General features: G+C 34.6%; 1 protein-coding gene across 1 annotated transcript; it reads right to left on the bottom strand.

Moving 5' to 3' along the window:
• Positions 1 to 49,258: 49,258 nt before the first annotated feature.
• RERG (RAS like estrogen regulated growth inhibitor) lies at positions 49,259 to 130,008 on the bottom strand. Its single transcript, XM_074194369.1, has 5 exons — positions 129,756 to 130,008; positions 123,445 to 123,620; positions 58,598 to 58,654; positions 50,637 to 50,710; positions 49,259 to 49,793 (listed from the first exon to the last, which is right to left on the bottom strand). The coding sequence occupies exons 2-5, from the start codon at positions 123,503 to 123,505 to the stop codon at positions 49,386 to 49,388; spliced, it is 600 nt and encodes a 199-aa protein (XP_074050470.1). The 5' UTR covers positions 123,506 to 123,620; positions 129,756 to 130,008; the 3' UTR covers positions 49,259 to 49,385.
• Positions 130,009 to 144,179: the final 14,171 nt, after the last annotated feature.

The following is a 144,179-nucleotide window of genomic DNA, read 5'->3' as shown; positions in this document are numbered from 1 at the left end:
GCCTAAGATATTGGCAAGATATATTTTACCAGAAGTAAGGTGTCTGCATGTTAGGTGGTTTGGGTATGTTCAAGAAAGCCCCCATTACATTTGGAATAAAAAATAATAAATAATAGAATTTTGTTTGGAAGGAAACTTAGTCACTGCTTACTCCTACACCTTCATTTTTCACTTTAGGAAATTGATCTTTCTGGAAGAGAATCACTGGTATCAGGAGGATGATGTCTTGACTTACACATGAATTGGAGTTAAGTGAGGCAGGACTTCACTCTCTCCTCCTAGGACTCCAGTGTCAAGTCAGAGGGCAGTATGACCAATGATTTGCCTTGGATACAGTGGGAAACCTTTGCATTTTTAAGGTAAGCTCTTTCCGAGGTCTCAGTCTGTCTGAGACAATTGTCTTTCAGCGATTATTGGCTAATTAAGAACTGAGGCAAAAGATAGCCTAGCTTGCCTTCACATAGAAGTTAAGGACATAGAGGCCCAGGGAGAAATAACTTGCTCAAGATCTCATAGGTGACAGCCAAATCAGGATTGAATTCATTCAGGTGTTCTCACTTAGTTCAGTGTTCTTTCTATTAAACTATAGCCATGTTTTACTATAGAGCCTAGAATTTAATTAATACTTTATCGTTTGAGTTTTGGGTTAACTATATTTTTTCCCCCATTTTTTAAAATTGGTTAACTAAGGAATAGGTACATGTTTCAGTTTTAGAGAGGGGCATGAATGTGCTGTTATTTTTGTAAATTCCAGAGCATAACAGGCAGCTGAAAGGAAAGTAGAGACCCAAGTGTAAAAATGTTCAGGTCACCTTGGGATTTGGGCTTGGCTTCTCCTGCCACACGCAAACACCTGGGAATTTCATCATATATAAAATTGTAGACTGGCTAGATTGTGACTTATTCCTAAGAAAGAGGGACCTAGAGGTTCAGATAACTTAAATGATTGGTAATTCCATGAACTGGTAATCAGTCAACAATCAATTGATTTAAGATGAAGAAAGAGAAAAATATATTGGGACATTCAGATCAGGAATAAGCTATAAAAGAGCTTAAAGACTACACAGTGGTTCATGCCTATACATCATGGATACTTTGAGAAAATAACCAGATGGCCCCAGACAAAATGAGCATCAATTAGTATCATCAAGAAATGAAGTTGTTAATATTTTAACAGACAGGAAATACTTTACAGATGTGGGAGTCTTTTCTAAATCAGCTATATAGTTAGACTACTTATTTCTTAAAACAAAAACAAATTAGTCTAGAAATAAAAGAAATATCAAAAATGAGAATATAAGACTTTCAACTAAAACAACTTCAAGTTGACCTATATAAACAAATTATTGATATTTTAAAGAAGGGCATACACAGATAAAAGGACATATATAATACTAGTACAATTTCATTTAGAAGTTTAACTCATTTAAATTGTCATAAAAGCCACAAAATGGTTTATTGTCATAAACATATTAAAGTTGTCATAATAAGACTAAGAAAGCCTCAGTAGTCAGCAAACACTTAATTTACTTGCCAAGTGGAGATACATAGCAGTCAAAGGCTATAATGTTTTACAGTAAAAACTCATTTGTTATACCTTTCAGATGAGGATGGTGAAAAGATATGAGTAGATCTTTGGTAAATAATTCAGAGAACTTTAAATAAGTTTAAAGGAAATTTGAGGAAAGTCATTCCAAAGGATGAAACTAGAAGGTAGAAAACACAGAGAAGAAATATAGAAGGGAAAATCCTGCAGAGACTTTTATAACAAACCCATTTTTCTAGGAAGGCATATAGAGATACCATGCTTGAACTCCATTATCACAATTTCAAATGATGATATGTTTAGTTGTACAACTCAGTTTTTGGTGAGCTAGGTGGCACAGTGGATAGAGTACTGACCTTGGAGTCAGGACAGGAGTTTGTATCTATTTGAATTCCACTTACCTGTGTGACCTTGGACAAGTCACTTAACCCTGACTGCCTTGCATTTAGGGTATCTTCAATCATCCTGATTCATATCTGGTCACTAGATTCAGATGGTTCTGGAGTAGAAAGTGAGTCTGGTGACTTAGCATAACACTCCCCTCACTCAGATCCAATTCACATGTTTGTCATGGCAACACCTCCCTGATATCATGGTCTTCTTTGAGAATGAAAGACAAACATTATTATCATAATCATCATCAAGATATTAGGGAAGAGATTGGTACGCTATCCTTCAGCCCTCCAATTGGAAGGAAGAGGAACCTGAGGGAGGTGGTATCAATCAAGGCTCGAATTAACAACATGGTGGTAAGTTTAGAAGTGATGAGCTTCCTGTTATGTGGAGCTGAATCATGCCTAGCAGAGATACAAAGTAGAATGATGTATAATAAAAAATATGCAAGATTCCTTGAAAGACATGAGCACACTCCTCCCACAACTGAGTACATAAAGGTTGTATTCCTAGGGGAATGATTATCTTAATATCAAGGAATTCTTTGGGTCTATACTTGCAAAATTATGACTCACAACAACTCTAACAATATACTTATTTTTCCTAGTCAATCAGCTCAAGAAAAAGTGAGTTATTAAAATGACATTGAAAGAACAATAGCTATAAAATATTCCCCCTTATTAACTTGAGATGAATTCTCCCACAAATACACACATCATGGGAAAAAGTATACAAACACAATACATTGAGAGAGAGAGAAACATGTATAGGGACACATGTGGCAATGTGATTATACTAAACATTTTGAAACCTGAAGTACTTTCTCCTCTCTTGGTTTCCACATGGTGCCCCCCCCCCAGGCAAGCATCATGGCTGGACTCTCTTTTGGTGAGGTGTGTGGGCCTGTTACTATCTGAAGTTCAGCTTCCGACCGAAGGACTTCACTTGCTTCCCTCACTACTCTCTTCTCACAATTTTCAATATTATCATAGTTTTTTGGGGGGACCTGTTCCCTTCAGGGTGTGGAAGGCAAGTACCTCTGTTGCAAAGTAATATGACCAATGGTATAATGAGAAGAGAAAATTCAATTCTTCTACTAACTTCTGGTAAGGGATCCAGAACTGCAAAGGACATTTCTTTTTTTGGGCAAATTATGTGGTTGCTGTTCTGGAGCCCAACTGGATGTGTATAAGGTAAATTGTAGAGAAGCCTGAGAAAAAGACAGGAGGGAAAACCGACAGGGTAGAGGAAGGATGGGGCAGAGGGGGACTGATAGACTAATAAAATAGAGTACCACATTCAGATGACACTTAGACACTGGAGTGAGGTGTCCGAGTCAGGGTCAGAGACCAGATACAAAGTGCTGTAAGTAGAAAAGGGGGGCTGGAGCAAAGACCCCTTCTCTTCCTTCTTCTTGAAACCCTCCCCAAAGGTATACATAATAAATAAGATTAAAAATAATTAACAAACTGAGATCTCCTGTCTCCTGACAGTCTCCTTATGAGCACAGAATTATTCCTGCATAACTGGCTCTCTTCTCTGCCAAGAACTGCCTTTACTGATTTGATGATGACTCCCAGAGCTAGCCTTACAGAACCAGTAGACTTGAAGCCAGTCCTCTAATTCCGTCAAGGAATTATATCCAATCTCTTTATTCCATCAAAGAATTCTTCCTGTCTCATAAATAACAAAATAAAAACCTTTTTGTGCTTAATTTAGGACTTTAATAATGCTTTTCTTCCCTCTATTATCTGACCCTAAACTTCTCTGATTTTTGTCAGCTGGGTTGGGAATATATCAATTGATCAGAGAAGTCCTGATCAACATTAATATCTGTCTATAGTGAAAGAAATAAACTTGCTCGAAGACTTACTGATTATTAGCATTATTCAAAGTATAAAACAGATAATCTTTGGTCTGGTCCAGTGCAAAATTTAGCTTGAAGAATGAATCTCAATAGATGGTAAGGAATGACCATGTTACAAACAACATTGTGATAATGATGATGTCTTTCAAACTCAGGAAAGTGATACCATGATGAGCAAGTGAATTGTACATGAGTAAGGGAGTGCTGTGCTAAATCACCAACTTCAATTTCTCCACTGGAGCCATTTGGGTCCAGTGATCAGATATTAATCAGGATGAGACTGGAGATGGTCCTGGGTTTGAAGCAATCAGGGTAAAATGACTTGCTCAAGGTCACATAGCTAGTATATATCAAGTGTCTGAGGCTAGATTTGAACTCAGGTCCTCCTGACTCCAGCTGGTGTTCTTTCCACTGCATTACCTAACTGCCAAAGTGCTGGTTGCATCAAGCCCTAAAATACTGCAGTCCTCCTAGTGAGAACCTCAAAAGAGTTTGGTTTAATTATCAACATATTAAAAACCAATTGGATGAAGAACATCTATCATTCATTTTATGATATGTAACAACCTATGTATTTCATCAGCTAGTGACAGATTTTATATATTTATACATAGGTGTTTTTACTATCATTATTATATTTATCACATCATTCTAATCTGTCAATATCTTTAGAAACTGACTTTGTCAAATTATTATCTGTAATTTTAATGTTATATATATATTATAATTCAGTTTACTGATAAAAAATGAGGAATAGCATAGAAACAAAGATTATTGTGTCATTCCACTCGAGACTTCCTCTCAATTGATCAATATTCAAGTAGATCTGTGACCATATTGACATGTATATTGACATGTATATTACATGCTAGCCTTTCTTTCTCCATTTCTTTCCATCAGTTTATCATAGAAAGTTCACACAACATCCCAAGTGCCTTCTTCATTTTCTCTTGGTTTTATGAAGACACCAATGGAACATATGGTCAATTAAACCTTCTTTTTACTAGATAACTAACATCTTTTGGTATACATTCTTTTGATGGCTTGCTTTGCTTCTGTTCTTGAGAGTTCTGAATATATTATGTGTTGTTATTCAGTTATATCTTCCATGAGGTTTTCCATTGCTCTTTGAGTGTTGTACATATTTAATTCTTATGAGATTTTATTGGAAACTCCCTCATGAGGAAACTTTTTCTTTTGATATTGGAAGAGGAAACTATTTCTCTAATCACTTTCCTCTTAACTTCTCCTTTTAGAATCTGTTACCTGACTCTGAGGTCCTAGATACACATGATTGGCTCTATAATTTCACTGAGCTAGTGGGGGTGGGGGTGGGTGGGAAGGGGTTCCCTTTCCATAATGTCTGGTCTCATGTTATTTAGAAATTCCATTTTATACATCTGAAGAATCTGGAGAACAAAAGGCAGACAAATTGGGGAGATGACTAAAGGCAGATGGAGTGCTTTACTTTTTATTCTTACATTTTTGCTATCTTCAGAACTTGTGTGACCATAGGATGGTGCGTGTCTGAGTCTTATGCATGTGTGGGGTTATGACAAGGAAAAAGGAAGATTCGGTTAGGTGATAGGAATAGAATTAGACATTTCGTATAGTTTGAATTTAAAGTAATAATTCCACTTCATTTCTGAAGTATCTCTGAACCTGAACAACGAGGAGTCTGAATTTAGCATTAGGTAGCAATCTGTGTGTTTTCACATTGAATGCCTTCTGATGATCAGTGGGGATACTGCATTATTAGAAAGGTTGTAAGTATATGCATGTACCTGAGCAATACAGGTATTACATTCCCTCCCTGATAGAATCAATATTATAATAGACTGTCTTTCTAGAGACTTAAGGCAGCTCATAGTCAATTGGTAGTGAAGGAGGACCACTTAGTGTTCCAGGAGTAGGTTTCAGTGACCAGACTGTGTTCCCCTTCAATTGAGAGGCAGTTGTGATTGTGGGATTAAGGATGGAGTCTTGTGATGGTCCTCCAGTGAAAGGTCTAGGCAATGGAGGCAGCGGAGAAGAGATTGTTATGAAAAATAGTATTGTTCCTTTTTGACTATTAAATTTTCAAATTATGATTCTCTAAACCTTTGATTTGTTAAAGTAAGGAAAGAACTGCAGTTAATATTATTTATGATATTTTGGGAGCATTTCACTAATATTTTTGTTCACAGAATAACAAGTTTCTGTGATACTAAATTAAATAGTGGTGCTATTATTTATATTTTGTAGAACTGATCCCTTTCTGGATCATTGCCTTGTTTTGGCAATGAGGAGCAACATATATATATATATATATATATATATATATATATATATATATATATATCCATAAAACTATGAGTTATATAGGCTTACTCCAAAACATTCAGGTTAAAGTGGAGAGTTTTGAGAAGGAAATGGCAAACAACTTTAATAACTTTGCCAAGAAAACCTCATGGATCAGAAGGACCTGATGTGCTAATCACCAAAGGGTTATGAAAAGTTGGACATGATAATGACAGAAAAGCAATATATATATATATATATATATATATATACATATTATATATATATGTGTGTTACATTCAAATGTCATGAAATCAGATGTTCAAATATCTTCCATTCAAGGATCTTTTTTTTTTAATTTTTTTTGCAAGGCAAATGGGGTTAAATGGCTTGCCTGAGGCCACACAACTAGGTAATTATTAAGTGTCTGAGGCTGGATTTGAACTCAGGTACTCCTGACTCCAGGGCTGGTGCTCTATCCACTGTACCACCTAGCCACCCCTCAAGGATCTCTTTTGTAAGTTTCTTTCAATTAAAAAGAATCCACAGCTATTATTTAGTGTATAAAACTGACTGCTGCTTCTCATTAGAATCATTTTCATAGAGAAAACAACTATTGAATCTGCTACCATCCTGGTGTAGGTCCTCATCTCTTTACACTTAGGCTTTTATAATAGCCAACTGATTTGTTTCTGGACCTCAGATCTCAAGCCATCCCGGTCCTTCCAAAGTAGAAGTCTAACTATGTCACACTCCCTACTAAGTAACCTTTAGTGACTCCAACATCAAAGAGAAAATACTGTTTGTTTTCATAAACTTGTTGCCTTCCTACCTTTCTAATCTTCTTAGATTTTTTTCCCCTTCATGGACTCTGATTCAGTGACATTGACCACTTTGCTATTCCTTGAATATGACTATCTTCCATCTCCAAGGCATTTTCACTTGCTAACCCACATTCCTAAAATTCTCTGTCTCTGTTTCTAAGCTTCCCTTATATTTAATCAAAATTTCACATCTGAGAGAAACTTTCCCCAGTTTCCTTTAATACTATTGCTTTCCCACTAAGATTATCTCCCATTCATTTTGTCTACAGCTTGTTTGAATATAATTGCCTGCCAGTTGTCTCACCCATTAGACTGTGAGCACCAAGAGAGAAGTGACTATTTTGAGCCTTTTTTATATCTCTGCGGACTTTATATGAAACTATTCATGAAAGGGTAAATGCCATGGACTTTCCATAGCTTAGGAAATTGATTTTGTCACATTGATGCTGACAATTACATGTTAGACTTTATTTTTAAATAGTCAAAAGTCACCTGAGGTTTTTAATTTTAGGGTTCATTCATTAGAGTCAGCATCAGATCTCATCCATTAAGTAATTAGTCCAATATAATCATATGGCAAGCCACATGAATCAATTTACAAACTAGTTACTTCCAAATTCTATTTACACATATAATTTTAAAGATCATAGGATTACAGATAGCACCAGAAAGAATTTATTAGCTACTCTTTTAGGTAGAGAACTTTTAAAAATTAAATATTTTTATGGCCTAAAAGCATACTGTTACCAGAAATAAATGGAAGAAAGCCAAAAGAATGAAGAATTCACTTCACTTTCCCTGGGAAAGAACAGAACAGTCTCTTACAACTTGGGTAACTGTCTGCTTTGTGGGGTGAAACTAGGAGATGGAAGAAGGGGAAAATAGAACAGACTAAATCTTGGACTTTGTATTTGGGTTGCTTTTGGGTAGTGTGCTGATTCTGTTAATTTTTTATAAATTAAATTCACTATCTTTCAGTAGCTGGTGAAGTGTTAGGAGTAATAGAATCTCCTGAACTTTCCATCATAGATTTTTTTTCAGTTCCTTTCCCAAACTCATCAGGGGGCTCCCATAGGAGTTCTTTATTCACAGATGTTTTCCCAAAAGTCACTTTCTCTAATTTTTCCCAGCTAACTATATTATTTCATTTTGAACTAGCTCCCCTCTAGCCATCTGGCAAGTACACATTCCTTCTTGAAAATTTCCAAGATCAAAAATGACATAAATCATTATATCATCAAATAGCAGCATGATACATTTATAGCAGCACTTCATTTATCGATCAATCCATACATATTCATTAAGTATTTGCCAGACCCTGAGAATCATAAATAGATCATCTGATCATGAATGGAGGATTGGAAGGGACCTCAGAAGTCATTTGATTCAACCCTATCATTTTACAGGTCTCAGTTTGATAAATGTCTTGCTTAAAATCCAACAATGAAGTAGCAGAGTAGTAATTTGAATTTGTATTCTTCAGATTAAAAATCCAGTGCCCTTATCATTTTGCCACATTGTTAGGAAGATTATGGTATATATAAATGAAAAGATATACATTTATCCTGCTTTGTTAAGGAGGAGAATACTTTATTTTATTTTCCATATAACTGATATTTAATTCTCTTTTCTCCCCCCCCCCCCGACTTAAGTACTTAAAAAAACCTTTTTTTTTTTTTGGTCAATCAAAATCTATTTTTTTCTGGTATGTCTTGCATACTTATGTTTTCTTCCGAATTATACCACCTTAACATAATTTAATCTTCTTTGTATGACTAAAGAACATTAATAGTACCAGTATACCCATTTAGTGCTGCCTGCTCTTTTTTTTTGAGGAGGGAAGAACAATTATTGCATAAGCAATATAGATAGTTTCTTCCAATATAAAATTGATCACACCAGTAGAATCAATTTTTTAAATGTACAGTTCAATCACTTTATATTTTCAGTGTATTTGCTTCATTACAGTTTTATAATAAAATATTTAATAACATTTTAATAACATTTGCATGGCCTATTTTAGATTTTGAATGTCCTTTCATAGATATGACTTTCTTGTTTTTTTCAAGGCAATGGGGTTAAGTGACTTGCCCAAGATCACATAGCTAGGTAATTATTAAGTGTCTGAGGTCGGATTTGAGCTCTCCTCCTGACTTCAGAGCCAGTGCTCTATCCACTATGCCACCTAGTTGCCCCCATAGATATGATGTAATCCATACCACAACCCAATTAGTTATGGCAGAAGGATAAAGCTTATAAAACATGAAATCAAGATGGTGCCTGCCCTCCAGGAATTTACATTGCAATGGGGGAAGAGAGCCCAGAGGGGAGTTGGAAAGCAGGGAGAGGGTGACAAGGAACAGAGTCCAAAACTGTATCTGTATGGGAGGGTGGGAAGATCAGGAAAATAATGCTATGGTAGGGAGAAAATTAAAGTGAAAGCTCCTAGTTTATATGAGCCATGGGATCCTTGGGCAGAGGGCAAGTTTTTAGTTGGTGGGAGAAGAGGATAATGTCCATAAAACATGGATCATGATGTGCAGATGGTCAGAGAATGTCCCCTTTTAATAAAGAAGGAAACTAGGCTACAGGGAGACAAAGTGACTTAACTGAAGCTACATAATTAAATAATGGAATAAGGAACAGAACCCAGATTTCTTGACTGGCATGCCAGAGGATTTTTTTTTTCATTTTAATACAATGCCCCTTTTTATTATAAATGGAACTGGGAAAGAATCCAATACTCCATCTAAGTATTCTTATTACTTAGGCTGAGACTATTAAAACTTTTAGTCTATCTTTTTAATTCAAAAGCCTTGTAAATTGTTCACTAAGAGTTCTACAAAGTGCTACTCCAATGTTTTCCTGTGCCAGGGGGTGCTTGACCTTGAGTTCTTGAAGGCTATGTCACCAAAGTAGAAACTCTGGCATATTCTGTTGTCCAAGTACAACTTTATGTTTGACTGATAATAGAGCGCATCTGGTGTCTGAGGGCAACATAAAGTGAAATGTCATTATAACAATAATGGTACCACCACCAGGTACCCCTACCTGGTATCATACCTGGTACTACCACCTATACCACCACCTGGAACCAACACCACCACTGCTACCAGCAGCAGCAGCAGCATTTATTCAGTACTTTTAAATTTGAAAAGTACTTTATAAATATGAATTTATTATATTCTCACAACAACCTTGGGGGGGAGGTGATATTATTATCCCCACTTTACAGATGAGGAAACTAAGGCAAACAAAGTTAAATGGCTTACTCAGGGTTACACAGCTAGGAAGTGTCTGAGGCCAGATTTGAACCAGTCTTATTGACTCAAAGACCAGCTTCTTTCATAGCACTACCTAGTTGGAGAGACCTATAGCCATTGGGTTAGTCAGTTAGTGATTAATTTTTGGCAAACAACCCTTTTCTCCCTTCCTCTCAAATATACTTCATCCTCTACGTCTGCTGTCTTGGCACTGGACATTCTTCAATGCCTGGCAGGGACTTTTTTCTCATTTTCATCTCATAGAATTTTCATCTCCTTTTTTCATCTTTTCTTTAAAGACATAGCAAAAGTCAAGCAGGAGAACTTTGGGCAGAAAGAAATGTTGTAACCCTTTTCTGTTTTTTTCTGTTTTAAGAGACAAAAAAATCCTTTCCTTTCTCTGTATCGTTCCTTACAAGCAAACCCCTTATAAACAAAGAATGTAACTAAGCAAAAAGGCATTCAGTTAACATCATTAATCTTTGAAAATTGTTAAACCTTCTCTATTTCTATAATGATTTTGTATTAGACTGCTATATAATACTATTTAAATTAGTGTCTCCAAGTTATTTTACCAGGCTCCCTTAGTTATACATCATAAATTACTTAAGGCTGTCTTGAGTTAACAAAAACTAGGGAGGCCTAGGTTGCACAGTGGATAGAGCACTGGCCCTGGAGGCAGGAGTACTTGAGTTCAAATCCAGCCTCAGACACTTAATAATTACCTAGCTGTGTGGCCTTGGGCATGCCACTTAAACCCCATTGCCTTGCAAAAACTAAAAACAAAACAAAACTCTGACACCTTCAACTAGGTACTATAAATTCTTAACTTTAATTTATGAATTTAAGGTTAATCTATAATTTCTAGCTCCTCCAGACATGTGCAGAAATGCAATCTCAGACCATGCATTAAGCCACTCCTTAGTCCCTCCTGATGTCACCCTAACACTATTCATAATTATCCCTGCACAGAAAGTGGGCTACATTCCCTAAAATATTCTGCAAACTTTCTCCAAATGGCTGAATTTATTGAATTTAACTGACTTTAGCTAATCAGCTCAGCTGTTTAGTTATAGGTATATTTCTCTCCCCTCCCTCCTTTCTCATACTTGCTGTCATTTATGTTCTATCCAATCAGTTTATAGCTGTTTCTTCTTTGCTTAAATTTAACTATCTTTAAAAAGTCTCCTTCTTTACTTTGCTAAAGAACTTAACTTGTGAACTTTTTGCAGTAACCTGTGAACTTTTGCAATAATCTGTGAATTAAAATTTAAGCCTCTTCTTATTCTTCTGAATCAAAGAATCTGGTGATTTCCTCACTTAAAAGAGCCACAGCTGTCTGTTGGATTACCCCAGCCTCTGGATCTGGCTGCCACAGGACCATCTTCCATATGAAGCTTTTCTTGATACCCTCAATTGCTGAAGGCGATCAATTATTCCTTCCTAACTACTTTGTATTTAAGTACCTTGGATTAATCCTACATTTTACCTATATTTCATCTATGTAAACTTGTATATATACATATTGAATTAGAATGTAAACTCCTTGAAAGTAGGCATTGTTTAATTTTTTTATTTGTGTCTCCAGTGCCTTAAAGCTTCTCTGAGGTACCACCTCAAACCTCTCAGACTGGCCAACATGACCAGAAAGGATAATGATAATTGTTGGAAGGGTTGTGGGAAATCTGGGACACTATTACATTGCTGGTGGAGCTGTGAACTTTCTGGAGAGAAATTTGGAACTATGCCCAAAGGGCAACAAAAATATGAATACCCTTTGATCCAGCAATACCACTACTGGTTCTATACCCTGAAGAGATGATGAAAAAAGGTAAAAACATCACTTGTACAAAAATATTCATAGCAGCCCTGTTTGTGGCGGCAAAGAATTGGAAATCAAGTGTATGTCCTTCAACTGGGGAATGACTTAGCAAACTGTGGTATATGTATGTCATGGAACACTATTGTTTTATTAGAAACCAGGAGGGATAGGAATTCAGGGAAGTCTGGAGGGATTTGCATGAACTGATGCTGAGTGAGATGAGCAGAACCAGAAAAACACTGTATAGTCTAAGAGCAACATGGGCGTGATGATCAACCTTGATGGACTTGCTCACTCCTTCAGTGCAACAATCAGGGACAATTTGGGGCTGTCTTCACTGGAGAATACCATTTGTATCCAGAGAAAGAACTGTGGAGTTTGAACAAAGATCAAGGACTATTAACTTTAATTTAGGGAAAAAAAAACTGATATCTTTTTGTCTGATCTTGCTATCTCTTATACTTTATGTTTCTTCCTTAAGGATATGATTTTTCTCTCTCATCACATCCAATTTGGATCAATGTATACCATGGAAACAATGTAAAGACTGGCAAATTGCCTTCTGTGGGGGTGGGGTGGGGGGAGGGAAGTAAGATTAGGGGAACAATTGTAAAACTCAAAATAAATAAAATCTTTAGTGTATCTCCAATACCTAGCATATATAAATGGGTATTTAATAACTGTCACTTTTTTGAATTATACAATGCAAGAAACAAAATACAAATGGTATTTAGTATTGTGTACTTTTCTGCTTTGTAGGTATAGTAGCAATCTGATAGAAAAAGGAGCAGAAGATACTAAGGACACATTTTTAATATCCAAATGTGTGATCTTTGCCCAAAGACCAACCAGTTGACATATACTTAAAAGAATTAAATTTTAACAGCCTTAACAGACGACAAGCCTTCATGGAAGGAGAGCCCATATGTTCTATTTGTCAAAGCAATTATAGAGGAAGAGGAGGTATTGGTTTCATCATATACCCAAAGACTTCAAGAAGCATCATTATATGGAATACTAGATAATCTCATATTACAGTGTTATGATAAGTATTTGAAATAGCACACTGTGAAAATAGGTGAAAATGATGTACTAGCATTTGCTGTAGAAAATTAAGAATTAGAGGAATTCAACAAGCAACTTTATAAAATTCCAGATGAAACCAATATATATAGTACTTTGTGTCCCAGAAAAGAGAAATTTCATTCTGGTGTAATAGGTAAGGTATTTACATAAGGTGTAATAATTTCCTTTTTTAGGTTGTTGAAACAAATCAATGCATACACAGACAATAAAATTTCAGAAAATTTATCTGCATTCTGAGGCAGGTTGATATGCTGATGATTCAAGAGAGGGGGAGAGTTGACATCAATATAGAAAGGTTCCATAAAGCTGCTTATCCAGGCCCTAGTTTATCAGTACAGTTGTCTTCAGAGTTCTTCTCCTACCTCCATCCCTACCCCAACACCCATTAATGATCTGTTAGCTGGCAACCTGTGGCAATGCTTGACTCAATTGACACTAACTTTTGATGGTTAGAGTTCTTATAATAGAGGACAACATTGCTGGGACTCCAGCAGAATGATTATTGTTACAAATACATTGAACACAAGTTCAGAGGGATTGTCAAATGGGAAGAAATTGTATGCTAAGGGGATTAAGTTATAGAAAGATTTGGATTTTATAACTAATCTGGATAAGGAGAGTTTGGAACTTGGGTGGATTAGAATATTAGAAATCTTAACTGTTGAATTAATTACTTTATCAAAGCTGTTGATCTGGGTATTTGCATCTTGTAAGAAAACAGTAACTGCTATATTACCTTTGTGAAAAAATTGAGTTATTTAGTGCTGGTGGGCTCAGCTAGGACTAACCACATTTTGATACTCAAAAACTTCAACAAAAAGTTGTGAGTAGGTTTAAAAAAATTTGAAAGAATGGGAAAAGAATTGAAGAAAAGATATTGACTCTTAAGTGTAGAAATTTCATGCCAAAGTTTAATTAACACAAATCACTTCCTAAAAGGAAGAAACAGAAAAACAGTCTAAAAACTGTCTTAGCAAACATTTTACTTACTTTCCAAACAGAGCAATACAGCAGCCAACAGAAGCACTTTAGAACATAACCAACTTTAGAACATAACTCATTTATCAAATCTTAGAGAAAAGCATCATGGAAGATTATAAGCAATATCTTCTCATAAAATAGTAAGAAGCAGAAGAAGGAAAAAACAGGTTTAAAGCAAGCTTGGCAAGAGGCACAGCTTAGCACAGTCATCCCATTTAAGGATATATGTTTTTTAAAGGCAGCCTCCGGGAATTCTGGGCGGATCCAAAGCAGCAGTCTTGGAAACAACCTGAGTCCTCTCCAGTCCAAAAAGAGCCAGAACCCAATTCTAGCACAACAGATAGAGTAGCTCTGATGGGCTCTGAGAAGTGCTTAAAGAGTTTTAGTGGTTTGAGACAAACTGTGGGGGAACATCCCTAGGTAAAATCCACTCCAAGGAGTACCTGAAGTCTGTGACCAGTCTCCAGTATGGGAGTAGCCTCTTAAATGGAACAAAAGGGGAATACACCCTAGAAAGTTCTAGAGGCCTCTGAAATAGGGAGCTGCTAGACAGATCCCAGCAAAAGAGTGCAAGGAAGAGCCTTTTTGGTTCACTATACTTAGACCCAGAGAAATTCTACTCATTCCCTTTAATTTTGGAGTTTGACCAAAACACAAACCTCTCAGTGAGTAAACCAAAGAAAACTCCCAACACCATGAAAAAATACTTTGGCTTGAAAGATATCTAGTAGGCAAATCCTGAAAAAAAGTAGCCTCACCACAATTCTAGATAAAGGTAAAAGTGTCCTGGTGGTCAGGACTGTAAGAAGACACACAGGAAATAAGAGATACATAATGAAAAAGCTATGGAGGAAAAAAATGGCAAACAAAACTGATATCTTTCAATGAATGGTGGAAAATCTCATTCAGGAACTAAATAGCCTGAAAATTAGTGAGCCAGAAAGAAAATAAGTCAATTAGATAAAAAAATATTAAACAAAATAAAAAGAAAAAATATAATATCTAAGACAACTGCTTTAGAAAACAGTTCAGAAAGAGACTAAGAATTACTGAATTTTATGAAAACTATGATTGGGGGGAAAGTCTAGAAACCATATACCAGCAAATTATAAATGGAAATGTCTAGAAATCTTAGAAGTATGGGAACTAGGGAACAAAATAAAATAGAAGCCATTGGTCACCTTCAGAAAGAAAACCCTTAGTGGAAACTCCAAGGATTATCAGAATCAAAATCCAGAGCTCTGAGGTCAAACATAAAATATAACAGCCAGCCAAAAAGGAACAAAATCAAGGAATCATAATATGAATTATGTAAGACCCAATAGCTACTACTCAAAGGAGTGGAGAATTTGAACTGTGATGCCATAAAAAACAAGAGACAACCAGGGATTACCTAGCTGGAAAAATCAAATATCTAAAACTAATTATTCTTATAGAGGGGAAATGGAACTTTAATGAAACAGTGGTTTTTCAAGATTTCCAAAAATTTCTCATGAAAAGGGTAGGACTGAGTAGATATTTGGAAATAAATAAAGTAGGTATCAAGAGAAATAAAGAAAGGCAGACAAATTTGTATAATTGAAAGGAAATATGTAGCAATGGATTCTTTTTATGTTAATTGAGGGATAAGAAACAAATGTCTTCTCCCTCAGATCCCTAAGAGTAACCAGGAATTGTTAAAATGGCAAGGAATCTATAGGAGAGAGGTTCTGTTTAGATGATCTTAGAAGACAATGGGAGGGATAGGGGACTATATTAGGGAAGAAAGGTGGAAGTGGATGAAAACAACATGACAATAGAGATGCTTAAGATTACATGCTTAGTAAAATCACTCTTTCTACTCATTGTCTAATTTGTAAAGAGGGAGGTTGGAACAAAGAGCCATGTATAATAACAGGACAGGATTAAGGAAATTAGACAATTAAAAATCATAACTACAGCTTTGAATGGGTTAAATTCACCCATAAAAATGGAAGAGGATAGAAGATTGGATTAGAAAGCAGAATATGTAGTTTATAGGAAACATGCTTGAAAAACAAATATTCAAACAGATTAAATGTAAAGGGATTGAAGAAAAATCTATTTTTTTAAAAATTTTTTAGGTTTTAGCAAGGCAGTGGGGTTAAGTGATTTGCCCAAGGCCACACAGCTAGGTAATTATTAAGTGTCTGAGGCTGGATTTGAACTCAGGTACTCCTGACTCCAGGGCCATTGCTCTATCCACTGTACCATCTAGTTGTCCCAAAAATCTATATGTTTCATGTAAATTTTAAAAAAGTAGGAGTAGCAGTCATGATTTTAGATAAGACTACAATAAATATAAATAAAATAAAAATAGAGAAGCAAGAAATTACATTATGCTTAAAGGTACAATAGTCAATGGATCATTCTCAATACTTAATATGTAATGACATCATCTAAATAATTAGTTGAAAAATTAATTGAATTAGAGGGAGCATAAGATAGTAGAACTATAATAGTGGGGAAGCAGTATATACCTTTCAGACTTAGACTAATATAGTTAAAAGATAAATAAGAAAGAAGTTTAAGGACCACAATAGAAGTCTACAAAAAATAAATATGATAGATTTCTGGTGTGACTATTGAATGAGAATAGAAAGGAATTTGCATGGTATTTCTAAAAAAATTAACTATGTTGGGTCATAAAACTTCATAAAAATGTAGAAATGCAAAATAATAACTAAATAATATCCTGATCATAATCCATCAAAATTATATTCAGTAAAGATCTTTAAAGAGTTAAATATAATAGATATTAAATGACATAATTGAATGAGTCAATGAAAAAATTATAGAAACAGTAAAAAGTTTCAATAAAGAAAATGACAGCTATGAAACAATGCACCAAATTTATGTGATATAACTAAAATGATTGTGGAGAAAATTTATAGCTTTAAACCTTTTCTTAAAGAAAAGAAACACCAAATCAATGACTTGAGCATACAATTTAAAAACTTTTAATAGCAACAATGAAATAAGAGAAGAAAAATTATGAAATTTAAAATAAAATTGAAATCAACCAGACCACCAAATGCATAAAAGAATAGGATTTTTTGTAGGAATAAAAATAATAAAAGAGTTAGCTAAGGCTATTTTTTTTAAAAAGAGAAGAAAACCAATTTTTTTTTAAATTGAAAAATGAAAACTCAACAATGAAGAAGAAATGAAAGTAATTATTAGAAATTAGTTTTCCCAATTACATGCTATCAAAATTGACAGCTTAGAGGAAATAGATACTTACAATAATATAAAATACTCAAAATTAACAATTGAATAAAGTTATTTAAAGAAACCTATTTGTGTATGTGTGTGATAAGAAAATGAACAAAATGAATTTGCAAAGGGTGGACTTAACCTAGGACATATGGATTCACAAGTGAAATCTATAAAACATTAAAAAAAGAATTCCTTACTATAGAAATTATTTGCAATTTAAAGAAAAGTAGAGGATTTTCTAATCTTTTTATTTTTTTTATTATTTTTACTTTTTTTAGATTTTTTGCAAGGCAAATGGGGTTAAGTGGCTTGCCCAAGGCCACACAGCTAGGTAATTAAGTGTCTGAGACCAGATTTGAACCCAGGTACTCCTGACTCCAGGGACTATGCTTTATCCACCTAGCTGCCCCTTCTAATCTTTTTAAATAAGAGTCTTAATGCTTAATATAGAAAGAAACAAAAGAGAGAAAAAAATTAGAGGACATCATACTCAGTGATCATACATTCATAACATTTAAATTAATGGTACCTTCATATTATTATGCCTAAATATTAATAAGAAGACTACAACAACATCCTAGAAAGATTATATACTCTGACATAGGCTATATACTATACCAGAAATATATGACTGATTCAATATAAGAAAGGCTATAAATAATAAACTTTGCAATTAATGTTAATACTAAAACCATTTGATTGAAAAAGACTGACAAAATACAATATTAATTTTCATTGAAAATCCTGAAAAATCACAGAATAAATCTTAATATACTAAAAATACTAGAATGTTTTTTAACCAAATTCAAGAGTCAATAATCCATTAGTATGTATCTAATATTGTGCTTCTTTCTGGGAATATAGAGAAAGGCAAAAGTAATCCTTTCTTATAAGGTGCTTAAAGTCTAACAGGAGAGACTACATGTAAACAGCTATATAAAAATAAGGATAAACTGGAGACAAAAGTAAACATTATGCATAATTGAAAATTATATGTAATGAAGAAAAGGGATGGCTTGTCATTAAGATTACAGGTAAAGTAAGAATACTCAATTCTATTTAACAAAGTGATAAAAATGCTAGCTAGAACATTAAAACAAGAAAAAGAAAATGAACAAATATGCACAGGCAAAGAAAAGTGAACTATACTTTTGGCAAATAGGTATTTAGAGAATCCTAGAATTAATCAAAATTTTACTTGATATAATTAATAACTGTGGATAGATAAATCCACATAAATCATCTACTTTCACACATTTAAATAATAAAACTCAGAAAGAAGATCTATAAAGGGGAATATCATTCAAAATAACTATGGAAACAATTATTTGGAAGTACATCAACCAAGATTTACTCAAACACTATATGAATCTAACTACAAAACACTGAAGAAGTAAAGACTGACCTAAGTAATTGGAGAAACTTTAATTGCTTATGGGTAGATTGAGCTAATTTAAAAAAATGATAATGTCAAAATTAGTTATTCAGGGCTGGATAAATCAAACTCCCTAAATAATTTTTATAGACTTTGAAAATAAAATTTAAAAATTCATATGGAAGAACAAAAAAATCAAGAATCTCAAAATTAATAATAAAAATGCAAAAGAAAGGCATTGTCAGTATCAGATTTCAAATTGCATTACAAAGTATCAATCACTACCAATTTTGTATTTGTCACCTCATTCCTATCATAGTATCTATTGTGACAGATTAGGAAAATGATATATATGGGAGGGAATGTGGAAAAAATAGATACACTAATGCACTCTTTGTGGATTTGAACTAGTCCAATCATTCTGGATAACAATTTGGAAATGTGTTCAAAGGGCTACCAAATTGTGTATATCCTTTGACCCAGCAATACCACTACTACATTTGTATTCTAAAGAAATTTTAAAAAAAGCAAAAATGAAATATATATATATATATATTTATGGAAAAGATTCATAGCAGCTCTTTTCTGTGGTAGCAAAACATTGGAAATTGAGGGGATTATTAGTTGGGGAATGGATGAAGAAATTGTGGTATGTGATTATGGTGGAATACTATTGTGTGATAGAAAATGATGAGTAGCATGGTTTGAGAAAACACTGGAAGACTTATATGAACTGATGCAAAATGAAGTGAGTAAAAACAGGAGAACAGTGTATACAATAATAAAAATATTGTTAGGCTGATCAAATGTGAAAGACTAAAGGACTCTGATCAAGCCAATAGTCTAGGACAATTCCAAAGGACTCATATTGAAAAAATGCTATCTACCTCCATAGGAAAAAACAGATGAACTCTTAGGTGCAGATTGAAACATACTTTTTACACTTTATGTATCTTGTTTTCTATTTTTGTTTTTGACTAATATAGAAATATATTTTGCATTAAAAAAGATTTGGTACTGGTTAAAAAAAGAGGTTGATCAAATTAGAAACAAATGGTTAAGTATTTGATACATTCCAAGATCAGAGTTACTGGGGGAAAGAATCACTCCTTGAAATTAAACTTAAAAGAACACCTCGGGGCAGCTAGGTGGCAGTGGATAGAACACTGGCCCTGGAGTCAGGAGTACCTGAGCTCAAATCCGACCTCAATCACTTACTAATTACCCAGCTGTGTGGCCTTGGGCAAGCCACTTAACCTCGTTGCCTTGCAAAAGCTAAAAACAAACAAAAAAACACCTCAAGTCTAATACTTAGATTAGCTACAAAAGTATATATGATTTAAATATAAAATATCACATCAAAAACATATCAGAGCAAGGAAGAAATTACCTTTGATCTACATAAGGGGATGTTCATGTAGAAAAGAACACACATGATAAAATGGATAATTTTGATTATATAAAGAAAAGTTTTCATAAGCAAATGTAATGTGGAAAAATTAGGTAACTGGTGGGGGGGAATTTTTGTAATGTTTTTCTGATAAAGGTTTGATACCTAAGACATAATATAAAATCCAATATACAGATTTATCAGACTGTGAGCCCAATAGATAAACATCAAAGGATATGGATGACCAAGAAATTGGCAAAGGAAGAAATCTAATCTATAAGCAATTTTATGAAAAAATGCTTTAAATCACTTATAATCAGAAAAATTCAAAGTAAATTTGAGGTTCTACCTTATACCTCTCAGTCTGGAAAAGATTTAATTTTGTATGTGTGTGTGTGTGTGTGTGTGTGTATGTGTATGTGTGTGTGTGTATAGCTAGATATTCATATATGTATACATAAATATTAGGAAAAGAGAAAGAGAGACAGAGAAAGACAGAGACAGAGACAGAGAAAAGAAGAGAGAATAGGAGAGATATTTTTATTATTTTTATTGTTTTTTTCTTCCAGTACTACATAGGCCTTTGCTATGATCTCATTGTGTTCTTCTGAGCAGAAAAAGCAAATATGGTCTGGTGAGCTATTGTTTTTGAATTGATGTGAATTCAGAATACCTTGAATCTGTGTTAGCCTTGCCTGGGGAAAATCCTATGGGAAATTGGGAGGAGGAGAAAGTTTTCCCTAGGCACTACACAAGCAAAGAATTATGAAAAAGAAGTGTATAAAGAATGCCATCAAAAATTTATGAGGGAAGATAAAAATCATTTAACAAGGGGATACCAGAGGTAGATCTGAACCAAGTCTTTGTGACTTGAGACCAGACAAGGTTATGGAAACAGGAAATGCTTCCTTTTAACCCCTACCTCTCTCCTCCCAGTATCTAACTCCAAAGCTTGTTGTGAGGTTCAAATGAAATAATATTTATAAAGCACTTTGCACAGTGCCTGGTCCCTAGAAGTCCCTTAATAAAATACTTGATCCCTTTTCTTCTCTAAAATTATGTCAATATAGTCTATTTCCCTCATGGTTCTAGATCCTTGAGCCCTTTGTCCTCAGTATGATTATGGAATCATGATCTGGGGTTGGAAGGAATTTCATAGGCTATCTAATCCAACCCCTTTATTGCACTAATAAGGAAACTGAAGACATAGCACCATAGATGTACTGGAGTGTATCCTGGAGGTCATTTGGTCTAATCAATCTAGTTTTACAGGCAGGCAAATTGAGACCAACAGGAAGGTGAGGGACTTGCCCAGTGTCACACAGATGCTAAGTACCAAAGACAGGATTTGAAGTTGGATCCTTGGACTTTTCAACTATTCTAATTCCCATTTTCCCAACCATTTTTTTGTAAAACAAACAAATAAATAAAAGTCTGTAAAGAAGTTGGTATGTCTGTGGCCACACATGAAGGAAATTGTTAATGACAAATTATGCTGTGAATGTTTTGCCTTACTTATAGCTCAAATAAATTTGATTCAGTGATTTTGTTTACCCAAGAGGAAAAAATTTTATGAGGAAAAAGATGGACTGGCCTTGTAGAGAATAACCAAAGAATAACCAAATGAAAGTCCATGTGCTCTATAAGTATCCTTGTGATGTCAAGAGAAATCAAAGAAGACTTTAAAGCCCTTTGGACAGATGAAATAATTAGGAATTACACAGGATGAGTTGTCATGAATAAATTGAATTATTAGAGGAAATAAAATGATGAGATGAAATATCCATCTGAGCATTTTGCATTTTTGAGTCAAGCTTATTTAGGCAAGAACCTTGTAAAGTGTTCATTAAGGGTGAAATCTTTAAACAATGTGCTGTTTGTACAAATACATTTTGAAAGAATGTGAGAGGTAGAGTTAGTAGTGTAAACTTGTGTTTTAAATTACCTTTGGCTAGGGTCAACTATGAAAATGTGTTTAACTTTTTTGTTTACATAAAAACAAACTCATATTTGTCTAAAATGTAGACCTCAGTTTAGTATTGCCATGGGCAAAACTAGTTAAATAATGTTTACATTTAGTAAAATGGTTTTGGTTGCTTGAAATATTTAAAATAACAACTTAATGGGGATGCCAGAGCTAAAGATATATTTTAAAACATTTTCCCCACATAAGGCTGTTTCTCTAAAACAGTGATCCACTATAGCCCTAATGATTTTCCTAGAAGAAAAAAATTAGGTTGAAAAAGAAAAGACTTAGGGGGAACTTGCTGAATCTGTTCTGATATTTTGAAGGACTTTAATGTAGAAAAACAATTATAATTATTTTTATTTATATGAGAAAGTATTTGGTAAACTTGAAGTACTACATCAACTGTTAGTTATTTGCAACAAAAGAAACATTATTGTTGTAATTGTTCTTAGAAGTAAGAGATTTAGGTCATAAAGAAGAATTAACTCAGATTAAATAATTTTGCCTTGAATACTTTGTTTTCTTTAATTCATTCCCAACTCCTTTAAATAATTTTATTTATTTTTTGAGACATTATGAAGTTTGCTGCTATTCCATGAACTCTGGAGAGGTCATAGGATTCTGTTTTCATCAGACACTACTTATTGGTCCACTCTTCTTCAATATTTGCTAATAAAACTTTAGTTTCTCTTTAGAATTTACTTATTTCTTTCTTCTATTTTTAGGATTTCTCTCTTATTTTATTTCCTTTTGTATTGAGTATTTATGAAGAGAGACTTTGTCTCTTCATATATTTTGTGTTTTAATTTTCATATTATTGCCCTTTACTCATCCTGTTCATAAACTGTGCCCCCTGCTCCCCAAGACAAGATGGCAATTGTGCCTTTGGGCTTAACCTTAATATAGCAAGGATATACAATATAAATTCAGTGATATTTCCCCTAGATTTACCTTTCCCAACTCTTACCAGAGTTGGAGGAGATATAATGAATCCCATGGTCTACTGACATACTACATGGTGAAAAGACTCTGATTCCCTAGGGATAGGACTTTTTGTGCCCTTAAATGTCTAGGAAGCTAGTCAAGGTAGCTAGAAAGGAGGCAGGGGCTAATCAATTGCTATAGATACCTTTATTGCTTTTCAGGGAAAACTAATGCTTATTTCAGAGAGATGGGAACATACTCCACGTTCTAAGATTTAAGAGACATGGTGGTCACTGTCCTGAGTATATTTTAGGATGGATTTGGTCCCAGCAAAATTTTGTACAGTAAGTCAATAAACATTAAGATTTTAGATTGTGCCAGGTACTGTACCCTTTACCTCAAGCAAAATAAGATAAGTAGATAGAAAAAGGAGGGAAGGGGAGAGAGAGAGAGAGAGAGAGAGAGAGAGAGAGAGAGAGAGAGAGAGAGAGACAGAGAGACAGAGAGAGAGAGAAACAGAGAGAAACAGAGAGACAGAGAGAATGGTGGAGAGAGAGAATACAAAGCACATACTGAGTATGAAAAATAGTTCTTTAAGAGGTGAAAGTCTTGGATTGATGCAAGACAGGCTAGAGCAAAAACAAAACCAAGAATGTTTTAATTAATCAAGAATGAAAGTTGGGAGTTCAAAGATGATCAAGTACCATTGCAGTTTCTACCATAAACAATTCCAATTAATGAAATGGTGATGTTATTCCCATGATCCTTACTGGGGCCTGCCATTCCTTGGAGCTGTTATCATGTTTCTCTTTCCTTTACTATCTAGATTTCTAAAAAAAAGGTGGCAATTCTTATTACTTCTTCTTTCACTCCTTTAACCTTTAAAATATGGTTTCTGCCCTTTCAACCAATTGAAGCTGTTTTCTCATATGACCAATGATTGTAGAATTGCTAAATCTTATAATTTTTCCTCAATTTTCATCATTTCTGATATCTCTATATCATTTGACAGTTGACCACTCTCTCCTCAATGAAAGCTATTTATTAACTTCCATATCTATGTACTAGGGTTGTAGGACATGTTCAAGGAAGACTAGTACCTTGGTGTGAGGGCTGCTTTCCACCTTTGATGTTCACTTGTGCCATCTAACTCTCACCTGTGGCTCCAAGAAGCTGTAGCATGCACAGAGGCAACACCCATTTCAGGTAAACTGTTTCAGGTAAACCATTTAGGCAGGCAGACTAAAATAAGTTGAGGGTAACTGAGGAGTCTCAAACTTATCAGTGAGTAGTGGGGAGTGTCTATCCCAAGCATATGAAGACTTCTACTAGTGGAATGGAGAAGAGAACAATTGGTTCTAACCACCAAGAAGTCAACTGAAGTAAGTGCTACGGAGCACTTAGAGCTTGTTTAGACACTGAAGATGTCAAGGTCATCTGATACATCTAGAGGTATCACCAGTTGTCTTGAGTCTGTCTTGCTATGCTGGATCATGATGACTTTGGAAGAGAATGAGGCAGATGACTTCATGAAGCTCTACTTCACTTAAATCCAATTTACTCATGCAATAAAAGACATCACATTCTTCAGAGTCCTGTGGTGACAGGCAAGTGATGAAGCAGCAGGTGTGGATACACTGGAACTTATAGTCATAACCCTGTACACAGATGGTCCAGGCTATAGAGTCATTTCCTCTCTGAAAGCAGCAGTGAGATTTGGCAGCCTCCTGGGTGATTGAATAGCACTTTTAAGTATCACATTGCTTACCTCCTGTTGTGAGGAAGGGGCTAGAGAAGGTGCCCTTACAATTGTCTGCTTACCCAACTTTGGCCTGATTACTGTGGCAGGTGGGGATCTGACAGTATGGTCAAGACATGCAAAAAAATCTACAAAAACTTCTTCAAAGAAGATTCCATTCATCATTGGTACTTGGAACATATGCATAAGATGTGATATACCTGGAAGATAAACAGCTCTTGTTGCAAGAGAATTCAGCAGGTATGATATCCAAATAACATCCCTGAGTTAAACAAAGCTGACAAATGAAGGCCAACTTCCTGAAGTCTGAGCTAGATACACATTTTTCTGGAGTGGTTGCAGTGAAGGGGAACACTGTGAAGCTGGGGTAGGTTTTGCAGTAAAAACTATTCTAGTCAGCATTCTTGAATGCCTACCAAAAGGCATTCAATGTCATGTCATGACCAGGTTCATGACAATGAGATTTTTACTTCCAGGAAAATGCCATGCCACCACCACCAGTGCCTATGCTCCCACCAGGATGAACACTGATGAAGTTAAGGAAACATTTTATGAAGACCTGGAGACCCTTATCATCAGTGTACCAAAAGAGGACAAGTATATAATTCTGAGTGACTATAATGCTGAAGTAAACTCAGATTACCAGAAGTGGCAGGGAGTCCTTGGGAGGAAACAGCAACAGCAATGGTCACCTACTACTGAAGACTTGTGCATCTCATGACATTCTCATCACAAACACTGTCTTCAATTTACCTAAATGCATTAAAAACTTCCTTTATGCACACTCATAGCAAATAAACATAGGCATCTAATAGACTATGGGATTGTAAGGAGAAGAGACAGGGTATGAGATTGACAAAGGCAATGTGTGGCGCAGAGTGCTGGACTGATCACAGACTCATCCTCTCTAAGCTAAATATTCACATCCAACCAAAACAGCAACCCCAAGGCAAAATGACTACTAGAAGAATCAATGTCAAGAGATTAGAGTGTCTCTCTGAGCAGGAACAGTTTGTTGCTAACTTGGAGGGAAAACTGAGCCAACACAGTTGACAACAGTGGAGCAGAAAGAGTGAGCAGCTTTCAGAGATCTGGTAGACAGCACTGCATCTGATCAATTAGGACAGAACATTTGCAAACACCAAGACTGGTTTGATGAAAATGATGGGGAAATATAGAAGCTGATCAGATAGGTAAGAGGATAACCAACAGAGTAGTGTCACAAAGAAGCTAAAAAAGGTGAGAGTGCCCAGAAGGAAAGATGATCAACAGTATCAAGCAGCATATAAGTCAATAATCACAAGAATAGAAAAAGAAATGATCAGATATGGAAGTTATGAGAACATGGATAACTTTGGAAAAGGCAATTTCAGTTGAGTGGGAAGAAAAACTGTGAACAGATGAATAAATAAGTGAGAGGAGAAAAAGAGGAAGCAATGAGCACTATTAGCTATTTTTGAGAGTTTGACTGAAAAAGAGGAGAAAGATAAAACAACATCATAAGGGACTGGTAAGGAAAAATTTAAATACATATGAAGGCAAAAGGAAAGAAATCCTTAGAGAGAGGCTAAAGATAACATAAAAATAATATTACTTATGTATCACTTTTAAATTTTACAAAGTGCTTTGCATGTATAAAGCAAAATAAGAAAGAGAGAAGATGATTGAGGCTGCTATTTTTTGCAAGGCAATGGGGTTAAGTAGCTTGCCCAAGTCCACACAGCTAGGTAATTATTAAGTGTCTGAGGCTGGATTTGAACTCAGGTACTCCTGACTCCAGGGCCAAAAGAGGTGCTCTATCCACTGTGCTACCTAGCCACGCTGAGGTTGCTATCTTCTAAAGAAGATAAATGGGAATTAGGAGCAAGGGCATGTATAGAAGAATTGGTCTTGTTAAGAAGGATAGAGTTTATGATGATAAGTATTTTGTGATGAAAAGAAAGGGAGAAGAGGGTGCTCACATACATAATAATATTTCTCTGTAAAGTAAAAGTTATGATCCTCACCTATAAAAGAAAGAGGGAGGAGGAAAAAGTGTGGGAAACCTGAGGAAGGAAGAGAATGTTTGAAATAATTTCTGGAGGAAGTGAAATAGAGAATAAATTGGGGAGGAATAAAAGGATTGCCTTGTTATGGTGAAAACCTAGTTGAGGGGAAAAGATATCAATGGATTCCACAGCAGAGGATAGTGATTAAGTATAGAGTTAACACTGAAATAAGATCACTCAGAGCAGGGATAATACTCTGAGAAAGTATTAAAGAGTAGGGGTATTGGAAGTCTAATGAAGAAGAATAGGTTTATACATTAGGAGTAATGGGGAAATGGAATAATACAAAGTTATGACTAGATAGAGTAATTTCAGAAATTTTGATCAAGGGAGGGTAACATTTATGGATAGTGGTAAGATCAAGGTTGTAATCTTATAACTTATATGATTGAGGTGGAAATATGAGTAGGGCATATAGATGAGGAATAGATTTGAGGGATGTGTTCACCTTATTGTTCAGGTAGCAGCAACAACAACAAATTCCAAAGAAAAAGAACAGGAAAGCAAAATAGCTGTTGGATGAGGCTTTATAAATAGCTGAAGAAAAAAGGAAAGTGAGAGGGAAAGATATGCCCAACCACATGAAGAATTCCGGAAAATAGTATTGGAGAGATAAAAAGGTTTTCTTAAATGAGCATTGTAAAGAAATAAAGAATTTTCACAATGGCAGTGGAGGAAAGAAATATCCTGACTCCTACTCTAGGTCCAATGTGTCTGGTAATATGAGTTAAGGGACCACCAATTCTAGAGTTAATCAGATGGGACACAAATCCCAGTGAGAGCTAATAAGTCAAAGAATTGTGAGAAAGATACAAAATAAAAGGAATTTTGCTCCTTATCTATAACATCTATAATATATTCCTATTCTAATAGGAATTACAGAAGAAATTTTAGGAATAAAACATGTATGAGGCATGGATGAGGTGGAAGGGAATGAGAGAATAGAAGTAAAAGTTGGGGATAGCTCACTTTTATGTGACTGGTGATTGATTAATATGGGTAATGATTAATATGGGTATGAGAAACAGGTGGTGGTGTGAGATTGTTAACCATAGGGGAAGTGAAGAGTAAAATATGTTAGAAATTTCATGTCTTTGAGGGTATTGTTGCCAGGGATATGAACCTTAACTATTTTCTATTTATGCTTTTTTGGGGGGGGTAGGAGGTGGGGTTGAGGTTGAAGTCAGTTGGTCTTAGGGAAGATAGGTTGCTGAAGGCAGAGAGCAAGTGGTTAGACTGAGGTCTTGATTACTCTTGATCTGCTGATGCTACTACTACTTCTCCAATAAGTTTGAGGAAGGGGTGGGGTAGAAGATTCTGCCTCTTCCCTTTCCTCTCTATATTCTTTTCCTAGGTGGTTCAGGTACTAGAGTCCTAAGCCTGCGGTTAGGAAGACCTGAATTAAAATTTGGCCTCAGATACTTACTAGTTATGTGACCCTGGGCACAGGGTCATTTAACCTCTGCTTCAATTTTCTCAACTATAAATGATAATAATAATAATAATAATAATAATAATACCTCCTAGGGCTGTTATAAGGATTAGTGGAGATAATATTTGTTAAAAAAATTTTAATATAATGATTGGTACATAGTAGATGTTATGTACAGATGTTATACATATGCTTATTCTCTTCTCTCTCTCCCCCTCTCCTTTCATTATCATCTGTACTAATAGCTCCTTAACTTATATATACAATTATAATATAACACTTGAGCCCCCAGTCCTTTATCACAAACTACAAAATGAATGTTTTGAACTCGAGTTTTCATAGGCAAATGAACTCAACATGTTCCAAAAAACTCACTATCTACTTCTCAAAACACCCATCTTGCTAATTTCTCCTTTTCTGTTGAGGGTAGTACCTCCATCATTTTTATCATACAAGTTTGGTACTTAGAGTTTAAACTCCTCCCTACTCCTCACTCTCCACACAGATCCAATCATTTTTCAGATCTTATTGTTTCTATTTTCATAATCTCTCTTGCCTCTGCTTCATTCTTTTCATTGAAAATCCCACTTACATAATTCAGGAAGTCATCACCTTTCATTTGCTATATTGTAATAGCTTCCTAACTAGTCTCCTCACCTCAAGCTTTTCTATTATAATTCATCTTCTACTTAGTTGCCAAAATATATTTCCTGAAATGCATGTATTACCATGTCAGTCCTGTATACAATAAACTCTAGTAGCACATTATCATCTCTAGGATCAAATATGAACTTCTCTGTCATTTAGAGACTTCCATAACCTATCCCACTTTACTTTTCTACCTCACTCTCCACCATGCACACTATGACTCATCCAAACTGGTCTTCTTAATGCTTTTCATGAACAATACTCCATCTCCCATTTCTGTATCTTTGCACTGACTGTCTGGAAGGCATGCCCTCTATATCTCTGCTTCTTATAATCCCTTGTTTCTTTCAAGGCTCAGGTTCTACAGGATTCCTTATCCCCTCTTCCCTCCAAAATACCCTTATTATTATGTTGGACCTATTATCTCCATATTGTATATACTTAAAGATATAATGTTGTCTCTTCCAGCTAGATTGCAAACTTCTCAAAGCCAAAGACTTTTTTATTTTTATCTTGGTATCACAGAATCTAGTAGACAAATGATTGCTAATTACTTATAAAAATATAATCGAAATAAAACTCCCTTTTCCCTTATTAGTTAAAAAGAGGCTCCAGTCATTTTATAAAAAAGATAATCATCCACTATTCTTTATTTTTTCCATGATGTTATTGATCTACTTTATTTAAGTAGAATGTTCATTTATAATTTATGATGGTATACCATATAAAAATTATATGGTTCTATACCATATAGTTAGTTTGGACCTATTTTTTGCCTAACTACTTTCAAGTATTCCCAGTAATCCTTGTGAGATAGGGAGTTTTTCCAAGCACAGACAGGGAGCAATGAATGGCTTAGAATCTCAAGAGAAAAAAAATGAAGAATATTGACAATAAAGTGGGAAAAGCCCTTCCAAACAATTCAAATTCTGAAGTAGCAATTATCAAAATCATTTGGTACTATTAAAAAAATAGAAAAGTCTATTTGTGGGAGACTAAACAAGAAGCAGAGAAAAATGAAGTAACTCAGTTTTTGATAAACCTTTACCCAAGTTTTTTTGGGGGGGATATTGAAAGCCAAATAGGAGTTTTCTGTAGTGAATATATTATTTCATTCCCTTTTATTCTTTGAGATTTCTTTCATTTAAATTTATAAAGACACACATACACATACATATATATGTTGATAACCAATGAGACAATGGGAGAGACCCATGGTGGGCCAACAGCTATGGCATTTTTCCAATGATGGCCTATGTCCAAGGAATGACAAAAGATTTCAATCAGGAAATGTGTAAGTGGGCCAGTAGAATGTAATTAGAACTTGTTTCATTTTTTTAAATGTTATATTCCTAGTACCAAGTACATATCTGGATGTGAGAACATTTTAAATAAATTCTTATTGATTATTAACAGTAAGAATGAAGACTAGCAGATGGACAAGTATTGCACTATAAAATTGAAATGTAAAAAAACCAACTAGTCAAACAAATACTAGAAGATGACCCCAGGAATATTGAGTAAATTCTCACTGGAAGATTTATAGAATAACATAGATAAGATTCTCACAGAATAAGAAGGCATCAATGAATATCAATGAGATCCTAGATTCCTTGAAGTATTAATGTATTATTAAGGTTCCACTTTCACATGGAAAATGGCAGGAACATATAGTAGCCTGAAGTCAACAATTATTTCTTAGTCACATTTAAGTAGGGGCAAGATTTGACCTCGTTGATGTGACTTAAGAAATTACAATAAGTATGAGTTTTCATATTGTTTTACCAGAGCCTTTTTGTTTTATCTGCCAATATTGGTAATCTTTGCTTTAGCATTAACTACTTGTGTACATTATTCTATATATTTTCAATGTATAATCTTGAAGGAGTAGTTAAAGCCTTAGGATAATATATTAAGGTCATGTGACTTAACTGAGAGGTGCCATAAGACAAGAAAGGTGACAAAGCACTGTTTATAGGTCTTTCTTTCTCTCTTTCTCTCACTCTTTTTCTCTTTCTCTCTTATTCTCTCTTCCTTTGTTTCTTTGTTTCCTTCCTTCCTTCCTTCCTTCCTTCCTCTCTTTTTCCCACTTTTTCTCTTTTTCTCACTTTCTCTATCTCTTTTCTCTCACTTTTTTCTTTTTTGTCTCTTTCTCTCTCTCTCACTCTTTTCCTCTCCCTTTCTTTCTCTTGCTCTTGCTCTTTCTCTCTCTCTCTCTCTCTCTCTCTCTCTCTCTCTCTCTCTCTCTCTCTCTCTCTCTCTCTCTCTCTCATCTTCCAAGGTTTCTCCTATCAAAGTTACTCTCCTTTCTCATTGCAGATTCACTCAATCCTAGGACCACATTTTACTGTTTTTCAGGGTCCCAGAAAATTGATTAGAAACCATAAAATATGATTATATAAACAGATTTCTGTTAATAGTTTTCCTCTGGAAGAGGATTTGCAAACAGTTTTAGATAAAGGAAAAGCTTTTTAGATTATAATCATCCTTTTTCTTAAAAGCAACAATGAAAAACACATGTTGTTTTTGACTTGTGTTCCAATATATTTTTTTCCTGAAATTAACTATTCAAACATTTAGTTAAATAATCAAGTATAAGAAACTTTCATTATATTTAGGTAGCTAATTTTTCCTAATTTTCTTTTGCATTAGCTGATTGAAAACCCAGAAATCAATGTAGTATCCCGCAAGGTTAATAACCTCACTGAGGCATTTCTGGTACTTTCATGTTGAAGGGAGATAGAAAGGGGGAAAAATAAATCTGAAAGTAATTTAAATATTCTCCATCTTCCATATTTGGCTGTTATTCCTTAGATGACTTTATCACATCATTCTAGATGACTTCTTTTATCACTAATTTGTCATTGCAAAAGAAATGTGGTTTAGTTATGAGACCTTGAACCAGTAGGTGGACAAGCAGAATTCTATTTCTGACTCCAAGTGATCTTGAGAAAGTGACAAGCTTACTTTTGACAGTTCCTTCTCTCCATAGCCTATAAAGAGAAATACTAAAAGCTTTGAAAGAGTTCTGAGATGAAGTTGCCTTTGATTTGCTTCAGTATCCTACCATAGAAATGCATGATATTCTAATAATCTACTTAGATGAATTAATATAAAATTTGAAGATTTTTATTATATTTCAAATTATGAGGTAGAAAGAGGATGGTTAATTTATTAGCCAGAAAGTTAAAACTGGTCTTGTGTAAAACTTTACTTTCATTATCCACTGAGCTATTACAGCAAAAAATAAGCCACAGTCTTTTGGGGATTGATGATTAGAATTTCTTGTTTATAAATAATTTAGTCCTGCTGTACTGTCTTTCTTTGACTACATTAATTCTAGAGCTTTCTGTTAAGTTCTAAGTACCATATTTTAGGAAGGATACTGACAAATGAATCCATTTGTCAATGAATCCAACTTCCAGGAGAGTGCCATCCAGGGATTAGAAATCTGGATTTTGTGAAGATCAAAGTAATAAGGTATGCTTTTTTGGGGGAGCGGGGAACAGTTAAAAGAGAAGATACGTCTTTTTTTTTGTAAAAAGGAGATTCATACTAAGGGAAAATATTTAAGATATTACCATAGTTACAGATGGGATTATTATATTTTAATATCTGAAAGGTACTAAAGTCCTTCATTACAATTCAGAGGATCTGTGATTTTAGGACTTTTATTTCCATTATTCTTCTCTCAGAGATATCTAAATAAAATAAACTAATAATTTCAGATAGATTAGAGTTCAAGAGAAACATATACAATTGCATACACATGTAAACATACAAACTTTACCTGGCAAGTCAGTGGAATTTAATAGAAAGTATATTTTTATTCTCAAATTTCAAAATCTCACATTCTTCAGAATTTACCTCCAATAGGAAATGAAATCCCAATCAGTCATAATTGTCATTGACTGTAATTCCTTATGTCCTTAACACATACAGAAAAAAATCTCTATTTACATTTTATTATGTAAATTCAGTTGTATTTTGATTTTGGGATGGTTGACAAGGAACCTATCATAGCTTGCTTTTTTCTTTTTATACTACTTGTGGATATTCTAGTGCATGAGATATAGCCCAAGTTAAAAATATTTTAAGCAATGTTTTAATATTTAATATATTTCAATTTATTTGTTTTTAACATCCTTTTAAAAATTGATTTTCAATTTTTTTCCTTCCGGCTCCTACTCTACCCACTAAGGTAAGTCATATAATAATTACATATGTGAAATCTTGCAAAACATATTTCCATATTGACCATATTACCAAAAAGCCCAAGAAAAATAAAGTGAGAAAATTGCACTTCAATTTGCACTCAGAGTTCATTAGCTCTCTTTTTCTGGAGGTGGTTAGTGTTTTTCATCAAGAATCCTTCAGTATTAACTTTGATGATTGTACTGAGCACAGTAGTTAAGTCTTTCAGAGTTGATCATCATTGAAATCTTGCTGTTAGTGTGTACAGTGATCTGATTCTGTTAACCTGCATCATTTCATATAACTCTTCTCATATTTTTTCTGAAATAATCTCCTTATCAATTCTTATAACATAATAGTAGTATTCTATCACAATCATTTATTACAGCTTACTTGTTCAACCATTCCCAAATTGATGAGTAAACAAGAAAAAATATTAAAAAAAACAAAATTTAAAATAAATTGAGAAAATAGGAAAAATCTAAGATATTTTAGTATTAAAAGCAATTGATCTGGAAAACAAGTCAGAGACACATAATTTTAAAATCATGAGACTCCTTGAGAAGTATGATCCTCCCACTCCACAATTTTTTTGGTCACCACATTTCAAGAAATCATAAATGAAAATTATTTAATTTACTAGAACAATAACATATTTATATAGGACTTACTATGTACTAGCTACTATGTGAAGTGCTTTACAGTTATCTCACTTGATCCTCAAAACAACCCTAGGAGGTGGGTATTATTATTACCTTTATTTTTTTCTAACAAGGAAACTAAGTAAATAGAGGTCAAAAGTGGATGGCACCAAGATTATTCACTGCATCCTAGACCATCACTACTCATCTTGACTTTTATCTTGCCACTGGTCTTTGATGACTGGAAGAGTGAGGCTGATGACTTTGCATAACTCTGCCTCACTTAGATACAGTTCATAAGCAAGTTAAGGTATTATCCATGATGCCATTAGTCTTCTTCAGAAATAAAGGATGACCAACAAATGAGAAGTCATGAAGGCTTGAACCAAGGTAATTATGATGTGAGTAGAGAGAAGAAGTCTGATGTAAAGGATGCTGACAAATGGATCCATTTGTCAATGAATTCAGCTGCCAGTAGTGCGATCCGGGGATTAGAAATCAGGCCTTGTGAAGATCAACCTAATAAGGCACACTTTTTTGGGGGGGGGGGCGGAACACTTAAAAGAGCAGAGAAGTCTTTTTTTAGTAAAAAGGAGATTCATACTAAAAGATTCATATGGACAGTATCTGGAAGTTAGTTGAATGTTGAAACTAAGAAAAAGAAGAGTCAAAGATAAGAAGAAATACAATATATTGGAATGATTTATAATCAGAATATTGGAGTTCAATTCCTGCAGATAAATCATTTTATTTCTCCTAGATTTAGTTTCTATATCTGAAAATAGCTCAGGAAAATTCCCATACCATTAGTACTCTTAAAAAATCTAATGGAAGACCTCCCCTTAATTTTGAGATTCTTTTATTATATGTTCCCTGAATTAGGACTTCAACATCCTTTGACTCCAAAGTTTAAAATTGGGGAACCAAAAATAAATAATTTTAGAGCAGTGACAGGTATAGAGAGAAAGCTGATGAGTTGGGTTTTGGACCAGTTGCATTACAGAGTCCTTTTGGGATGTTGAGGTAGAGATAGGCAACAGGCAATTGTAGATCAAATAAAGAATTTAAAGATGGACAGTAAACCTGGAAATATAAAGTAGATAATTTTGGGAGAGTGTATAGAGAGAAGTTAAGTAGTTCTAGAATATTGCCTTAAGGAATTACCAAATTAAGGGGAGGGGAGGAGTACTATGGGGTTCTTTTGGGGATTGTTTTTGCAAGGGAAAAGTGACTTGTTCAAGGTCACACAACTAAGTAATTATTAAATCTCTGAGGTCAGAGTTGAACTCAGATTCTCCTGACTCCAGGGCTAGTGCTCTATCCATCGTGCCACCTGTACCCCTGGGAAGGAGCACTATGGACTTGCAGAAGACACTGTCTAGTTGATTGAAGGAGAACCAGAAGAGAGCAGTAACATAGAATCCAAAAGAGAGGGAATTCAGGAATGTTAAATGCTGTAGAAAAGGTGCTGATGAGGGCTGATTAAAGATCTTAGAATTTGTCAGTTTAAATGGGTGATCTTTGAGAGAGCAGTTATAGTAAAGTGGTGGAATTGGATAACACATTGCAAGAGGATGAATGAATGAATTAAACTATTATATAATGTGCAAAACACAATGCTAATTGCTGTGATGCAAGTAGAAAAGAAAAGCAGTGCCTGATTTCAAGCAGCTCACATTTTAATGGGGAGTACATTATAAAAGAGGCAACTAGGTGGCCCTATGAATAGATTGCTGGGCTTGGAATCAGGAAAATTCATTTTCCTGAATTCAAAACCCATTCTTAGACATTTACTAGCTACATTGGCTCTGAGCAAGTTACTTAATATTGTTTGCCTTAGTTACTCCTCTGTAAAATCAGCTAGAGAAGTAAGTGGCAAACCACCTCAATATCTTTGCCAAGAGACAGAGAGGAGAAGAACCTAAAGTGCCCACAAATATGACACTGTATCTGTATTACTGGAAAATTCTTTAGGTGGGGTATCCTGACTTAGCAACTCTGAACAAGAGAAGGATTTAAGTTGTGGAAGCAAGATTGAAAAATAAAGTCAAAATCTCTACATTTCTCTCAGCCCTCTCCTCAAAAAAATCCTTCATTTAAAAGGTTTGGAGGAAAAGAGGAAAGAGGTTGAGTTTAAACTCCCCATGAACAGTTTTTAGACCTTTCAAATCACAGGGTATAAAGGGATTTTTAAAAATTCAGCCTCTGCAGGACCACTCCTAAACAATCCCAAAGAGTCGAATTCAGTCTTGTTTGTACTTTCTGAGAATAAACCAGATCATTTCATTCGCTCAAAATAGGCATGGAATGAGTAAATGCCACACCCCAACCCACAATGGAAAATGGCATATTGATTTACAGTGAAATGAAAAGGATGTTCATTTGCCATTTGTCATTGACAGCACTTCCACTCAGGAGATTTGTAAAGTTAGAAATTATATTTAATTTGATTTTTGGAGATACATGAAACCAGAAAAGATTCAATTTTTTAAAAATGGAACTTTTATTCATTAAGAGGAATAGAACATGTACAGTTGGGGGGATTTCTGGCAAGACTAAGTGAGTCAATGCATTGAAGTTCTGGTCCCTTTTATTTAGTGAAATGCATCAAATATGATTTTTTAAAACATCAAAAAAGGGAAAAGGAACAAAAATTGCCACAAAGAAAATCTACAAAACCCCCCCAGATATTGAGGAGATAAATGAACCTTTTAACATTATAAAATAATATCATGAGATAAATAAGATAAAAATAGGGTGGAGAAAAATCTTCAGAAGACTGAAACAGTGAAAAAACACTTATTATTTGCTATGCTAAACATTGTGTTAAGGACTTAGTATACAAATCCAAAAGTGAGATTATTCTCTGTCCTTAAGACAGAGTGACAGAAGACATATAGAGGAGTGATGGCTAAGAAATTAATTTATTTGGTTTGGAGTAATGGTCAGTGAGCCAATGGAGATTTGTTTGACACATGATTTTCAGTATCAGTAACAGTATTGATTGGTTATGCTTCCAAGCCTCAAAGGGGAGAACATGCTTCTGCATGATTAGGGTAATTAGATTAGGACCTCACAATGTTCAAAGGAGGATTTTCAGACACAAGAGGGTTAAATTCCCCAGGGCATGATTGTGTTTGGAGGGCACAGTGGCAGACTGAGTAGTAACAACCAAAAATTTGGAAAGTGTAGGGTGGGTAGGATTAATGGCAAAAAGAGAGACCAGAAGTAAAAATGTCACAATAATTAAAGGCAACCACAAGTGAGACTAGGAGTATTACAACAACTTGGTGAGGGTTGAGATAAAAAAACTAAAGCAAAAGAAGATAATTGAGCAAAATTAGAGATGTAAATAATTAAGAAGATTAGTAACAGGAATCAGTGTTTTAGTACAGAAGGTAGAATTTGTATGTGGTGTGTGTGTGTGTGTGTGTGTGTGTGTGTGTGTGTGTGTGTGTGTAAAAGAGACAAAGAGACAGAACTCAAAATGGAATGAAATAGCAATATATATTAGTTAAATGACAACAGAATTGGAAGTATGCTGCATCCCTTCTTTGTTATAATTAATTTTGTTTGTGAAAATACATTTCAATTTCATATGCTTGACATTTATTTCTTTTGTAATTCTCTCTCTTCCTTCCATTCTTTCTTTCTTTCTTTCTTTCTTTCTTTTCTTTCTTTCTTTTTTGCTTAAGAATATATCCCCTACCCACTCTCTAAGTTCTTCTCTTACTCATTTTTATTACTCTCTCTCAATCTCCTTTGTTGGATACTTCTCCAGATCTGTCAACGTTTTGTCCTGGGTCCTCTTTTCTTCTCCCTTTATACTACTTCACTTCTCATCAGCTCTCGTGATTTACTTACTATTTATGCATATTTCAAATCTATCTTTCCTGTCCCAATGGCTCTTCTGACCTCCAGAATTGCATGACCAGTACACATTCTAAAGTCAATATGTCCAAAATAGAATTCATTATTTTTCTTCCTAAATCCCACCCCTTCCTAATTTTCATATTACAGTAGAGGGCAACATCATCCTTCCAATCCCTCAATCACAAGACCTAAAAGTCATCCTCCAATATCAAAGTTGTTGCCAAGGCCTGTTGATTTCACCTTTGCAACAACTCTTAAATATACCTCCTTTTCTCCTATGATACTGCCACCACTCAGCAGGTGCTCAACCTCTCATGTCTGGACTACTGAGATAGACTTCTCATCTCTCCCCTTTCCAAACCATCTTCTGTTCAGCCACCAAAATGATATTCTTAAGCATAAATCTAACTATGTTATTTTCTTGCTCAATAAATGTTAGTGGCTCCCTATCTCCTTTCAGGATCAAATACAAATACACTGTAACTCAAAGACCTTTATAAGTAGTCCCTTCCTATCCTTCTAGTCTTATATCTTACTCCATGTCAGGTGCTCTTTGATTCAGTGACATTGGCTTTCTGGCTGTCCCATGGACAAGACGCTCTATTTCTTTGTTCCAGGTATTTCCTCTGACTGTTCCCTGCTTGGAACACTTTCCCTCTTCTTCTCTGACTACTAAACTCCCTGACTTTTTTAAAGTCCCAATTAAAATTCCATACTTTGCAGGTAGCTTTGCCTCACCTCTCAATTCCAATGCCTGACTTCTACTAATTATTTCCTATTTACTATCTATATATGTATATACCTTACTTTGTATAAATTTGTTTGCATGTTGTCTTATTAAATTGCAAGAATTTTGACAACAGGGACCATCTCCTCTTTTTTTGTAGCTGTAGCACTTATTAAAGTTCTGCCATCTAACAGATATTCAAATAATATTGATCGATTTATTGATAATCATGAAAGTTACCTTCTTGTTATCTTCTTTTTCCACATTATTCCTCTTCCTCCTCCACTTTTCTCCTCTTTCTCTTCTTTCCTTTTCCTGCCCCTTCCTCTCATTCCTCCATTTTCTCCTCTACATTTTCAAAAATATTCATGGTATCATTACTAGAGCTAACAAAAACTTGGAAACAAAATATGAGCTCAATGATTGGGGAATGGCTAAACACTAGCTATTCTTTATAAAATAATAAATATAAAAATTTCAGAAAAACTTAGGAAGACTTTTATATATTTGCATTGTCTCTCTCTATATACATTTGTTTGTCTCATAATATGATTATCACATGTTAAGTTATTCTAATTGTTTTAAATCCATTACAGATATGTTTTCCCTCCATCATTGAACTTGATCATGTAAATTTCGTAGCACTGACCCTTCAGGGATGCAGCTTATAACTCATCCAGGGTAACTTGTCTCTATCTGCCTATAAATCCTCTACAGGGTGGATGGGGGTGTTGTCCATCTAATATAACTTCTGAGATTGCTTGACATTGCATGGAGATCAGTGGGGTAAGTTCACAAGTGATCCCTCACTTAAATGACCATTCAACCTTAAGGGTACTTCTCTTGCACGATTATTTCTTCATTGGTTAGAGTGCAATCTACTGATCATTATCATGTGCTTCTCCATTGCCTTTTGGGTGACCTTCAACTTTAATCTGTCACTGACTGATAGATATTCCATGACTCACAGTAATACTGCATCACTAGGAGAATACTGATGTTAACAAAGATTGGTCTTCAAGTCAAGAAGAAACCTGGGGTTATTAAAATGAAAAAATGTGACATTTATACAAATTAAGGTTCTTTATCAAAATGACAATCTATACTAACTTTTTAAAATTGCTTGGATTTGGGGAAAAGTTCAGTCATGAAAGGGGTATTTTATTTACATATTTATCAAATATCATAGTGCTCTTGGATGAGGCTGCTGGCAAGCACCCAAATGTCAGTTTTATAGTGGTTTGGAGTTAATTTGATGAGGCCACAATCTTGGAAAATGTTGGACTGAGCTTGACTAAATTATTTTCCATTTTCAATTTAACTTGGAAACTCATACATGATATATATCTATATGTATATATATATACATATGTATATATACATATGTATGTATTTAAGTACTACTGATGGAGATGACATTTTGGCAGTTATAGTTGTGCATATTCTATCTTAAATCCTGGCAGCTCTAGTTTGGCATTCAATAAAGGAAAAGTTTCCCTCTAGAGGCCTGTTCATAGCCTAGTAATAACTAGATTGGTTGGAACACTGAGTATTTATGTAACTTCAGTGAATACTCTTCCCCAAATATAGACATAATAAAATAGTGAGAGTTAACAACTAAAGTTTTAGGACAAGATAATAGTAATTGATTTTGAGCAAATATTTTCATTTTCTGGTCTCATTTTTGTTTGTCTAATATGGGAATACATAACTACAAATGAACCATCTTTGTTCAATAGCTTGATTTTTCAAAATTGAAGCAATTTTAATTTCTGACAAGAAAAAAGCCTTGTTATTGTATTGAATGAATTTTTTTCTCCCAGGTCTTTCCTTTTTTTTTTAAAATCTAAATAGCTAATCTGTTCTCTTTTGTTCCCTCTGAAAGTCTGGAAACTTCTTTATGTAGTGTACATTAGGATCATAGGACTACAGCTTAAGAACTGGGAGATATTTTGGAGATGACCAAGTACAAGTCTCTCATTTTCACATAAGGAAACTGTAGCCCAGAGAATTTAATCAACTCATGCAGTCACAGTTCTGGATTTGAACCCAGGTTGTCAGACTCAAAATATGGTGCTCCTTTCACTGCATAATCTGAATAATCTGTTTTCCAGTTTACACACAAAAGGAATAGTTAACACCCTTCTGTTTAACTACTAAGATATCATTCTTGGTAATCTCCCAAGGGTATCATTTCTCAAAACAGTTTATTTAACTTAAATATAAACTTCAAATAGGCATGGCATAGTTTATAGATGTTCAAGACATTTTTGAAAAACTTTCCCACAAAGAAAAATTCATCAGCTTTTCTTAGGCAAAGATTTTTCAGGAAGATGCCTATTCCTCCATTTATAGCATCCATTTTTATTAGAGGTATCTAAGGTATTTAATTATAAGGTAATGAAATTATAAATTTATTAAACTATAACAAAGCTTTTAAATAATAAACTTATTAAAATATAACAAACTAAAGAAGACACATCATTAGGTGTTCCATTCCAGATGCAGTTTTGATTATAGGAACTCACACTCTCCAACTATATTGATTTGGGGTCAGGGGCACCCCATACTGCTACTGCCACACACATTGACCCCCCCCCCCCCAGAACCCAGAGTCTTTGTCCTTATACTTTGTGCCAAGCAAGAAACAAAGAAAGGGGGCTTTTGTATGCATATTAACTTGGCAGTTAGCAGAAAAGTTCCTCCTCCTGAAGTATTCAAAAAAAGAGATACAGAATGCCAGTGATACTCTGAATGGGAGAGTTAGGTCTTTCCATTACATTATGCTTTTCCAGATGCAGCTTTACCCTACCTCCACAAGGGGGAGTTCCTCAGTTAAAGCATGGTGCACCTTCCTAAGAAATGAGCTAATGATAATATAATAATATAACATTTATATGGCTCCTACTATGTTACAATTATCAAAACACTGAATCAGAGGTGTTCTTACAAATATCCCATCAGATTCTCCTAACAACCCTGAAATGTGGGTGTTACAATAATCCTCATTTTACAACTGAGTAAACTGAGGCAAACAGATTGAGTGATTTGTCCATATTCACAGGGTCAATAAGTGTCAGAGTCTGTATTTGTGCCTTCTTTACTCTTGGCCCAAGATTCTATCCACTGAGCTACCTATCTACCTATCACTGGTCAGTTCCCCAATATATTTCATTTTCTTATTAGAATCTTATTTCCATTCCAGCTTGCAACCCCAAAAGGAAATTCATTTATAATTTTTTGTAAGATTATATATATATATATATATATACATATATATATATGAAGGAATTGAACAATAAAGAGATGTAGTACTGAGACTCTCCAACCAGTTGCTCCAATAATAGCCATCTTTGAAAGTCTAGTAGTCTAGTAACTGCTAATGACAGTTATTCTTTATCAAGGGAATGGTTGGAAAACCAAAGTCTGAACTCTGCAAAGAATATCTTTATCCTAGAAGGTTTTGACAAAAGAGAATTCATTTCATCCATCTCCTTCATTCTCATAATCATAGTTATATCATAATCATAAAGGTGAAAAAGTTTCACCATGAATTGCACAAGGGCACAAGGAATGACTCCATTTTGATTCTTATGGAAACAGATAATGATTCATGGATACATCAGGTAGCCTATGAAGGGAATCTGAGGACCTCCCACTATGGGCTTACCAGATCCTTTTTTTGGGAAATGCTTAGTCAAGTCAAAGCCACCTTTCTCATCATTCTGCGTGATAACCACTCTACCCCTGAAACACTTGAGGGAGTAATAGAGAGTCTGCTCTTAGGCAAGGTGACCTCCTCTCTACAGGTGGACCTTGGCCAGGGATGTCTGGTGAGGTGGTGTCAGGTGAGGTCTGCCTCACCTGTCATCTCCTCATTGCTTATCCCTGACCTTTGCAGTCAGGTCTGTCCATCTCATGGTGATTTCATGCTTTCTCTCCTTGTATCTTTGACAGCATTCAGTTATGTTTCAATATGACTTCTCAATATCCGAACACAGATTGTTTTTAAGATCCAAGCACTTCCTCTTAGCTCTAAAAGCAAAAGCAGTTTTCCCATTTATGTTCAGTTACATTTGCATAAAATTGGGTTGATTTTATTCTAATTCAAGTGCTAAATATACCTAAGTATACCTGAGAATTAAAAGCATGTTATCAATTCAAAAGTGTTCTAGAATTTTGTGACAAGATGTAAACATACTGTAATCAAAAGCTTCCCTATACTGTTAGGAAAATATAACTATTCAATACCAGACCTGGCAATTGTTCTAGTGAGTTATGGAGTGGATAACTTTCTCAGTTTTTCTGATAGTGTCTATGGCTTGCCAACTGCAGAAAATTCTCATGTTCTTATAAGCCATGTATTTCTGACGGGGGTTATCCCATTTTTGTGCCTGCAAAAGCAAGCTACAAACTTTTTTGATCCTTACTTTTGGAAAATAACATCAAACCTCAGGGAAAGTAGTATGCAACCAAGAAAGCAAGAGATTAGAAAATCTCTATGTAACTGAGTCCTGTTCTAAACATACTTAGAATTATTCATGTGACTTTTCCTAATAAATGACTTTTCCTATTTCTTTGCTTTCCTGAATGGACACTTGCTTCCTAGAAGTTTCTCGAAATCATTTGTCATTTCAACCAATCTTTTCTGACCTTTTTTTGTATATTGAGACATTTGTGTTAAGTTAATAATAAAGAAGGGTATTTAATTGAAATAGAATGAACATAAGGAAATCAAAAAAAGCATACATGGAAGTAATGTGGGGGAGAAACAAGTTTTGGAACATAAATGTAATAGTGCACTGTAGCATGTAGAATATAAAAGTAGTACTCATTGAACAATAGGAAATAATAGGCAGTATCACTAATGTAGATAGAATCTGGTTTTAGACTCATAAAGACCTGACTGAAGGCTGTTGAAGGACACATTGGCTGTGGTACCCCTGGGCGAGCCACTTAATTTTTTCAGTGCCATAGGAAACTCTAGGACTCTATATTGCAGAAATTCCTTAATGGAGTTTCCTGTACCAATGAAAAGAAAAGAAAGGAAAAGAAAAAAGAAAGTAAAAAGAACAAGAAGGCAAAACTGAATACTCTGAAATTATGATGACCAATAGATCAAGAAATATTTATTAAACACCTATTTTGTGCCAATAATTGTGCTGGGAATATGAAAAGAGACAAAAGATAGTACCTGATCTAAAGGACCTTACAATTCAATGATGACCAAGAAGTTTTGCTCTGGAGAACACAGAGTTAGGGCAGAATTTGCCAGACAATTGAAATTAGTTTTGCTAAACTGTATCATTTCATTTTCCTCTTTAAATTCATTGTTATAAGGAATTGTTCATTGCCCAGAGAAGAAGAAATACATCAAAAGATATCAATAAAGTGTTTTTTGAAGTTCCTACTCTATTTAGAACACAGATTTGTTGGGAGGATCAAACAAAAGAATGAATGTGAAATTACTTTGTAATCAATAAAATATTACATAAATGTAAGTTATTTTAAAAAGTTTTTGCCTTGTAGCATTTTTAAAAATCAGAATCAGAGTTCTTTACAGTACTTTTTTTTAATAGTTAAACGTCAAAGGAAGAAGAAAGAACAAAATTGTTTGTATTTTAAAATACAGACATTCCATTATTTTGAAAAAGTAGGCATGGGGAAAGACACTGAAAATGAAAAATGAGTCTCTCTCTCTCTCTCTCTCTCTCTCTCACACACACACACACACACACACACACACACACACACACACACACACACACACACACACAAACTTTTAAATCCCATGCATTACTAACCATTTCTTGTCTGTGTCTCTTTATGTAGCTCTACTCTATGCCTGGAATATATGTACTTTCTCCTTAAACCCACTTCATTGCATTGCTTGCTTTCTTCAAAACAATTCAAAAATGTTTTTCCTAATGAAATCTTGATCCCTGACCTATTGTTAGTCTCCTCTCCCCTTCCCCAACTGGACTCCTTTCTCCCATCGTCTAATGTGTAGTAAGATGGGGTAAGTTTGTGAACAGTACCTCTCAGAGGTACTCTGAGCAACCTCCACCTCAGTCCACTTCTGGATCATCTCCCTCTAAATCCAGGTTCCAAGACAATGTAATGGGCAAGGAAAGGCAACAGGTACACATTCAAGCTTGTTCAGATTTATTACAGGTATTTTCTTTTTTACAGGATAGGCAATTGCAGCTGGGGATATCTAAAAAGCAGAGCTTTTTCAAAAGAAGGCCCTGCCTGGCTTGGAGGAATTATTGTGCAAAGCTATGGAGATGATGGGTGGAATATTGTATCTGCAGAATAGTAATAGAGATAATTTGGCTGGACCACAGAATGCAAAGGTGGAGAGTACATTGAAGCCATGCAGAGGAATACCAATTAGGTATGTTGTTGAGGGGATTCATTCTAGGTATGGGTTGGACCAGATAACTTCTGATGCTCCTTCCTACTCTGAAATTCTTATTCTTTAAATACTATTAATATGATCAGAAGAAAGAATACCAAAGACATAACAATATATATGAAAATGACATCTTTTATTATAATCTCAGTATTTCAAATAAAATAAGTTAATTACACCAAAATTTTAAAATGCATTGGTGAATCAAAGCTTCAACCTTACAAATGGGTTATACATATATCTAGGATTTATATGTGTGTATACACATACATAAACACATATATGTAAAAGATGTATGAACATTTTCTTCTAAAATAAAGTGCCAGAATCTTTAGACCTGGGGGAATGACAGGGAGAAATTTCAGTAAATATTTCAATAAAGAGCAATTAAAGGCTTAAAAAAGAACATAATGAATTTTTAAACACACATTCCTCTCATCTTTTATTTTGAGAATATAAGTTAATGGATGTATATCATTGAGCTGAGTAATATAAGTAACTCCCAATTATTCATGCATTGATTAGAAAATTCTTTGAGAGTGGGGATTGTTTTTTTTTTCTTCTTGTCTTTGAATCCCCAACAGTAGCACAGTGCCCAGCAGACAGCAAATGTTTAATACATGCTCACTGATTTAAAGTTGTTGCATATCCAGTACTTTGGCTTCCCCTCTTTCCTGCTACTATTTCCTTCCTTTTCATTCTCTCATCCCTCTTTTTTTGTGACTTTCACCAAAGGTGAAAAATCAGAAATAAGCAAGAGGGAAAAATTAGATAATTTGTTTTCTTCTCCAGCAATTCTGATGAGTCTGTAAAGATGTGTGTATGTATCAAATGAAGTTTCAAATTTATCTGTGGGTGTCATATCTCAGTAGAACTCACTAGCATGGATAAATTTGAATTGACTATAGAAAGTATTGAATCCCAGACTGTGAAACTATATCTTAGCACTATTTTAAATAGAAGTTTAATTTAAATTAATGTGAACACTGCCATCTTGACAGCTTTAGGAGTTCTACTCTGGAAGAAATAGTTATTCTTTCATTTTGCTGACAGATTAGTGCATACCACTACTAGAGAGCTGCAGTTTCAGTAATAGAATGTAACATATGATATATATATATATATATACACATATATATATTTATATATATGAATTGATATGGCACATCAATTCATTTCACATAAATTTCCAACTGCAATAAAATTGAATTTTTTGTGTTTAAAAACCTGATTTTATTTGGTTAATCAAGAATAAACAAACCCCATTATGAAATCCTGTATATTTTTATAACACTTACTTATGTAGTAATTTTCCTTCTCATAGGATGACCAATGTGGTCTATTATTATCCCCAAACTTTATTTTAGCCAATAACTTCTTCCTCTTTTTCAACTCAGTCACTTACCAGGGCTATCAACAACAAATGACAAAATGTCATCCACTTTGTTCTCTCTAATTCTCCCATTTATATTGTGGAGATTCTAATGGAGCATGAACAATATTTGGGGTAGAGCATGGCAGAGAAACAGAGGCCTGAACATTAAATGCTTACTAAAATATTCTGAGAAAGGTAAGATTACACTTTTCCTCTATAACATTTTGGTATACCATTGGTATACCATTTACCTTTACAGGAAAAGTATCTTAAAAAATCTTATAAACTGCTGGGATTAAAAAAAAATTATATGGGCTAAATTAAACCTAATGAAACAAATGAGCAGGAGTAGATCAAAAGGAGAAATTATCATCAGCAGAAACCACATGACTCCAGAATTGAAAATAATAAAATTTATTTATTTCTTTGTTCTCAAGAGGCAGTGTAGCATGATGGATAGCAAGCTGGGCTTGGCATTAGGAGATCTGGAGTCAAGTCTGTCTTTGCCCCATGCAGACTGCCTGCTTCATATTAAGTCATTTATGATCTTGGTCAGCTAGGCAACTTCTCTCAGACTAGAAATTGAAGAAAAGGTGCCTTTTCATTGAGAGAGAAAGCTCTTTTCTGGGAGTTCCTTATATCAATGAAACTGCAAGTTTGGTCTTTTAATTTTTTTTAAAGAATGTATTTGTGTATTCTTTGGAAAGGGAAGATACTTAGTATCATGTTTAATTTTGCTCCTTTGACTCTTTGGTGTTTTCTAACTTCATCTTGTCAATGAAATAAGATATGTTAGAATTAAAGCATATTATAAACATCCAAAAGCTGTAACCTAGTTCTATTATTAGCCCAAGCGTAGCACCAACAATCTACTTTTAAACATAGATCTAAGATGTGAGAAAAATAACTTATTTATAAATGCCTAGATTTCTGTCTTATGCTTACTCGCCAGACAAGTTCTTCATCAATCTTAGCTAAGGGCCACAATGAACATGCTTTCCACAATGGATTGAGTGCCAGACTTAAAAAGGGTAACACCTGGATGCTAATTCAACCTCAACTAACAATGTGACTATATCACCACCCCTGTATAAGCCTCAGTTTTACCTTTCAGAAACTAGGTATAACAAATACTTTCAGTATTGACCTCAAAGTTTTGAAGCTCAAATAAAAAAATAGCATATGTGAAGCATTTTTCAAACTTTCAAACTTTATAATATGTATCTTATATTGATATTAGCATCATGATTAATAAAAATCTGCCTAAAGTTGTCATATTGTTCGCCCTAGATTTTATTATTTTCTCATTCTGCTGTAGGGTAGACATCTTCTCTAACAATCTCTGAAGATGAACTCTAAACTAAGTTTAATTAAAAGAAAAAGGGATTTTTATTAGCTACAATAATTATTGTTTCTTTTCTCTTAAATGAAAACCCAAATTATCAGATGGTTTTAAAATCTTTGTAAATGAAGATAAAGGCATAGACAACTGCTTTAAAATTTTCAAATTGAATTGTACATAAACTAATATAACTTTATGGTTCAAGTTAAAAAAATTTATCATCACAAGGCAATGAGTGAATATTTGGATAATGTTTCAAAACTTATCTACTTTAATCTTTAAAACAGTTATGTGAATAAGGACTTCTCTAGCCCCCTCCCGTGTTTCTTTGTCTGTCTTTTTCCCAGTTGTTGTAGAATTATCTTCTAAATCATTAATCCTTACATAGACATTGATAATCACTATCCTACCTCTGTGAAAATTCATTTTTATATATACTCAGGCATACTTCAATGTCTCTCAACCCCTTGACACTTTAAAATATGGTTTCATGATTTGCCAAAGTCAAAAATTAATTATCAACTTTTGAGGTAAGGCTTCTCTGAAGTTAGTTAGATCAAATCTTGGGGGAAAAATCTACAGTTTGTTCAGTATAAGTTGTCTCTCTAGCTTGGGAGAATCTGACAGCTACTGTGTAGGCAACAGTTTTGAGAACCCATAGCTAAGATGATGATTTACATGTCAGAGTATGACTCTACAGGCATATTATTTATAAAGATGTACAAGGAAATACTACCCTTTCCAAAGTTTTGTATTCTTTATAATTCTTGTAAAATATATAGTTTGGAAATAAATAATCACAAAATTTCTGACCTATCAGTTCTAGAATAAAGATTATTTAAAGTAAAAGAGGTATCAGATTCAGTTTAATTGGGAGTCATTTAGAATTTTAAATGATCAATTTAGCTAAATACTTTTATTTTTATTAGCTATACAATCTATTTAGTCCCAAATTTTCTAGGCTGTGTAACCACACAGAAACTACAGATATCCTTGGTTATATTTTAAAATTTAATTTATTTGCATAGTAATCTTCAAAAGAAAGGGTTGTCTAGCTTCATATTCAGGGTAATTTTTGATTTTCCCATGAGGCAATGAATCTTGACTATGAATGTCAGTTGGTTGCATATTTCCAAGAAAGTAGAAAGAGAACAAATTTAGTATATGAAGAAAAGTACTTTCTAACACCAATTACTCTAAACTTTCAATTTGAAGAGGTTGGAACAAGAGAAGAGGAACAAAGGTAGTTCTGGGGGTAGTACATTAGTGAAGAAATGTCTCATAGGTTTTCAGTTATGGTACATTTTTATCTCTAGTTTGGGTACATGAAAAAAAGAGCTGAGAAATGTCCCCTGACCTAATATGAGGGATCTGGTTTTATTCATTTTTATCATTACACAGCTGTTCATATAGTATATTCATGGAAAAGAATCCTGAACTAATCAGATGATGATAGAACATTTCACAAATGGAAATCAAATTCTACTGTGGAAAGGGAAGAAATACCTTTGAATGGACTCCAGTCCTAGAATATTCCTAATATGAAGTAAATTTCTGAAAGATAGCCAATTCTATTTGTACTGACTGTCTCCTAAAATAAGGTGATATCTTCAGAATGTACTATATGCAAATAGAAAAGTGAAAAAAACCTTAAAAGCATAAACATATAATTGAACTATATGAACCAAGTAGATAGAATTCCCCTTTGCCAAAAGAGGTGATAGTGTATTTATCTTTTTCTTTTTTTTCCCAGAGGGTGAAGAAGAAGCGGGAGAGGGAGGAAAGGGAGAGAAGAGGGAGGGACAGGGAGAGGGAGAGGGAGAGGGAGAGGGAGAGGGAGAGGGAGAGGGAGAGGGAGAGGGAGAGGGAGAGGGAGAGGGAGAGGGAGAGAGAGAAACACCATTTGGCCATTTGGTTTGTATTTTCAAAGAGCCCATCCTGCTGTAGAATGGATTCTTCAAGAAACATAGCTCTTTAGCTACTGATTTTGGTGAGCATCTTGTTGATTGCCTGTTTGACATGTGTGGTTGAGCTTCGCCTCCTTGTCTTGCCCTGGACCATCTTCCGACGCCGGACCTCCCGGCACAACTCATAGAAGACCTCTGTGATATTCCCTTCTCCGGTGCAAGCTGAACATTCATAAAATGCACAGGCCAGGTCAGTAGCCAGCTTCTCTCCTTCCTCTGTACTAACTTGCCTAGAATGGTCTAGGTCAGCTTTGTTTCCCACTAAGATCAGAGTCACGTTCTTAGGTTTTTTGATTTCATCCAGCAAGTTCTTAAGTGGGAGTACCTCCTCAAAGCTTCCCCGGTCAGTAATGTCATAGACCAGCACAAAACCTTCTCCCCATCTCACGTGTCCTTCTCTCTGAATAGCATCCTCCTGTGGACAGAGAAACAACAACTGGGGAGTTTGATGATGAATAGCATTGAGCCTACAATGCCTTTCCTTAATTAATATCAACTGTTGAGTGTTACACATATTTACAAGTCTCAACAGTCATTCAGTAGTACATTCATAGATTGACTTTCTCAAGAAGCTTGGATAGTAGAACCCTAGTAATTTTAAATCAGTGTAGGGTCTTGGTTGGTTGGAAGCCTGGGCTTTCATTAAATTGTAAAAGCCATAATAATGTGTATCCCTTTAAGCAGTGAAAGTTATGATATTGGTTTCCTAGTAAAAGTCTCTAGCAGTAAAGTTCATGAAGTAGGTTCTCAGCAAAAGTTTTTAATCACTGAAAGCCATCATAATATGATAATAATAATTATGGGTTTCTCCCAATGAGTACTGTAAACCAAGATAAATGTAAGCTAAATGAAAGTATACTGAACAGAATGTGATCAGTAATAGGGCTTTGTAAACACAGGATTTTACTCAAAGCAATCAAGATGTAGCACTTAGGTATCTGGGACCCAAGCCAGCATTAAGTTGATCAGTAACTTGCATAAGTTATGCACTAAACAAATATTGAACTGAATTGTACTGTCTGTAAAGATTATTTCAGGAGTGGTAGTATATTAATACCTAGATAATTTGGGCAAAGAACTTCTCTAGTTATCAATACAGTCCCTCATATAAGTGTTCAATTTTAATAGTTATTCTAGAGTTATTTATATTTCCTAGGCTATACAGACCCATCGTGATTGCGCAATTTCACCCAGCATCCTAGTTTTGCTTCTATCAGTACCTACACCAGGGCACATTTAAATTGAACCCCTTACTTACCTGACCAGCTGTGTCTAGTATGTCCATGGAAAGAACTTCATCATCAATTGTTGCTTGATGTCGATAAGTTGATTCTAGGGAAAGAAGAAGAAAAGGAAAAAAGAATATGATATAAATGAGATAAATTTAGTACCTAAGGCTTGGATTATCACTAATGGAAATATATCTTTTTGTGGATTTGTATGTGGCATTTAAGTTTGTAATTCTATAAGAAAGGAATTTTGTTTGATCTTTTTATTTCTCTTCAGCTTCAGAAGTCCCTGCACATAGCACATAGTCAATATATTTATTGAAATGGAATAAGCAAAGTCAAAGTCACTACAGTCACTATAATCTGATCAGATATTCACAGCAGAGTTAAAATAATGTAAGATGAGAATTCCATCTTACCTCCTGAATTCAGAAATGTAGAGTGAGAAGTGGTGAAGTGGGAGAGAGAGAGAGAGAGAGAGAGAGAGAGAGAGAGAGAGAGAGAGAGAGAGAGAGAGAGAGAGAGAGAGAGAGAAGGAGAGATTCACTGCACCATTAATTATTAATTTTAGGAATGAAAGGTTAGAGTTTGGGAATCAAGATCACCAAATTATAACATTGGAGATGTCCATTCCCTCTTTTCTCCATTTCCCTTTATCTAAGTATAAATCCTTCCTCCAGGGAGGAAGCCACTTTCCTCTTCTTTGATAATCCCTGTCCATCCCAAATGTAGATCTTCTCCTTCCCAAAACAGGCACATATGCAATTGGGTTTACATATCCATGCTCTACTTGGCAAGCATGAGCTCCAAACTTCAGGATGGTCTTTACCTTATGGTCAGCACAAATGCTGAAAGGAAATGAATGGAACTGAAGGGCTGAGGCAGCAGTAATGAAAGAAATGGTCCAGAGTGGGCATTTGGAAGTCTGGTGGACTTTAGGACCTGGTTGAGTGGGAGCTTAAGGTCAAGAGTGAAGGATGCCACCTTAAGGAAGCTGTCTGTTGATGGTTCAGGGGGGACTAGACTCCACTGCCTTGAGGGAGAATCAGAAGTCTAAGCTGACCAGAGGATGATGAGCCACACTAGGAAGGCACCATTGGTCATTTTCTGTAGTCCTTATCACCTTGAGTGTACCTTCTTTCCAAAGAGTTTGGAATACTCTTTGTTCTCTACTCCCACTTCACTTTTTGCTGCTGTAATCACTCAGAAACCTCTTCTCTTCTGAAATCTCACTCAACCCAGCTCATGGTGAGTACTCTCATTCTCCATCTTTTCTCAAGGGGTACAAGACATAAGGGGCTTCCTCTCTTCCTCAACTCCTGCCCTTAAATATATAGGACTTAAATATATAGTAACATATATATGCATAATATTATTATTATTAACATATTATCATTAATTGTGATAATGTGTCAACATATAACACTGACATATAAATGTTAATGTTCTCTCAAATAACCTATGCTCTTAGTTCATCAGTTTTCTCAAATTCCACAATTTCTTCAATTCATTTCAGACACACACAGGGATAGTCATGGCACTGATTTTATCACCCACAAAGGCTCTACTTCTTTGATCAAAAACTTGGAAATGCCTCAGATGATCACAATTTCTCATCTTATGATATCTGCCTGCATCTCATCTAAACTTAGTTTCTGACCTCACTGTGATTCTGATCACTTTATCCCTCAGAACTCTATCTGGGATGGGCTACTTTATTTCATACCTGTAACCCTAGTGTTTGGCAGAGGACCTGAAACATAATGGAAACCCAATACATGTCTGTGGTTGGATTGATTTTCTAATCACTCCATAAAGAAGGGCACATCTATTCTTATTTTTTGTCATTTAGCTTTTTTTAGCATGCCATTTACAGTTAGAGTCCTCAAAAATATTCTGTCTTAATCATTTTTATCATCAATGCTCCATCCAGTTTGTCACAGGAAATGTCATACATGCTTCAGGCAGATATTCATCCGCACTCCTGTTTGTTCCTTTGCTGTTCCTTGTGTTGTCTCTTATCCTCACATCTTTGCTGGCTCCCTCTTTTAAATGGTCTTTGCTGGCTCCCTCTTTTAACTGATTAGCATTATTATTGAAGATTTGTCAGCCACCAAAGTTTGGGGCTATATTTCATCTGCTTCTCAGTCACCTAAAAAATAAGGGTGATTTTTCACTATGCCTTCCACAATAAATTGATATGGACCTCAAGTATTAAATTCCTCAGTAAGGAGAAAAGAAACATAATAAAAATTAAATGAAGTTATATGATCAATTGACTGTTTGCTAACAGAGAAAAGAAAAAGACTAAATGTAGGAAATGAGGAAATGTCTGCTGCAACAGAGACAGTGGGTGGTAAGAGTCATTTTATCTGGTTTGAATACTGACTTTACCCAAGTGTGAATATTTTTATTTTAACTGGTTTCCTTTCTCATTAAGGACTGCTTCTTTTCAGGCAAACTCATTATGAGTTTTGCCTTTACAAAGGCTTCATGCATATATATTAGTTTTTATTTACTTTTCAAAATATCTATGTTACATATTTCTTTGACACAACAGCTACACTCTAACAAAGAAAGACTCCTCTCTCTCTCTCTCTCTCTCTCTCTCTCTATATATATATATATATATATATATATATGTATATATATACACACACAATGTATATTTCCTGAAAAATGGTTTAGCAAAACCACCTAATAATTTTGAGTGATGGTACATACTTTTCCACTTTAATAACTGATTGCTAACAGAAAGCAAGAATGGGTGACTTAAAGTTCTGTTTCCTCTTTTTATATCTTTCATTTACATTATTGATTTAATTGTATTTATTATTCTTCTCACACTCCTTTCTTCATTTTGCATCAATTCATGCCATTCTTCCTATAATTCCCAGAAATCTTGATTCTTCTAAGGAACTGTAAGTTAATGAGATCATTCCTGCCAACAAAACAAATTGTAACTCATTCATACCCTCTTCTTGAGAAAGACTTTATTCTTTTAGTCCCAGGATTTACTCTGTGTTCCTATTTGGTATTTTAAATATTTGTTTCTAATTGCTTTACTCACATCTGGCATCACCCCAAAATCCTAACATCTAATCACTGAGTTAAGGGAGAGAGCTATACTTGTGCATGCCTGTGAAAACAAACAAAGCAATAAAAAGCCTCATCCATATATTGGTAAGATAAATTACTGAAAAACTTGATATTTTAGAAAAGGTTAAAGTGAACTTTCCACTTTGTTTCCTTTTGGTTAAAGCAAAGGATGTCTACTTATGTAGACTGTGCCAGACCTCATGACAAGAAGAAAAATAATTATTCCTTGATGCAGAATAGAAGAACCAAATTCTCTTTGCTCTTGACATTGGAAATAATATTATTCTCAGACTATTTCTCACTGAAATGATAACTCTTACAATAACTGATGGTAAAAGTTATAAAACTGTTGCTAGCTTCCTCAAAGGTGGGGAGCAAGTAGAAAATGTTTTTGCATTCTTCCCCCGCATTCTTGTCATCTTGTCATCCATCAACCATGCTTTATTACTGCAGCTACTGAAAGACAAGGAGCATTGCAGATGTACAGAATTATCTAAGGACCTTCTTAAGCATAAATATTTTCTGGAAGCAAGAGAATTAGTTACTTCAAATGCACTAATTTGTGGACAATGTTTTACTAATTGCACTTGGGCCCTCAGAATAAGATCTTCTCATCTATGGCAACCCAAAAGTTATTATACTACAAATAAAAACCAGCTAAGATGAAGAAATCTAGCCTTAGAAACTATTAGCTGTATGATCTTGAATTAGTTATTAAACTTTTGTCTGCCTCCATTTCTTCATCTATAAAATGACAATAATAATAATAATAATAATAGGACCTACCTCCTAGGATTACTGTAAAGATCAAATGAGTTGATATTTGTAAAGCAATTTGCAAATTTTAAAGTGCTATATAAATACTAATTATTATTATTATTATACAAAGGATGATAGAGCGTTGTGTGGGGAGACCTTGAGTTCCTCCATGAATACATATATAGCAATAAGGGTACCTCAGATGAATAATGACCTGGGCTTAGAAATAAATAGGAGGAAACAGAATGTATTGTTTTTGGGAAATGACACAATTTTTTCAATTCTCAAGCTCCCACATGATGTTAAAGCCCACTAAACCATATTTTCTGAATATCTAAATCTTAGGCGACCCAAAGGCGCTAAAGTGACTTCCAATAAAGACAGTCATGGAAGAAATGGAATAAAAGATATCATTGTAATGATAATTATAAAGTAACAACAATAATAGCTAGCATTTATAGAATATTGTTCAATGCATTAAACACAATAAATGCATTAAACGTGCATTATTATCTCAATTGATTTTCACGATTGCCAGCTGCAGTAGGCATTTTATTATTATTCCTATTATGGATGAGAACACTGAGGTTGGGAGAGGTTTACATGACTTGCTCTGAGTCCTACCACTAAGGAAGTAGCTCATTGAGGATTTGAACTCAGGTCTCCTTCTCTGGCTCTGCATTCATCACTCCGTGTACTCTAAGGACCATCATAATCATGAGTGTGTGTGTGTGTGTGTGTGTGTGTGTGTGTGTGTGTGTGTGAGAGAGAGAGAGAGAGAGAGAGAGACAGAGAGAGACAGAGAGACAGAGAAAGAGAGACACACAGAGAGAGACAGAGAGAGAGACAGAGAGAGAGACAGAGAAACAGAGAGTCAGAAGAGAGGGATTAGTGTTGGATCAAAAATTGAGGTACAGATGCTGATAGATCCCCTATGGATGACTGAAGCACACAGAAGCCACTTTTACCAGAATAGTAACCGCGAGGGTGGAAGTATTAAGAATATATTAGAAATATAAAAATTAGGTGTAAGATCTTTCTCAATTTACAACAGAACATTTATTTTCTTTAGCCCCTCAGGACTCAACAAATTGGTAAATGAGTCAATTCCTCTATGGTTATGAAAAGAAGGCAGAGCTCAGGGTATCTGCTGCTTCATCGGATTCATATCACTTAACTTTTTCTAAACATTTATTCTTCTTTTATAAACAGAAAGGGCTGGTTGGGCTAGCTAACCTCTATGTTACTGCCTTGATCTAAAATTCTATAGCATCTATGTTTTCAGCACAAGGTAGATAGTCCTTGAATGCTGGTATTGAGACTAATAACCTAGGAAACCAAGGATTTGATAGAGGCAAATAGCTCTCTTTATGCAATCTTCTAAACTCCAAGGACAGCCAAAACTCTGGCTGCACTTCAGTTATGGACCGGGTGGATGGATTGGGGATTTCTTAGCTTGGAGGCTGACTGTAAACTAGCAGACAAGGAAATACAATTCCCAATGCAAGAGAGTTAATGAAATCCTGGTCTAGGAATGAGTCAGAGATTTGACACTCTTGTGCTTGTAAAGCTTCTGATCAAAGCTTTGGTTGCTTAGCAGCCACATTTAAAAGCCATTTTACATTACAGTTTCTTCTATATTTATATTTGGGGAAAAGAATAATATGTCAAAAAATCAGTTTATACATTCCCATTGGTAGCAAATTTCTTGGAGAAAAATTGAAAAGGAATTCATGACTACTTAAAACATAGCAATAGCTGTAAACTGATGACTACAGAAGAAAACAAATATGTTATGAGCTCATAAATTTTTGTTTGCTTTCTTTTACTGGAAAGTCCTCATTTCATAAATATAATTTATATTTTTCTGCTTATTTGTCATTTGTTTATGGAAAGCATAATCCCTTCCATAATATGCTCATGGAAAAAAGTTTATAAAATCTAGAACCTCATTTTATACATAAGGAAACTCAGATCCAATCAGTTAAACAAACAACAAGCATTTATTAGTCATTTATATCATGCCAAAAACTGTGCTAAGTGCTGAGGATATAAGCAAGACAAAAGCATAGTTCCTGCCATCAAGGATATCACATACTAATGGGAAAGAGAAAAAGCAAACAAGTATATATAGAAGAGTGGTAATGGGATCTAGAAAGGCCCTTTGATTCCAGAGATAATGCCCTTCCCACTGTATGTAAGTAGAGGAAAATTAAAAGAAATATGAATGTATTTTTAAGTAAAATTTTACCTTAAGTATCCTGATATTATACTTATTGGAGTAATGATAAGTACATATATATATATATATATATATATATATATATATATATATATATACATACATACATATATATGTATTTATAATATTAAAGTACAGGCAGAAAGAATTTAATGGATATAAAAATGTCTCATTTGAATTTACCTTGAATATTATATTATATTTACTAGAACAAATCTCTCATATAAAAACATCTTCTTCAAAAAAGATTGTCAAGGAGTTCTGGCAAAATGGTCAAGTGAGAAGTTATTCATAAAAATATGAGTTCCCTCTTAAAATAGATAAAAATGCTCCAAATAAAATTAAAAGAATAATAAAAAGAGGAAGGAAATATATTTCCACAGAAAGAGGAAAATACCCCCCCAATATATTGATAATATAAAATTTTTTAGAAATTTATTTAAGGCAATGGGATTAAATGGCTTGTCCACCTAAGCAATTATTACTGGATTTGAACTCAGGTCTTCCTGATTCCTGGGCTGGTGCTCTATCCACTGTGCCACTTAGCTGTCCCTATATTGATAATTAATAAAAATAACATTTATATAGCACTTTGAAAGTCTGTTAATTGCTTTACCTATGTTGTCCTTTTGATCCTTACTACAACCCCAGGAGGTGTGTGCTGATTATTATTATTATGCTCATTTTATCAGATGAGCAAACAGAGGCACAGGAAGGTTAAATAACTTACCTAGGGTCATACAACTAATAAGTATCTGAGGCAGGATTTGAGCACAGTTCTTCCTGATTCCATGTCTGGTAGTTGATCCACTGTGTTAGTCATCTTTGAGTGAAGGTCTTAAATCAAGAAAATGTCAAGAAGACTCTCCAGAAAAATAAAATAATTCTACAACTATAGCTAGAATCCTAGATGAGTGGACCAACTAGATTACTGTGGCCAACTCATTGCTTCCCCCCAGATAGCAACCTCAGCTGTGGAATTTTTTTTTTAATTTAAAATTTTCAGAATAAAACAAACATTTTCATAATATAAAGTAATAAAAACAATCGTGGAATTGTTTACTGATACAATTACTTTCTCTGTACTTACAAAATGTCTAGAGTATTTTGAGTATAAACAACATGAAACAGTGATCTAGCAAAGACCTTTTAGAGGTGTCTGTAACATTGCTTAATAAAGCAAGGATATCCAAGTCCCTAGAAGATCTGTTATATGGTTTGTCTGAATATATCTGCCACCAATAAGATCATCTTCTCTGACTTCCCAAATAGCCTTTGAGCATGCTGTGTCCTAAAATGTCATTGTCCTTAAGGCCAGAGGCCTGTCTGGTCTTAAGCCTCTCCAAAGCTACACCAGAATTCTTGGTCAACAGACAGAATATATCACTAGGAGACTCTGCTGATATTTTCACTTGTCTTCCCCCTTACCCAGACTATTCTTCTTCCTCTTCACCATCTCCTGGTTTCTCTGGCTTCCTTCAAGTCCTAGTTAAAATCTCACCTTCCACAAGAGACCCCTCCCTCTCTTTCGATTATCTCCAATTTACCTGAAATTATCTTGTTTGTAGAGATTTGTTTTCATGTTGGCTCCCCCATTAGACTGGAGGTTCTTGACAACATGGTATTGTCTTTCTTAGTATCCCCAGTAATTAGCATAGTGTCTGGAATATAGCAAGAATTTAATAAATGCTTATTAACTCAGCATACTTAAAGCCTTTCCATGGATAAGAACTGTTAAACTCTAATGGCATAAGTTTATTATCACACCATAATGAGTCACTGAAGTACGTCAATGGACAAGTCAAAGATTAAAGAAAAAAGAACATTGTAGATTATAGAAAAATAATTTTTTTCTTTAATGGAAAAAAGTTAACATGAAACTTGACCTACCAAGGGTTGGGTCATATTCCCAGATGAACCGTTTGGTCAGAAATCTTACCACCAGAGCTGTGGAAGAAAGAAGACACATTTCAGTTGCAATTTTAAAACTTCAAAATCTACATCTGAATACTAGCTTAACATTTTCTACCTACTACTCCATCTATCCATGGAGGAGAAGTTTCAATTTGTCCAATCTAAACACCTTATGGTCATTCCATTTTGGATCAAAATCTACTTAATAGTAATTAATATGCTGTCTGGTTTAATAGGTGAAAAGCATATGAATAGGTTCTTAGAAGCTAATCTGTTCAGAGAGCTGATAAATATGCTGGGAGATTCTGCATACAAGCAAGTCTTAAGGAAAGTGTTAAACCATTCCAGTATCTTTGCCAAGAAAACCTCAAATAGGAAAGAATGAAAGAATGAAACAACAACAAAAGTACACTGTTCTTCAATATAGAGCATCTCCACAAAAGGTTGATATGGACGAAAGATGACAATTAATACTATTTCAAAACCACTAGTTTCCTTATTGATGACATATGGTCATCAATTACAAAATGGGTTAAAAATCCCAGTATTTCAAAATGATGGAATAATCTGTCATTCAATTAACACTAATGTGAAGCCTATTATAACTTGAATTAAAAAAACAGAACTAGCATACACATGTAAACAATAAAATCATGTGAATATTAACTGGACACCATTTCACCTGGAAGATGGCAGGATAAAGGCCAAGAGCATATCTATCTAGTTATCTATGCCAGAATCACATTTTCATGGGCAAAAGAGCTAGTACTAAATACTTTATTCCTCAAAACTCTAATATGATTTTTATCACCAATCAATATATTGACTTATAACCAAAAGGTTTTTGAATTATTTTAGTGGTAACAGTAAGTCATGAGGACCAACCACTAAGGCATGAAAGGGCTGAAATCTGCACCATCTGAAAAGTTGCAACACGCTGATAAACTGATGAATCTTCTGATTATTAAAGAATATGCATATCTTGAATATTTCCTGTATAATTGGGGAATATGATAAGGTCAGTATTAGTCAATGAGTTCCTCAACAGTCTTTGGAAATAGGAGTATACTAATGGTAGTGCTGACATATAAATGAGCAAGGGAGAGAGAACAGCTAAAACTAAAAAGACCAATTGACTGGATCTGAAAGTTAACATTGTGTCCTTCTATCATGGTAAGTATGACTCCATTTGAAGCAAAATATTAGTAATGCTGGAGACATTGTTAATGAGTTCACAAACTCTTAGGATAGAAATGGCCAGTTGGCACTGGCTCACTTAGGGCATATTTCTTTAAATAATCTGAGCAGAATGTGATGTATATATGCATTTAAAAAGCAATTCAAACGTAAATGATTAAAGTAGCATAAGGGGTAAGTATCTCTCCCTTAAAATAAATTTTGGTTTAAAGATCATTAATTGGAAAAATCCAATCAAATAGTGCCTCATTAATCTGGCATTATCTACTCAGGTTATTAAAACTTGGCCTTTAAATATACACTTCTCTATTATCTTTTTGTATTTTTCAATTAATAAACATTTTAATTTATTTATTCTGCTACATCCAATCTTCATTGAGCAAATTAAAAAGATTCTGAAACATAGAGCCCTCAATGCATAGCTAATAGTTCAACAAAACAAATTTCTATTGTAGTCATGTCTGAAAATGGCTATTTCTGCATTTTAAGATCTTCAACTCTATGAGGAATCCATCAATTTTCTATTTTCATTCTATTGAACTCAATCTCTATCACTTTTGTTTAACATCAGTTCATAAACAACCTTCCCAATTTGTTGTCCTTTTTCTTCATTTCTTAGGACACAAGAATATTCAATCACATTAATCTATCACAAATTATTAATCCATTCCCCAATAGGAGGCCTTGGATTTTAATTTTGGACTACTGTAAAAAAACAGATGTAAATATTTTTGTACCTATAAGTTCTCTTCATCTCTCTTTGATTTCTTTGGGTTATAGGTCTAGTAATAAAGCTGGATCAAAGGATATGCAAAATTGTAACTTTCTGGGCATAGTTCAAATTCTTTTCCACAACTCCACCAAGTATACTTATTTTTTTCTATAGTCTTTTCAACATTTCTAATAGGTGTAAGGGAGAACTTGAAAATTGCTTTAATTAGTAATTCTCTAATGATTAGGGACTGAAGTATTTTTTCTGTAATTATTGATAGCTTTTTTCAAATTCTTATCCTGTACTTGAGTAGGATATACTGAAAGAACATATCAGATTTGCTGGTGACACAAAGGTGGGAAAGATTGTTAACATAAAACAACCAAGATCTAAGAAGACCTTGACAGGTAAGAATATTGTGCTAATAAGATTGAGCTTTGGTAGAGAGCAGTTTAAGTCTTCTTCTTGTTCCTGGGAAAGAGGTGACTCTGGGCCCTTAAAGGCTATGCCAGAAGAACCCAGGCTCTGACAGGTGCTGCTATATTGGGAAGACTTCAGGACAATCCTGCCAATAGGCTGTGTTTATTTACTAAAGGCTAGCTTAGAGAAGTAGTTATTAAGCACTTGAGAAATGTTTACTTTACATCAGCCAATGTATTAAGGACTGAAGATGAGAATATAAAAATGAGAGAGTTCCTGTCTTCAAGGAATTTATACATAATTGGAGTAGGAAACAGGGGAAGGCACAGTCTTTATGAATAAGAAAATATGAACTACATACAAACATATACAAAGTGATTTCAAGAAAGAGGTGCACTAATAAATGAGGGTCATCATGAAAGGTGACTTGCAAGAGGTAGCACTTGAACTAATCCTTGACATAATTATTGGTCCCAAGAAGTTGAGATAAGGAGGGAGAACATTTAAGACATGGGACACAGTCTGTATTAAGGTTCAGTGGAAGAAAAGGGAATGTCATATAAACCAGTCTGAAGGATGAAGGGCACATTAGGAAGGAGTAGTGTGTAAATGGAGATTGTGAAGCTTGTGAAGGGAGTTAAATGCTAAACGGGGGAGTTAGTTTTTTCCCTTCAGAGAATGACGAGCCACAGAAATTTCCTAAGCCACCCAGGTGGATATGAAATGGTCAGATCTGTGCTTTAGGAATGAATTTGGCAGCTGTGTATTGAATGGACTAGAGACAATGAGAATAATTAGGAAGCTATTCAGTCAAACAGTCAATAACTATTTATTTTTTGCCAAACACTATGCTTAAGTATATAAATAAAAATTTAAGTAATCCAGCTTCTCAAGGTTCTTACATTCTAATTAAGAAAACAAGTACCTATAAAGATATATATATATATATATATATATATATATATATATCATAAAACTTGAATAAATACAAATACACAAAAAATTTAAAGATAAGAAAGTTTGGGGGAGAGGGCACTAGGATTTGGAGGGGAGGGTGGAGGGTCAGGAAAGCTTGTGCCTGAACTTCATTTTAAATGAAAAAAGGGACTCCGTAAGGCAGAGGTAAGGACCAAGTACATTTCTGGCATGTAGGACAACTGCAAAGACACAAAGACAGCATATGGAACATGCTGTGTGAGAAAAAGAAAAAAGGTCAATTTGACTGAATGGCATCCTTTAATTGGGTGAAGAAAAGGAGGAAAGTGATATCCAATGATGCTGTAAAGAGAGGTTGAGAAATACTTGAAAAACTAAAAATTATAGTATATCTTAGAGGAAACTGGAAACCACTGGAGTTAGTTAAATAAGGAAGCTGTGTACTTTACTTCATAGTGCAATACTTAAACCTTTTTTTGTACTTAAAGAAAAATACTTTGGCAGCAGTGTGTATGATGAACTAGAATTGTGGGAAAGAAGACCAATTAGGAAGCTGTTGCAAATAGATATGAGATGATGACTCTCTCAACTAAGGTAGTAGCTATGTAATTAGAGAGAAGAGATTATAAACACATTCTAGAGATATGGAGGGAGAAAAGGCAAGATTTGGCAACTAAGTAAACTGGCAAGGATAAGGATAAGGTTATCAACCTGGGAGATGGGAAGGATGATGGCACCTTTGACAGACAGGAAGCATGGAAAAAGGGAGGGGAGAGAGGAAAGATAATGCATTTAATTTTGGACATGTTGAATTTGTGATGTCTCTATGTGTGACAGTTTGAAACATCTACTAGGCAATTGGTGACATGAGCTTAAAGCTCTGAAGCTGGATATCGAATTTTATATATATTGATATATGTACAAGTATATGTATTTCTACATATGTTCCTGATTATGTATAAGTATACATGTCATTTGTATGGAGATGATCCCTAAACCCTTGGGAGTGAATGAGTTACTGAAAAAAAGAGTTCAGAAGAGAAGAGAGTCTAGTATAGAACCCAGAGGAATATCCATAATTAGAGAATAGAATCTGCATGGTGAAACAGGAAAGAAGATTAATGAGTGACCTGATAGTAGAAGGAAAATTTGAAAGCAGTTACATCATGAAAATACAGAGATAAGAGGAAAGGATAGGATCCTAGGGACATACACATGGAAGTAGACCATGGCTAATAATCTTGATAAGGTGCTTAGAAATATTTCTTAGACAGGAAGGAAGAGAACCAAGACAAGGTGGGGTCAGAAAACTAGAGTATTCCAAAGGAGGGGTTAGTCAACAGAATCAAATGCTATAGAGTATTAAAAAAGATGACAACAAAAGGCCATTGGGTATAGCATCATTGACAAGGGGTTATAGGGACAGGAGTCACAAGGAAAGAGGTTAAGAACTGAGTTGAAGATGAGAAAATGAAGATAACAAGTACAGACAGATGTTTCCAAGAATTTGGCTGTGAAAAAAAAAAAGATATAGGACAATACCTTGAGGCCATGGTAAGGTCAAGGGGAGATTTTTCAGGAATGGGGGGAGAGCTGGGCATGTTTCTACTAATTTTGATTTCTGCTATAACAAGTAGTTTTGTATGGACAGCTAATTCAGGAATGACTCCTACATCAGTAATGAGTCACTTCCTATCTGCTGAAATAGAATCAATTTCATTTTCTTTGTGTGTGTGTGTGTGTGTGTGTGTGTGTGATGCTATATGGTCCCTGTCATGCAAAGTTCATGCTTATTATTTTACTAAATAAATATAAAATATATAGTTGTGAATCTTTTGTATAATTCATGATTTTTGAAAGTCTCATTTTACTTACCATCCTCATTTATCCCTCTTTTTGGAATGAGTCACCAAGTAGTAAAGTTGATTTACTTTGGAGGATTTTTTCTTTTTGTTTTATTTTTAGTTAATAAGTATTTATTTTTTTTCTCTTCCCATACCCAATTTAAAAGGGAAAGAAGAGAAATAAAGCCTTTGTAAGAAATTTAAATTATTTTGCTTTGGATGTTTGATAAAGCTTTTATTTTATTTTTATTTATTTTTTTGTTAGGCTTTCTCTACCTCTGCAAGGAAAATGAATAATCTGTGATTGTTTTCACGGTAGTCTTATTTCACAAGCTTATCATGAGCACTGCAATTTTTGTTGTCAAAATGTCACACAAAATATTTCTTTTTGCCTGTGGGTATGAGAAAACCAACTCCACTGAACTTTTGTTATTTGTTTTTTTTCTTCCCCAAGGGAACCTATAAGAGAGCCTTCCATTCTATTAAAGATTCCTTCTTGTATTTTTAATTGTAATGAGAATATAAGTATTAATATGATTCAATTCTTAGTAGTCTTTCAATTCACTGACCACTTGGATTAGGAACTAGCTATTCAGAATGACTCAGAATGCCAGCAGCTATGGTAATTTAATTCTGTTTCTTTTGTGTCATTTTGCAATGAGGGAGGGAGTGAGCAAAATCAGAATATATTATCACTGTTTCCTTAGGGAACATATTTGATGTAAATCAATTTCTATAACAAGAAGACCAAGGGATGCTGGAAAGCTACACAGTTAATACTAGATTTACTTGCCAATTGAAGAAAGATGGCAGTCAAGGGCCACACCAATTTGGAATAAAAACTTAGCTGTAATATCTTCCAAAAGAAAATGGTGAATGGCTGCAGAAATGTTGTTTCATCAATCACTAAGAAGCAGTGGAGGAAAAAAATTTATGGAAAACCTGGAAAGAGAGCCAATTGAACAAAGTAATTCAGAGGATTCTTAGGAATGAAACTGAATGGGGAGAGGGAAGGGACCAAGCATTTATTAATTCAGATTATCTCATTTGAAGGATAATAACACATGAGAAATGGAGATTGATGATCTGTAAAAAATTTTTTGAACATTTTTTTTTGCAGTAATTCAATGGAGTTACTGCATTTGAAATAAAATATCATAGTCCCAGATGTTTTGTAAGAGGAAGGAGAAATGTTACCAAAGAAAAACAATAGCAACTGAGACTAGACCAAGTTTACAAAGGGGTCCATTATACATTATATATAGGTGATGCAATTTTGAGAGAACTGAGGGGAATGACCCTAAGATATGTGAAGGCTCTGGCTCTCTCTCTCTCCCCCCCTCTCCCTTTCTCCCCTCCCCCCTCAAGAACCATCAATCATTGCCAGCACCATTTTTTCAATCATTGATTCTCAGGGATCCAAGTCTTTGGAAATGGAAAGGACAGCTGAGTTCCTTCAGCCCATCCAGTGGTCCAACAAGCATCTCCATATCCCCCATTGATGGCTATCCAGCATTAGCTTGGAGAGTCCCAGTTAGGGAAGCACTGTCAGCTCATTCCACATATTACCCTTTAGCAAACATTGATTAAAGTCCTACTGCTTAAAGCAGTTTGACAGGCTGAAGCCCTGGGTGACAGAGAATAAAGAAGGAAAAACAAACAAAGAAACAACTCTTGCCCTCCCTAAGGGATGGAGTAGTGAGGAATGTAATTCTAACCTAGGCAAGGTCACTTTCATGTGTAATATGACATAAACACACCTTGATCCTTCACTGGTAGGTGCATTGAGGGGAGTAACCCTGAAAAAAGGGCTTGATTTCCTCTGCAAACACCACCACCACCAACAACAACAACAACAACCACAGAGGAGCTACCATCCTTCCAAAAATGGAAATAAAAGATCTGATTTATAACTTGTGAAAATTAGATGCAGACAGAGCTTGACCTTATCTATGCCATATTTGCAATAAGACCACCATGATAAAATTTGGATTAAAAATTCACCACTATTTGCAGAGTTAGAGAAAATCTACCAAAAAAAATAAAATAAAAACTTTATAAAACCATCCAAAATAAAATGTTTCATTTTTATGTGAAAGGCTTTATTTGTCTTATTTCCTTTTTTAATTTTTTTTAGGTTTTTGCAAGGCAAATGGGGTTAAGTGGCTTGTCCAAGCCCACACAGCTAGGTAATTATCAAGTGTCTCAGACCGGATTTGAACCCAGGTACTCCTGACTCCAGGGCTGGTGCTCTATCCACTGCACCACCTAGCTGTCCCTCTTCTTTCCTTTTTAAATTGGGTTTGGGGGGAGAGGAAAAAAAATAAATACTTATTAATTAAAAATAAAACAAAACAGAAAAGATCCTCCAAAGCAAATCAGCATAATACCTTTTACCCTCTTTGTATCTCCCAAGTGAAATGCCCCTTGATCTCAACTCAAGCAGGAAAAGATCCAGATTTTACAGCCTTGGAGACAGGACTCAGCACAGTAACTGAAGAGAGTTCTGGATGCTCCAGTGGTCAGCCCCTGTTTGATTTAGGGACATACAAGCAATTCCCAGTCAGATGATCCTACAGCCCAAAGTTCATCAGCTTAGGTGCTCAGTCAGGTCCCATTGCAAGGTCAAGAGAAGACCAACCTATATCTTTTTATTAGCCCCGCCCCCAGTCTCTGAGAAGGCTGATTCAATGTGGGCCACCTTTGTTCTGATTTTGTGTCCCTGATTTAGTCACTTCTCTTTCTTTAGCCTCAGTTTTCTTCTCTCTTAAACAAGAAAATTTTACTACAAGATTGTTAGAGCTGCTAACTGTTCACAATCTGTAATTTTTTGTAATCCTACTTTTTAAAAACTGGAAAATAAAGGGATGTCCCCATGAAAAAAATAAAAATATTGGAAGTAAATATACTAATAACCAATATCTATATAGTTTAACAAATTATTACCATTAGTCATTACAACAAATCCATTATCCCCATTTTGTAGATGAGGAAATTGAAGCTGACAGGTTAAGGGACTTGCCCAGAGGTCACACAATATCTGGGACTGGACTCAAAATCAGATCTAGTACTCATCATCTTAACACTTAGTTGCCTCTAATTAAATTAATTAAATTAAATGTGTGTGTGTGCACGTGCGCACGTGTGCCATGGACCCTTTTGACAGTCCAGTGAAACCGTTTCAGAATAATGTTCTAAATATCAAAAAATGTAGGATTTTAAAGGAAACCAATTATATCGAAATATAGCTAACAAAATATTACAAGATTTCTTTGGATCTGAGATGAATAGCCCTTGAATTAAATTACATATGCAAAAAATCCTTTGCAAATTTTCATCATTATATGTACTTTAGCTATTATTATTATTAATATTAATATTTTACCAAATTGTAGGAAAAATCTCAAGTTTTTTTTGTTATATATCTACTCTCTCATCTTTAGAAAATCTATATATTCATTGGAGGCATCCTTAATCAAAGTATGAAAAGGGAAGGGAAAGACCTCTGTAAATAACATTTGTAGAAGACCATACTTTTGTTCTTATATAATTGACTAAAAGGTGTAAGAACTACAAGCTCCCATGGTATTTTGATAAATATTTGATTCCATAGAAAGAAACCCCTTTTTAAAAAAAAGTTCTCTAAATGAATTCCTCCTTATAAGCATTTATTATATGTGCAAGGCCCTATGCTAGGTAATAGAAATTCAAAGACAAAAACAGAATTGGTTCCTGCTCTCAGGGATCTTATATTCTATAATATTTCAAAAGGTAATTCCTATGTACATATCAAAATTTTACAAGTTTCCTTGAGAAAGTAGCAAGTAATAAAACTTTGTTAGACAATGATCTGATTATTAATACCTCTCAAGAAATAAAAAATGGAAAATATGATCCCAAGGAACCTGGCACTTTCATGTTGAGTGACTAGTATAAAGCTTAAATGAAGAAATAGTTCTATTAGGTGGAGAGCTTTTAATAGGTGATATTGCACTGATTGGATTAAGTCCTGTAACATGATATAAAATGTGATAAATGATGTAAATAAACATCAGCAAATGATGTCCATAAGCATTCAAAGAATTTGTTGCAATTAATTATCTACACAGGAAAAACCAAGAGGATAAAAAATGGCTGTGGTCTACATTATAACCTGAAGTCTATACTGTAAATGTCTAAATGATAACATGAAAGGAAAGTCCATAGAACTGGTTCATTCCTACATATATTTTACATAAGGCAGTGAGGAGTAGACTATGAGCTGGACTCAGAACTAAACTGATAGAAGGGAGAGGGGGTTAGTTTGCCTCTGGCAATTTGTATAATACTTTTAATGACCCAAGCTTCTCTCTGAAATAAAGATTTACCTTTTTAATAACAATAATCTTCTGGTAATATTGTCTGGCTCTGAGTCCTAGAATACAACAGTTTTGAAGAATTAAATTCAAGGGTCATTCAAAGGTGCATGAGTTAAAAATGAAAATTTCTCACAAAAATCAATAAAAATAATATTAAAAAGTTATAGGACTAGAAAAACAGATGGGTTATTTATTTATCAAAAACACATGTTCACCTGCCATCCATACAATGTCAAGAGAACCAGAGGATGATCCCTGGCACTTGGAGTGGATCACCTGTGGAGGATTTATGAGAGGTCCTGGATGGATTGCAATGTGTATTACTGGACAAATATATACACTCATTAATGAGATAATAGCCACTGAGATATCACAGCTTCAGAGTAGTATATTTGATAATTATCACAATGCTTTCATCCATGGTTGGTATGATGTTTTTGAGTCATTCCTTACATTGATGTAAAGTCTCTGTGGAATTCAACATCAAATACCCAGCTATTGTCAAAGTAAAAAGGAACCTCTCATTACAAAACCATCATCAGCACCTCAGGGATACCTTCTTTTCTGTTGATCTGAGAGACATTCTAATTTTGTCATGCAATGTTATTTATTTCTATAAAAATTATTAATAGTTTTATTCTAAATGTAAAGGATCCTGAGATTTTTAGGAAACCAGATGGCATAAAATATATTTTAATGTTTTATTTGGAAACTAATCAGTTCAATGTGATTGGCATTTCTCCTTTGAATAAAGGGTCTCTAAAAAGAACTCTGAGAAGTATAATTTTTGAACCTCAAATGTTTACTATCATCATTCAATACTTAATATGACTGGACTTGTCCCTCCTTAGCTATGAGAATATATATATATATATATATTATATATATTATATATATAATATATATATATGTGTGTGTGTGTGTGTGTGTGTGTGTGTGTGTGTGTGTGTGTGTGTGTATGGCCAGCTACCATGACAACCAGAGAGAATATGAATTTCAGAAAATGAGAAAACAAACTCTGAGGACAGAAAGCTTCTTTCTTTTCCTCATGCAAAACTCCAGCAAATGAGAGAAAAGATGACATCAAACACAAAGAATGTGATAATAGAAGTGAAACTGTCTTCAAAATGAAAAAAAACTCATAATGTTTTTGCTCATATATCTCAAACAGACAAAAGAAAAGAGGTCTTCCCTTATTATTGCATAGCAAACAGCACTGACAAGGGCACCTGAAAACCCAAATATCAAGGATAAAGAAAAGAGAATTCGTATTTATTAAAAATATTAATAATCATTTTCTATATATAAGGTACTGTGTTATGTGTTGGGAATACAAAGTTTAAGAGTAGAATATCTACTTGAGAACAATCTACCAAGGAGGATGTGACAAAAACACAAATAAGTTTAATAGAATATGAGTAGAGGAAAGATCCTGAAAAAAGTAGTCATTAAAATCAAGAGGGAATGGTTGTGATGGTGGTTGTATAGTTGGTGAACAGGGAAGGCTTTTTCTCATATCTAGCACTCTGACATCCTCCTTCACTTCTTCCACTTGCCATTCCCTATCTTCTAATTTTCCTCTATTCTCCTAGGTGCTATTCTTTCCATTAGGAAAAAGAGCATGAAAAAGGAAGAGAGTATGAAGGAACTGAAAGTACTGGGACAATCTTTTATGTGAGGAACAAACAAGAAGAACTAGATGTCCTGATGCAAAGAGGCAAATACCTACCACTAAGATATGATGGAATGAGATCTATGCCCGGGGATAACCCTGGAAAAGTATTTATTGTTGTTCGGTCATTTCTTGGTAGTGTCTGACTCTTATGACGCATTTCAACTCACAGGCTTATGCTATAGAATTTAGTCGTACCCATTACAAAATACAGCTAAATTAGTTAAATGTTACAGAAGACATATCTACTTGAAAACTTCTACTAAGTCACTCTTTGAAGATAGCAGATTGAAGGTGACAAAAATAACTATTAAGGATGTATTGATATCCTTTAGTAAATAATTCTTAGGAAGCTAATGCGTAGTTTTATATTTTTATATATTTGTAGAATTTAGAGCTAAAAGAAACCTTGGAGTTCATCTTATCTAGTCTTCTTATTTTAGGATGAGAAAATAGGTCCAGTAAAATTAAATGGCTCACTTGAATTCATAGCTTTTAATTAACCAAATCAGGATTTAGATGTAGCTCTTCTGATTCCATATCAGATATTCTACTACACCAAAGGTACCTATGACAAATATGAGCTGTTGAGTAAAAGGAAAGAAAAATTATTTTGCTTATTAATAAGTGAGGAAAAACATCTTTAGATAATATATATCTTAAGCAATCTAGAATCACAGTATTTTGAGAATTATTCTTTAGTATAATCTGAAGAGACATACTGTCCTTTCTCTGATGAATATAGAACGTATGTGATTGCCTTAATATTATTTTCAAGTTAGTGGCCAGGCTAGGGTGAGGCCTTGAGTTTCTAGACAGGAGGCCTCCCAAGTTGTTTGCCTATGGGGATTTGGCCTTTAATAACTATACTATTTGGATAAGCGTGCTATCCAAATATAGTTGGATAAGCTTAGCAGCAAATCAATTTAGAAACATTATAATAATGGCCTCATTTCCTGGATTTTACATTATTTTCCAAATTAGTTTCATATCCAAATGCCCTGGAAAACAAAATAAACAGAACAAAACAATCAACCAGATACACAACACTTTTTTTTAACCTCTTGGCATGCTACTTAAAAAAATCCTTGCCGACTCACACACCAAATTTCTTGAAACCTCAGAAAAGGCTTATATTTATTTCATTTAAGCTTGGGGGATAGAACTTCAGGCCAATTCTTATTTTAAGAAAATGGACTCTTCCACCCCTTCAACCTTAACTAAAAGTACATAATTATGTTAGTGACCACAAAGGCTAAGATGATTTGTGATGTGGGTTTGGTGTACAGTTTCACAAGATTAAAATATGGGTTAAAAATGAACATACTTTCTACCATAAATGTTTGTTTTTAGCAAAAAAGTACTTTGTAACAGTCTATTTTCTTTATACCTAAGTAAGAGTATGTCTTTCTGAGCAAAATGGAGTAACAATCTTGATAACTCATGTTGAAAATATATAATTAAAGAAAAAGACATTTTTTGGCAGTCAAAATATAGTTCCAAACCAACAACTAACTCTGCTTTTCAATCCAGAGAAATCTGTCCATTGATCCCCTGGACAACCTATTCCAAATGGGAACTATTTAGATTCTCTCAAAACTAAAACAGTTGGAATTTTTAGAGATAGGTATTAGTAGTGAAAATGTAAAATTATCTCAATAATTCAATTGACAAACATTTATTGTTTATAGCAAAGGAAACACACACACATGCACACACACACACACAAAACAGTAGTTACCTGCCCTCAAGACACTTATATCCAAAGGGAGGAGATCACATGTGAATATATGTCTATACAAGATACATACAAAATACATTCATGGCCACATTAAAGAGCAAGGTTTTAATAGGGGTTGGGTAGGGAGAAGGGGACTGGGAAAGGCATCTTGCAGGAAGTGGTACTTGAGCTGTGTCTTAAAGGAAGCAAGGGAAGGAGTGCTTAGAGGAAATTTTACAAAGTTAGAAGTGAAAACACTCCTGAAATGGAGGATGATCAGTGAAGATACAGAGTTTTAGAATTTAGGATACAAAGAACAGCAAATAGACCAGTATGCTTGAAGGCATATGCAAGGAAGAATGGGATGTATATGAGATAATGTAGAGGAAGAAACGATCAGATCTAGACAGGGATATAACATAAGATGTAATGTACTGGTCTAAACTAGGGTTTTTTTTAACTTCTATTCATCTCATGGAATTCTTTGGCAATCTGGAAGAATCTATGGACTGCTTTCCAGAATAATATTTTTTTTAAATACACAAAACAAAATACATAAGAAAATCAATTATATTGGAATACAGTTATCAATTGTTCAGATATGTCCAACCCTTTATGACCCCATTTGAAATTTTCTTGGCAAAGATACTGAAGTAGTTTTCTATTTCCTCTTGTAGTTCATTTTACAGATGATAAAACTGAGGCAAACAGGGTTCAGTGATTTTCCCAGTTACTAAATCAGACAGGTACTAAGTATCTGAGAACACATTTGACCTTAGGTCTTCCTGACTCCAGACCCAGTGCTCTATCCACTGCTCCTGCTAACTGCCCTCAGACACTATCTTTGAGACTCTGGGCAAATCACTGAACCCTGTTTGGTTCAGTTTTATCATTTGAAAAGTGAGCTGAAGGAGGAATTGGCAAACCACCCCAGTATCTTTGCCAAAAAGACCCCAAATGGGGTCATGAAGGGTTAGACATGACTGAACAACAATAACAACACTGTTATCAAAATATATATTTTTAAAAGCACCAGGTTCATGGACCCTTGGTTAAGAACCCCTGGTTAAATAAAATTTCTGTCAAATAATTTTCATTTTCCCAGAGCTCTTGTGAAGTATGAATTTTTTCCAAATAGTTTATGTTCTCAGGTTTATCAATTATTGAGTTTTATTATTTTTGATTTTGCTTCTGATATTTGAGTGTCTAGTTTCACTTATTTTTCTATTTTTTAAAAAAAACAGTACCAGTTCTCTTTGATTTTTACTGCATTACAATATAAAGTGGGGTACAGAAATATTATTTATCTTTGACTCTTTATTTTCTATTACTTTTTAATTCCTACAGTTTTCATTTCTTTTAAGATTCTAGATATTTTGTTCTTCTAAATGAAATTTTGTTAATACTTTATCCATCCCTATAAAGTACCCCTTGTAATTTTATTGCTATAGCATTAGATATGTATAGTATTGTCATTTCACTCTATTGGCATGGTCCAAGCATTGCAAATGGATATTCTTCATTCTTTTTTTTCTCTCAAAAGATTGCTTTGTAATTGTATTTGCATAATTTTTCCGGCTCTTGGTAGATAATATCCGAGATATAATGAACATTTTGAAGTTAATTAATTAAATAATCAACCAATCAATCCACTTATTTATTTATTTATTTGTTTATTTGCTCATTTATTTATTTATTAATTTAAAGGACAAGACAATCAGGATTAAGTGACTTGCCCAGGGTCACACAGCTAGTAAGAGTCAAGTGTTTGAGGCTGGTTTTGAACTCAGGTCTTCCTGAGGTGCTGTGCTACCTAGAAGCCCCTTGAATTTATTTTGAATGGAATTTTCCTTTCTATTATTTTTTCCTGGATGTTTTTAGTGCTATATAGAAATACTGACTATTTTTGTGAATTTGGCTTTTATTCTACTACTTTATTGAAGCTATTAAATGTCCCAATTAATTTCACTGTTAATTCTCTGGGGTTGTCTAAGGAAAGGATCATATCTTTGGCAACTAGGGATACTTCCATTACCTCTTGCCCAATGGTCATACTCTTACTTTCTTTTCTTGTGTTTTTACTTTCATTAGTATTTATAGAACTTTATCAGATAATTGTGGAAACAACTGCATATTTACTTTATATGGCTATATGTATTGATCAAGATTTTAGGGTTTTACATAGAAATTATTGGTCAAATTAAAGAAACATCCATTTAAGCTTATAAGATAGGAGAGACTTTAGATACCATTTATTTGAATTCCTCTATTTCACAAATGAGAAAACTGATCACAATGAGATTAAATGATCACCCTAACTTACACAAAGTGTAAACAGTAGAGCCAAAATTTGAATTCTGGTTTTATGATTACAAATTCAGCACACTTTACAAAACATAATAGCTACTTCTCCATTTATTCTTTTACCTTTCAGTGTTATAAATATAAATGAGTATGGTATTCAATCAAAGGTTTCTTATTCAATAGTTATGTAATGACATTATTTTAACTGTTTTTATTACTAACATTATAATAAGAGCTATGCTCTATATTCTACTTTAATGTTTGCAAAAGTACTTTACCATCTCCTTTCATCCTCATAACTCTATGAATTAGGTGTTATGATGATTCCATTTAATAGATAAGGAAACAGGTTGACGGAGGTTACTGACTTGCCCAGGGCTACACTGCTACTAAAGGTCTGAAGTAAGACTATAAAATGACCTATTATTTTTACTGTATTTTTAATGTTAGCATTTTTCTAGTAGAAATCCAATTTGTAAAAGCAAAGAAGTTTGAAATATATTATTGTGACTTCTTTTCTAATATTTTATTCACTGTCTTGTCATCAATATTTAAAAGTGATATGAATTCCAAGGTTTTTTTCCTCTGCTTTCTGTCCCTGATTCCCTTTGGGAATCAGATCCATATTTGTCTTTTGGAAGGAATTTGGTAAGATACATTTTATTTCTATTTTTGCGGAGAAATTTTTAAGCTGGGAAAAATGCAGAGGATAAAAAATAGCATGAAACTATGAAACAAATAATTTGAAAAATTAAAGGAAAAACACTGACAACGCATAAAGCAATCTAGGATCATTAAAATGTATATATGTTTTGCTTTTTCTGTAAGGATTTGATATATTTTTACTATGGGACAAAAAGCACATAACTGGTTCCAAGGTTAGAAATGCCATAATTAACCTATTGAAGAACAAAGAATTTTTTTAAAGATGAAATAAGAGGGAAAAGACACAAAAAAGGGCTAGTGAAATTTTAAAGAAAGCAAATGAACATTGAGTTGACCAAACATTTAGCACACTATTCCTCAATTGTGTCTCCACAAGAAATCTTGACTTGTATCCAATTTGGTAGCTTTTACAGAGGGTCAACCATCCCAAACTAATGGGGCTGTTTTGGCTTTTCTGCTAGAAGAACAGATTTTATTGATAGTAACATTCTGATCAAAGGGTAGAAAGGGGAAGAGGAAGAAATGAAGAGGAAGGAAATATTGATGTTATAGTAATAATGGAGAAATCATTTTTATGATAGAATGAAAAGTGCCTAAGGAAATGGAAAAATCACTTTTATGATTGAATAAAAAGTTATGATTGCCTTTCTACCCCAACCAAACTCCAAAGACAGCTTCAGTTTCTACTCTTAAATGCTTCACTAATCCAGGAATACAAAGATAGCTTATATAAGCACACTTTCTATTATCTAACAAGAATGATGTGGAGACCACATTAGAATTGCCATAATTAACTTACATCAATATATATATATATATATATATGTATATATATGTATATATTTAAATTTTTTCTGTTTTCTTTTATTTAAGGTAATGAGGTTAAGTGACTTGCCCAAGGTCACATTGCTAGGCAATTATTAAGTATATGAGGTTTGAACTCAAGTCCTCCTAGCTTCAGGGCCAGTATACCCTATCTACTGCACCACCTAGCTGCCCCACATCAATATATTTTTTTATTTTAATTTTTAAGGTTTTTGCAAGGCAAATGGGGTTAAGTGACATGCCCAAGGTCACATTGCTAGGCAATTATTAAGTGTATGAGGTTTGAACTCAAGTCCTCCTGACTCCAGGGCTGGTACTCTATCCACTGCACCACCTAGCCGCCCACATCAATATATTTTTGAAGAATGGGAAGTTCACAGGAATAAAATTCTGGTGGAAGTCACAATTTATTCTGATGATAAAGCAAAGAAAAAGGTTTCTAAAAAAATTAAGAGATCTAATGAGAAAGGCAAAGATTTCTAAAGATGTCACTGTACAGAGAACTGAATTCATATTTAGGAGTCCAAGTTCAAAATATGGAACAAAGGGCAGAAAACTGAGGTTAAAGTAGTCTCAAGATCCCCTATGAAGTATGTCAAGAAATTTAAAGCCCAGCTTGATTCAGATTTTGTGAGAAATGGTCCAATGCAAGGAATTAGTGGAACGTCTTTTCCCATCTCTGCCTATGCTGACATGGGGCACATGGAGAGGCTAGGTACCATGGAGGAAAAGAGAAATAATAAATACTATTTTTTTTAGTTTTTGCAAGACAATGGGTTAAGTGGCTTGCCCAAGACCAGACAGCTTGGTAATTATTAAGTGTCTGAGGCCAGATTTGAACTCAGGAACTCCTGACTCCAGGGCTGGTGCTCTATCCACTGGGCCATCTAGCCGCCCTATAATACATACTATTAGTACAACAGGGAAGGCAGTGTAACTTCCACTGTTTGGGTAGAACATTGTATTATGGTCAGTACTAGTAAGGGTTTAATTTTCTTTTTCACTCTAGGGACATTCTGCCATCAAAGGAACGAAGTCAAACTGAGGCACACAATCTGAGATTCACTATTGCATTTTTTTCAATTCTACATATACATTTGCAACTGTTTGGTAAGATGCTGGAACAGGCATTCAGAAGACTGAGAAGTATTATGACAGTCTGTAACTGTATATTGCCATTCCAGATCTCAACATTAGGATGACTTGTGTTAAAGTTCAGATTAGACCTGACTACTAGTTCATTCCCCTTTTCTTGAAAGGATTTTTTCTTTTGTGTTACCTTATGGACAAAGTAGAGATCTATGAATGGAATGAAAATATATTTAGGCAAATATGTAATTGAATCAAGCAACAGAAATGGAATGACCATTTGTCAGTAATGGTACAGAAAAGAATCTTGTTCAGGTGTAGATTGGCATAGATGACCCCATTGTCCTTTTCATTTGGAAACTTCTGAGATTCTTTGACTGAACTGAACTCCAAAACAATAATTAAGGGGAAGATTTTCACCTGTTAGTCTGTAGTGAAATACTACTTAGCCCTGTTCCTGATTCTGTTCTGTTTAACAGTTTTATCAATGACAAGGATTTTAACAAGTGTTCTCAGTCAATAAGTGATGAAAAACTTGGTCAATACAGAACCAAGATTCAAAAAAAAAATCTCATCATGCAAGAATGGGCTGGATCTAGTAAAATGAAATTTAATAGGGGCAAATGCCATGCCTTTCACTTGAGAAAACAAATACAATAGCTGCAAGTTTAAAATGAATCAGCAATATTATGTGGAGCCAAAAAAACTCTTCAACCCTATCTTAATAGAATTACTGTATCTAGGCATAGGAAAATGATTTGATCTTCACATCAGAAACTAAGAAATTAAATGATTTGCTTTATGTATGCAAAATATTAATATCAGTTCTTTTGTGATGAAAAAAACTGGAAACTAAGAATGTCCAATTGAGGATTGGCATGTGGTTGTAATGGGATACAAATGTGTTGTAAAAAATGAATAAACATGATTTTGGGACATGGAAAGATTTACATGAATTGATGCAAAATGAGGTAAGCAGAACCAGAGTAACAACTTAAACTTTTATATCAATATTTTAAAGACTTTTATAAACTATTGAGGAATGAAATGAGAATCAGAACAATATATATATAAAATAACAGCACTCTAACAACAAACAACTCTGAAATATGTAAGAATTATGATCAATACAATGATCATTCATGATTCTAGGACATGATGAAATATATCCATCACTGATATAGAAGTGATCAATTTAATGTACAGTGAGATTTTTTTAACATGGTGAAAAAATTATTTTTCTTGGTTGTGTATATTTGTTAAAAAGGAATTTGTTTTTCTTTCTTTTTTCTCAGTAGGATGAAAGAAAGGGAGAGAGAAAAGGGAGAGAAAATGGATTTCCATTAATTTTTAAAAAAAAATTATACCCATGGCCATACAGTTAATAAGTGTTAGAGGCAAGAGCTGGATCCAGGACTTTTCTGATTTCAGGTTCAACAATTCTAAGTAATGTAATAGAGTAAGCTATTATATTCACTCTACTCAGTCCCTGAGAATAGAACTAGGAAAAAATGTATAAAAAGCTGATGATTCAGCCCTGATTGAAAAACAAAAGCAAACTTTGTAATAATTTTATCTATCTAAAAGTAGAATGGGGGAATCTCAGTTGGGAATGGATTTTTTTCAATTACTTCCTCTAGAGACACAGTGGAGCTAACTGGAAAAGCTTGAGAAAATTATTAAATTTTTAGTGAGAAAATTTGTGCCTTGGAAATCAGGGACTGATTTACTGTTTTGTTGATTGAGCAAATGATGGACAAAATGTTATTAATGCAAGATGAAACTTAAAGTGTCTCATGCATTTCCCCAGAGAGCTGGCTGTTAAATATTTACCAGAACAAGTTTATCTTCAAGTAAACGCTGGAGGACTATCTGTTGGGTAGGTTGTACAGAAGGTTCTTTTCCAGGATTGAATTGGATTAGAGGGGTCACCGGTCCCTTTGAACTGTGATTCTGTGATACATCAAAGGCGTCAGAAAAGGAGTGGTCTAATAAACAGGATAGAACAGTAGCATGGGAGCCAAGGGAGGAGAGAGTACTGCTTGTTAGGGATGGTTATGAAGGAATTTTTGTTCTGTTAGTAGATAGATGGGATGGACTCTGAGGCCTATTTACAGCTCTGTATTTCTATAAATCGATGGTTACCTCTTACCACCAGGGGCCCCTCTCAGATCACATCAAAGATTCTTTGCTCCTTGCTTTGTAATTACTTGACAATAGACCACAACTAAACCTCTTTTTATTAATATTTAATAGACATTCCTTATCAGCTCCAGAAGACAGGGAATAGAACTAGAACAACAAACAGCAGTCCTTTGGAATTTAAATCTATCAAGTGAAATTTAATCACTTAGAAACCGGGAACTTTTTGAATCTTTCTTATAGTTATGAGAAACTCTCAATTAAAAATGAAAGAAGAAGAAAAGGACAGAAATTATACTCACAAATTTGTACAATTTAGTTAAATTAATAATTTTTCTTTGTTATGTGACTTGGATTACCAATTCTGTACATAAGAAGCATGTCTGGGGGTGGAGCCAAGATGGTAGCCAAGAGGTAGATGAGAGTTATCCAACTGAACTCTCCCAACTTTCTCTTTTATACAACTTTAAAATAACTCCTCAAATCAAATATTTCAGTAGTATAGGCAACAAAAAGGTCCAAGTAAAACTTTTTTTTTAGCCTAAGGCAATTTAGGAGATTGGGAGGAAAGCTCTGTGATCCAGGGATGGGAACCAGCTAGGAGTACGACAAGAGCACCAGTGGTCAGCTGTAGAAACAGCAGCAGCAAGCTTCAAGAGCTCTCAGACTAAGAAGGATGGGCAACTGCTCAGAAAGTAATTACAGAGAATGACCCTTTGTTGTCAATGGATGCAGCTAGAACTGATTGCCAATCAGCAGTTTTAGATTGCAGTTTCAGGGCAGAAAAGAGCCCTGGTGGTTGGTCACGTCACAATGGAGCAGGGGTCTTAGTCAGAGTTCAAAGGCAGAGAGTAGTACTAGCAATTGTGGCTGGGGACACTAGGGGCCTTTCCTGGGTAAAGACCTGAGTGCGGACCAGGAGAGCAGTGACCACACCTCTCCTTGGTCACACCACCTTGGAAACATCAAAAACTTACAAACCTCCAGAACTAACACTTAAGTAGCAGCATGAAAAAAGTGCAAAGCTTGGGACAATGCCGCCCTACCCCGAGGTGAGCACAATCTAACTTTTTACATACATTTCAAAATCAAGAAATAGGCTGAAAAATTGAGCAAACAACTACAAAAAGAACTTGACAATAAAAAGTTACTACAATGCAGGGGAGACCAAGACATAAACTCGGAAGAAGGCAATTCATTGAAAATAGCTACAAAGTAAACTTCAAAAAATGCCGATTAGACCCAAGCCCATCAAGAATTCCTGAAGTAGAAACAAAGTAAAAACTGACAGATTGCTTTCCGTGGGGGGGTGGGGGGGTGGGGGGTGAGGGAAGTAAGATTGGGCAAAAATTGTAAAACTCAAATAAAATCTTTAATTAAAAAAATTCTGAAGTGGTAAAGAAAGATAGAGAAAATTGGGGGAAAAATGAAAGTGATACAAGAAAATTATGAAAAGAGAATTAATAGCTTGGTAAAAAGGCACAAAAAATACTAAATAATATTGTAAGCACAAAAGAGATACACAAAAATGCTCTTTAGAAAAGAACACTTTAAAAACAGAACTGGCCAAATGGAAAAAAAAGAGATCCAAAGTTTCACTGAAGAAAATAATTTCTAAAAAAATTAAAATTGGGCAAGGGGAAGCTCAAGAAACAACAAAAAAGTCAAAAGAATAAAAAAATAGAAAAACACCAGAAAAAAACTGATATGGAAAATAAGATTGAGGTGAGATAACTTAAGAATCATTGGCCTAATCTAAAAATCATGATTTAAAAAAAGGACCTAGACATCATATTTCAATAAGTTATAAAGGAAAATGACCCCAATATTTTAGATACAGAGCATAAAATGGGATTTGAAAAAAAAATCCACTGATTACTTCTAGGAACACTAGAGGCAAATTTCAGAGTTCCCAGATTAAGAAGAAAATAATGCAGGCACAGAAAGAAACAATTATAATACTGTGAAGCTAGAGTCAATATCACTTATGATTTAGCAGTTTTCACATTAAAGAACCAGAGGGACAGGAATATGATATTCTACAAGGCAAAATATCTGGGATTACAACCAAGAATAACCTAGCCAGCAAAACTGAGTATAATGCTTCATGGAAAAAGTGGATATTTAATAAAAGAGAATACAGAATTCCTGATGAAAAAGCCAAAGCTGAAGAGAAAGTTTGATATTCAAACACAAAACTCAAGACAAGTATAAAAAGGTAAACATTAAGGAATAATCATATGAGACTCTCAAAATTAAACTGTTAGCACTGAAAAATGATATATATTTTCATTATTAGGACAGTTAGAAGGGGTCTACCTAATTAGAGGTTTTGAGTGTAAGTTAATTATGTTGGGATGATGTAAAAAAAAAGAAGGGGTAAGAAAAAGGGATGCACTGGGATAAGGGAAATATAGAATGGGGGAAAATTTCTCACATAAAAGAGATATACAAGGAGGAACTTTTATAGTGGAAGGGAAAATGGTTATGGCTGACTGGCAATGCTTGAAGCCCCTCTCATTAGAACTGATTCAAAGAGGGATAACTATAAATACATAATTATTTGGATACAGAAATTACTTATAAAACAAATAGGAAAATAAAAAGGGGAAGGGAATAACAAATATAAAGGGGAAGAGATGATAAAAAGGAGGGAAAATTAGGAGAGGAAGAGATCAGAAGTAGAACAGAATTTTTTGAGGAGGTTCAGGAAAAAGAAAGAGAAGAATGAATTGAAGAAAATAGTAAGGAGAGAAATATACTGTTAGTTATCATAGTTGTGATTGTGAATGGTATGAAAATGCTATAAAGAAGAAGTGGGGGTGGCTAGGTGGCGCAGTGGATAAAGCACCAGCCCTGGAGTCAGGAGTACCTGGGTTCAAATCTGATCTCAGACACTTAATAATTACCTAGCTTTGTGGCCTTGGGCAACTCACTTAACCCCATTTGCCTTGCAAAAAAAACCTAAAAAAAAGTGGATAGCCTAATGTATTAGAAACAATAATCCAACAATATGTTGTTTACACAAGACACTCTTAAAACAGAAAGACACAGAATTAAAATTAAAGATGGTAGAAAAATCTAATATGCTTCAGCTAAAATTGAAAGGGAAGGGGCAGCAATCATGATCTCAGACAAAGCAAAAAAAAATAGAACTACTTAAAAGAGATAATCAGGGAAACTACATTTTGCTAAAAGGAACCATAATTAACAAAGCAATAAACAAATTTTTATAGTGCTTTTTGATAAAGACTTCATTACTCAAATATATAGGGAAATGAGACAAATTCATAAAAATAAGAGCCATTTCACAGTTGATAAATGGTTGAAGAATATGAATAGGCAGTTTTTTAAAGAAGAGACTACAGCTATCTAGAGTCAAATAAAAAAATGATTGAAATCATAATTGCTTAGAGAAATGTAAATTAAAACAAATCTGAAATACCACCTCATTTATAAAAAAAATGACATATATTAGAGGAGATAAGGAAAAATTGGTATTGTAAAAACTGTTGGTGGAGTGCGAATTCGACCTATCATTCTAGAGAACAATGCCCCAAATGTTATAAAATTGTGTACACTCTTTGACCCAGAAATAAAATTGTCTATATATAAAAAATTAAAGAAAAAGAAATAGGATCTATGTGCACTAAAACATTTATAGCAGCTCTTTTTATATTGACAAAGAATTGGAAAATTCAGAGATGCTCATTAATTGGGGAATGGCATATGATTGTGATGGAGTACTATTACAGTATAAGAAATAACAAGGGTGGTGGTTTCAGAAAAAAACATGGCAGGATCTGTATGAACTGATGCAAAATTAAAGGAGAAGAACTGGAAGATAGTAACAACAATGCTAAAATGATGGTCAACTGTTAAAGACTTGACTATTCTGATCAGTATAATGATCTGAGGTAATTCCAAATGACTCATGATGAAAAATTGCTTTGTGCCTCCAGAGACAGAACTGATGAACGCTGCATGCAAACTGAAGTATAATTTTCTCATTTATTTTTTCTTTTGTTTGTTTAATTAATTGATATAATTTTGCTTAACTTCTTAGTGAGTGGGGGGAAGAAATAAGAGGGAGGGGGAGAATTTGGAATTCCTTATTTACAAAATTTATAAAATAAATGATAAAATTTTTAAATGAATTAAAAAACAAAAAGTATGCTTATGTTAGTAAAATCCTTCCTTTCACATATTTGAAAAATAAACATTTATACATTATTTAAAAAAGCATGAAAGCCACCCTGCTTTTTAAACATTTTAAAAGAGTGTTGGGGAAAGTTATTTATGTGTCTCCACTAACTCTACTAGACCATAACATTTGTATTACTGTCAGTATAATATGCTGGGATTCAGTGACGGATGTTCCCTGTGTACTTGGAATCTTTCCTCTTCGCTTTGACTTTTGGACACAGTCATCTTTTTTAAGGCACATTTTTCTCTTACAAAACACATGATGGAAAGCTAAATTAGAAAGAATTCTACAGAGTTTGCAATGCTGTAGAACTCTGAACTGAGATAACAGTTCCAGTTTGCACAGCAGAAGTCATGAGAACTCTAGCATTCTCAGACTGTATCTTTCTGGTCCTCAAAAGGGAGGATGCCTCAAGCACAGCCATTTATTTCATTTTCTACAAAATTACTCCTTGAAACATGATAGGAGTTAACACTTAGAACAAAATTAAATGCCACTTTCTATTTTGCAGAAACATCTATTTTGTGACCCCAAGTTCTACTGAGAATCTTATATTATTTTCATACTATCGCAGTTAAAAGACTGAGGCCAACATAGCATGGCAAAGGTGAAAAGAACTGCATCAAGAGTTAGAGAACTTGTATTCTAAAATAGTCTCTGCTCCTTACTACCTATAAGAGATTGGATTAGTCACATAAGCACTTTGGGTCCCATTGGAAAAACAAGGGTTGGACTAGATTATTTCTAAGGTTTCTTTTTCAGTTTCAAATTCTAATATTGTCCTCATTTTACAAAAGGGAAGAAGATGGAGAGCATCTGGCAACAGTCAATTCAATCTGTGTATTAGTACATTAAGATCTGAATACCTTTTTAGTCATGGCAGTGAGGATGGCACTGACATAGGATGTCCCCAATTTGATAAAGAAAACGCCAAAACTTTTTTTATGAGGAAAATGATTTTAGTGATTAGAAGCTATAATATTTGTTAAATATGCCTGGGTCCTCTTCTGTCTTCACAGACTATCTTCATGATCTTATCAGGTCCCAAGGGTTCAGTTATCATCAATGTTTAGCTAACTCTAAAGCAAGGTGAGAGGAATTCTCTCTGCACCAGGAAACTTATTGTTTTTTGTTTTTATTCTATTTAATTTAATTTATTTTTCCAACTATATGCAACAATGGTTTTCAACAATCATTTTTTTCTACAAGGTTTTGAATTTCAAATTTTCTCCCCCTCTCCCTCCTTCCCTTCCTTCCTTCCTTTCCCTTCCCCCGACATAAAGCAATCGAATATGTTGTACATGAGTAACTATGTTAAACTTCATGTTATTATTGTGAAAAAAGAATCAAAACAAAATGGAAAATTAAGAGTGGAAAAATAATACACAAGATAGCTTATAGAAATTGAAGATAGTATGTTCTGGTTTACATTTAAACTCCATAGTTTCCCCTCTCTGGATATGGCTGGTATTTTCCATCACAAGTACCTCAGAATTGTCTTTGATTATTGTACTGCTGAAACGAACAAGTTCATCATGGTTGGTCACCACTCAATGTTGCTGTTAGTGTGTACAATGTTCTTCTGGTTCTTCTGGCTTCACTCAGGATAAGTCAGGATAAGTTCATGTAAGTGTCTTTCTAGGCTATTCTGAAGACCTATCCCTCATGATTTCTTTTAGAAAAATAATGTTCTATCACATTCATGTTATTTTTTTTTACCCTTTTTTGTGATAATTTTGCGATGCAGACCTAGTAAGTAGTACTTCAGGACCAAAGGGTATGCCTAGTTTTATTTCCCTTTGGATGTAACTCCAAATTGCTCTCCAGAGGATTGGATCAGTTCACAACTCCACCAACAATGCATTAGTGTACTGGGCAATTTATTGTACAGAAGCATGGAGGTGAAAGATACAATATTGTTCACAGACAACAACAGAAAGTAGGCCTGTGTGTCTGGCACATAAGAAAAAATCAAGTTAGCTTAATCTAGAAAGTTAGGATGGAGATGGATTGCGGTTGTTAAATTATTTTAGAGGCAATAAGAAGCCACTTCATGACCAGGGAAATGGCATGGCCAAACCAAATGCTTTAAGAATACCAGTTTGACAATACCTGTGTAAGATTTCAGAAGGAAGAAACTGGAAGCAGAGAGACTAATTAGCAGTTTATTGAAATAGTGTAGGCTTGTAACTATGTGAGTATAACCCAGTCATTAAAGGGATGTAAAAGAGATAGAAGGAATAGGATGGAAACATAGACACAAGTAGAGAGGTTTGGCTGTCACTTTCAGGTCTGACTGCAATGTTAACTTCATAGGATAAAACTTTGCAGAAAGATACTGTTTTTTTACCTTTGAATCTCCACATCTGTTGAATTAAACTTAATTGACCTTGGTAGAAGACCTACCTCTTACTCAAAAGCTGGAACTAAGCAAAATAGAAAGTTGAGGGAATCTGACTTGTGGAATTGGGGAGAAAGAGTCTCTAATTTCATGAGATAAGAATATGAAGTGGGAGGGGAGAGTTTATGGTATGGAGGACTTGAAAAGAGAAAGGAAAATTTGGAAAAAAATACTGGAGAATGTATTAGAGAATGAATTAGGGAAGAGGTAAAAGAATTGCTTGGAACACTGAAGGCTCAGTTGAAACAGTTAACAAATTTGTTGTGAACCTCTGTTTATTTGTGTCACCTAACAATTTGATAAGCATATCTTTGTCAAAATCACTGATGGATGTAAAAAGACTGGCATAATTTTTCTCATTTTAAAGATGAAAAAACCTTAGAGGCTTAAAGAGACTAAATCACATGATCATAGACATTGAATGTAGGATCTGAATCTAGTCCTTTGATTCAAGTTGAGCCTTCTTTCTATTCCACCCATCTTTAATTATGTTCATGCAACTAGTTATGAATCTACACAAATTCCTAGCTACTGGTTTTTTTTTGCACTTAAAGATATCAAAAGTGACTTCATTCAATGACTTGGAGAAATCAATTTTTGGAATTTCTATAGTACTCAGCTAGTCTTCCACTCCAATAAGCCTGAATTCTGAATGAAACTGAATAGAATAAAGGGATAAAGGATTAGTGATCCCAGATAGAAGTAATAAGACCTGAGAAAAGATTTGTTGTTGAGTCATTTCAGTTGTGTCCAACTCTTCATGGCCCTATTTGGAGTTTTCTTGGCAGAGATACTGGAATGGTTTGCCATTTCCTTCTCCAGCTCATTTTACAGATGAGGAAACTAAGATAAACAGGTATAAATGACTTGCCCAAGGTCACACAGCTATAACGAATCTGAGCCTGGATTTGAATTCACGTTCTCCTGACTCCAAGGCTGGCACTATATCTATTGCAACACCTAGCTTCCCTCAAGAAAAGAGTATCAATATGGAATTTTATATATATATACATATATATATATATATATATATACACACACATATATGACTGGAGTAATTTTCAGTTATTGACACATTATTTTTAAACTCTTAGAATTTACACAAACCTAAAACAATACAGCAACATACAGATTTTTTCCATCACATTATAGATTAAGAGCTGAGTAGGACCTCAGAGACCATGTAGATCAAACCAGTAATTTAACAGATGAGGAAACTGAGGCCCAGAGAGTTGGTTTTTTTTGCCCCAGGTGAACTGGGAGGGGGGGGACCCAGATTCTCTAACTCCAAGTCCACTAATTTTTTCCCAGCACCTTTAACAGAATATATTTCTGTGACTGAAGCAGAAATTATCTATGTTTTTTCTTCCTTTTTTCAAGAATACCTAAAGAAATATAAACATGTAATGTGCATATAATACATATATGCATGAATTTATACATATATGTGAACTTTTAGAAATTGAAAGAAGCACATAAATTAATAGTATACTTGCTTTGAGATGTTTATTGACTGATTGTCATAATTTTGTGTTGAGCCATATTAGCTGTTAGATCAGTTAAGAATTAAAGTATGTATGCCCAAAGGGCAATAAAACTGGGCCTACTCTTTAATCCATAATAGCACGATAGGTTTATATCTCAAAGAGATCATACTAAAAGGAAAAGACCCATATGTTCTAAAGTATTTATAGTGGTTCTTTTTGTGATGGTAAATAATTGAAAATTGAGGGGATGTTCATCAATTGGGGAATGCCTGAATAAGTTATGGTACACGAATAACATGGAGTACTTTTGTTCTGTAAGAAATTATGAGCAACTGAACTTTAGAAAAGCCTGGAAAGACTTGCATGAACTGATGAAGAGGGAAATGAATAAAACCAGGAGAACATTAGTAGCAAGACTGTGAGATGATCATCTATGATGGATGCAACTCCATGTAGCAGTTCAGTGATCAAAGACAATTCTGAGATACTGTTGAGGAAAACGCAATCCACATCCAGAGAAAAATCTATCGATTCTGAATGCAGAGCAAAGCATACTGCATTCACTTTTTAAAACTTTTTATATTTTTAACTTTCTTCCTTATGTTTTCCCCCCTAGTTCTAATTGTTTTAAAACATGAATAATATGGAACTATGCTAAATAGAATTGTACATGTACATGTACAACCATATCAGATTGTTTGCTGCCATGGGGAGGGGAGTGGGAAGGGCAGGTGGTAGAAAAATGTGGAACTCAAAAGCTTGCAAAAGGATGAATGTAATTGGGGGAGAATGTTTAGCATCATTAAAAAAAAGAATTAAAGTATGATCTCAATTAAATTTCTACTTTTAGAGATGTTTATCACAAAATTCTTTATTAAAGGAAGATTGTAGCATTATGATGTCCAATGGAGATATACAATCTAGATAATTAGAAGCCATGCAAAAGTCTTTTGTGTTATTATGAGGATTCTACCAGTAGTTATAATCTGAGTGGCTGAATTACAATGTGATCATTCTGTTAATGTGTACTATGATTCTTTCATGCTTATCAGAACTTTCTATGTAGAAATGAATTAATATTGTATACTTAATATTTTAATTTACATTTATAAAAGAACTATAGCAAGAGCTATAAGTAATATTGTCTTTGGGAGATGGGTAATCCAAAGAATATGAAAACAGGAATCTAATTTCTACTAAGCAGAAGACAGGTTTTTCTATGAATGAGGCAAATACAGAAAGGTCTGGCTCCCTAACCCCTGTAATCCCAGGAGTGGTGCCTCTAGGCTAGCCCTGACTAACTTGATCATTTCTTTGTATTTCCTGTCGCTTGTGAATCTGGAAAGGCCTGCTAGTGATGGCAACAGCAGCTACTTGAGCAATTGTGCTTGTATCAGTGGAAGGAACAGGCTGGCAGCAAGGGAAGCATCTGAGACAGTAAGAGACCTCAGACAGAAGCTTTTTCCTCATTTAAAAGGTCATCTGAGCATGCAGGTCTCCTGGTTGGGCAGCCAATTAGTGAACTTTGAATGATGAGTCATACTTGGCCAGAAGTTAGCCCCGCAGAGCTCCCACATGGCTTGTAAGAAGGCAGAGGGTTATCTGCACTCGGTCTGTACAACCCACACTGAACATATTTGCTTTTTTATTTTGTTCACACAGTCTCTCTGGGGTTCAGGGGTGGGGATGGGGGTGGAGAGATTGTGAGTGGGAGTCAGGGGATAGTTTGAGGGGAGTTGGAGGGTGGAGAGGAGGAAGAGGATGGCTCATCTGTCACAGCATTTTCACAGATTTCAAGTATCATTTTCACAATGATGACTCTCAGCTTGACATACTCATTACAATCTCACCACTGAACTGCAATAGTATTTAATCAAATCAACTATGAAGCCTTATAAATCCTAAAACACATTTTAGATATCCATTCTCTTCTTTCCACTCTCAAAGACAGTTCTTCTTCATACCTCTATCATTTCTTGTCTGGATTACAAAATAAGTTTTTAATTGGCCTTCCTTCTTCAGTTTACATTGCCAATATAATCTCCCCAAGGCAAAAGCCTGACCATGCCACCCCCATACTCCAAAACCTCTAGGCAATGTCCAATGACTCAGGAATAAATATACTCTTCTCCATCTGACAGCAGCAGCAGCAGATAATTTGTACAGTGCCTGAAAGTTTGTAAAATTACATATATTGCATATTTTCTCTCATTTGATCCTCACATTAATTCTATACATTAATTTTTCTATTTGGCTATTATTATTCCTAAATTACAGATAATAAAAACTGAGGATTGGAGAAATTATGGCTTTGCTCAGAATCACACAACAGATAAGTACTGAGGCAAGAATTGAATCTGGATTTCCTTATTCCAAGTCTATTCACCGTATCACTTTATTGCTATTGTATCCCACCACAATTTGGTCTTTTCCAATTCCTTCCTATTTTTTAGCAGTTTCTTTTGTTTCCCCCATTAAAAAAGTTTCCAGCCAAACTGGAATTTCTAAATTCTATTTCACTCTATCCCAACTCTAAGCATTTCCAAAAGCATATTCTAGGAGTCTGGAATTCTCTTCTTCCACAACCTCACCTGTCAGAATTTGTAGCTTTCTTTAAGAGTTAATTCAGGGGCAGCTAGGTGGCATAGTGGATAGAGCACCAGCCTTGGAGTGAGGAAAATCTGAGTTCAAACCCCCACTTAATAATTACCCAGTTGTGTGACCTTGGGCAAGTGACAACCCCATTGCCTTGCCAAAAAAAAAGTTAGTTCAGATAATGCAGTGGATAGAGCACTGACCCTGGAGGACCTGAGTTCAAGTCCAGCCCCAGATACTACTAGCTGTGAGACTCTGGGCAAATCATTTAACTCTAATTGTCTCCCCACCTCCCCTCAAAAAAAAGTTCAGGTGTCATCTTCTCTATGAAGCTTTCCCTAATCTTACCCTGTTATTAACTTACCTATTATACACTTTCTCTCTATATGCAGAATCCTTCTACTAAGAAACAGTCTATCAAAAGTTTTAGAATAATTTTAAGATGTTAAATCTTAAAACTACCCTTAAACTTTTAGGATAATAATGAAGATAGTCAGGCAATGTGCTTTGGGGAGATAACCAGCATTTTACATAGAACTTTCTACGTATGATGTGTCAGGCACTACACTAACACTTTTTTTCTTTTACAAATGTTACCTCATTTGTTCCAAACAACAAACCTGAGAGGTGGGTGCTATTATTATTCTCATTTTACAGATGAGGAAATTGAGGCAAACAGAGGTGAAATGATTTGCCGAGGGTCACACAGCTAGTATCTGAGGTAGAATTTAAATTCAGTTCTTCCTTTTTCCAAGCCCACCATTTTTTCTATTTGTTACCCGAGATTCTGTAGTCCTAAATGTTATTTATATTTTTGAACCTCAGGATTTAAGAAGACAGAATGAATGAAAAGAGGTGAGAATCATTGAATCCTAAGCATTTATACCTAGATTTAAGTGTGTAGTTTTCTGACATTCCAAGCAGATCACCTGCAGTTTCCCAGATGGCTGATTTCTAACATAGGAAGCATGGCTTCTTGATGTTATTCTGGTCCTAAAACTTACTCTAAGAACATTTCATTTGCATACTATGCTATGCTTAAACACTGACCTCCAGATTATTTCCACTTTTCCACTGAATGCTATAAAATGTTCTCGCTAATTCCTCCAAATGCATTACCATACCCATATACAAGTACATATGTGTGTATGTGTATATGTATATCTTTACATATAAATATAAACGATTTCTCCAAGAAATCATTAAAAACATTTGTATGTTGCCATGAAAAGTCTAAAACATTAAGATATTAAAAAGAAGTATGAGAATAGGAGAACTTGCCTACAAGTTTTCAGCTGTCTATTTCTATTTCCATTTCTTGTAGCTTAAATAGAGTGATTCATTGCTTTAAAAGCTTGACAGAGAAAACGAAATACACCATGATACAGAATGAGCTATTGCAGTTATCTTTATATCCCATCAGAGTTCCTGTGGTAAAGTCAGTCTGGGAGACCCAATGAATTTCAAATTGAATGTTTTGACATTGGGTCCCATAAGAACCAAAGAAAATAGTTTTCCATAGCCCAGAAAAACACCAATAGAAAGAAGGCCAAAGGCATAACAAACTGGTAATTTAGAAAATCTGGGTCAATCATAAATTGGGGAGAAGCTAAATAAAATGTAGTACAGAAATGTAATAGAATATTCCTGTGCTTTAAGAAACAGTGAATATGATGAATACAGAGAAGTATGCAGAGGTTTACATAAAATGATGAAGAGTAAAAAAAACAGAATTAAAAAACCAAAATAACAATGAGTACAACAACCACAAATAGAATAACAACTACAGAACAATCTAAAATGAATGCTCTAAAATACAAATTAAAAACAAGACCCAAGTATTATAATACTGAATATATTTTGAATTTTTTTAAAAAGTATTGTTTTGGGCCAGCTAGGTGGTACAGTGGATAGAGCATTGGCCCTGGAGTCAAGAGTGCCTGAGTTCAAATTCGACCTCAGACACTTAATAATTACCTAGCTGTGTGGCCCTGGGCAAGCCACTTAACCCCATTGCCTTACAAAAAACAAAGTATTGTTTTGCTTTTTTTAAAAAAAATCTTCCTTTTTCTTTCTTTTAGAAAAAAGGGATATACAGAAAAAATTAAGGATTGTAAAAGCAGAAATCAATTAAAATTTATTTTAAAAAGTTTTTCTGTTACTAATTATGCAATGCCATCTAAATAATAAAAGACATAAATCCAATAGCTAAAGCATTTAATTAAGTTATAAAACAACATAAATGAGGAAAGAAATCAAAGCATTCTTTATTCCAGTACTCAAATGGTTGCAATTCGTGTAACCCCAGAAAAATTATAATCTAATTACATCTAATTCCTGTGATTTCCTATCATTTTGGTAGAAAATTGTTAAAGTCACAATGGCAATATTTAGAATTGGATACCATATTCCTCTCCAAATTCCCCCCAGAAGTCTCAGAGCAGACAGAAAAATGTTTAAACTTCAAAATGCATCAGTCAGGTCTGAACAAGATTACAGGGTTAGGCATTTTACTTCATGTGGCCCTTTTAGGTCAACCATTCCAATTTATTTTTTCTCCTTTCCATTTATGTCACCAATTTTTTAAAAAGACTTTCACGGTAAGATCAATAGTGATTATTCAGCCCTGACCAACCAAAGTCTGAGTCCACAGTGTCCCAAAGACATATAAATATTTATTTTACTCTGAGTATTTAGGGATATCTGGTAATGACTAAGTCTATTATGAATTGACATCATAATAGTTAAAAAAATCTCTTTTGCAAAAAAGTTCCAATAATATAAACAGCATGTAAAAACTATGTATTTTAGTTTATCAATATGGTAAAACTAACTGAAAGCAAAGAAACTCTATTCGAGCAGGGTCTTAAAGAAACAGGAACTCGCATCTATTATTGGAATTGCAAACTCATGGAAACATTTTGGAAAGCAATCTTGGTAGCCTATAATAAGTTAAAAAATAATAATACCCTTTGACCTAATAATTCCACATTGAAAATAGACTCTGAAAGTTTTACTTAAAAGGAAGGCACTATCTGTTCAAAAATGTTTATAGGAGCAATATATTGCCCCAAACTGTAAGCAACTTAAATATTCAACATAAGGAGAGCAATTTATTGAATGAAATCTGAAAAGATATTTATGAAATAATGTAAAGCAAAAAAAGTATGAGAAGGATGGAATGCACACTAATTTCATAATTGATATAATCATCATTGATATGAGGACAAATAAATGAAATGAAATGAATCTGGGTATAAACATAGAAGGGAATGGCTGAAAAAGGTGTTATAATAATTTATTCATTGAAATTAAATATGTGTCCTTACTAAGCAACTTTACTTGTAGTTATATTTAATGTTGAATTTCTGAAATAATATTAAAATTTTAAAAATAAATTAACTATTTTAATATAAATTGGCTTTAATGTAAATGAGGCCCATGTTTTTAGGATATGGCTAGTATGACTTGTTTTACTCAACTCTTATTTGCTGCTAGTTCTTCCTTCCTCCCTCTCTCTCCCCTTCCCTCCTTTCCTCCCTCCCTTCCTTCTGGAGGAATAAAAAAGAAAATTTTTTGATGATTGAAAATAAATAAAAACTTTTTTTTTCAAGGCAAATGGGGTTAAGTGGCTTGCCCAGGGCCACACAGCTAGGTAATTATTAAGTGTCTGAGATTAGATTTAAACCTAGGTACTCCTGACTCCAGGGCCGGTGCTTTATCCACTATGCCACCTAGCTGCACCTAAAAACTTTTTTTAAAAAAAGGGATTATATTACTAAAGCATGCTATTTAGTGGAATATTTTATTTGTATGAGGTGTAGTTAAAACTATCACAAAGTCTACTTTGATCTCAGAGCCTAGTAACAAATTATGGTTGACACACTGGTTAGTTTGTGAATACATATGAAATATTTACCCTATTCTTGGCTGACACTTCCAGAAATCCTTACAGATTCATGCTTGAATATCTCAGATAGATATTTCAAATAGTTATAACCTTTTCCATGTTCTTTTTTTAAAGTAAATTGGGAACAAGGTGCATCTACTATACCAGCTAATCTACTATTAACCAGGAGAGTGGGGGTGGCTAAGGCAATGTGGGCAGGAGAAGGCAGTGAGTATTTGGAATCTGCATTCCTGAATTTGAAGGGAGAAGTATTTTCCAGACAAAGTGATCCAAGATTTCCTAAGAACTGATAATTAAAATTAATAACTTTTCAAATGAGATAATAATGAAGGTACATGTTAAAAACTGCGGGGTAGTAATTTTCAGCATTATGATAATTTCAAAAAATATGTTTATGTCTATAAATACAACTACCAAAATAATGTTTACACAATAGCCTAGGGTAGACACAGGTACAGAAAGCACATTACAACTACCATTATAATGTTTATATAGTAGTCTATAGTGGCTACATATATTTTAAATATCAGGGATTGTGTGATATACTGGAATGCACTGGAAAGTACTGGTTCAGTTACAATGGGTATGGGCAAATCACTTAAGACAGGAGACAAGTTCCATGAAAGTCAAATCACTGCTTTACCACCATTTTCCTTTTGATTCTGATGTAAACAGCTGAGGGTTCTGAACCCAAGAGACCTGCTTCCAGTCCACCATTGTGGAGAAAAAAAAAATTTGCACAGTTCCTGGCCCATAGTGGACACAGTTTATTGACTCACTGACTTCTTTTAATTATCACCAATAATTGATGAGCATCCACTCCAATAAGAAGAAAAGTATAGGAGCCTCAGGAATGTAAGCACTGTTCTCTAGACTAATGATCCCAGGGTAGCTGCACAGTGGCTCCTATGGAGAAAGGGACCAGCCATCCCCAACAACTGTTAAGCAAGTGCTATTCATAAGATAGGCAAGGTAACTCAGTTGAAGTAGCAAAGTAGCTTAGGGGAGAGTGGGAAGGTAGTATAGTTATCCCCCTTCAGACTCTGATAGGAAAGGCTCAGTATATATTACCAACATCTGGGGAAGCATCCCTTGTGAAGATACAGTCTGATAATACTATTATTGCAAATCCTAGAGTGACATTTTTGACAACCCAAAACAGAAAGTACTTGGCACTGTCAAATGGTTCAGCATCAGAAACTGATATATTTTTTATCAGAGGAAATGCCACAAAAGAAGAAGCATTACTATCTGCTTTGCTGTTATACTCTAAAGATCATGGAACTTTCTAATTGATTTGCGGCTGAAGTCTTCCATATGTATTGTCTTCTCCATTAGAATGTAAGCTACTTGAGAACAGGGACAGTGTTATTTTGTTATTTGAATCCCCAGTGCTTGCCCAGGTCTTCTGTACATATTACTGCTTAATAAATTGTCTTCCCCCCCATTAGTTAATTAAATTTTCTGAACCTGTTTCCTCATCTATAAATTAAGTTTAGACTATATATCTAAGGAGCCTTCTATCTCTGAATATATATGATCCTTCAACCAGTATTGTCTATCACAGCCCACAGTGAGAAATGTAAAACTAAAGTAAACCTTAATTAATTTAGAGGCAAAAGCATTTAGCATCCATCACTGATAGAACTTGGTTTGATAATGAAGGCTGACTTAAGGCTGATTAAAAATTGTAGGCATCTTTCAATTGCCTGACTTGCATCTTTTGTAGATGGCTTTTAGTCAATATAGATGGTATGTTTTCTCCAAGCAGGGATGAGAAAATTTTTTTTTCTGCTAAGGGACATTTAGATATTTATAATATCATTTTCAGGCCATACAAAATTATCAACCTAAAAATTAGCCTGCTAAACATCTAATTAATTCACCCCTAAAAAGCTTCTTTATTTATTGAATTCTGAGTACTGTCTGCAGTTACCTTGGCAATGCCAGACCAATGCCCATGGACCAGATATGTCCTGCCCCTGCAAAGGGTGCACAGTAAACAGAAAGCTATGAAAAATTAAAATTCCATATAGGAAAAGACAAACTTCTAGAGCCTCACTGATCAATACTAGTGTTCTGGCATCAGCTTTACAACCTGAAAATCTAGGAACTCTATGAGGACAAATTAGAAATTAATAACAACAAATTACAAATCATAGCAGTAGAAGGAATATCATCAAGTATGCTTGCAGGGAGCTGGGACCATTGCAGAGATCACAATAATTTTGGAGATTAATAGGGTGTTACTAAAAATTTTTGAATAAGTAACCATTTGAGATTAATTGATTAGCATTACTGAATCCTGAAAATTTAAAATCTCAGGATATGTTGTGACATTCCTTATAAAGTCTCAGGAATAAGCACACTACCAATAGTATCCAAGTTTAGAGAATCCTGAAAACCAAAGCAGTTCTTTTAAAATGTTCTATATTCTGAAAGAAAATGCTAAACTCATGGCTCAGGAGTTCCGTCCAACTCAACAAATATTTATGAGGTTCTGATCATGCAAAGCACAATGGTATATGGTATGTCCGGTCGATACAAAGACAAAGACAAAAAGCAGACCCTCTCCTTAAAGAGATATATCATTTAAGAAGATAAGAAAATAAAATATAATTTAAGGAGGGGAGAGAAAACTGGGGATAATCCTAAAATAACTTAAATGGAAGTTCTTCATTAAGAGGTAGTATTACAATTATACTTATAAACAGTTGACCAGTGTACGGGACTCAGTCTTGGAGACATTTAAGAAATCTCTCTCTCTCTCTCTCTCTCTCTCTCTCTCTCTCTCTTTCCATTTCCCTTGTCTCCCTCCCCCTTCTTTCTCTCCTTTTCTCCATGTCCTCTCTTTCTCTTTTCTCTGTCTTCTCTTTCCTCCCTCTTTTCCCTTTCTTTTTCTTTTATATTACCATTCCTAAACTGAACCCTTGCTTGTAAAAAAGAAAAAACAGTAAAGGAAAAACAGAGCAGCAACATGAAAAGCATCCCACAGACTTTTACACCCATAATATCCCACTCTACAAATAAGGAAATGTGTTTTATTGTCTCTTCTCTAGGATAAAATTGATCATTTCAAATAACTTAAATGCTTGTTTCTTTATGGCATTTTTTATAAACAATGTTTTTAAAAATCACTGTATATATTGTTGTCTTGGCTCTACTTCACTCCACTTCATCTCATATAAATATATGTCTTTCCACACATTCCTAATACCTCATATTGTTCATTTATTACCACACAATAATATTCCATTACATTTATATATACTTTTTTCAGCCATTCCTTAATCATCGGGAAATTTTTCTTTTTTTCCCCCTTCCACAAAAATTGTGCCTTTTTGTTCTTGGCTGCTGCTCCTAGATGATAGTTTTAGAAAATAGTGGGGTTAAATAAAACAAAAGATAAGTATAATTAAAAAAAATAAAATGAAAGGTTGCCACATCTGTTCTTCACTATGACAATGAGAAGACATCTGAATAGTCCACTGACAAAAACCTACATTATATCACTTTTTTACAATGCCCCAGCCCTAGAAATTTTCTGCCACAACAATGCCATATTGAGCCAAATATTCTTAGGAATATCTTACCATTTAAAAACATTATATATTCTCTTGACAGCAAAACCAAGCAAATAGTAAAGGGGAAAACGTAGTGCCGATACAGATTCTTTCCTTGGATCTGCAAATTAGTTGTTCTTTTGTTCTGAAGACAGTGTAGTTCTGATTAATTCAATACCTGGAAAAATGCTGGTCCCTGCTATTATATACTGAATTGTGATACAGTAAATCATGGAGATAAAATAGTAGCAATAACCCACATCTATGGGAGAGAAGAGTTTAGTGCTGACAGAAAGATGGGATAAAAATTGCTAATTCTAACTTGTTTCTCCAGTCCTTAAAAGAGTGATTTGCATGGAGTAGCTGGACACATGGTGGAGCATCTGGATTTTTGTCACTGTAACTCAAAGAATAAATTAAACAGACAAATAATGTCCAAGGGCTTCTCCAGTTCTGACTAACTCTGAATTACAAATGAACTGGGATAGCCCTTGGGGCTGGGAACTAAAAACCAGATTCTCAGTTCCACTGAGAAAAGGCCATATACCAACTATAACTAACTGGAGTACTAGAGATGGCAGCCTTAGAGAACTCACAAAGATCAGTTTCTTCCAATTCTGAGCAGTAGGGAAGCGAAGAAATGTATACTAGCAGAGGATCCCAGCAGTGTTCAGTGGTAAAGAAAACAATTTAAATCCAATGATACTAAATTCCCTTTATTCCTGAATTTCCTCAGTTTAAAGTCAAATGAATACAGAAATGTAGATATTTGTATTTGAATCTTCAGGGAAGGAAGCATCATCAATGTTTCAGCAAATTTCCCAATTGATATTTCCAAGTGATATATTCCCACTCATGCTTCCCTTGCCAAGTGAATGTCTTCTCCCATCAACAATATGAGAACTTGTGGGAGACTGTAGTAGTTTGAATATAGGGAAAATTTTTCTTGTTATTTGTGCCACACTAGTAATATGTTCTATCTGCTGGTAAAAGAAACATTGTTAAGAACCATGAATTGTGATTGTAAATTTGTATATGCTAGACCAAAGCATCCATTGCATTTATTATTAAAAAGGACTGAGATATATTTATTTGCTACTTTATAGCATTCAGTATTTGCCTTTGGATACTGAGGATAAAAAGAAAGGTAAAAGTGTCTCTGTTCCCATGGATCTTATAATCTAAGGGAGGAGAAAACAAAGAGGATACATACAGCATAAATTAAAGCTATTCTCAGAAGGAAGGCATTAAGATTAAGGACTAGGGAAGTCTTCACATAGAATGTTGGAGTTCAGGCGAGACTTGTTGGAAGCCATGAAGGGGAAATGAAGAAGAAGAGAGTTACAGATATGAGCTATATTCAGGGAAAATTATTGTAGTCAGAAGCTGGAATGTTTTGTGTGAGGAATAGTAAGATCAGTGTCACTGTATTGCAGAGTTCACAGAGAGGTTTAAAGTAGGGAAAAGAGTAGAAAAGTAGCAAGGGGACAATTTATGAAGAGTTTTATGAGAAAATTTTATATTTGAATTTGAAGATAATTTGGAATTTCTGGAATTTATTGAATCGGGGCAGAAGAAATACTTTAGGTAGATCAGTTTTACAGCTGAATGAAGGAAAGATTGCAGGGATCTATCAAAGAGAAGAGGGTAATCAACAGTGTCAAAGACTTTGGAAAGGTCAAAAAATGAGAATTGAGAAGAGGCTATTAAGATTCAACAATTAAGAAACAATTAGTAACTTTGGAGAGAGATCAGGTTTGGTTGAAAGATGAAGTCAAAAGTCAGCCTACAGAATTGAGAATGAAAGAAAAGTGTAAGGCCTATTACACATGACCTTCTTCAGTTGCCATAAAATTGAGGAGAAATATGGGATGAATAGATCAGTTAAAGGTTTTTTGAGGATGGAGAAAATATAGACATATTTGTAGGCAATAGAGAAGCAGCCAGAGCTTTGAACAGAAAGATATGCAGAGCAGAATCTGCTGAATTTCACTGCAGAGAGCAGCATAAGGAGGAAAGGGTCAGATAGAATTTTATCTTTCTCCGAAACACCAACTTCTGGTTCTTTTATTTTCCATCTTTCTTGAGTTATAAAATTATAACTTAAATCAATTAGACTCTTTGAGCCTCAGTTTGGGCATCTTTAAAATGGGTATAGAATTGTGAGGAAAGTACTTGGAGAACTTTGGAGAAGATTATACAATGCAAATTTAATCTTTTTATTTCAGAGACAACAGGGCAAAAGACAGGACACATAACATTTTCCCACAAGAGCTAGGCAAAAAGAAAATAGGTAAGAAGAATGATAGTATTTAAAAAAAATAAGTGGAACTGGTAAATCAAGCCTTGAAGGAAGATTAATGGGGTCACCAAGCTGTAGCAGATGGGAGAAATAGGGTACATTACAGGTCACTAAAGATCTTTCCTTACTTATCATGTATATTTAAAACTTGCCTGCTCACTAGAGTCTCCTAAAATTCTAGCAAACTTTACCAGATGGGGAAAAAAATCCTCCCATTTGCTGGTTTCAAAAAACTCTATCCATCCTGTACAGGAATATGGGACTCATCTATGCCAACTCCAAGCTGAGCTACAGATGAGAAAAGAAAATCCTGAAGTCTAATTGCCTAGGGGGAAGGGAGAATGATTTTTAACTGTCTGCTGTATTGTTGGGTAATAGTGTTTGTTACCATGGTAATACAATGTCTGACACTGGGATAACTGCATAGCTATCAGGAAATGAAACTCTTTTATTTTTCTATATCAGTTCATATCTTCATCTCAAAGACCTGGGTGGTCACTGAACCTCTGTTTCAGGCCAAAAAAAAAAATCAATATGGAAACTTACAATGAATACTAACCCTTTAAAAGCTCCTCAGAGAGGCAGGAAGTTTCCAGGTGGATTGGGGAGGGAGGCAAGAGAAAGAAGAAATTCCTGAATATCAAATTAATATATTTCTTAAAGAATTTGGCTTGAAGTGGATGAGATCACAGAGCAAGACAAGGGGAGGGTGAGATGGAAGGAAAATTCTGGAGGCAACTTTTGAAAATTCCAGACTTTGAACTCATCCAGGAGGCTCTTTCCAGAACCATATGGGACAAATGACAAAGAACAGGCCCTGTTGGGTAAATTAAAATAAACTGCCAAAGTATAGAACCATGTGAAAATAAACAAACATTCAATTATATGGTGACAATTAAAGCATAGGGAATTTACCAGAGATTTATGAAGCAGCTGGGAAGAGTTGATAGCCCCAGGGGTAGCCAAAGAATTTCAATCAAAGAGTAATTCCCAGGAATTGCTTCATATGATTTCCTCTATTAAGCAGAAAATGGAGGAAAAGCCCTAGGTGATTAGTTCGGCTTTTCTTCTCCCTACCCTGCTCCCCATCAATGGATGGTTGGGCTTCATTAAGATCCCTAAGGAGATAATTAGGCTGCTTAGACCATATCTCCCTGTCATTCATTTTTATTTTTCCTTTTTAAAAGATTTATTCAGAGACTTCCTGATGAGGGAACTCCTTGTTTACACATGGAGCTCCACATAATTGTGAAACTCTGAGTATCATAGAAATGCCTTAACTGAGGTTAAATGACTTGTCCAGGGTCACAAAATCATTATAGAGCTAAAATTTGAGCACATTTTTGTGACTGAAGCCAGCTTCTATCTACCTCACATTTCCTCTCATAACAGAAAGCTTAATGATAATATTGAGCAATTATATAAGCCTTTAAGGTTTGCAAAGTACTTGACATATGCTATCTCATCTGATTCTCAGGACAATCCTGTAAATTTGGTGCTATTATTATCACAATTCTAGATGAGGAAGCTAAGGCTGAGAAAGGTTAGTTAGCTAGTTAGGTGCCAAGTTAGTTAGTTAGTTAGTTTATGGTGCCAAGTCCTAACATTTTAAATATCAAACACCACATTCTTTTCCCTTTTCTTTGATTCAATTGGATGCAAGATAACTTTGGGAGGAAGTCAGTGCAACATAGTCAATAGAGTCTTTCCATGAATTTCAGGGACTGGTAATATATACTTCTTTTTTTTTGAAATTTTCCTTTTTTTTCCAATTACATGCTTATAGTAGTTTTCAACATTCATCCATTTGCAAATTTATGGGCTCACATCTTTCTATCATCCTCTCTTCCCTTCCCCACCACCCCCATGATGGCAAACAGTCTGGTAAAAGTTATACATGTTCTTTTGTGTTTAATATATTTACATATTAGAAATTTTGTAAAAGAGGAATTAGAAAGGAGAAAGAAAAAGCCGAAGAAATAGAAAAAAATGAGAAATTTTAAAAATGTGAACATAGCATTCATTCAGTTTCCATGGTTTTTTCCCCTCTGGATAAGGATGGCATTAGCCATAACAGGTCTCTCAGGTTTGTCCTTGATGGTGCTGTCTGCTTTCAAGTCAACAAGCATGGAGGTGACCCTAAACTCTCAGAAGTTATACTTCTTGAGTGCAAAATGGAGCTTGTTATAATTTGGATTCTTTCTTAAACCAGCTCTACTAACTATTGAAAGATTGGTCACCACGTTGGCTAAAGGCTGATTGATTAATCAGTAATAGCAACTCTTCAATACCATCTACTAAGATGTAGAGAGGTTGTAATCTGTATCATTAGAGGGACTGCCTGAACAGACAAAACTGCTTTTCCTAGAAGTATGAGATATGTCCCTAATGCTACTCAAAGTTTAATGTAGAATACCAGAAAAGGACCTGAGCAGATCTTATAACGATATAAGATTTAGGTGCTAAATTGTCACAGGATGTGAGTACATTTTCACTAACAGTTGGTATTTCAGGTCATGAATTCCAGCATGAACTCAATTTTTTGCTTATTCCCATCTAATGCAGAGGAGAGGATAATATTAGGGATTGTTTCATTCTTTTTAAAAAATTTTTTTAATTTAATTTTTTTTTGCAAGGCAATGGGGTTAAGTGATTTGTCCAAGATCACAGAGTTAAGGTAATTATTAAGTGTCTGAAGTTGAATTTGAACTCAGGTCCTCTTGACTCCAGGGACAGTGCTCTATCTACTATGCTACCTAGCTGCCCCTGTTTCATTCTTTAATGTCTTGTAAACCATGACTATTCCAGAGTCTAAAGCTGATCTTGAGGGCTCTAGTCTCTAATATTAAATGAAAGTGAAAATCAGTATTATACTTCAGTCTGTTTTTAAAGATTCATCATTTATATACTGGCTGTCTGTTAAAGCAAAACAACATAGAGAATTCTGATTTCCTTTTCTTATTCTGTCATCTTCTTGTCATCACAAAGGAGAAAAATTTGAGATGAGACTCTCTAATCAATTAGCAAGCATTGTACTATAAACATTAGACCTGGAAAGGCCCATCTCAGAGGCTATATATTCAAATTTTCTTATTTCCCTTATTTTTCACATGTGGAAACTGCAGTCCAGAAATGTTATGTGGCTTGACCAAAGTCACACAGGAGTATGTATTTAGGTTAGGATTTGAACTTGGTTTCTTTGTGTTATCTAAACTAGCATATTTTCCACTTATCACACTCTCTTCCAGGGTCAGGCACTGGGGAAATGAATACAAAGAAGGAGGAATACCTACTCTTAAGGTATAGTTTCCTCTCCTTTGCATCATATGGGAAAAGAACTAAAGTGGAAAATGTAAAAGTGTATTTTTTCCATTTTCCTAAATTTCTTTGAATCAAGAAACTGGAGAATAGAGAATACTATAATCATATAATAAAATAATAACAATAATAATAATAAACATTTATGTAATAGTTTATGAATATTATTTCATTTGATCTCCACAAAATCCTGGGATGATATTATTTTCCTCATTTTACAGAAAACTGAGGTAGAAAGAGGCTAAAGAAACTGAGGTTCCTATTATACTAGATAATCTCTAAATTCTGACTATTGACTTTTTTTAAATCACATTGTTACATGGATTTTTCCCAAGTCTCTAATCAAAATATTTAGTTATAGGCACTTGGCAAACAGTACTTTGGTTGAAATATGAACCATCTCAGAAAAAAATTAGAAATTTGAGATGTGGGATTGAGCATATTTAACAGCAAGGTTAAGTTTTAAATGCAGGCAGGAATCCTCTTACCCCCCCCCCTTAAAAACAGATGCCTTGTTGAAATGTTTAGGAAGTTAGCTGTTAATCATGCTTGGTAAAAATTAAAACACAGAAACACGCAACCCAACAGAGGTCACACACCAGCTCCCTAAAATCCTATTGTATCCTAAACTTCATCCATACTCCCACCTTATTGACTATTCTCCAACATGTTTTCTTTCTTATTTTTCTACAAGATTTGAATTAATTTAGATAGCTAGATTTGAAGTTGTGTTAGAAACCATGACCATATTAACAAATAGCTGAGATTTATTTATCTCCCCTGACCTAAAAATGAAAACAGATCTGAAGCAAAAAAAAATATAGAAAGAAGTAGGAAGTTGGCTATTCCACAGTCATTCTTAATTTTGTATTTAACAACAAGTGAAGCCTGTCCCCTCTGATACTGCCTATTTAGCAGAATCAGCACAACCTGATTTAAGATTTTTTCCTTATACTTAAAGTCCTGAAAACAAAGTATACTAGAAAATAATAACTATTCTTGCCCATCCATGAAGTTCATTCATTCTAGGGGCAATGATCAACCTTGATGGACTCGCTCATTCCATCAGTGCAACAATCAGGGACAATTTTAGGCTGTCTGCAATGGAAAATACCATCTGTATCCAGAGAAAGAACTGTGGAGTTTGAACAAAGACCAAGGACTATTAACTTTAATTTAGAAAAAAACAACTGATATCTTGTTGTCTGATCTTGTTATCTCTTATATTTTATGTTTCTTCCTTGAGGATATGATTTCTCTCTCATCACATTCAATTTGGATCAGTGTATACCATGGAAGCAATGTAAAGACTGGCAAATTGCCTTCTGTGGGGGTGGGGTGAGGGGAGTAAGATTAGGGGAAAAATTGTAAAACTCAAAATAAATAAAATCTTTAAGCATGAAGTTCAGTCTCATAACATTGGGAAGGACTTTCTAATCTTTGCTATTCTTTTGTCCTAACTCTCAATTCCCATATTATTGAGTTCCAGGTACATCCAAAATTAGCTGACTTTTCTGTGGCCTTTTAGTATTTGGAACATCACGTTTGGATCAGGAATGATGCTGAAAAATGAAATCCTTTGCTTTATCCTCTGTTCAACAGCTCCATATTGCTTCTAGCCTAAAATATCACCTCTTTAAGATATTCCACAATTTGTCTTCAGCATATGTTTCCAGCCTTATTTCATTTTATTCTTCTTCATGACACTATGTTCCAGCCAATTGAACTCGACTTGTCCCTTAAACTTAACATTCCTTCTCTCGCTTATGTAATTTCACACAAGATGATCCCCATGCCTGGAATGCACTCTCTTCTTATTTGAAAATTAAGATTTTTATCTTCCATAAAGTTTCAGCCAAGTTTATTATATACTAGGCACTGTGATAAATGTTGACATAAGGAAAAACTAAAAATGGTCTTTCCCTTCCAAGAACTTAGATCCTAATGGGGGAATCGATTACATAAATTGATACATAAATTACACTTAAAGAGTAGGTAGAAGGCAGCCTGAAAGGAGAAAGATGGGGAGGCTGGGAAAGTCTTACATGAAGTTGTACTTGACTTTACCTAGGATTCCTCTTAAGGTTGTAATTATTCCAAGTATGGGTAAGTCAAAGCAAAGTCACAGAGATATGAGTTGGGACTGTATTGTGCATAAGGTACAGTGAGTAAATTAGAATGATTGGTCTAGAATAGCTTATTTGGAGATGAATTGTTAGAAGATTAGAAGGAAAATTATGAAGAGCTTTAATAGGCAACAGAGTAGTTTATATTTCATTGAAGAGGCAAGAGGGAGCTGTTAAAATTTACTGAGTAGTATGGTGATATGGTAAAAGGAAAATTCCTGTTATACCTGAGAGGAGGGTGGGATGGAATGGAAAGAGACATGAAGTATGAATTCCATTTAGAAGGATACTGTGATAGTAGTAAAAGGGGATAAGGGTCTTAACTATCATAGTGGTTGAATGAGTAGGGAGAAGAGGATATAAGGGTGGAGAGATGTTGTAGAGAAAGAAAGCACAAGATTTGGTTACTGATTGGATATGTGGGGTAAGTAAGAGTGAAGAGTTGAGGATGACTCCAAAGTTGGGAACCTGACTGACTGTTTCTCTCCTTGAGTTTTGGGAGAAAAATAATGGATTATCTTTTGGAAATAGTGAGTTTGAGATTCCTACAGGATAGTCATTTGAACTGTCTCATTGGAAGCTCATGATTTGAGACTGGTACACAGGTTAAAAGCATCAATAAAATATATTGGTAAATAGACATGGGTATATACATTTGATGAGATAAATAATAACATGGAAATGGGAGAAGAGGGACTAGAACAGTCATGTCCTAGTTAGAGGACCAAACAGTCAATGGACAGGATATATAAGAATCCAGACAGAAAGGGGCAGTTGGACAAGCAAGAGGAAAACCAAGAGAGTAGAAATTCCAGAAAGGAGAGAATAACCAGGAAAAGAAGACAGTCAGTTGTGTCAAAGACTATACCAATATTGACAAGAAGCTGTTAAAATTGAGCAATTAAGAAATCATTAATAATTTTGAAGAGAGAATTTCAGTTAGATAAGTTCAGTCACATTATATATTAGGTACATATGACTTTTTCAATGAATTTAGAAAAAGTAGGGGAGAAAAGAGAGCCCTAAATGAATACTTCACCAAGATAAAGTATGAAGTAATTGAAAAAAACATGAAGTAAAATCATAAACAAAGTTAGGAATCTGGGAATTAAAAAAAGATTTGAAATAACCACTCTGATGAGTATAATAGGAAACCAATTAGAGTATAATTGTAGGGTTGCCTTCTTGCAGTGGGAATCTAGTTGAGATTAGGTAGCATAAATTTGTAGGAGACCCAGTGGTACATATTTTGTGATTTCCTCCAATTCCATTCACAAATATGTGAATAGGAATGAAGGAGGTGAGTTTAGTGATGGGATTAGACAAGACAGGACCAGTGATAGGACAAGGAAACAATAAACACAAGAGCCCTGGGAGTCTCCATCCCTCCCCCAGCACAGCTTGCTCAGTGAAACAGAGATTCCCAGTTACTTCTACAGCTACAAACTCCTTTGGCTGAAATTTAGAGTTTTGTAATTCCGTTCAAACTTACATTTTAGCTACAGTATGCGGGACTTTCCTTCAAGCACCATTCAGTCCAAACCAAATAGACTTTTTGCTGTTCCTCACAGGGCATACTCTTATCTTCCATCTCTGTTGGCTGCTCCCATGTCTGGAATGCTCATCATCCTCAAATCTAGCTCTAAGTATTCCTAGTTAAAAGTTCATCTCAACCCTCATCATCCTAAGAAGCCCTTCCCTAAGCTGCCTAGTGCCTTCTGCCAAATTACTTTCTATTTGTTTTTTTTTAAATATACTTATATATGTTCATGTTGTACCCGACTACTTCATTTTTTTTTGTTTTTGTATCCCATGATCTATCTACGCTATATGTATTTTATATGTATGTAGATATAAATGTACCTATTTTTATTTCACATCACCCCCATTCCCATTAGAGTATAAAGTCCCTGAGGACAGATATGAATTTTCATTTATTATTTTTCTTTGTATTTCCAGAGTTTAGAATAAACTGATTTTATTAATTAAATAATAAATTAATTATAGTAACTGCTTGCTGATTAATTGGCTTACTCCATAAGGAATTCATCTCTCTAATTAAGTCAACCTTAACTTCTGTATAAAAGGTTTCATCATTTAATTCAAATAAGTTCTAAGAATGTCTTAGGTGATTAACTCACAAATAACATGTGTTTTGTACATATTCTGAATGGTATGTCTTTTCTATCTTTTGTTGCTTTTTTATGTGAATATACAGAAAGTCTGATAAGTTTCTGTAGGTTTCAAGTCTAACTCTTCACTGAGTTGACCAGCATGAATTTTATTCATCCCTTTCTTATCCCAGGGCAGAGGATTCACAGCTCATACACAGCCCTTCTTAGTCATTCTATCAGGTTGCCTATAACAGTACATTCCATGGATATGTTCAACTCCTACAAAGCTGATAGATCCTAAAACTGAACTAAGCCCAACACACCAAAAATCTGGAGAGCAAAAGTAGGGCTGGTGGCCCATTGCCAGCATTCTTGCTGCCAAGGCAAAGGTCCAGTGGGAGGCACAGAGCTGCCAGGCTCCTCTTTTCCCATGTGAACCCTGAAGAAATATCTGAATCTGAAATTTTGCTTTACAACCAAGAAAATGGCAAACACCTTTGCAAGAACAATCTAAATAATGATTCATGGACTGTGGAAAGATTTCAGATTATTTTTCTATTTTAAGAACCTTCAGGGAAATACGTGAAATTACACATCTAAGGGATAAATGAAGGGAGAAAGCAGCTGCAATACCACTACATTTTCAGAGGACATATTACTACATGAAAATTAGTCTCCAAATAACAAAACACTGGCTTCCCTCAAGCACAATATTCTAGAACTTGTCATTTAGGAAGAAAATAATACTTTTTCAAAAGAAAGGAGTTTTTGAGCAGCTATAAGAAAATTTCTCATCCATTCTCCTATCATACTTCTCCTAAGAGAGTACAGCCCTTCCTCATAAATCTATTCCCTATTACCAAATACATACATACATATAACACACACAAATATACATGCAGAGAAACCCACACACAGACCCTTCCCTAATTTGTGACTTTGGGGGAAATGCATTCTGTAATAGTCTATAAGCCTAAATGACTAAAAGACAGAAAAGAGAGAAAGGGAAAATTTTGGAAAAAGATTAGTTAATAAGAAAGATTTCTAATATGTAAATTTCATTTATGTATACACAGTATGCATGTAATTCAGAGGATCCTGTCTCTTCTGAGAATACTTGGTTCAGTAATCATAAGTAAATAGAACTTAGTTCTATTTAATGGAATATTTATTATGAATTGAGTGATAACTAATAGGAAAATTCAGAGAGAATAGTTGTATAAACTCATGAAGAGTGAAGTAAGTAGACTCAAAAAAGCAATTTATACAATGATGTTTTAAAAAATTATTAAAAACAAGTATTTTTCAGTTACTGAAAACCAATGAAGGTTCTGAAGAACAGCTAATGAAAATTACATTTCCTTTCACTATAAAGAGATGAGAGACTACCAGGACTAAATACTGAATAGACATTGTTAGATAATGGTAGATTTCACTATATCAGATGTTTTTATTTAATTATTTTTCTCTTTCACAATGGAAGGTTGGATTAAGGAGACAAGAAATAGAAGTCATAAGACATCAATAAAGTTTATTTAAGAAAAAAATAGTTCTAATTCACCTTATTTGTTCCCCTAAATTGACAAGAAGTCTCACAATATACATGTTAATTTTCTTGAGTACTTGATGTTGGCATGAGGGGTTGTCAGTACCTGACCACTGATGTTCTGACTTAATTGGAAAGGAAAATATGAGTAGTACTAAATTCTGTACTAAATTATCTCTTGTAAAATAAGACCCACTAAAAACTTGGGACTGGCATGCTCCAGTTCCAATCTTGGGAGTTTACCCTAAGAGAAGCACTTTTTCCCTTAGTCTCAATGGTCCCTTCTGGAATTACTTCTGAAGAATCTCAAGATATTCAAGATATAACTCTTCTGTAGGTTCCTCTAAATATGAGTAACAGGGTTTCCAGCTCCCACAAAAATATCAGGGAGCATAAGACATGGAACAGATTTTATTTCACCTGACAGAAAATGCAGAAGATAGGAGCTCATAAACAGATACAGAAAACATGTCTGCTAATCCTAAGAAGGGAACTAAATCTAGGGTTTCTCTTGTTTTGACACATCAATAAGCATCTTTGTCTTTCCTGGAGTGTCCTACAGACTCCCCCAAATTCATGGTATCACCCTGTGATGCAGCTTTCTCCAGAAAGAGAAACACATTATGGGGATGGCTGAACAAGCAATCTCATCTTTCCATCTGATGATTAACACACTGGTTTTGTTATCCAAAAAAGGCTACATGAGACTTCTTCCTCCTAGGACAAGCTAATTAAGAAAATTCCCTTCTTGCTCTAAAATGTCCAATCTCCTACTCTCAAACTTGGGAATTTCCAAACTTAGAGATACTCAGGAGGCAATTCTCAAAGTTAGTGCTACCTCAGGCTACCTCCTTTCTCTGGCTAGAAGCCCCGAATTTTGGGTCAGGTTGCCTGTTAAATAGGCCCCCTCTTCCACAAGGGACTTGGGGTTCACAATGTCCATGAACTGATCTCAAAGGGGTCCTGCAGCATATAGAAACCCTGTTTCACATGCTCATTTGCCACTGAGATACTGTCTATTGCTCCTCAGAGGAGGAGGTACACATGGTCACAGATTTCCCTCTCACTATCTCCATACTAGTTTTTATGAATGGATCTTTCTTCTCAAATTTCATGAGAGAGTGATCTGGTCTCCCTAATTTTATGTTCCAAGGAGACCAATGGTTCCTCTAAGGATTAATTTCCTTGAGTTGAAGGAGGCAAAGAAACCATGGGACATATCTCTACTCTATGAGTAGGTGTCCCTCAAATATGTCAAAACAAAGGTTCATACCCTGTAACCTCATTAACTTGATTAGGTTACTCATTAAATAGATCAGGAACTCTCCTGATGATTGTCCACCCCTTAGATTGCAATCAACTCTATCCTTAGTGCCAAATTACTTTCAGATGGTCTCCTTGGCATCCATCAGACATGAGGTGAACAAAATGATTTGACATCCACATGTTCTATCTTTACTGTATGTCCTTTAGAGGAATAAATGTTTAATCTATATCCTTGAGCACTAGGAGATGTGTTTAATTAATGTTTGCAAAATGCCTTGAGAAAATCCCTGCTAAACATCAATATGGCTTTAACTAATCACTGAGTAATTGCTGACATCTGGAGAATTCTAATAAGGAACCTATAAGCAAAAAAGATTTCCACATATCTTGGAGAAGGTGCCATAAGCAAGGTCAAGCAGGGTTAAAGATCAGGGACAAGGGAGGCAGCAATGGGAATAGGAGCCAATTTCTTGGTGTTGGCCTCCTCTAGTCAGATAAAAATGCAGGGCATGAGGGGGTGGTAAATTATGAAATGAAAGACTAGGACAACCATGGCAGTTAACTGGAAATTACTCAGTCATTCCTTCCCACTCATTCCATTATTATTAAGCATTTACCTTGCTAGGTGAATAGTTTTATGTTCTGGTACTGAAGATGAAGAGTTTTATAAACTACCTTAATATACCACAATGCTACATATATTTATGCTTGTCTTTGCTTGCTTTAGTTATCCTCCCTTCAGAGTCTCAGACAGAGTTAATAGAAAAAAACAAAGAGAAACTTTGTTTTCAGGAACTTGGGGAGGAAGTGGTATTTATTGCCACTTGGCCCTTAAATCAGGTAAGTATATGTATGCATCCTTGATAATAAAAATTTTGCTTAATTCTTTTGAGAGCTCACAGTGTACCACTCATTCAAATTGATCTTATGTCCCTCTTGTTAGATTGCAGAATCACCTAGTTGCAATGCTGTAATCTTTAATTATTTTAAATACATTTAAAAAAGCATTTATTTGGAAAAGGGATCTCTACCCAGAAAATGTCTGCTATGAGCTTCACCTAAAATGGTGACATGAAACTGGTGGCTACATCAACCACGTGGCCTTGTGGGTTAGGGAGAGTGAGCCATTCTTACTCTATTTACTTTTCCACTTAGATGTGGAACTCCATAGATTTATGGAAACAGTCATTAGCTCATAAATTGGAAATAAGGTTTTAATCTAAGTCAACTGAAGCCCTATTGTGCAGCTCTGGGTGACTGACCCATTCCCAGAAGAGAGAAGAACTATAGAGCTTTCTTTTATTTATACAAAAGCCAAGAGAATATTTTGTTCTGCTTTTCTGTTTGAAGAGATGACCCTGACCCTCTCGAATTGGCACAATCAACATTATTAGCTTGTCATGTAATTGGCATAAACATGCTGGAAATTATACCTCGACTTAATCACTCTTTGGCTCCAAGGAAATAAATCTTGGATATCAAAAAGTTTGAACATAAAAATATACCAAGGAAACTGTTCATCTCATTGCTGTGGACATATTGAAAATCAAACATATATTTATCTATCAAGTCTTTATTAAATACTTTCCCTTTGCTTGGTATCGATATAAAAATGAAAGTGCCCTTGTCCTTGAAGAATGCATATTCTACTAGGGGAAACAACATGGAGGCAGATAAGTAAATGTAAAATATGTAAAAATAGATTTTAAAAAAGTAATTTTAGAGGAGCAGAGGATATTAGCAACTGAACAGAATAAGATTCTTGTTGGAGGTAGCACCTAAACTAATTTTTGAAGGAAATTAGATATTTTAAGCAGTCAAGTGATACAATGGAGTCAGGAAGACCTGAGTTCAAATCCAATCCCAGACATTTACTAGTTGTGTAACACTGGGCAAGTTACTTAACCCTGTTTGCCTCTATAAAATGAGTTGGAGAAGTCAAGAAAACCTCAAATGGGGATATGGAGAGTCAGACCCAACTGAAACAATTCAACAACAAAAGAGATTTTTAAATCAAAGAGATTCTAAATTAGGGTTTCATAAAGACCAAGAGAACTTTAATCATGAGGAACAGCCTATAGAGCAGCATGAAGATGGGAGATAGGATTCCTCTCATGGGGAATATCAGGTAGGTTATTTTGATTGAAATGTAAATTTTATGAAGGTAAAACAGGAGAGGGACATACAGTTAGTCTCACTAGACAAACTGGGTAGTGGGAATAGGTATATTGATTTAGCATAACCAATTTCATTTTTTTAAGCCTCCAAAATCTTGCTATTTTCCTTACTGAGTTGTTTTTCTCTTAGTTGTTTTTTTTTGCAATAAGCAAATAACTTTTGTGGTAAATTTGATAAACAACATGTATGAATTGTTAAACAACTGATAAACGTAAATAGATCTTGGATAGGAAAGGATGCCAATGAAAATTTATGCTACATAATTTAGTTTCTTCTTATAGTTTAAGATTAATAAACTATGAATCAAATTATGTGGTTAACAAATGAGGTAAAAATCATGAATCAGAGCTAGGACATGGCCTAGAAAAGACCTTCAGAACTTTAGGAAGGCTCCTGAGTCAGGACTAAGAGAGACTCCTATGTTCCAACATGTAAAGACTCAAGTATCCCATGTTTGTTTGCAAGTAATGCTGATTGATGGAAATATGGGTCCTTTAGAAGACTGTATAATTGTCCAAAGACCAGTATTCTCTTGCTGTTCACTTTTTGATGTTACTCCACTGTGCATACACAGTATCTTTCACGATAGAATAATAGCAAAACTCTATGGATTGTTCAAATAGCATGGTACAGTCTGAACAAAGGCATTCTTCATCTTGTTTTTCCTTATGCGCAAACTCTATCTTTTTTAAATTAATTAATTACATATCTCATTAAGGAGGTTCTAGAATGTTAAAGGACTTAATACAAGATCATCTACAGCACATGTCAGTCCACAAACAGAAGCATCTAGAGGAGCTTATTATCTTCAATTTGGACTCAATAACTGTATATCCTTTCTGAGAGTAGTAAATAAATACCTTTATCAAGCATATTTCCACTTGTTTGATGCCATATTTGATATAAATAATCAGGGAGTTCTTGAACAATACTATCTCTCAAGGAATCTTATACTGATTTCAATCCTTTTCTTGAAACAGAGCTTTTAAGGAAGCACTTTACTCCTACAAATCAAATGACATTTTATAATCAACAAAAAAAATTAGCTCAGTGGGATCTTGTATTCTCTGGAAAGTTTCTGTCAATTGTGCAACTCTCAAGATTTTATATGCTGTGGAATCATGCCTTTATCTATGCTGCCAGCCATATGTGCATATATTATGCTCCTAATAATATTGAAGACATACAGGTCAGTAGTCACTGACATTTTCTCAATCACCGTTTTTTTCTCAAATACCAATTTAGTTCCCCCAAACTTGTTTCCTTGCCTTTCAGATATTTTGATCTTTAAATTTGTGGGATCTCTAGCAAGGACCACATCTATGCTTACTTGATCTAGTCTAGTTTCTATTCCTATCATTATACTCTTGAGTTTCACTTCTACTTCCTCTTGGGACAAATCTGAAGATGGTAATATCAGAGGTTAAATATTATAGTTCCACTATTATTGATGGTATTTGCATAGAAATTTATGTGAAACTTTTCCACTTTTTAAAATTTGCTCTTGTTGTAATTTTTGCCTTAGCTACTGTAGATATAGTCTAACGCTAATTGGGTCTTTTGTTAAATAAAGAAAAGATTCAGAGTAGTCTGGACAACTTATGATGATTCAAGTTCAAATTTCAATTGGGGCATAGAGTGAGTGAAGTATGCCAACAGAGTCATTCATTTATTATCCTAGAGAGGGATCCAAGTGGGACACCAGAGGTTTTTTGAGGAGAGTGACAATTTAGAGCTATGTTGTTTTTTTGAGGAGAGTGACAATTTAGAGCTGTGTTGAGTGGATGATAAGGAATTTAGCTTTAGAGAAACTGAGGAAAAGATGGGTTGTGGAGAGTGGGGAGAGACTAATGACTATTAATTAAATATGTTCTGGGTTGGACCTTATACAGGCCAGTCCCCAGGTAGTTTACATTTAATACTGAAATGAAATAAGACACTTACAGGTCATTCTGCTATTGACAAAAACCATAGAAGAAAATTATTCAAGAAGGAGGATATGTAGTAAAGGCACCTGAGATAATTTGTCAGAATAAGTTCCCTTACCTGAGATGCCCATTATTTTATACCAATCAAGAATTAAAGAACTTGCATCAATTCTTAATGGCTTTGACTAAGGCAACCAGAAAGAGACATCAATAGCCTTAATTGTTAGTTCTTTGAAAACCAAAGATAGTTTCAGAATCTTTTAAGAAATTAATCTAGCCTAACTTATATGGGGGAATGGATTGGGTTATTATTCCAACCACAAAAACTTATTTTTATAATAGGGAAGAAATCCTATACATTACATATGTGTATCTTGCTTTTGTAAAAACTAATAGAGAAAGAAATAACATTTATAAAAAGAATTACACAAGAAGAAATAAAATTTCAATTGAACTCTTCATTCAGTCAATGGCACAATGTTCATGGATAAAGCAAAACATAAAAAAGAAAAGTTCATGGAAGAATAAAAAAATAAAATTTTATAATATATTTGATATATCTTGAAAACTATTTATTTAACGATAATTTCTATGAAAGATGGAAAGGAATTTGGCAGAAATGAAGTTCATACACCAACTTTATGCACCAGTAAATAATGAGTTCAAAATGGATACATGATTTAAATATTAAAAGTGATACTCTAAAACAAACTATAAAACAAACTATGAAAGAAACAGGTTAGACCTAAGGGATAGAATCCTTGATAAAATGAGGTAATCATGAAAGCTAAAACTGATGGTTTCTATGACATAAAATTGAAAAACTTTTGCATAAACAAAATCAATATAACTAAAATAAGACAGGAAAAATTAGGAGAAGTCTGTATTAAATATCTTTGTTAAGTATTTGATATCTAAGATAACTGGACAACATAAATACATATATATATATATATATATATTACTGATAATTACTGATAAGAGATATAAAAGTCAAAACTTTCTACTTAGCAAATTGATAAGAAAAACCAAAGTGACTAAAATAGTCATATCCTTTGTTCTGAGATTCTACTGTAATCAAAACCCCCAAGACAACCAAATACTCTCTCTGTAAGTGTGTGTATGCATATGTATACATATATATATATATATATACCAAGATATTCAAAAACAGCACTGTTTTCAGTTGCAAAAAATCTAGAAACAAAGTAGATGCCAATTAACTGAGAAATGGCTTAACAAAATGTGGTACAGGAATATAATAAATTCATGTACCTTACATATGGTACCTGAGCCATATATTTGACTCATTTATTGAAAATAAAAAATCAAGATTGACTACAATATAAATGGAAGAGAAAATTGAAATTAAATGTATAATTGTAATAACCAAGCCTGAACCTAGAGAAAAGCCAAGAAACCATACTTTCTTCCCTTCTTTGAAGAGCTGGGGAATTTTAGATGCACAGTATTCAATACATGGTTAGATACAATTCATGTGTTAGATGGCTTCATGAAATACTTTTTTCTCTTTTCTATTTTTTTGTTATAATGAATAGCTCTCTGGGTATGAGGGGGAGAAGGAACATATTCATAAATTAAGATGATGTAGAATAAATGATACCAATAAGGATAAGATTCACTTTTACCACCTGAGAGGTTTCTTGTAACAATGTAAAACAGTTAAGTAAAATTAATATTACAGTTATCTCATCTGAAAATCATACAAAATTTCACATCTGTAGTATGCCTTATCTAACCTCTATTTTAAAAAAAATGAATATAAATCTACTTTTTCCTTCTCTTGCTTCCCACCCCATTGGAAAAGAAAAAACAAATTTCTTGTAACAAGTATGCATAGCCAAGAATATTTTTGAAAGAAAGTGAAGGTGTCAAGAGTGAGGATATCTTGCAACTTCCCATTCCATTAGAATTTATAGGTAAGTTTATATTTTAATCCCATATTGTCCTTGGCAATTCTGTCTTTCCATTAGTCATGGAGATGAAGTATTTCCTACTCAAGACAGTTTTGAGGTTTTTTTTTGGTCTCCAAAATTGTGTCAACTGATTTATATCAGTTAAACTTCCTTAGGAAATGGTGAAAGTCTGTATGTTTGTTCTTTTATGCATGTTCCACATTTTATTATCAACCTATTTAAATGGTCAGTGCTTTGGTCACATACCATAATTTCTCATTTTTTTATTGTTTTATATTGATTTTGATCTTTTGTTTTAAGTAGTCTATAGTTTCATTGTTGATACAAATAATTCATAAATTAAACTTAGATAGGCAGCCAGTAATTTCATTTATAATAAATTATAATCAATTTCAATTTTGTGATGCTGATCATCTAGATAAAATACAGAACCTTGAAGTGCTGCTGTTAAGGATGTCATTAAGGAAAATGTACATATGAAAAAAATGAACTGATCCCTGGTGGGACCAAGAGTTAACAAGTAGACAGATAAAATTCTCCCTGTGATGTCAGCAAAAAACAAAGAGTAATATAGTACAGACAGAAATGGACAAGGGATACCTTATCAAATATATCTAATGCAAGGATTGTTTGCCTAATTGGCAGTTTATGAAAGACAGAGACAGAAAGATAGACAAAGACAGACAGGCTCAGAAACAGAGTCAGAGAGAGAGAGAGAGAGAGAGAGAGAGAGAGAGAGAGAGAGAGAGAGAGAGAGAGAGAGAGAGAGAGACAGAGACAGAGACAGAGAGACAGAGAGAGAGAGACAGAGACAGAGACAGAGAGACAGACAAAGAGATAGAGCCTTCATTGTTCATATCACATCTGGAATGCTGTGTTCCTTTTTAAGGAAGATATTGGTAAGTTAGAACATGTCCAAAAGTGGCAAACCTGGATGCTAAAATGCCTTAATTCCATGCCATATAAGAAGTGGATAAAAGAAATGGGAATATTCATTGTAGAGAAAACTCTGGAGGAGTATAACGGTTGTTCTCAAATATTTAAAGGATTGTCAAGTGGGAGAAGGATTAGAATTGTTCTATTTGGACTTAATACATTCATTGACACAGAAGTTTCCAACAATAGTCATAAATCATTAAGAAAAATAGAAAATATTTCTAGTTATCTGATGGGATTACTTTCTAAGATGTCTGCTCCCACAGTGTGTTTGAAACCTTCTGGCATTCTCCCAGCTATTTTCTTTCCCACATGAACATCTTGTATTTCAAAGAAGAAAATACCTTCCAAATATGATGAATTATGAAAATAAATTCCCACTTTATACATAAATGAGTAGATATACATATGAAAGGGAGAGAGAGAGAGAGAGAGGAGGGAGAAGAAACATAGTATTTAGAGCCAGAAAGACTATTCATATTTAAGTCCAGCCCTTGACATATATTAGCTATATTGACCCTACACAAGTCACTTAAACTTTCAGTGCCTCAGGAAACTCTCAGATTATAATTGCAGAGAAATTACCAATTTCCATTGGTATAGGGACTTTTTCCAGAGGTAGTTTACTTTAGCAATGAAATCATGGATCAATAATTACATATCTGCATACACACAGATGTATTTGTATATATTTGGAGAAAAATACCATCAGTTTAAATTTTGTGGCTTCCTATTTTTTTCTTCAGTCTGGATATGTGTAATTATGTTTTTTACCTTTATGAACAGTTCCTGAGTACTGTTTCCTGGGTCCTTCCAGGTCAAGCAATTAAAGTATCCTCCCCTCTTTCATAACTTAACAGTTCACATTTTTCACATATTTAATCCTAAGACCTTGCATCTTCTGCTACAATTTCTAGTCTCTTCCCTCAATTCACTGCTAATGCAGTGTTAGACTCCTGTTGCCAAAGAAGAGTTTTGCATTCATGAAGTAAAGAACAATGTAGATTCAGAATCATAAGAGGGAAAAGTTTATTTAAGATAAGGGGAAAGGGAATAAACATTTCTTACCTTACTTATGCTTAGTGCTTTACAAATAATGTCTTATTTTGAATCTCACACCAATACTAACAAGTAGAGTCTATCATTATCCCCATTTTTTACTGTTGAGGAAACTGAGGCAGGCAAAGGTTAATTGACTTGTCTAGGGTCACCCAATTAGATTTGAACCCAAGTCATCCTGACTCCAGGCTTACTAGTCTATCTACTATGCCACTAGCCACCAATAGAGATATAATATATACCCAAAGAAACAGGATTAAATTATAAAAGAATAGTCTCCTAGTACTGCTTACTCCTCTGTGCTACCCTGTGCTTGTTTGGCTCTAGTTTAAATTATACTTTTTCAGATTGACAGTCCTTGCTCCAAAAATTGTAGCTCCAGGGAATAGTCAGGGCTTCAATATGACTTATTTTTGCCCTTACATGAGCATTATCATAATATATTTCACTTTTTCTAGCCATTATTTTCATTCTCTACTTATGTTTGCATCTTTTGCTCATTTCCTTTATTAACAATTATTTTATTGTTATTACAGAAATGATATGTTTATTTGTGCTTCTCTATATTTATTTGTAATTTCTTAACCTAGAAAATGATTAGTTGTAATAAATATTGAAAAATATGTACATTTATTATATTTCCTAGTTCAAATTCACTTTAAAGCTTCAAATTCAGAACTTTTACAAGTGAATTCAACCAAATCTGAAATGCAGTTACTTGTTACTCTAACAAAGGAATGAGATAGCAGAGATAGAGAAACATGGTTCAATCTTATTAATGATTTAGAGAATGAGAGATCTGGAACTATGATTTAACTATGTAATGAGCTCCCTAGTGAGGAAAGAAAGTCCCTCTATCAGTGTTGATAAGTATATATTTTGAAACTTGAAGTCTAGTAAGTGAAGTTAAATTCCCCAGCATCACATGGAAGAGAATAAGGAAATTAAGCATTTGGTATAAACCCACTGTGCTAAGCATTTTTTTTACAATATTATCTCCATTGATCCTCACAATAACTGAGGAAGGTACAGTTATTATCCATATTTTAAGTGATTTAGCCAGGGGCAGGTAGTAAGTATTTGAGACCAAATTTGAACTCAGATCTTCCTGACTCCAGAATCTGATATTCCATCCACTGAGTCATTAATTATAGATTTTATATATATTAACTATAGATTATTCAGGATTTGAACCAGGTTGCCCTGACTTTGAGTTCTCTTTCCACTGTCATATTTCATTTCAACTCTAAAAAATAAGTTATGACAATTAAAAATTTTTTAACCTAAAAGATTAGAGAAACAGATGATATATATATATATTAAAGCAAAGTTGGCTTTATATTAGGGATACAAAAAACTTTTGATATTATATTTCTTGATATTTAATATATCTTTATATTTTTTCTAATTCTATGAAAGTGAACCACTTAGTAATTTGAAAGGTATAGTATAAAATCTGCATAAAGTATCTTTGTATCTTTTCAACCTCAAATGGGCACCCCATTTTTGAGATGTAAGGACATCTAAAAGACTTCTTTTCTGAAACAATATCAATATTGGGAAATAGAGCAAAAGAGAGGCCAAAATTTTGCACTGAAGGTTTAGCTATGATATCACTAACACATTAGAAATTTGGTCCTTTATGAACAAGAGACATGTTTAGTAGAATGACTTAGAATTCTCCTCAATCCCTTCTTACAAAGTTAGACCTTATCAGGCAATGATGCTGATAATTAATGAAATGCAGTTGGTAACTGGCTGAGTTTTTGCAAATTGATCATTAAGTCATAGTTAAATAAAAGAAAAACCAAGTCTCTGTGATCCATTCAAATGGTGGGAAGCAGCAGTAAAATAATCTCAGATAGTGAATAGTCTAAATTAATTTTTATTGTACTTTATAAAACAAGACTCCTATACACTTTTACCAGGTTTTACTACCTAATCATGTTACTTTTTGTTTGTTTTTAGAAAAATACTTATAAAATTGTTTTCATGCCTGGGATATAACTAATCAAAGATAATTAAGAATTAATAAGCAAACAAATCATCCTTGTCCCTAGGTCCTATTCAGCTCAACTCATCCTTGAAACTCTTTCCATATTATACAAGAAAGAGCTATGTAGCCCTGTCTTTTCCAAACTTTGTATATATTCCTTATATACAATCATACGCAACTTGGAAAAGTCAGTCTCCTACTCACCTCATGGAAGGAACAAGAAAGAAATATAATAGTTGGCAGGGTGTGCCTCTCTTTTTCTTATGTAGAGGGAGAATGTTTTAGGTTATTTGATTTCCTGGAGACAAAAGAGACTATTTCTCTAATCTTCCAATATTTTAAACCTGTCATACTGATCTCTTTCTCTTCAATTACTCCTTCCCCACAATACCAAGGCTGTACTCTACCAAGAAACTATTCAATTCTATTGAACACACATTTATTAAATACCTAATATATATTATATTATATATATATTATGTATAATTACACACATGGTTCTTATTACCACTGAACTTGCAGTCTAATAGGGGGAATCTAACACAAACACAGATAAAGGGTGTTTTTTTCCAAGTAGATCAAAAGAAGTACAAAACAGCATGTGAGGTCTGAGAAAGAAAAAAGTGGAAGTGAGCAAAAGGAATAGGGAATGTTTTATGTATGAAGGGTACTTGAGCTGGGTCTGGAAGTTTCACCAGAAAGATCCCAGCCACTACAGATAGGTTTTGGTTCTTGGTTGTAGGATCAACTCTCTAGTTACTACTCTATGTGCCTGAAATCTATAAATATGTGTGCATCTGTACATATATAAATATATACATGTATATATGTATAAGTGCTAAAACCCTACTTTCTGCATGAAGTCTTTCCCAATAATACAAAATAAATACATTATAAGTTCCTTTAGAGGGAGGACTATTTCATCTAGGTCTTTGTATTATCAGAGTGTGGCATAATACCTGGCCTATAATAGCCAATTAAAGAGAGGGAGGGAGGGAGGGAGGGAGAGAGAGAGAGAGAGAGAGAGAGAGAGAGAGAGAGAGAATACAGCTATAAGTACATTTATGTAAATAGTTGATTGATGAATAGATAGATAGGCACAATACTTTTCCAGGAAAGGAAAATATAGAGAACAGTTTGGGTTTATTACAAAGTGAGAGTTCATGACTGAATGAAGCAATTGCCTTTGAATTATAGTATCTTATTATTGATGACAGCCCATTGATGAAATGCATTAGTATTTATTGATTAGGTAAGTTATACAAGCTATCTCATTTCTGTTGAAGAGGTATCAATCATAAAATACTTAAAAATATATAAAATATTTAAAATGTTAAAAACCAGACCACAATAAAATACCTACATCTTCCCTTCCCCTCAAAATATGAAGAAAGCATCAATTTAATCTGAGAGATATATTACAAATAACAAATTTATTTTCATTTTTAGAATTTTCTACTAGAATATGATTTCTTTCAGGATTGCATTCTGACTGAAATACCTAAATAATTATACTTGTGTCATATGTTCAATAGAAATAGTGAAATCATATTCTAGGAAACTCATTTCTGATCTCCATTAAAAGACCTGTCTATGAAGGAGCAAGCAACAAGGAGAAAGATTGAAATTTATGTTTGCCAAATATTTTTATCAATTAAGAAATCAGTGGTAAATTTGGAGAAAGTAGTTTCAGTTGAATGATGAAATCAGATGATAGACTACCAAGGTTTTAAAAGCAAGTAAGAAGACAGGAAGTGGGAGCACTGGATATAGATGACTTTTTCAAGAAATTGAGCAGAGAAGAGATATGGTAGGAACAACTGAGATTTTTTTTTTAAGTATGGAGAGTCATGAATATGTCTGTACTTTAGCAAGGAAAAAATAGTAAATAGGGAGAGATGGAAGATTAGAGAAGTGAAGACTATGATGGGGAATAATCTTGTGGAGATGATCATGTATGCCTGTAAATGAGGCTGGCCTCAGCAAAAGAGAAAAGCTACATCTTCATCCGAGACTGGGGTGAAAGAAGAAACAGTGAAAAATGATGTCAGAGGGGGTTTCTAGTGAGCAGAAAGGGAAAGGAGGGAGTTCTCAGAAGACGGACTCAGTTTTTCGGAACTGAAAAGATTTTACATCATAATTATTGTCATTCTCTAACAATGCTACCAATGCTCAGAACATGAATGCAATGGAATATTATTGTAAAAAATAAGAAATGATGAAAGGGACTGTTTTCAGAGAAACCTAGGAATACAATTATGAACTGATGCAAAATGAAGTGAGCAAAACCTGTAGAATAATTTATGTAACAACATTGTAAATGTGAACAGCTTTGAATGAATTAAGAACTTGGATCAATGTAATGGAATCAGTGTGCAACAATAAATTATTTTTGGTTATGTCCAATATGGGAATTTGTTTTGCTTAATTAATCACATTTATAGCAAATGTTTTGTTTTATATATTTTCTTTCTCAGTAGAAGTTGGGAATGCAAGGAAAAGAATATAAATGTCTATTAAATGAAAGAAAGTATTTTGACAATTATATCAGTAATAATTGCAAAATTTAGTTACTCCTATAGAACTAAACTTTAATCAAGAAGTACCAATCAGTATTTATCAGCTAACATGGAAATTAACCAGTATAAGAACATTAGGAAAAGCATAAATATGTATGTCTTTGTAATATTGACCATTGTGTAAGGAGACAATGATCTTCATTTTTAATGTATGTACAACACAATTTATTTTGGGAGAGAAGGCAAATATAATCCAATTTTTCTTGAGAGAAAATGTAACTTAGATTAAGGCATCTGTCAAAGTGCTTGGCAAATAGTAGGATTTGATGTATGCTTAACAGAAGACTAACTTGTTAAGCTGTTACATCTTTCCTTTTGAACTTTTAACCTCTATCCAGTGAAGCAATTTCCTCACTTCCTTCCTACTTTCAGCAGCTGCACAAAGAGAACTGGGACTCTCATAAGGAAATATAGATGTAGAGAAAATATATTAATATAGAAAGTAAGAGGAAATGGTCATGGAGTTCAGCATCTTGGCTTTAATATCTCTTACTCCTATGAAAAATGGCAGCTTCTTAGCTCATACCTCATAGGGCAGAAGGATGCACTCTTGAAGTAAGTTCAAAAAAGATTTCAGATAAAAGTGAGATTATGTAGTAAACCCAGAAGGGCAGCAGCATGATCATAGATTAAAGGGGATGAAATCAAATTGTATCACCTCAATCACTAGACATCCTGGACTCAATTTTTGTGGACTATCCATTATCTGATTTGTTCATTTTAATTCTGAGTGGAGCAAGGCTTTAGCACCTGTCTTTTAGATGTCTGGTGAATCCTATTTATTACTAGGAATAAAAGGATAGAAGGTAGAGTCAAGTGCTGTTGTTTCCTCCAACAACAAAGAAAAGAGTTAGCATCCAAAAGCTCAAGCTGATTTGACATTTTAGCATCCTCTACTTAGCAAAATACTTTGATCATAAATGATCAAAGACTTCAAAAACAGAATATTAGCTACATCACATGTCTATTACTTTGCTCTCTGTCTTAAAGGTAAATGACCTTACTACTAACTGATTAATCTGTGTGAGCCAGGAGAAGAAAATGTAAACATATCTTTCTGCTTGCAAAACTTTCTAGTAAATTTTTTAAAACTATCAACTCACAGCATTTTTACTAGCTTTTCCAAACAAGTATAATAATACATTTGATAAAAATAAATCAGCCAAAATCTTATACATGCATAATATCTATCTATCTATCTATCTATCTATATATATATATATGTAGAGATAGGTATAATTTATTTCAGACCTGGTTTATTTTCTTGCCTGACCTGTGACCCCAAGCTAATTCATATGGGTTAAAGAGTATTATCATTATAACTTTTTTCTTTAAACTTTAAAGAGATATAACAGGTAATTGGGGGAAAATTCCAGTTAAACAAGTTAAAGAACAGATTGTTTTGCATAATTTGTATCATATGGGAAAAGGGAAATGGAATTATCTTTCACATCTTATTCACAAGGTGGATATGATGGCAAAAATCTTACCTGATTTCCCCACACCTGCTCGGCCAAACACTGCCAACTTAACTTCAGCACTCTTAGCCATATTGCAATAGAGCTGGTAATGTACTTCTCTCAAAAGAAAGCAACTGCAAAAATCGATTCGACTCTTGTATTTAGCTTCACCATACCATGGCAAACCTCTGCACAGCCTGTGGTATCTAAACAAAAGAGACATGATTAAAGGGAAAACAGTGCCATTTTTAAGAAGTCTGTACTTCTCCACAGTAACTGACTGACCTTCATATTAGATTATGTGTGTATCTACTGAATGCATAATATACTTTCACACTGGGAGCATTACCTGAGAACACTTTTAAAGCATTAATTTGGGCTATGTAATGTTCCTTCTTAGCAACAGAGAGACATCATAAGAGGAACACACATTCAGTTCATTTCATGTTTAAATTTTCTTCAAATTCCTACTGTAGACAGATTTTTCTTTTTTTTTTTTCCCCTGAAGTCAAACTACAAGAGGGGTTCTTAAACTGACTGATGAACTTCTAAAAAAAACTAATAACTGAATTTTGATATGATTGATTTCCTTGTAATTTTAGACATTTAATAAATTTCCAAAAGTGGTCCACCTGCATTAACTATTAAGGATATATGAAGGAAGTTGCTATTTGATTCAGAGAAAGATTGGATAAGTAGAAGTATGAATAGAATGATTTTACATATATATGTGCAAATATATTTATATATATATATATATATATATATATATACATATAAGCATATTTGTGTCTAATAGTTGCCAACTTTGGCGGGAGAAGGGAAGAAGAAAATAGGGCAAAAAAGAAAAATTACATGATAATCTTATACATTTAAAAGAAATAGTAATTTGTACATAATAGATTTGCAGTTTCATGTACATCTTTTGCTATGGAAATGCTTGTTTTATTTCTTAAATTCAGAATAAAATAAATAAAATTTTAAAGTAAAAAATGAAATAAATAAAATTTTTAAGTTCAGAATAAAATAAATAAAAAATTTTTAAAAAGTATTCAAAGGCTGCACCAGTCTGCCAAAGAGGTCTAAAAAGATCAAGAATTCCTGCACCATAAAATAGATAATATTTGTACTGACATTTGCAGAGGTCAAGTGCCTGCCAAAATTACATGAAATTCAAAATAGCATGGATTTTTAAAAATGTTTTATTTGGGGAAAATTACCTCATCAAATATGGGGAATGTCTTAGGACAAATAGAATTGTGAGGCCTACATCCTTCCATGTATCTCAAACAAGTAACTTTGTTCCATAGTTTGCTCTTAAAGACTTAACACACAGAAAAGAAATAAAAGTAACTCTTATCTGTTTAATTTGTCTAGGACAAAATCCAATGCAGACAAGCAATCTCAACCATGCCCTTTAGTACAGCAAGGTAATCCTTTCACACTTTTCTAATCAATTTTTGCTCTTTCACTCTCCACAGAGGCTATTCTAAACCTCTTAATTTTTCTCAAACCTCCCACAGTAGTCTCTTCCATTGCTGTCTCATTTGAGTCCCTTGCCTCATCCTTCACTGAAAAAACAGGCCATTTCCAAGAACTTTCTCTATCCCCCCATCTCAAAAATATTTAGATGCCTTTTGCCAACTATTTTGTCCTTGAACCTTTTAGAGAGGCACCCTTTTCTATGCCAAGGCAAACTCCTCTACATATACCTTTGATCCCATTCCATTCTTCAGAAGATTATTCTCTCTATCACTCCCACTCTCACTTATCTTCAGTTTCTCACTGTCACTGGGTGTTTTCCTGCTGCCTAGAAATATAACCACTCTCTCCCATACTTAAAAAAAATCCCTTACTTGAAACAACTTGAAACCACAAGATTTCCTCTTATATCTTTCCTTTTCTTGTTGGCTAAATTTGGAAAGGCAGTCTGTAGTCAATGCCTTCACTTCTTTTCCTCTCACTCAGCTTTAAATTTGCTGCAATTTGGCTTTTGACCTCATTATTCAATTGGAACTGTTCTTTCCAAAGTTAATAGTGCCCTTACTTGACAAATCTAAGGGCTATGTCTCAATCCTGATCATTATATAGCCTTTGACACATATACACACACATCATCATCATCATCTCCTATATGCTTTCTTCTTTATAATCTTCTGGTCCTCCTAATTGTCTGCTTCTGCTCAATCTCCTTTTCAGGATCTTCCTCTAGGACCATAGAGTCTGTCCTGTCCCTTCTTTTTTTCTCCCATGATACTATTTCATTTGAAGATCTCTTCAGCTACCATGGCTCCAATTATCAACTCGTAATAGATGATTTTCAAATCTATATTCCGTTCCCATCTCCTGAGCTTCAATATCACACCACTAACTTACTTTTGGACACTTCATAGTAGATGTTTCATCTTGCAAGTCAACATGTTCAACTCAGAATTATTTTTCTTCCCAGATCCTCCCTGGTATCATTCTTGTGCCTTAGGTCCACAAGCTTGGTATCCTCTCAGTTCCTCATTTGTATTCACTTTCTGTATGCAATATATTTTCTAAACTTGTTACTTTTCTTATATATGTCTCTGCTTAATTCATATACCACTACTATTAAATCACACCTGTACTAGTGATATAGACTGTTGGTCAGTTTGTCTGCCTTAAGTAGCTCCCCTCTCCTATCTTCTAATGAGATATCAAAATGATTTTATTAAGGGGCAGGTCTGACGATGTCACTTCCTACTTAATAAACTCCAGTTATCTCCAGGATCAAACATAAAATCATGTTTGACTTTAAAAGACTTTTTTACAACATAATCTTTTCTTACCTTTATAGTCTTCTTAAACTTTATTCTGCTCTATATACAATCGAGAAATACAGGTTTCCTTGCTGTTCCTCACATATACCACTTCTGTTGCCATGCTATTCTTTTTTTGGTTGTTTCCCAAGTCTGTAATATTGTCTCTCCTCACCTCTGCCTCCCGGTTTCCTTCAAGACTCAGTTCAAATCTGAATTTATATAGTAGGCCTTTCTCATTCCCATCTCTCTATCCCACACTCCACTCCTGCTACTGATTTGCCTCACATTTCATAGTTGGTTTTTTTTGCATAATGTCTCCCTCATTAAAATATTAGTTTCTTGAGAGCAGAGTCTGCATTCCCTTCCAACTACAGGTAATACATTACATTAGTGGACAACTTTAATTGTTAAAACAATATTTCTTATGTGGTGAGACAATGAGGTGGTTACAGTGAATAGAATGCTAGGCCTATGACTATAGGAAGACTCCTATTCCTGAATTCAGGCAGGTTACTTGTTGTATAACTCTTGGCAAGTCACTGAATCTTATTTGCCTCAGTTTCCTCATCTAAAATGAGCTGCAGAAGGAAATAGCAGACCACCCTAGTATCTTCACCAAGAACAACCTAAATGGGGCCATGAAAAGTCAGATATAACTGAACTTAACTAAAGAAACAATGATTTTCTTATATTGAGTCAAAATCTTTCTTTTTGGAACATCCACTTATTTATTCTATTTCTACTCTCTAGAAAGGGAATAACTTGACTCTTATCTTTCATATGAAAACCCTTCATATATCTAAGAACACTATTTTATCCTCCATATCCTCATTAAAGAGAGGCAATCTAGTCTAGGGTATATAGAGTCTATTGGAGGTCAAGAAGACCAAGGTTCAAGATCCACCTCTAACAATACTGACTGTGTCACTCTGTGCAAATTACCATCCTCTTAATAATCTAGGCAACTTTGTTTGATTATAGGTTGCAGAAAAAAATGTGCTGTTGGGTAGAGAATTCTCACCATAGAGTTCTCTAAAACAATGAAATTATAAGTCCCATCCTATACCTAGAAATCCCTATGAAATCTTTGTTTTTTTTTAATAGGCTAAGTATCACTAATTACTTTAATTTTCACTGTATGATTACAATATTATTACCCCTTCTGGATATCCTCTAGTTTATTAATATGCCTCTCAAAATGTTGTGCCTAAAATTGAATGCAATGATGTTCAAGGGCAGAAACTATATGAATCTATAACTTTCCTTGATCTAGATATTCCTATTGTTCATTCATTAGTTTCTAGCAGTCTCAATAACAAGTTTGTTTATATTGAATTTCTACAATACGGATAGGGACTAGATCTGAGGTTCCCTTTCAGAGAACTTCCTGATGAATAAAGTCCCTTAGTAAACTTTACTAAACAAAAATTAGCCTTTTCTTAGCAATGTATAGACTAAAGATCTACTTAAGGCATGGAAGAGCTTAAGTAGCTTATCTGATCTTTAAAGGTCAAAGACAGGATTTAGCTCCATATTTTCCTGGCTAAGCCAGGTTCTCTACATAATACCCCACATTGCTTCTCAGTTGAATTTTTAGAAATAATATACTGGTTTCTTATTAATTTATGTTATTTTATACACACATATATGCATACATGTATATATTATTATGTTACTATATATGCTTCAGAAAAATCTGTACTTTCAGATTTTTAGTCTTGCTTTTACCACTTTCTAAATTTAAGACCTAATCTGGGGCAGCTAGGTGGCGCAGTGGATAAAGCACCGGCCCTGGAGTCAGGAGTACCTGGGTTCAAATTCTGTTTCAGACACTTAATAATTACCTAGCTGTGTGGCCTTGGGCAAGCCACTTAACTCCATTTGCCTTGCAAAAACCTAAAAAAAAAAAGACCTAATCTAAATGACCACTTCCTAATATGTTAATAATATACTTTAATTAAGGCAATTGCCTTAACCAATTAAAAACCAAACTAAAAATTCAAGAAAAGTTTTTAGCATCTCTTCTTTATCCAATTCCATATGTTTATCTAAAAAATGAATGGTTATCTTATTTTACCATTTTATGGTCATAGTCATTCATAGGAGAAGTTGAAAAAAGGTCCTCAACCATTATGTATCAGATTTAGGATCACAACATCTTAAAGGTCATCTAGTCTTTCTTTTTCCAAATGAGAAATGGGAGTCCAAGGTTATCCAAGGACTAAATTAGAAAATCTTGTATTCAAACCTAGGTCCCCCATGCATCTAATTCAGGATTCTGTCCATTGCATCATGGAACTAACTGTTCTATGTTTCCCTAAAGAAAGTTCTGTAAATTGTTCTTCAATCATGTATCTAATGAGATTATTTGCTTGAAAAATAAACATGAAACATAGAATATACTGTTTATATGTGAATTGATAAACTAATGATCAACATTGCATGCAAAGTTTTCCATTTTTAAGACCATATTTGTTTGGTTTATATTTCATTAGCATTACCATCTAATATTTATTTTCCACAGTATCTAGAAAGTCAAATATTTCAATAACTCCCATCTAGTCCCAGTGACAAGAATTCCAAAGAAGAATGAGATTTCTCTCCATTTATTACTTCACAAAGTTACAGCTGGATATTGTCAAGCTCCTGCCATGTTCCAGGAAATAACTGATGGGGGAGACATAACATTGACTGACAGTGACTCTTCAACATTTTATTCTCACAATAAAATTAGACATCTCACATTTGGCAGTCAAATGACAAGGGTAGATGTGAGCTCCGTTTTAATAGTCTCTATTTGATATCATTTGGTTCCAAGTTTCTGGTGTTTAGAACAAATCATATTGTAAGGACTGTCACAAAATACTGATTTAAGAAAACTGCCTTCTTCTTAGCTCCAATTTCAAGAGAGTGCCGACTGATTCAAGGGGGATGCAAAGCACTTTTTTTTTTGTTACTTGGAGGACTAGAGAATTTAGTGCAAGAAGGGAACTCAAGACAATGAACATTTGATAAACACCTATTTCAAGCAACGCATTGTTCCTGGAACTAGGGAAGCACAGATTTGCCCATAACAAGCTTCAGAGTACTTGTCCCCAATATTTCTCCTAAAGGTAAATTCACACCAAAAATTTCCATGCGGTGTGGACGCTGTTCTGGACTGCTTTGGAGCCTGAGATCAAATCTAGGCTCGGGATTACTATTAATCTTTCCATTGCCATTAATCCTCCTACACAGGTCCCCTTGCCTCTACCTCCCCACTGCCACACGCGTGACAGTCTCGGGAGCTGCAGCCGGGTTCAAACTAGGTGTGCAACAGGTAAGGCGCTGGACTCAAAAATAAAGGCCCCCGTGGCCGTCTCCTTTTTCCCCTCGCCCCCTGGCCGGGGCACAACTGCTGCAGCGCTTGGTCCGAAGGTCAGCCCTGCCCCGACGCAGCTCCGCCGGGACCGCGCCAGCCTGGGCGGCCTCCCCCGGCCCCGGGGCGCAGCCCTGGGAGGACGCGGGGGTCAGGGGAGCCCGGCGCCGCTGCTGCCCGTGTGGGACACTCACCTCGGCCCCCGGTCAAGTTCAGGTCCGGGGGAGGGGCTCTTCCGCTCTCCTCTCGCCGCTTTCCAGCTCCGGAGGGATTCTCCGGGGGCTCGTGGCTGCCCGCGGGGGATCAAGCTCGGAGGGGAGCGGCCGGGGCAGAGCGGCCAGGGGCTGCGGCCATGGCCAGGGGAGGGCCCTTCAGTGCGCTCCCTCGGCCCGGCGCCACCGCGACTGCCGCAGGATGCCCGGGGGCTGCGCCGACTCCCGGCCGCTCTCCGACGCTCCGCGAGCCATCGCAGCGCCGCGGAGCGGCCCCGCGGCGCCCCCTGGCGCCTGCACGCCGCGCGGCGCCCCCGCTCCCCATGGGCGAGGGGCCACACGGTCCCCGGGCCACGACTGAGGGGTGGAGAAAAGGACTTTGCCCTTGATTTTCTGCCGTCACCTCCGGAGGAGGAAGCAGAGGGTCAGAGGGGCGCGATGATTTCCCCAAGTCAAGCCACCAAATACTTACTAAGTTAACAAACACGATGCCAAGCTCTGCGGGTAACTCTACTGATGATGAGGATGATGAAGAGGTGGTAATGATTAAGAGCACTAGTGGCAACCAACATAGCTCACTTTTAGGCAACCCGCTCCCTGCAGGACACTGTGCTCGGTAAGCATTTAGTTATTATTTTCTTTGTTGATCACAACAACCATGGGAGGTAGTTGCTATCATTATCCACATGTTCGAGCTAAGGCAAGCTGGTTAAATGACTTGCCCAGGGTCACATGGTTAATAAGTGTTTGAACCCATATATAAGCTCAAGTCTTCCTGACTCCAAGTCCTTAAACTATGAAAGAAAGGCAAAAATAAGGAGCTCAGAGTCTAAAATTGGGGCAGCCTTCCCTTGGATTTTAGCAAGAGGACTGGAATGGGATTTTTTTCCTAATCAGCAGTGATGATGATGATGATGATGATGATGTTTGTCCTACCTTCTTGAAGAAGACCATGACATCAGGGAGGTGATATTACAACAAGCTTGTGAATTGGATTTGAGTGAGAGGGTTCTGTGCTAAGTCACTCAACAACTTTGTTTTCACCTCCATAGCCATCTGGATCCAGTGTCCAGATATGAATCAGGATGATTGGAGATGGCCCTGGATGCATGGTAATCAGGGCTAAGGGATTTGCCCAAGGTCACACAGCTATTAATTATCAAGTGTATGAGATTGGATTGAATCTCCTGTCCTGATTCCTAGGTCAGTGCTTTATCCATTACACAGTAACTACACAATTGTCAATAAGAATATTTGCTAGCTAGAGTGAGCCTAATATACACATTCAAGGCCCTAATTGCCTTTTCTGCAATGAATACTGAGCATAAAAAAATATTCTTGTCCAGTCTCATCAATCACCTTTTGAATTTGAAGGAGTTTGAAGTCATTAAATCAAGTGCTGGTTGCACAGTTCAAAGTGTTCTCTAATACTACACATTCTTAGAAGGAGAGAGCTACCATTTCCAGAGAGATAAATAGCTGTGCATTCCTGGATAACCAGAAGATATAGACCTTGAGATGCTGCTAGCACAGTACAGATTCAGCATGACTGCGAAATATCTGTTCAATAGTTCCATAAATCTATTGGTTGTATTTATCTCCAGGAAGAGAATAATACAAATGTTGGATTTTAGATTGTTTCTAGCATGTTCCAAAAGCATTTGAGTCTTGTGTTTTAAGCATTCTTTCATAATGGAGCAAATAGCTATCTTAAACCTGGTATTTGCAACTTTGTACACTTTTCAAGAAGGAATCTTGCTAATCTCTTTTGGGGAGACCTTTGTACCAAACCCAAGATTTATTTATAATATTTTTCCAGGGGTTCTACTCCAAGGTGGGTCAATAATAAGTTTTTACTGATCTTTCTTCCACAGAACCTCAGAAGATCATTATTCTCTAGTGACTTCAGTAAGTGGCAGCATGCTGGGAAGCCTCCATTTCCTATTTCAAAAGCTCTCCTTCAGTCAACACATGATAAATTGTTATATGAGAATATGATGAAACTTCAGGATAAAATATCAAGAGCAAGGTAAAAATGGTTATTAAGATCAAACTGTACAGATTGAGGAAGAGCAGTGACTTTTTATTGGTTTGAAAATAATATTTCTGTATTAAAATGTTTTATATGTTTTCATGTTTACATAGTTTATGTCAGCTATTAGTACCAAAGAGGTTCCAAAAGGCTATATTTGCTGTTGCATTTTGGTGATGGAAAACTGGAAAAGAAATATAACCTCCTGAGCTATAAGAATGATTAAAAATGGAAATCTGACCATGTGGATGCTGAAAGTGTGAAGGGTTCTTCCTTCAGTGATATTTTCCTCCCTGATATAAAGTGTTTGGGGTTGAATACTATTTAAATGTTTAAATGGGACAAGAATAGATTAAGATGATGCCTGTGTCATGAATATACCCTGACAGCTAGTACATCTTTTCTTGGAATGATCAAACAATGCTGCAGGGACAGAATTTTGACATTTTTTTAAAATTTAAATTTTATTGTGTTCCCATAGTTCTTTCTTGCCTTATAAATTGACTTGTACTCTTTCTAGAACTTGTGAATTGAGCTTTTGAATGCTCTTGTTTATTAATGCATTACATTCACAACACTACTACTTATTCACATGTAATATTGATTTTCCAAATATCATTTACCTTTTATAATTGTATATGTATAGTTATTGCAATCTGTATTTGCATGATTATGGGCATATTGTCATATGGTCACATTGTATATCATTCAGAAAATTTATCTTTTTGATTGCTTTTTTTTTCTTATCTGACCTTATGTTTTTGGTAGTTTGCTTAAGCATTGTTGTTCTGCAGAATTCAAATTTAAGTAAAATTTGAACAAAATGGAGGTCAAAACTCTAGAAAAGAAGTATGGAATAATGGAATTAGAAACATGAAAAGGTCTTTTAATTTTAATAGTTCATAAATAAAAAAAGATACTGTTAAAAAAACTTTGAGAAAAGCTTAAAGAAATTTGAACCAATATATAATGCTCAATTACAAGTTCAAGTCACATGATTGGCAAGATGGTAGAGCACTAGCTTTCCACAATCTTATTTTTTTAAGTATCAAGTGATTTAATGATTGCAAAATGCTTGCTTCCTTCCTACCTCCCAAATTTATGTGAAACAAAATCTTAGCCACATGCCTAGGTCACTGAAAGGAAAAGTGAAATCTCTTCATAGAGTATATTATGAGAGTTATAGTGAGATGCTTTCATTTTTCATTTTATTTTTATTGATATTTTATTTTTCTAATTCTATGTAATGAATGTCTTTCAACATTCATCTATATGCATATGTATATTTTGAAGTTACATAATTTCCTTCTACTCTCCCCTTAGTGGTGATCAGTCAGATGAATACTGTATGTACACATCTGTGTTAAACATGTTTACAGATGTCATTTTCAGTATGAGGAATTAGGATTAAGGAAAAGAAGTACATAAGAAAAAATGTTTAAAAAGTGAATGTAGTAGTGTTCATCAGATTCTGAAGGGCTTTATTTTGTTTTATGTTGTCCTAGCTCTCTGAACTGCTGAGGGGAGCTACATCCATCAAGATTGATCAACTCACAATATTGTTGTTAATATATCCAATGTTGTTTTGGGTCTGTTCCCCTTCACTCAGCATCAGATCCTTTTTATCCTCTTGAATCATGTATTTGGCAAGTGAATTCTCTGTTCAGTTCTTGACTTTTCATTAGGAAATCTTAGAAGCTGCCTATTTTGTTGAACATCCATCTTTTCCCCTGACAGTACATGCTGAATTTTGCAGGGTAGTAAATTTTTGGTTGTAATCCCAGGTACTTTGCCTTCCAGTATATGGTATTTCAGTCCTTCAATGTTGAGAAAGATAAATCCCATATAAGTCTGATTGCATTTATTTTGTATCTAAATTGTTTTCTTTTTGCTGCTTGCAGTATTTTCTCTCCTTTATTTGAGATTTCTGGAATTTGGCTATAAAAGCCCTTGGATTTCTTATCCTGGGGGTCTCTTTCTGGAGGATTCTGTGTATTCCTTCTTTTTTTTACAGATTATAATTTTTTGGTTTATTTATTTTATATTATTACAATAATCTTGTTGTGAGAGTAAACATGCCCCCCAAAAAGATGATAAACCTCAAGAATAGTGAGAGAGGAAAAAAAGTGTACTTCAGTCTGTGTTCAGATTCCAATGATTCTGTCTCTGGAATGTGTTGCCTTCTTTATCATAAGTCTACCAGAGAAAATGCTGTAATATTTTCCCTACAGTTGCTATCACTAGCTGTATTTCCCTTCACTCCATTACTCACCACTCTCATTTATTCTATTATTTCTCTCTCTCCTTTCATCCAGTCCCTGTTCAGAAGTGTGTTGTATCTGAGTGCCCTTTCCCATGATCTTCCCTCTCATCTGTCAACTACTACCCTTCTGCTTCCCCATTCCCCCTTATACCATCCCTTTCCTCTCGTTTTTCTCTAGGGTAAGATAGATTTCTATATTCTATTAAGTGTGTATGTTATCTTCTCTCTGAGCCATTTCTGATGAGAATGAAGGCTCACTCATTTCCCCTCAACCTTCCCCCATTCCACTCCATTGCAAAAGCTGTTTCTTGAGTCTTGTAAAATATTTTAGTCCCTTCTTCTTCTTCTCCTTTCTCTTCCTCTTTCCTTTATCACCCATTGACTCCATCTTTTTATTATATTATACCATTATATTCAACTCTTTCCTGTGCCTTGTCTATATATGTTCCTTCTAACTTCTCTTATAAATGAGAAAGTTCATATGAGTTATCAGTATCTTCTTTGCATGTAGGAATACAAACAGTTCAACATCATTAACTTCCTCATAATTAGTCCTTCTTGTCCACCCCCTATATGCTTCACCTGAGTCCTGTACTTGGAGACCAGATTTTCTGTTCAGTTCTGGTTGTTTCGATAGGAAAGTTTGAAAGACCCCTGTTTCATCGAAAGTCCATCATTTTTCCCTAAAAGAGGATGTTCAGTTTTGCTGGGTAGTTGATTCTTTGTTGTAAACCAAGATCTTTTGCCTTCCAGGATATCATATTCCAAACCCTAGGAGCCATTAATGCAGATGCTGCCAAATCCTGGATAATCCTGACTATAGAGCCATGATAATAGAATTGTTTGTTTCTGGAAGCTTTTGGTATTTTCTCTTTGATGCAGGAGTTTAGGAATTTGGTTATATTATTCCTGGAAGTTTTTCTTTTGCAATCTCTTTCAGGAGGTAATTGGTGAACTACCTCAATTTCTATTTTATCCTCTGCTTCTAGAATTTCAGGACAATTTTGCTGTCTTAATTCTTGAAAAAATGAAGTCTAGGCTCTTTTCCTGGTCTTGACTTTCAGGTAGCCCAATAATTTTTAAATTACCTCTTCTGGAACTGTTTTCAAGGTCAGTTGTTTTTGCAATGAGAGAATTCACATTTTCCTCTAATTTTTGATTCTTTTGGTATAGTTTCATTTCTTCCTGATTTCTCCACAAAATCATCAGCTTCCTTTAGTTCCATTCTGCTTTTGAAAAAGTTATTTTCTTCAGAGAACTTTTTTAATCTCATTTTCCAGCTGGCAAATTCTGTTTTTTAAGGCATTCTTCTCTTCATTTGCCTTTGTGTTGCTTTTTCCATTTGTCCTAAACTGATTTTTAATGTGTTTATTTTCCTCAGTATTTTTTTTGTATTTCTTTCACCAAGCTATTGACTTGGTTTTCATGATTTATCTGCATTGTTCTCATTTCTCCTCCCAATTTTTCCTTTACCTCCCTCAATTGCTTTTCAAAGTCTCTTTTGAGCTCATCCATAGTCTGAACCTATTTCCTATTTTTCTTGGAAGTTTTAGATACAGAAGCTTTGACTTTTTCTGACTATGTATTTTGATCCTCTATGCGACCAAAGTAATTTTCTATGGTCAGATTCTTCTTTTTTTGTTGCTTGATCATTTCCTCAGCCTATGACTGATTTACCATATTTCCAAGGCTTTGGGGGGTGGTTTAGGGACAATTCACAGGGACCTTAATTCCTCCAAAGTCTTATGAGAGGCTCTGACTGCTCTCTTGCCTGTGCTTTGGTATGTGGATGACCATAGGCTCTCTCTTCTGCCCTGGAGCTGTGAGGGTGGTCACATAGTAGTTCCTGAAAGAAAATAGTAATCAAATAAAGTTAAGTTAGAACCAGATTCAGAAGGATTTAATGCCAAATAAGGTAGTTTGTATATGGTCCTACCAACTAATAAGGAGTAATTAGAGTATATTGAATAAGGGTGGGTCATGGTCAGACTTGAGCTTTGGGAATTTCACTTTGACAACTGAGGGGAGGATGCATTAGGGAAGTTTAGGCAAGAATACCTATTAAGAGACTATTGCAGTAATCCAGACAAGTTAATGGGGGTCTGAAATAGAGTGATTGGAAATGAAGATGATGAAAGAGATGCTGTGGAGGTAAAATCAATAAGGTCTGGTCATGGATTAGATAAATGGACTGGGTAAGAATAAAATTCCTAATGGTCTCATTTAATCAGTGAATAAATGAAAAAAAATATTTGATACTTACTATTTGCCAAGTACTGTGCTAAACTTAGAAAATGCAAATATAGGCAAGATAGTCCTTGCCCTCAAGGAGCTTAAATTATTATAGGGAAATATCGGGTGACCAGGGAAGGGTGCTTTGGTTTGGAAACTTACAAAGATGGTAAGTGGAAAAATTTTTACTATGAATAGACATGCCCTTTCTAGAGATAATGTTGATTTGTTTACAGTTCTAAGAACAAGAAGTGGAAGAAGATATCCTAAGTGAGGAGAACAGTCCCAAAGAGTTCAGAGTTTAATGATATAGCTCCTCTAGGGCCAAATGAATTTTGGAAGTTTTTTTAAATATTATTTTGTTCCATTTTATTTTTATGTTTATTTTTTTAATTACATGCAAAGATAGTTTTCAACATTCATTTTTTGATAAGTTTTTGAGTTTCACACTTTTCTCCCTCTCCTCTTGACAGGTATTTATCTAATAAAGATTTTACATATATAACTATGTTAAACATATTTCCACAGTAATCATATTGTGAAAGAAGAATCAGAACAAAAGGGAAAAAATAGAAGAAGGAAAAAATCATAAAACATAAAACAAATTTGAAAATTTGAAAATAGTATGTTTACATCTGTATTCAGATTTCACAGTTACTTCTCTGGATGTGGATCATGTCCTTTAGAATTGTCTTTGATCTGTGTATTGCTGAGAAGAGCAAGTCCATCATAGCTGATCATCACACAATGTGGTTGTTAATGTGTGTTATGTTCTTCTAGTTCTGCTCACTTTACTCAGCATCAGTTCGTGCAACTCTCTCCAGACTTTTCTGAATTCTGGCTGCTAATGATTTTTTAGAGAATAGTAGTTCTCTTGTGGCCAAGATGGCAGAGAGAAGACAGGCATAGTTCTAAAGTCTCCTGATCTTTCCCCATCTATGATATGAAACAAACCTCTTAACAGAAATCTGATCCACAAAACCCAGAAAGAAAAGCTAGGAGAAAGAACATCTACCTCAGGATTTGTCTTCTGTAGCCATGGGCTAAGGGAGTAGGCCTCAATTAAGGTCACAGACACTCCAAAGAAAGCCACCAGTACTTTCTACTGGGCAGCTGGAGAAATTTCACTCAGTGAGAAAAGCCTCTAGGGATCCCAACACCAAATCTCTGTGAACCAGCCCCTTCCCAACTCAAGGTCTTAGCAAAATGAAGAAAGGTCAGCAGAAAGGTGGATCCATAGAAAAATTCTTGGAAGGAAAAGACCTTAACTCAGAGAGACCTAGAACCTCTGAGGAGAATGTTATCTGGTATCCAGCAAAGAAAGACTTCCTTGACGAAATAAGGAAGGAGTTTTCTTTAGGTTTTTGTAAGGTAAATGGTGTTAAGTGGCTTGCCCAAGGCCACACAGCTAGGTAATTATTAAGTGTCTGAGACCGGATGTGAACCCAGGTACTCCTGACTCCAGGGCTGGTGCTTTATCCACATAGCTGCCCCTAGAAATAAGGAGTTTAAAAATCACCTGGAAAGTTTGGGAAAGACAATTAACACCTTGCAAAAAGAAAGCAAATCATTGGAAATACAATAGATCAAATATAAAGTGAGAATAAATCTCTCAGATCCTCAATTGCACAGATGCAAAAAGAAAATAATTCTCTCAAAACCTCAATTGGTCAAATGGAAAGCTCTTTCAAAAGTAGAATTGACCAATTGGAAAAGGAGTTGCAAAAGGTAAATGAATAAAACTCTTCCCTAAAAAAACAAAAGGAGTCTGTGGAAACTAATGACTTCATGAGACAGCAAGAGCCTGATAAACAAAATCAAAAAGCAGAACAACAGTCCTCCATCACATTCATTACCACACTTTTTTCAGTCATTCCCCAATTGATTAGCATTCCTTCAATTTCCATTTCTTTGCCACTATAAAAAGTTGCTATAAATATTTTTGTATATATGGGTTTTTTTACCCTTTTTTGTGATCTCTTTGGAACAAAGACCTAGCACTGGTATATACAAAAAAAAAATACTGAAGAAAAAAATATGTTAAAAACTAGTTTAGGTCAAATGGAAAAAGCAACACAAAAGGCAAATGAGGAGAAGAATGCCTTAAAAAACAGAATTGTCAGGGTGGCTAGGTGGCACAGTGGATAAAGCACCGGCCCTGGAGTCAGGAGTACCTGGGTTCAAATGTGATCTCAGACACTTAATAATTACCTAGCTGTGTGGCCTTCAGCAAACCACTTAACCCCATTTGCCTTGCAAAAACCTTAAAATAAAGAACAAAAAAACCCAGAATTGCCTAGTTGGAAAATGAGATAAAAAAGCACTCTGAAGAAAATAACTCCTTCAAATGTGGAATGGAACTAAAGGAAGCTGATGACTTTGTGGAGAAAGCAAGAAGAAATGAAAATATATCCCCCCCTGCCCAAATTAGAAGAAAACATGAAATATCTCATTGGAAAAACAACTGACCTCAAAAAGAGACCCAGGAGAGATAATTTAAAAATTATTGGGATACCTGAAAGTCATGACCCAGAAAAGAGCCTAGACTTTATTTTTCAAGAATTAAGACCACAAAATTTCCCTGAGATCCTAGAAGCAGAGGGTAAAATATAAATTGAGGGAATTACCAATCACATCCAGAAGGAGATTCGAAAAGCAAAACTTCCAGGAACATTACAGTCAAATTCCAAAACTCCCAAGTCAAAGAGAAAATACTAAAAGCTGCCAGAACAAACAATTCTAATATCACAGCTCTATAGTCAGAACCCAGAATTTGGCAGCATCTACATTAAGGGCTCATAGGGCTTGCAATATGATATCCTTGAAGGCAAAAGATCTTGGTTTACAACCGAGAATCAACTACCCTGCAAAACTGAATACTCTCTTTCAGGGGAATAGATGGGCTTTCAATGAAACAGGGGACTTTTATACTTTCCTATTGAAAGAACTAGAGCTGAACAGAAAGTTTGATTTCCAAGTAGAGGACTCAGGTAAATCATAGAGGGGGTGGATGAAAAGGACTAATTATGAGGAACTTAATGATGTTAAACTGTTTGTATTCCTGTATGCAAAGAAGATATTGACAACTCATATGAACTTTCTCATAAGAGCAGAAGGAGCTGAATATAATGGTTTAATATAGTAAAAATACGGAGTCAATGGGTGATAAAGTAGTGGTAGGAAGAGAAAGCAGAGGAAGAAGCAGCTAAGATATTTCACATGAGAGTCAAGAAAAAGCTTTCACAATGGAGGGGAATGAGAGAAGATGAGGGGGAATGAATGAGCCTTCATTCTCATCAGAAATGGCTCAGAGAGGAAATAACCTATACACTTAATGGGGTTTAGAAATCTATCTTACCCTAGAGAAAAGAGTAAAGGGAAATGGGGCAGTGAAGGGGGGGAGTAGGTGTTAGAAGAGAGGGAAGATCGTGGGAGAGGGTACTCAAAGACAACACACTTCTGGACAGGGACAGGATGAAAAGAGAGAGAGAGAGAATGGAATTAATGAGAGTGGGGAGAAACAGAGTGGAGGGAAATACAGCTATTGATAGCAACTGTGGGAAAAATATTGAAGCAACATCTCTGGTGGACCTATGATAAAGAAGGCAACTCATACCAGAGATATAGCTGTTGGAATCTGAACAGACTGAAGTACACTTTTTCTCTCTCTTACTTTTCTTGAGGTTTCTCATCCTTCTAGGGGGGTAGGGGATTTATGTTTACTCTCACAAGATTATTGTAATAACATAAAATAAATAAACCAATCCCCCCAAATTTAAGGAAAAGTCCATTCATTTCTATGCTCTCTAATGTTTTTAATAGAAATGGATGCTGTATTTTGTCAAAAAATTTTTCATCATCTCTTGAGATAATCATTTGATTTCTGTTAATTTTGGTGTAATTTTCTTGACTCTCATATGAAATATCTTAGCCCCTTCTTCCTCTCCTTTCTCTTCCTACCAATACTTTCCTTTATCGCCCATTGACTCCATCTTTTTATTATATTACATCATGGCTATGGTCAACTATGCTGATAGCTTTCCTAATATGGATTTCAATTCTGCATTCTTGGTATAAAACCTAATTGATCATAGTGTATTATCCTAGTGATCTTTTCAAATATTTCATTTAAAATTTTTTGTTTCAATATTCATTAGGGAAATTGATTTATAGTTTTCTTTCTCTGTCTTGACTCTTACTGGTTTGAGCATCATATTGGTGTCAAAGAAGGAATCTGACTGAAGTCTTTTGTCTATTTTTTCAAGTTGGTTAAATAGAATTGAAATTAATTGTTCTTTAGATGTTTGGTAGAATTCACTTGTAAATCCATCTGACCCTGGAAATTTTTTCTTAGAAAGTTCATTGATGACTTGTTCAGTTTCTTTCTCTGAATTGGGGCTATTTAAGTATTTTTTTTTCCTCTTCTGTTAATCTAGGGACTTTTTATTTTTTATATTCATCCATTTCTCTTAGACTATCAGATTTATAAAATTGGGTAAAACAGCTCTGAATTATTGTTTTAATTTTAACCTCATTGATAATGAATTCATTTTTTCATTTTTGATACTGGTAATTTGATTTTCATCTTCTTTTGTTTAATCAAATCAACCAAATATTATTTTTTGATTTTTTCATAAAACCAAATTTTAATTTTATTTATTAATTCATAGTTTACTCACTTTCAGTTTTATTAATCTTCTCTTTGGTTTTCAGAATTTCTAATTTTGTTTTTAATTGGAGATTTTCAATTTGTTCTTTTTCTCATTCTTTAAGTTGTAAGCCCAATTCATTATCTTCTCTTTCTCAGATCCTCCTGAACAGTGAACAGTCAGGTTAACATTGTACATACTTTTTTTTTTTATAAACATGGGCTAATGTTCTATCCACTGTGCCACCTAGCTGTCCCTTGATATTCTCTTTGTCTATATTATTTATGTAAGCATTTAGATATAAAATTTTCCCCTAATAGCTGATTTGCCTATAGCTCACAAATTTTGGTATGTTGTTTCATTAGTCATTATCTTGGATGATATTATAAATTATTTCTATGATTTGCTGTTTGATGTACTCTTTTTTAAAATTAGGTTATTAAGTTTTCAATTAATTCCAAATAATTCCATGGCCCTTTGTTAACACATGATTTTTATCTCATCAAGAATTGAAAATGATGCATTTAATATTTCTGCCTTTCTACCTTGGATTGTGTAGCTTTTAGGCCTTGATACATGGTCAATTTTTGTGTACATGCCATGTGCTGCTGAGAAAAAAAATATTTTCTTTTCTATACCCATTCAGTTTTCTCCAGAGGTCTATCATATCTTACTTTTCTAAAATTCTGTTCAACTCCTTAACTTCCTTCTTGTTTATTTTGTGGTTAGATTTATCTAATTCTGAGAAAGGACAGTTGCAGTACCAAACCTCATTGTAGTTTTTGTTCTCAATATCTTCCTGTAAATCATTTAGTTTCTTCTTTAAGAATTTGGATACTATACTACTCGGTGCATATATGGTCATTATTGATATTTCTTCATTGTCTATGGTTCCTTTTAAGATGATGTACCTTTTAATTAGATCTATTTTTGCTTTTGCTTTGAGATAAGGATTGCTTCCCTGCTTTTTTTATTTCAGTTGAAGAATAATATATTCTGCCCTGATCTTTTTCTCTTACTCTATGTCTATTTCTCAACTTCCTTGTAAACAGCATATTATAGGATTCTGGTTTTTAATCCACTCTGCAATCCGCTTGCATTTTTTTGGGGGGGGGATTTTATCCCATTTACATTCACAGTTATAATTACTAACTCTTTTTTAATTGATATTTTATTTTTATTTTTCCAAACACATTATGAAAGATTTTTTCAATATTCATGTATATGCATATGTGTATTTTCAAATTACAAAATTTCCTTCCACCCTCCCTTCCCACCCCCCTCCCCTTAGCACTGAACAGTCAGGTTAACATTGTACATACTTTTTTTTTTGATAAACATGTTTACAGATTAGTCATTTTCATTATAAGGAATTAGAATTAAGGGAAAGAGATAGATAAGAGATATTATTTTATAAAAAGTTCATAAGATTCTGTAGGGTTTTATTTTTGTTTTTCTTCCTCTGGATTGGGATAGCATTGCCCATAGCTGATCTAATATAGCTGTCCTTGCTCTCTGAACTGCTGAGGAGCTTAAGGTTAATCATCTCACAATGTTGTTGTTCATGTACATTGTTCACTTGGTTCTGTTCCCTTCGCTCAGCATCAGATCCTGTAACTTATTCCATGATTCTCTTGAGTCTGACCATTTATGGTTTCTTATAGAACTATAATATTCCATAGTATTCATGTACTATAACTTGTTTAACCATTCCCCAATTGATGGGCATCCCCTTGATTTCCAATTCTTGGCTACTATGAAAAGCTGCTGTGAATATTTTGGAACATGTGGGGCTTTTTCCAATTTTTATGATTTCTTCTGGATATGTATAGGCCTAGAATTGAAATTGCTGGGTCAAAGGGAATAAACAGTTTTATTGCTCTTTCAGCATAGTTTCATATTTCTCTACAGAATGGTTGGATCCCTTCACAACTCCACCAGCAATGGATCAATGTCCCAATACTCCCACAACCTCTCCAAATTGCTCATTTTACCTTTTTCTAATCCTAGTCAATCTTTAAGCATGAGGTGATACCTCATAGTTGTTTTAATTTGCATTTCTTTAATCAATAATGATTTGGAGCATTTTTTCCATACATAATTATATAATAGCTGTAATTTCTTCATTTGAAAACTATTGAAAAGTGTCCTTATCCTTCAATCAATTATCAATTAGAGAATGACTTGTAACATAAATTTGATGCAGTTCTCTGTATAGTTTAGAAATGAGACCTTTATCAGAACTCCTCATTGTGAAGATTGTTTCCTAACTTTCCACTTTCCTTCTAATTTTGGCAGCATTGATTTTATTAGTGTTAAAATCTTTTTAATTAAATATAGTCAAATCATTCAGTTTGCAGTTTATAATGTACTCTATTTCTTGTTTAAATTTGTCTCCTTTCCCTAGAACTGATAAAGTATTTCTTGGTCTATTAATATATCTATGGTGTCACCCTTAAATGGCTAAATCCTTGACCTTATTTTGGTACAGGGTGTGAGAGATGTGGATGTATGCCTAGTTTCTGCCATACTATTTTCCTGTTGTCCCAACAATTTTTGTCAAATAGTAAGTCCTTATCCAAGAAGCTGATGTCTTTGGGTTTGTCAAATAGTAGATTGCTATAGTTATTTACTGCAGTTTCTTTTGAATCTATCCTAATCCACTGATCCATTACTTTGTTTCTTAATCAGTACCAGGCATGTCTGCCACTTTATAGTATAGTTTTGGACATAGTAGAGCTAGGCCACCTTCCTTTATATTTTTTTCTTCAGTTCCCTTGCTATTTTTGCCCTTTTGTTGCTCTAGAAGAATTTTGTTACTATTTTTTTCTAGCCTGGTATAATTATTCTTTATTGCCCTTCATTCTATCTCCCCTTCATTTGTACTTTTCTTTCTCTTTTCACCCTATTCCTACTCACTAGTGCTTTGCATCTGATGACCACCTCCCTCAATCTTCTCTTCTTTTTTCCTCTTTTCTATCTGCCCCTCTTTCCCCTCCACCCCTCCTAATTCCTTAGATAAATTTCTAAACCTAATTGAGTATACATGTTATTCCTTCTTTAATTCAAATTTGATGAAAGTAAGATTCAAGCAATTCTCATCATCTCCCTTCTTTTTCTCTACTGTAATAGGTCCTCTTCACATAATGTAATTTATCCTATCCTGTCTCCCCCTTTTTTTATCCAAGTACAATCCTTTTCTTAAATGTATTAATTTTTTAAATCATGAA

The sequence above is a fragment of the Macrotis lagotis genome, chromosome 7, assembly GCF_037893015.1.
Source record: "Macrotis lagotis isolate mMagLag1 chromosome 7, bilby.v1.9.chrom.fasta, whole genome shotgun sequence".
Taxonomy (NCBI): domain Eukaryota; kingdom Metazoa; phylum Chordata; class Mammalia; order Peramelemorphia; family Peramelidae; genus Macrotis; species Macrotis lagotis.
The sequence above is the reverse complement of the archived record's forward strand: the minus strand, read 5'-3'. Positions and strand labels throughout refer to the sequence as shown.

Coding starts and splice junctions, on each gene's coding strand:
- RERG (XM_074194369.1), bottom strand. CDS start 123,505: ATGGCTAAGAGTGCTGAAGTTAAGTTGGCAGTGTTTGGCCGAGCAGGT. Junction 58,655..123,444: donor AGCAGGTGTGGGGAAATCAG/GTAAGATTTTTG, acceptor TTTCTTCCACAG/CTCTGGTGGTAAGATTTCTG. Junction 49,794..50,636: donor TACTAGACACAGCTGGTCAG/GTAAGTAAGGGG, acceptor CTCTGTCCACAG/GAGGATGCTATTCAGAGAGA.